The 121,896-nt window shown below is 40.5% G+C and overlaps 9 protein-coding genes across 14 annotated transcripts; 5 read left to right on the top strand and 4 right to left on the bottom strand.

The window, feature by feature from the left end:
- Positions 1-3,934: 3,934 nt before the first annotated feature.
- On the bottom strand, positions 3,935-5,308 carry Cd14 (CD14 molecule). The gene is made up of 2 exons (XM_076855970.2): positions 5,226-5,308; positions 3,935-5,136 (listed from the first exon to the last, which is right to left on the bottom strand). Exons 1-2 carry the CDS (start codon positions 5,226-5,228, stop codon positions 4,018-4,020), a joined length of 1,122 nt encoding a protein of 373 aa, XP_076712085.1. The 5' UTR covers positions 5,229-5,308; the 3' UTR covers positions 3,935-4,017.
- Positions 5,309-8,442: 3,134 nt separating this feature from the next.
- Positions 8,443-16,230, top strand: Tmco6 (transmembrane and coiled-coil domains 6). 5 transcript variants are annotated; one of them, XM_076856851.1, is made up of 13 exons: positions 8,443-8,594; positions 8,723-8,835; positions 10,690-10,805; positions 10,900-11,083; positions 11,544-11,648; positions 11,810-11,895; positions 12,120-12,236; positions 12,454-12,565; positions 12,789-12,833; positions 12,912-12,975; positions 14,873-14,967; positions 15,281-15,448; positions 15,722-16,230. In XM_076856851.1, exons 1-13 carry the CDS (start codon positions 8,510-8,512, stop codon positions 15,833-15,835), a joined length of 1,404 nt encoding a protein of 467 aa, XP_076712966.1. In that variant the 5' UTR covers positions 8,443-8,509; the 3' UTR covers positions 15,836-16,230. The 5 variants fall into 5 exon arrangements, with proteins under 5 accessions (XP_076712966.1, XP_076712964.1, XP_076712967.1 ...); XM_076856849.1 differs by having other exon boundaries at positions 12,789-12,975; XM_076856852.1 differs by lacking the exon at positions 12,120-12,236 and having other exon boundaries at positions 12,789-12,975.
- A 63-nt stretch (positions 16,231-16,293) lies between these two features.
- Ndufa2 (NADH:ubiquinone oxidoreductase subunit A2) lies at positions 16,294-18,063 on the bottom strand. Its single transcript, XM_076856855.1, has 3 exons — positions 17,844-18,063; positions 17,617-17,723; positions 16,294-16,495 (listed from the first exon to the last, which is right to left on the bottom strand). The coding sequence occupies exons 1-3, from the start codon at positions 17,942-17,944 to the stop codon at positions 16,404-16,406; spliced, it is 300 nt and encodes a 99-aa protein (XP_076712970.1). The 5' UTR covers positions 17,945-18,063; the 3' UTR covers positions 16,294-16,403.
- An 80-nt stretch (positions 18,064-18,143) lies between these two features.
- Ik (IK cytokine) lies at positions 18,144-30,131 on the top strand. Its single transcript, XM_076856848.1, has 20 exons — positions 18,144-18,283; positions 18,871-18,937; positions 20,774-20,866; positions 21,221-21,280; positions 22,294-22,461; positions 22,590-22,704; positions 23,169-23,239; positions 23,470-23,516; positions 24,386-24,549; positions 25,164-25,272; positions 25,820-25,859; positions 26,024-26,249; positions 26,492-26,510; positions 27,173-27,251; positions 27,529-27,609; positions 27,840-27,897; positions 29,353-29,441; positions 29,559-29,667; positions 29,828-29,862; positions 29,951-30,131. The coding sequence occupies exons 1-20, from the start codon at positions 18,268-18,270 to the stop codon at positions 29,976-29,978; spliced, it is 1,674 nt and encodes a 557-aa protein (XP_076712963.1). The 5' UTR covers positions 18,144-18,267; the 3' UTR covers positions 29,979-30,131.
- Positions 30,132-32,097: 1,966 nt separating this feature from the next.
- Positions 32,098-36,285, top strand: Wdr55 (WD repeat domain 55). Its single transcript, XM_076855969.2, has 7 exons — positions 32,098-32,373; positions 34,466-34,566; positions 34,646-34,733; positions 34,833-35,012; positions 35,107-35,206; positions 35,306-35,475; positions 35,559-36,285. The coding sequence occupies exons 1-7, from the start codon at positions 32,183-32,185 to the stop codon at positions 35,875-35,877; spliced, it is 1,149 nt and encodes a 382-aa protein (XP_076712084.1). The 5' UTR covers positions 32,098-32,182; the 3' UTR covers positions 35,878-36,285.
- Positions 36,286-36,603: 318 nt separating this feature from the next.
- Dnd1 (DND microRNA-mediated repression inhibitor 1) lies at positions 36,604-38,740 on the bottom strand. The gene is made up of 4 exons (XM_076855968.1): positions 38,683-38,740; positions 38,432-38,549; positions 37,617-38,078; positions 36,604-37,061 (listed from the first exon to the last, which is right to left on the bottom strand). Exons 1-4 carry the CDS (start codon positions 38,704-38,706, stop codon positions 36,604-36,606), a joined length of 1,062 nt encoding a protein of 353 aa, XP_076712083.1. The 5' UTR covers positions 38,707-38,740.
- A 355-nt stretch (positions 38,741-39,095) lies between these two features.
- Positions 39,096-54,142, bottom strand: Hars1 (histidyl-tRNA synthetase 1). Of its 2 annotated transcripts, XM_076856846.1 has the most exons (13): positions 53,985-54,142; positions 53,616-53,705; positions 48,770-48,889; positions 45,692-45,787; positions 44,919-45,044; positions 43,371-43,478; positions 43,116-43,214; positions 42,796-42,889; positions 42,494-42,621; positions 42,159-42,401; positions 40,330-40,446; positions 39,843-39,989; positions 39,096-39,511 (listed from the first exon to the last, which is right to left on the bottom strand). In XM_076856846.1, exons 1-13 carry the CDS (start codon positions 54,072-54,074, stop codon positions 39,440-39,442), a joined length of 1,530 nt encoding a protein of 509 aa, XP_076712961.1. In that variant the 5' UTR covers positions 54,075-54,142; the 3' UTR covers positions 39,096-39,439. The 2 variants fall into 2 exon arrangements, with proteins under 2 accessions (XP_076712961.1, XP_076712962.1); XM_076856847.1 differs by lacking the exon at positions 39,843-39,989.
- A 74-nt stretch (positions 54,143-54,216) lies between these two features.
- Positions 54,217-61,618, top strand: Hars2 (histidyl-tRNA synthetase 2, mitochondrial). Its single transcript, XM_076855967.2, has 13 exons — positions 54,217-54,482; positions 55,687-55,761; positions 56,687-56,806; positions 56,925-57,020; positions 57,878-58,003; positions 58,100-58,207; positions 58,384-58,482; positions 58,939-59,032; positions 59,356-59,483; positions 59,559-59,801; positions 59,961-60,077; positions 60,270-60,416; positions 60,831-61,618. The coding sequence occupies exons 1-13, from the start codon at positions 54,375-54,377 to the stop codon at positions 60,888-60,890; spliced, it is 1,521 nt and encodes a 506-aa protein (XP_076712082.2). The 5' UTR covers positions 54,217-54,374; the 3' UTR covers positions 60,891-61,618.
- Positions 61,619-62,433: 815 nt separating this feature from the next.
- On the top strand, positions 62,434-69,213 carry Zmat2 (zinc finger matrin-type 2). Its single transcript, XM_076855966.2, has 6 exons — positions 62,434-62,532; positions 62,880-62,973; positions 64,495-64,618; positions 66,072-66,145; positions 66,600-66,745; positions 68,086-69,213. The coding sequence occupies exons 1-6, from the start codon at positions 62,515-62,517 to the stop codon at positions 68,227-68,229; spliced, it is 600 nt and encodes a 199-aa protein (XP_076712081.1). The 5' UTR covers positions 62,434-62,514; the 3' UTR covers positions 68,230-69,213.
- The last annotated feature ends 52,683 nt before the right edge of the window (positions 69,214-121,896 follow it).

Here is a 121,896-nt window from a genome sequence, read left to right as displayed (position 1 = left end):
TGGCGTCATAGCCAAGAAATCTCTGTCAAACCTAACATTATAAAGTTTTTGCCCTATATTTTATTCTAAGAGTTAGGTGTTTTAGATCTTACATTTAAGTATTTAATAATTTTGAGCTACTTGAGTATTCATTCTTTTTATGGTTTGGATATGGGTTATCCCCCAAAAGCTCATGTGATAGACACTGCAGGAATGTTCAGAGGTAAAACAGTTATATTATGAGAGCTATAACCTAAGCAGTGGATGAACCCATTTGGTGGATTAATAATTTGAAAGAACTACTTACTGAGTGGCAACTGTAGGCAGGTTGGATGTGGCTAGAGGATGTAGGTCACTGGAGTCATGACTTTGGGTTTTTTATTTTGTCCCTGCACTTTGATCTTTCTCTCTGCTTCCTGGTTGCCATGAGTTAAACTGGCATTCCTTCACCACACCCTTTTTGGCATGATGTTCTGCCTCATCTCAGGCCCAGAGCCATAGGCCATAGACTGAACCTCTGAAACCATGAGCCCCAAATAAACTTTTCCTCTTCTAAGTTGTTCTTGTCAGGTAACTTGATCACAGCAACAAAAAGCTGACTAATGCATTTTTTTTCCTGTGGGCATACAGCTTCCTTAGCACCATTTGGTGAAAGTATTGTCTTTTCTTCATTAAACAGACTTGACACCCTTGTCAAAAATTGATTATAGATGCAGTTTATTTCTGGAATCTATTCCATTATCTAGATGTCTGTGTTTATGACAGTACCACACTATTTAGATTACTGTAGCTTTGTAGTAAGTTTTAAAATCTGAAAGTGTGAGTCCTCCAGCCTTGTTATTCTTTTTTTTTTTTTTTTTTTGAGAGAGAGAGAGAGAGAGAGAGAATTTTTAATATTTATTTTTCAGTTTTTGGTGGACACAACATCTTTATTTTATTTTTATGTGGTGCTGAGGATCGAATTCAGCGCCTGGCGCATGCCAGGTGAGCGCGCTACCGCTTGAGCCACATCCCCAGCTCTGTTATTCTTTTTCCATATTGTCTTGCATGAGGCCCTTGATTTGAATCACCAGCAGTGCAAAAAAGGGGAGGGACTGGAGTGTAGCTCATAGTGGAATGTTTGCCTAGCATGTGCAAGGATCTGGGTTCAATCTCCAGCAAAACACACTTTTTCTTGACCTTTGTACTTTTTTTTTTTAATATTTATTTTTTAGTTTTCGGCAGACACAACATCTTTGTCTGCATGTGGTGCTGAGGATCGAACCCAGGCCGCACGCATGCCAGGCGAGCACGTTATCGCTTGAGCCACATCCCCAGCCCAACCTTTGTACTTCTTATAGTGAAGAAATAACAAAGGCTGGAGATCATTGTGATGGAAGCTGGAGATATTAATGCATTCCAGTGCCCATCATGTGTCAGGCACTATATTAAGCCCTGGAAATACAATGGGAATAAAGTAATAGCAATTTGCCTTGGACCATACTTTGAGTAGCATTTTTTTTTACAAGGCCCTACATGACCTGGTTCCTGATATCTCTCTAATATTATCTCTTACCCCTCTCCAACTTTGATTATTTTGATACAGCCACACTGGCATTCTTGCTGTTTCCTTTAACTCCCAAAGACCTCAGGGTCTTTGCATTTTGATTTTTTTTTCTGCCTGAATTATATTCCCCATATTATCCTCAAGCTTGGTTTCCAGTTCACCCAGATCTCCGCTCAGATATTCCTTATCTGAGAGGACTTCCCTGAAAATCTTCTGTTAGACAACTCAGGCTATCATGACAAAATGCCCTAGCCCGGGCAACTTAATCAACAGGTATTTGTTTCTCACAGTTCAGGAGACTAGCAATCCAAGATCAAGGGCCAGCATGGTTGGTTTCTGGTGAGGGCTTGCTTCCTGCCTTGGAGATGACTACCTCACTATATCCTCACATGATCTTTCCTTGGAGCATATATGGGGAGAGAGAGGGAGCATGTGTGTTTTGTATGTTTCTTCTTATAAGGACACATTTTGCCAAAAAGGATCCACCCTTAGGACTAACCTAATTACTTCCTTGGAATCCCCGTCTCCAAATACTGCCAGTCTGGGGGTTAAGGCGCCAACATATGGATTTTGCAGGTACACAAACATTCAGTTCATAATACCCACCATACAACTAGAATCTTAAATTCATGTGAGAAGGAACATCTACTTTATTCCTGCTATATTCCCAGGGTTTAGTATAATGCCTGACACATAATAGGCACTGAGTAAATTAATGTTTCCAGACTCCATCAAAATGATCTCCAGTCCTACCTAACCAGGTACAGTTCCCAGTTCTGGTCATCTGCTTTCAGATTTCTGAGCCTTTTAACAAGCTCCCTATTTTTGCCTGGGATGTCCTTCATGAGGAAGTGATAGTCATGTCACAAAATACTATTACATGTTTTATCTTTTTCAAATCCTTCCTGAGTTACCTCCCATTATGGAGACGATTTCTCCATCTTCTTGAATCACAACTAACTTATGTGTCTACCTCCCTTACTGAATTGAGAAAATTCCCTGAGGACAAATGTGTTATGATTGGTCTGTAAACCAAACTAATATGGGGCCTGAAGTGGAACAGGGGTTTTATAACTATTTCATGAAGTATGATCAGAGCTATTCAAATGCAAAAAAAAAAATGTCTTGGGGTGATTAACTCTTCTATACTAGAAACTTCCCAGCAGGCAGGTAGATGGTCCCTTGGGAACACTCCAGTGAGTTTCCAGCTAATTTAGTTGTATTTTGCCATTCTTTGATTCTGGTTTTGCTGACCTCTATAACTCTCCCACCAATGCTAATTTTCTCATTCCTATCTATGAGGCTCTAGACACTGGCCTAAGGCAGACAGGAGCACTGAACTATATGCATCCCCCACTCCTGTTCCTTACCCTCCCTCCAGTAGGTATTAGCTTTTTGATATATGTGGCTGCCTCCTTGTAATGAGAAAAGGATTCAAAAGAAGCAGCCCTTCTTTATGGCTGATATCCTAGGTCTCTGAGTTGATTCTGTTTATTGTGAAGGATCTGATATGTTATCTTTGCAAATCAGAGTCAATCTAAATGGGTTATCCACTTAGGTATCAATAAAACAGATCTCTGATTCAGAGATATATTGTACCTTGTATCCATTTCCCCTGCTTAAATTACCCCTTACTCATATACATCTAAAAAGAATAAATTTTTAAAAAAAGGAAAAAGAATTATCCTTTACTTGGGGAGTGACATAGTGAAGACTACTGTACCTGTGGGGACAAATTAGTTTTACACTATGGGAGAGAACCCCTGAAATGATGAAATTCAAAGTTTATGTAGGACAGGGGGCACTTTTGCCCTTTCCCTGAAGGGGTGGTGAGGGAGGAAGCAGGGAAGCAAATGACTTTTTTTTTTTTTTTTTTTTGTACTGGGGATTGAACCCAAGCACACATCCCCAGCCCTTTCTGTTTTTTATTTTGAGACAAAATCTCATTAAGTTGCTTAGGGTCCTGTTACATTGTTGAGGCTGGCTTTGAACTTGAATCTCCTGAGTTGCTGAGATTATAGGCATGTTCTATCTCACCCAGTTGACTCTGGGTTTTATTACCTTTGATTTTTGGACAGTGTGTGGGAAAGGAAACATTTTGTATCTTCCATGATATGTTTACCATTAAACATCCATTAACCCAAGTTCCAGTAATCTGCTCAGAAAGTCCTGACTATATAAGCATCCATTATTTCTCCTGGAGCCAGGCAATGTTTTGCTGTTCTTTCTGTCCCTGCAGTTCTTGGAAGGGTAGGCAAGGTTTCTAGGGAGTAGGAATGAAGAAAGTTATAGTATGATGGATTCCACATTCACCCCTGAGCCCAGAACATAGCAGACACCCAGTAAAGGTCTGTTGAATTACATCGGTCCATCCTTTAAGATTTAATAAAGGTGAGGCAGAGGGTTGGTTCTGAGGCAGAAGTGCTGATTGTCCTGATGGTGCTCCCCCAAGCCAGGGCAATCTAAGTCTATGGATTCTTTTCCTCTGGGCCTTAGGCAAAGCCCCTGGCCCCTTGGAGCAGAGCCAGCGTTCCTGACATCCCCACCGCCAAGGGTGAATGCACACAGGCTGGGACTACTCCAGAGGGGACAATGCTACTGGGATTGGAGGTTCCCGGAATCAGGAAGGGATTTCCGTCCAGTGTTAAGTTACCCACCTTGGGCAACTCGTCCGACCGTGGCTTCCTATTTAGCCTATTGCAGCTGAGATTGAGTACCTCGAGCTCTGCCGGCAGTCCCTTAGGCACTTGCTCCAACCCAGCAAATGACAGATCCAGGGAGTTTAGCGCGCTAGGCCAGACACACCCAGGATCCTCGGGTTTTGCAGTAGCGAGCATCGAGTTGTGGCTGAGGTCTAGGCGGTGGAGCTGCACACCAGCTGTAGCCAGAGCAGAGCACACCTCGTTGGGCGTCTGTATTCCAGCGTTGCGTAGCGCTAGATCCTGGAGGACCGGGAACTTGTGGGGACAGAGGGTCGCCATCAGTCCACGTTTTCCCAGTCCAGGATTGTCAGACAGGTCTAGGGTGGTGAGGGCCGAGAAAGTGAGCACTTTGTCGCAGGAAAAATCAAGCGGGTGTGTTTGGGCAATATTCAGTACCTTGAGACCCGGCTTGAGCCAGTGCTGCAGTTCCGGGAGCCAGGCACCTCCTGTAGTCCAGGACACATTGCGAAGGCGCAAGACGGAAAGCCCTGGCCCTTGGATTCCTACAGGCTGCGGCATGGTGCCTGTTACCTCTAAATCCTCTAGAGTCAGTTCCTTGAGGCGGGAATACCCTAGCACACGCAGGGCTCCAAATAGCAGTAGAGCAGGAACCCGTGCAGCTCCAATCGTGAGCCTCCGCAAACGTAGAGCCTTGACCATGTCCATGTACTGCCGTGGGTCTGCGTCGATGTCGACACGCTTCAGAAATTGTTCCAGGCTGCGGCCGCCGCCACGGATCTCCACATCAACCGCACTTACACACAGGAAGGCGCTGGACCAGTCGGGTTGCGGTTCCGAAAAGTTGCAGGCGCAGTGGATGTCGTCCTCGTCCAACTCGCAGGGATCCGGAGTGGCTGCAGAGATATCCAGCAGCGGCAGTAGCAAAAGCAACAACCAGCGCACGTTCTCCTGGAGAGACAGCAAAAGTCAGGGAGGTCCCAGTTAGTCCCCAGGGATCCTCAGGTGCCCCCAGCTCGACCCCAAGACCGTAAACTCACCATGGTTGTTAAATCCTGAAAGCCTCTATGGCCTGAGTGGGCTCTGGGAATGGCTTTGGCCGCACTCTCGGGCTTCCAGTCCCATGCGCTTATCTATCCTGTTTGCCCCAAGAGTTTGGGCAATCCTGTGATGTCACTCCGTTTCCTCCTCTGTGAACCCTGGTCACTTCACCACATCTGTTCCTGCCAATAGCCCTACGCACTTCCCTTCTAGGAAATATTCCAAGTGAAGGTTGATGCAGGGAGAGGGGCTGAACCAGGAAGAATTCTTTGAGGGCATTTAGACACCCGGTGCCAGGCAATGCAGAATGACTCAGGCGCCCCAGGCTTGTCTGGCAGGAATGGGGAACGGATGATCCCCTGTGCCTTAAGTCTTAAGCCAGCACTTTTGCTTCCTGGTATATATTCCAGGGACTCAGTCAAATTGGTTTTCCTTACTTTTCTCTAGTCTTGGTTAATATTATCTTCTGGCCACCCAAATCCAAGTCCTTGATTTTCCTCAGATATTGTTAGACCAGGGCGCAAAGAAAAGACCACTGACTCCAATTAAAATCAAATTAAAAGCAAGCTTATTATTTCGACCAGCCGGATTGCCTCTCCCAAAAAAATCATGGGAATAAGACAGCCCTACAGCTTTCTTGCAACCCAGCTTTTAGAAAGTTACACAAAGGGGAAGGTTACAGATAACAAAACTCTGACGAGCATAACATAAATGCTAGTTTATATTTTTGCTGGCCCAACATCAGAATTTATGAAGTCTTTAGAGCCTCAGAGAGGGTCATTTTCTGGCCAGGGAAGGCCAAGATTTATGAGGCCTCACTAAAGTTTCAGAGAGGGCTGCTATCTGGTCAGGGAAAGCCAGGCATGGGTGAGTTCAAGGCACAAGCAGACATTCCAAACAAGTTCAGAATTTGCAGTAATTTATAGTAAAGCCGAAATTAGCTTTTATGTCTTTGTGGCAAGATGGCTTCCAATTTTAAGAGGGAATCAGAGTGGGTTTATCAATATTTAATTAGATGTTTTTTTTGGAAGAGATTGTAAACTTCATCTGTTGTCTTAAGAGGGTACAACTAGGTCTGGGGTTGTGGCTCAGTGGTAGAGCGCTTTCCTCACATGTGTGAGGCACTGGGTTCGATTTTCAGCACTATAAATAAATGAATAAAATAAAGGTCCATCAACAACTAAAAAAATATTTAAAAAAGAGGGTACAACTAGCTTTGAGAAAAGGAAGTTGGTCTGAAGAATAACTCTTCTTCCTCCCCCTTTATTTATTCCTTTATTTAATAACTTTATTAAAAGTAGAGGTGTCTGGAGGCTGGGGTTATAGCTCAGCAGTAGAGTGCTTACCAAGCATTCGTGAAGTACTGGGTTCGATCCTCTGCACACATAAAAATAAATAAGTGAAATAAAGGTATTGTTTCCATCTACCAAAAAAAAAAAAAAAAAAGTAAAGGTGTATAGGCCAGGTGCAAGGTGCCTCTGGAATTTACTGAGACCCTCAGCAACTTAGCAAAACCCTGTCTCAAAATAAAATGGCTTGGGGATGTAGCTCAGTGGTAAAGTGTCCAGGGCTCAATCCCCACCCAGTATTTAAAATAAAACAAAATACAAACAAACAAAACACCCCAAAACCAAAAACAAATGAACAGGGCTGGGGATATAGCTCAGTTGGTAGAGTGCTTGCCCGGCATGCACAAGGCCCTGGGTTCAATGCCCAGCATCACAAAAACAAAAACAAAAAACAGGTGTTTAACAGACACATATTGACCTAGTTGCTCTATCATTTATTCACAGTACTATTTCCTCTCCTGAAATTGGAAAACAAGATATTTTAAATGTAAATTTCCTGTAGAGTCCTCAAGGTGTTCTCACTTTTTCTCTCAGCTTAACCAAGAAATACCAAGTGTTTGATGGCTCTGTGACCTGATCAGCTGCATGCTTTCCCCTGAAGGCTTGAACCCAAGCCAGGGCCTTAAGCATTCCCAAGCACAAGTAAAGGTATTTAGGTTGTTACCCAAAACACTGAAACAAACTAGCCCAGAATCTAAGCCAAATTCCTTAACCTCTCATATAAACTCCATACCCTGATTTCCTTGTTATGAACATATATAGGTAGAACATCTTTCTCTTGCAGTTTGTAATAAGTTAGGACACTGCTGCCCACTCAGTAGTTACCTTCCTCTAATAAATGCCTTGGATTGATCACCCTGGCACCTAGTGCTTTCAATAAAACCAACCTAATTTGTAAAGATTTGGGGTACTCCCTTGTGGAAATCCCACTGCATTTGGAGGGCAACTTCAGCCAAGAAGAAATATTTCCCATTTGTAACTTGCTATTCCCTGCCCTCCTTCCAGGGCAATTCTTGTGCCTAGAAGGAAGGGCTGGAAGTATGTTGAATGAGGATTAATTAGTAAATCACCCGTTTTGCCAAGGGGGGGGGGGGACAACCCAGAAACAAAAAACAAGAGTCCCAGATGGCGGTAAGGGCTAAGCATTTATGACAGCACTCACAAATTCATATTTCTAGACTTCTAGGGAAATAGCTACTTGAAAATCTTTTTTTTTTTTTTTTGGTACCAGGGATTGAACCCAGGGGCTCACTAAGTTGCTGAGACTGGCTTTGAATTGTGATCTTCCTGCCTCAGGCTCCTGAGTCACTGGGATTACAGGCATGCACTATCCCATCTGACTCTCACACTTGATCTATCTATAGATAACATATATAGATAGATATAGATATATTTACCTTAATATGGTACTGAGGATCGAACCCAGTGATTCACATGTGCGAGGCAAGAGCTCTACCGCTGAGATATAACCCCAGCCTCTCACACTTGCTTTTTAATTGAGGAGTAGTTGTACATCTGTCCCCAACCCAAACAAGGAAGCTTCAGACCACACTGCCTCCTGCGTATCCTGTAGGCATACGCTGATTGCCTGAGCCATGCCCCAAGGCTAGGTTAGATCACTGAGACATCCTCGAGGACCAGGCAGTGAGTACAGCTCCTCATTAAATACAATGACAGCGAAGTCGGCAACTAGTATTAGAATCCTAGCTCTGTCTCTGGCGTTGTGAGATTTGGCCAACCAGCCCTCGTTTGGAATTCCGGCCCGGCCCTACCCCTCCTCTCCACTTTGCCCCGCCCTCGCTTCGTCCCTCCCCCCCCCTCCCCCCCCCCCGCTCTGCGCTGCGGCTGCGCAGTTGGTGCCATTTTTCTCCGTACGGCCGGGTGTAGCTGTTTTGAGATTAGTGAGCTCCTTGTGGATATCCCCCATCTCTACCATGTGGACCCGACTGCCCCGCCGCCCCGGGTTGATGGCCTGCGGGGTGGAAGAGCTACGGCGCCGCCGGCGGGAGCGGGAGGCAGGTGTGGGCGGGCGAGGCAGCATTGGTGTGAGGGTGGCGCTTGGAGATGGGGGGAGGCGATCCTCCGCTCCGACCCGCGGGTTCTGGGTCCGCGTCGCCTCTCACCCACTGAGCCGATTCTGTTCCCAGCACTGCGGAAGGCGCGGAGGGAGCAGCAACTGGTCAGCAAGAGACTGCTGAGAGAGGACGACCCGGAGGAAGCCGGAGGGGAATCTTCGGCCGCGGTTCTGGGAGAAGCCGAGGTGAGCAGGCCAGGGAGGACTGGGTTCGCGCTATAGTCCATTCCTGCGGACACCAAGCCTCGCTAGTATTTGAAGTGTGTCTGCCTCTTACCTGAACGCGATCCACTCTACGTCTCCATCTAGTGGGTCGAACCAGCAATAGGGGCATCATCCTCCACAATAAATTGTCCCTTCTTTCTACATCATCCCATTGTCAAGTCCTGACCGTTTTTACGTCTTAACAATTTTTTTACTTACTTCGCCATCGTATTTGTCACCACCATCTCTGGATATTACAGCAGCCTCCTAAAAGCTTCCACATTTGCCACTCGCAGTAGGTCTTTTAAAAACACAGAGACCAAAATTTTTCCTATGACCTGCAAAGCCCATCATGGTCTCACCTCTGCCTATCTCCAGCCTGTATCAGTTTACTCATTCCAACCACTGCCCCCTTTTCGTTTCCTGGAATAATATACCAATTCCTTTCCTGTTTCAAGGATTTTGTATCTGTAGGATCTAAAATGGATCTCTTTTGGCATTGATATTTTGACAACCTGTTTGTTTTTTGCAGAATATTAATTGTATTATCTAATTTGCTTGTTTATTGACGCTCCAACTAGACTCTAAATTCACAAAATCCTTCTATCTTATTTGCCATCATTGAAAACCCAGATGGCAGACAAGTGTGATTGCATGCCTGTAATCCCAGTGATTTAGGAGGCTGAGGTAGGAGGATCATAAATTCAAGGCAAGCCTTGGCAACTTAGACCTTGTCTCAAAAATAAATAATAAGGGCTGGGAATGTAGCTTAGTTGTAGAGTGGCTCTAGCTTCAATCCCTGGTACTGGAGGGAAGAAAAAGAAAAAAAAATCAAATGGTTGCACAGTATATGAAATACAATAAATGTTCAGTATTTATTGAATGAAATAATGAAATTACTTTCAGCAAGCACTGGGGTATGCCTTGTATTTGTATTGTGCATGCTTTCATATAGTAGTTTACCAAGCACTTAACACCTAGCCTATACTGCTTATTCATTATGTGCTTACTTTATGCCAGGACAATGTGGCGGGCATTGAGGTACACAAAGATGAAAAGTTATTTTCTTTGAAGGGCTTACAGACCAATGAAGGAGACAGTAGTGATATGATACCACCTATCATAATGGAAGGAAACATGAGGCTCAAGAGAAACCCTTTTTTTTTTTTTGGTGGTGCTGGGGTTTGAACCCAGGGCCTTGTGCATGTGAGGCAAGTACTCTACCAACTGAACCATATCTCCAGCCCTATTTTGTATTTTACTTAGAGTTTCACTGAGTTGCTTAGCCACTCACTGTTGCTGAGGCTGGCTTTGAACTTGTAATTCTCCTATCTCAGCTTCCAGAGCCATTGGAATTATAGGCGTGTGCCACTGTGCCTGGCAAGAGAAACTCTTTAGTCTATTGAAGGAAGACTAGAGGGACTGGTCATGCAAAAGCTTGGAAGCATTAAAACAAATCACATCATGCCAGGTGTTGCTGGAGTGTAGGTTACATGGGGAGAATGGCTGAAGGAGTAGGTTTTGCCAGGCTGAGGAGTTTAAATGTTACCTTTGAAATAACCTTTTAAAAAGACAGAGTAGATACTGTCATTCTCATTTTCATGTGAGGAAACTGGGATTCAGGTCCCTCATAGGGTATGTTGTAGGGCGGGTATTCGTACTCGCTCTTGATTCCCAACCTGTGTGATCCCTTGCAAGATTTAGCTATATTAGTATTCATGACAAATTTTAGGGATGGTGGTGTGATATTGAAGGCCTCCCAGGTGAATTGGGTAGAGAGGATCTCAGAACTTGCTTCTTGGCTGTTGTGTGTTCTGTCTTTGTTTTGAGCTTCAGGTCCAGGAGTTCTTGTGGCTAGCCCAGCGGGGTACAGAGGAAAAGGAGAGAGAGAAGGCTCTGGTCAGTCTTCGTCGAGGCTTGCAGCACCCTGAGACACAGCAAATTTTCATCAGGTCTGTGTGGATATGGGTCAGCTGGGGCTCTGAGGGGACAGTGTAAAGGGAATGGAGCACATGATTAACAGATCTCTGGTGTTCATTCATGTAGGCTGGAGGGCAGCATGCGGACCTTGGTTGGGCTCCTGACCAGCAACAGAGCCCTGTTGCAGCTTGAGGCAGCTCGGTGCCTGCATGAGCTTTCTCATTCTGAGCAGTCTGTGGTGGCTGAGGCCTGCCTGCCAGCTACTTCCTACCTCCTCACCTACCTTTCTGGTCACAGCTCAGATTTCATAGTAAGCCCTGTACCCTCCTACCTTGCTCTGAGCTTAGAATTTAAAATTGTGATTTTGGGGCTGGGCATGGTGGCACATACTTGTAATCCCAGCAACTCAGGAGGATTGCAGGTTCAAGGCCAGCCTTATCAACATAGTAAGGTCCTAAGCAACTTAATGAGACCCTGTCTCAAAATAGAAGATAAAAAGGGGGCTGGGGATGTGGCTTAGTGGTTCAGTGTGGCAAGGTCAATCCCTGGTTCCAAAACCAAACAAATTGGTTCCAATTCAAGCTATATGTAGCGGCAAGGAAAACAAACAAACAAAACCCCCCCGCTTCCCCTGATGCTATAGCAATGTGTATACCCATCATTTAGCTACCCTCTTATAAGCTTCTAGGACCAGACTGTTCATCTTTCTTATCCCATCTCTGTTGTGGCATGAGATGAATGCAGCCCTTGATTTTGTTTCCTGCTCTCAGGAGCTCTGTTTGTATACACTGGGGAATCTGATCGTAGAGAGTGAGGTTGTGAGACAGCAGCTCCTGCCACAGGGCATTGTTTCAGCCTTGGCTGCCTGCATCCAGGTGAGTGCCTTTTTTTTCTTCCCTGGGCAAACCTATTACTCCTCTTTGCATGCTCCATTGGCTTTGATTGGGTAGCTCTAGTCTCTGCTCTGTCAAGGAGCTGAGTCTTAGGAGACCTTATGACCCAGCTTCCAGAGACAGATTTTACTGTCTACTTCTAGTCCCCTCATGTGGCTGTGCTAGAAGCCCTTGGATATGCCTTGTCCCAGCTTCTGCAGGCTAAGGAAGCTCCAGAGAAGATCATTCCGTAAGTAAAATTATTTCTCCACATGTGCAGCCAAGGTTGATGTTCTTGGTAGTATAGCCCATGGATACCTGATCAGATCTGATTTCCAAAGCTGTTGAACGTTTTAACTCTGTATGTCTGACTAGGAAGAGCTTTGGGTTTGGACACTTTGCCTCTTGCTAAAAGGATTTGGGAGGAACCATTGGCATCTTAATGGTTCCTACTCATAGCTCTTCTGTTGGCAGCTCTATCCTGGACTCCCTCCTCCCCCAGCACATGCTGCGATTGATGCAACCTGGCCCCAAACTGAACCCTGGGGTTGCTGTGGAGTTTGCTTGGTGCCTTCACTACATCATCTGTAGGTAACATAGGCCAGTTGGGAAAATTGCAGAACTCCAGGGAAAGGGCTTCCTTCCATGACACTTAGGCCTTTGAATTTTAGGTTTTTGGAATTGCTGTAGTGAGTTTTCATCCTTTTTGGGGTCCTCTCTTTGGCCCAGGAGACCCACAGACTTAGGCTGTTTCCCAGCTTAAAGGTGGGATTACCTGGATAATGACTGCTTGTTTTTTGTTGCACAGTCAGGTCAATAATGCTCTGCTCATCACCCATGGGGCTCTGTCTACTCTGGGGCTACTGCTGTTGGACTTGGCGGGGGCTGTCCAGAGAACGGAGGAGGCAGGACTGGAGCTGGTAAGTTAAAAGAACAGGTAGTGGGCTGGGGCTCAGTGGTAGAGCACTTGCCTAGCATGTGCAAGGCCCTATGTTATATCCCCAGCACTATAAACAAACAAACAAACAAACAAAAAAAACAGAACAGCCTGGTAGACATCTTTTCTAGATGAAGATATTCTTCTCTTCTGGTGTTCAGATAACCCCTTCTTTCTCACACCTAACCCTCATCTTGTCTTTGCAGCTCGCATGCCCTGTGCTCCGGTGTCTAAGCAACCTGCTGACAGAGGTGGCAGTAGAGGCTGTGGGAGGGCAAATGCAACTCAAAGATGAACGTATTGTGGCAGCCTTATTTATCCTCTTCCAGTTCTTCCTTCAGAAACAGCCCAGCCTGCTTCCAGAGGGCCTCTGGCTACTCAATAATCTCACTGGTATGCACCACAATCTTCCCAGACCTGGAACTTCATTTTTTGTGGTATTGGAGATAGAACTCAGGGCCTTGCACATGCTAGACAAGCACTTTACTGTTAAGCTACATCCCCAGTCCTTATTTTATATTTAAGATTTATTCAGTTTTTAAAATTTATTTTAAAATTTATTTTAAAATTTTACTTTTTATTTATTCTACCATTACCAGAATGTTTATTAAAACCAACGCACAGCTGGGCATGGTGGTGCATGCCTGTAATCCCAGTGGCTTGGGAGGCTGAGTCAGGAGGATCACGAGTTCAAAGCCAACCTTAGCAAAAATGAGGCGCTAAGCAACTCAGCGAGACCCTGTCTCTAAATAAAATACAAAATAGGGCTGGGGATGTGGCTCAGCGGTCAAGTGCCTCTGAGTTCAATCCCTAGTACAAAAAAAAGAAAGGAAAAAAAAAAAGCCCCAGCCCACTAAAGCAGGAGGATTGAAAGTTCAAATCCTGCTTCAGCAACTTAGACCCTGTCTCACAATAAAAAAGGCTGGGGATGTGGCTCAGTGGCTAAGCACCCCTGGGTTTAATCCCTGGTACCAAAAAACAAACAACCAAAGCAGGAGAGAACAGAGCTGTTAGGAAACAAATGCTGACTAGAGGATGGGGGAGAGCATTTCTAATACCATAACGGGCCCTACATTCTGGGCTGGGAGATGCCCTTCACTTATCCCTCCTGCCGACCATTAGTGAAGATCTGCACTTAACCTCTCCCACTTTATACTTATCTTTTGACGGGCAGGTGGCCCTGAAATGACTTTCTGGAGAGGAACCCTTTATCTACTATGGCTGTCAGGCGCTTTTCCTTTCCAGTTGCCCCAGTTCCTTCATGGTGGGTTGAAAGAATAGTTCAGGGATCCCTGTCCTTGCTTGTGGGTATAGGGATGTGAGGTATCAGCCTTATACTCCTCCTGCCCTTGGCTTGTTCCCCAGGCTTACCAAAGAGGCCTCAATATGTAAATAAGTAAATAAGTAATAAGGCTCCGCTAAGGCTTCAGTCAGAAACATTTTTAAGACAGAAGCACTCTTATTGTCCTTCAAACCCAGCCAGGCCTCTGCCTGACCTAGTCAGTACACAGGATTCTGGGGATAAGTGATCACACTGGGTCTCATGAGCAAGGAGACTGGAAGTGCAGTTAAAACCCTCTGCCATGGGCACACATGGACTCAAACACACATGGGGACAGAATGGGTGTATCTGCAGTACACACAGATGTGCTCACATTAATTCCCTACTATGCGCTCCAGTGCTTAAACACCATACTCACTCCAAGTACACATCTATGGGGTGTTGGATGTACATACATACACATCACAAATATGGAATCCTTTTCCTGACTCAATCCCCTGGTGATAGCCAGACCCCAGAGCCAGAAGCTACTGTACTATAGGATATAGAGGTATAAATTAAACTTCCAGTCAGGCCAGGAGAAGGGGACTCCAAGGATGATGATAGGGTAGGGATCTCTATGAGACTCTGGCTTCCCTAAGCCTTTTCAAAAATCCAGGAGCTCAGGTCCCCAAAATCATAGTCAGGTCTCTGAAATCCTTGCCTTCCTAGGGAGATGAGAATGGTAATTAAGGGCCTTGTGAAGAGGGGCAAAGGCTGTTGAACTCAGGAAGTCAAGTTACTGCACATGCTCCAGGACTGAGATGGCATCAGGGGCAGGTATTCCTTATCCACAGGGCCCTATAGACCATTGGTCTGGAGCAGCACTTCTTGCTCTAGACTGAGAAGGGCCTGGACTTTAGCTTGGGCTATGAGGAAGTATTACCTATGTCTAAAGTGGATAGGATTTGGGGGACAGTGGTTCAGGCCCAAATTTAAGGTACTTCATACTGACTTTTTCCCTTACAGCAAACAGTCCTACTTTGTGTACCTCCTTGCTTTCCTTGGATCTGATTGAGCCCCTCTTGCAGCTGTTGCCACTATCTAATGTGGTTAGTGTACTGGTATGTATTTGGGTCACGAGTCTAGGACCTCCTTGTCAAAGTGTAAGCAAAAACAGTCCTGAACCCTCAGAACGGTTAGCTGAGAGCTGGCAGGTGGTGTGGTATAATTTCAGAGGTAGACCAGTTTAGGCGAGTTCCTAAATTGAATTAGTGCACTTTCCTACCTTAAGCTTCAGTCTCACTTAAAATGGGGATTACAATACATGTATATGAAAGAACCAGGCACAGTGTCTAGGTGTGTGGTCAGCACTACATGTATTCTAAAATTTTTGGTTTTCATCTTTTTGGGGACTGTATACATGTCTCTCCACAGGTACTCACAGTTCTTTGCAATGTTGCAGAGAAGGGTCCAGCTTACTGCCGGCAGCTGTGGCCAGGACCCCTGCTTCCCTGCTTGCTGAACACGTTGGCCCTCTCTGATACTGAAGTAGTAGGCCAGAGTTTGGAGCTGCTACAGCTGCTATTCCTGTATCGGCCAGAGGTAGATTTCTGGCCCTGGGCCCTGCTATTCTCCCCAGCTCAGACACCTCTGGTCTCACCATACTTCCTTTACCTTATAGTCCTAACTATAGTTGCTTCTCTGGACTAGACTGGGCTAGCCTAGCCTAATGTGGGCTGCAGGTTAGAACTCATCATCTTGTTGGCAATGCACCCTCTTCCATGAAGTGGAACCCATGAGGTTGTGGGAATTGAGTTTTAGGGCATGGGGACTCAAGTATTTAATTATTAGTTTTATTTTTTTCTCTACCCCCAGGCTGTCCAGGCCTTCCTGCAACAATCAGGGCTGCAGGCTCTGGAAAGGCATCAGGAGGAGGTCCAGCTTCAGGATCGGGTGCATGCCCTCCAGCAGATAGCTCTTCGTGGCTGACCTGGCTTCTCAATGTCACACATTATCCTGCCTCCCAAGCTTCTTTTAGGGGTAAACAATGGCGTCTTTGGGATATTAGAACCATCATGAGGTCTCATGCTCTTTGCTCCTGCACCTAAGCCAACCTTTGGAGCCCAGATGCTCTGATTTTTACCCAGCATGGCCCAGAGGGGACTCTCTGGCTCATTTATTCTGGAAGCCTTGGATCACCCCTCCCCCATCCCCTACGGTCCCCCCTTTGGGATGGGGTCTTACTGTGTTGCCCACACTGGTTTCATACTCCCAAGTGCTCCTCTTGCCACACCCAAGTAGTTGGATGACAGGTGTCTGCCACTACACCTGGCTCAGCTGGTGGCTTTTGATAAGAATAAAGCTTTATTTTTGTATTAAAACTACCTTGTCTCAGTGATTGTACAATAAGGGGTATAGGGTAAAATAAAGAACATTCTGAGGCAGCATTTTACAGCACAAGCTTTATAAGGAACAGGGGAACACATTTTTCCATATTGTATTCAGTCCAACAGAGCTCAGATTCTGGGGCTCTTGCTCATACACTTCTGTGTAGACTTCAAGCTTTGCCACTTAGCACATTCTCCAGGGTTCTGGTTACCTGATCAGCATTGAAGTTGTTCAAAGAGACATTCTTCTCTTGCCCAAATGCTGAGGGGAAGAGAAAAAGAGGTGGAGAGGTAATTAGCATGTACTGTGAGAGTGGGACTACCAAATTGTATGTATAGAATTAATCCAGTGAATTTCTGGCATAATATATGGCACAATGCACTTAAGTTACTTATGTTTGTCTCCCCTTTTAGTCCATTGCTTTAGCAAGATATAATTAACAGCTGTGATTAAAATGCCACTGTTTGGTAACATAAACATTTACTGCATGCTTATTGTGTGTCAGACAACATGGTAAGAAATTTTTGGACTGTAATAAATTGGAATAAGGTAGTATGACTAAAAGGGACTGAGGCAATGTTACATAACTGGTCAGGGAATGTGCTTTTGAGGGGGGTGATATATATTCAGACCTGCAATAACAACAACCTGGATAGTAACAAAAAAGCCAAGGAAGTCCAGGAGAGGTGCATTCTAGGAAAAGGGTGTGTGTTGGGGGGAATACAAAGGCTCAGCCCTGTTATATATTAGCTGGGTAACTTTAGGTATATTCTATAAAGTTTTGATTCAGTCTTCTAATTTCTACAATGAGAAAAGAATCAACACCCTCAAATGATAAATGAGTTAAGCAGGTAAGCACTCAGGACAGCCTCTAAAACTAAGTGCTCCACGTTACTGAGATTTTACACCCTATCGCACTGGCCACAAGTAATTGGGAAGAACCTACGCTGAGGCGAACTAGCAATTCAGTTTTTTTTTTTTTGGGGGGGGTACCAGGGATTGAATTTAGGGGTACTCGACCACTGAGTCACATCCCCAGCCCTACTTTGTATTTTATTTAGAGACAGGGTCTCACTGAGTTGCTTAGCCCCTCGCCATTGTTGAGGCTAGCCTCCAGAGCCACTGGGATTACAGGCGCGTCTTCAAATCAAGCCCATTCTATAAAACTCCCGGTCCCAAGGCGGGGGCCGGCTACCCCCATAGACATGCTGCCCGAGATACAAAGCGTTATATAACCCCACAAATGTTAATTTCTTCATTGGCAACAGCAGCCTCACGTTGGAATTCTACCCTCTCCACATGTTTTTGTGTGACCTTGGACAGTCCCTCTTCTCGAACCTGTTCCTCCACAAGGGTCCCATATTCCCAGCGACCGTACTCACCGTAGCGGGCCCAGAGCTTGGGCTGCACATCAGAGCATTCCCGGATTAGAATGGGCAGATCGGGGTTCGCCTTCTTCAGTTCCACATAGCGTTTCTCGATGAAGTCCCTACGGGGCCGGAGAGAGCGCCGCGCGTGCTGTGGGCACGGGCTTCCCCAAACACCCGGGAGGTCGAGGTCGTGACCCCGGCGTCCCGGAGCCCTCCCGCCTCGCCACGCTGCGCCTCACCTGACGCCCTGGCTGCCGGGCGAGCGCTGGCATAAGTGGATGCGAATCTCACGCAGGCCCAACTTTGCCCCGGTTGCTCGACCGGCTGCGAACGCTGCCATCTTAACTAGTACTCAAGCTCCCAGTCTCAGGCCTTCCAGCCAAGTTCTCCAGTCGGACCAATAGCGGACACACAGCCTACGCCATTGATTGGATGACGCGAGGAGGCGGGGTAAGCTTTAGCCAGTGCCAAAAAAGCCTTGTAGACTGCACTCCGCGCGGGCAGCAAGAGGTGCGAGAGGGAGGAAACGGAAGAGCTGGGAACGCAAAGCACTGTGGTCGACTTCCGGGGTGCACTGTGGGAAGAGGCCTGTGGCTCCTGTTTTGTTGTCCGTTTGATTCTTGGAAACTCGGCACTTGCTGGCGTTGAAAGACCGCGGACGAAATGCCAGAGCGAGATAGTAAGGCTGTAGCCATCTGCTCTTTCTTTCCCGCGCCACTAGGAGCACTTGGCGCGTCATTTTGGCTATTAAGCTTAAGTCGGGAGACGCTGGTGGGCCCCAAAAGAGGCCAGGCAGCTTCAGACTTCCAGACCTCTGCCTTAACAGCGACCGGTGTCTGTTATCAGTGAATCCACCCCGCCCTCTCCCCCGTCACCTCCTTACTTAACTCGACTAGTGGGTTGCAGAGATTCTGCTTTCTCCTAGGGTTTTGTTTTGTTTTTAAGTTGTGTGTCTCTCTGTATCGTTTAGGTTACCCTTAAAACTCTCGATCCTCCTGCTTCAGTCTCCAAGTAGCACGGAGAACAGGAGTGCCCTGTTCTCTTTCATGAATTTTAGATATGCTCTTTGGGAAAGTCTAATCCTCCAGAGCAGGTTTAGGAGCCCTCCTTTGCTCTCATAGCTCCTTGTATTTTCCTATTTCAGCACTTATTACATTGTATTATCACTGTCATTCTTGCTTTCTGTATTGTTCACTGCTCTAATTTCCAGTTTTTGCACAGGACCTGATGTACAAGAGACTGATTAATGTCAATTATTTTTGTTAGGTGAGCCGTTCTCCAACCCTTTGGCCCCAGATGGCCATGATGTGGATGATCCTCACTCCTTCCACCAGTGAGTATTTTGCCCTAGGACCATGGAAACAGTTATCAGTGACTAAGAGTGGTGATGGTGATGGTGAAAGAATTGTGAATATCTTGTCAGCAAGGATGGTCAAAAAAATTGCATAACTTGGCCCATTATCTCTTTGAACCTTGACTGTATCAGGCCCACTGAATAAGAGTATTAGAGTTAAATTTTGTCAGGAAAGTTTCTAGTTTTTGAAATATGTTGTTTTATTATACATTATATAGGAATTAATTCTCCTGTACAGAATTAGAAGATTGGAAATAAGGGTAAAGTTGTCTTTAATAATCTCATAAATTTCAGCCCATTTCTTAGAGATAACAATTGTTCACTTTTTTATGTGTATCTTTTCCTCCTATTCTTTTTAAATATACTTGTACATATATTTAAATACCTGAGGAAAATTTATCATTGTTTTGCTAGTTAAAATATTTAAATGGTAGTATACTGCAGCTATCATTTTGCTATTTTTTATTAAAACATCACTTAATATCTTGGAGATTATTTTCACAATGGTGATAAGGATTTCCTCCTTGACTAAACTTTAGTCAAGTTCCAAGAGTCCTATTTAAAAAAAATTTTTTTTAAGATGTTGTTGGACCTTTTATTTATTTATTTACATGTGGTGCTGAGAATTGAACCCAGTGCCTTACACATGCTAAGCAAGAACTCTACCACTGAACCATAACCCCAGCCCTTCCAAGAGTTCTAATTTGACTAAACCTTTTCCTTGGCTTGATTTTAGCAAAGAATTAAGTCCTTCTCTCCACCATACCATATGAACAATTTTCACAGCTTGTTCTTGAGCTTGTTATTGTCCTATCTCAGCTTAGACTCTGGAGTCTCATCATATTACTGTCATCATGATTATTATTTATGTGATATTAAACTTTTTGGACCTGTTACTCTCCTTTTCTGCTCTTCTAAGGTGGACCAGCAAGGTTTATTAGTAATTTTCTATAAATCCCTACTCTTGTATTAGAGTTGAAGAATGCAGTCAGTAGGAGAAGGAAAGGCCTAATCAGAAGAGGACTCAAAGGAGTCTATCTTTAGTTTGGTCAAGAGAGAATTCTTGTCAGTATGCCCATTAAATGATCGCTTATACTGTCATTGCTGTATGTCCCACATTTGAGAAACACTATCACAATTTATTTAGTTACTCTCCAGTTGATGGACATTTAGGTTGTTTCCAACCTCGTGATATTTTCGATTGAACCTCTTTTCTTTTTTTTTGGCACCGGGGATTGAACTCAGGGGCACTTGACCACTGAGTTACACATTCCCAGCCCTATTTTGTATTTTATTTAGAGACAGAGTCTCACTGAGTTGCTTGGCACCTTGCTTTTGCTGAGGCTGGCTTTGAACTCGTGATCCTTCTGTCTCAGCCTCCTGTGCTGCTGGGATTACAGGCGTGCACCATCACGCCTGGTAATTGAACTATTTTTTATAGGCTTTCGTATGTACATATGACTCATTGGCTGGGCTAAATATAGAAAAATGAGAGTTGCTGATTCATATGATCCTTATGTTTAAATTTTAATAAATACTACCAAATTACCTTCCAAATTGGTTATACTGATTCATGTTCCTGTCAGCAGTATATGAGAATATACTGCTTCTCAAATTCTCAAATTCCCACTTCCCAAGTTCTCACTTATACTTGATTTATCAAATTTTTTAGAAGTCAACCCTAATGTGTTGAAAGTGGCATGTCTTTGTTTTAGTTCATATTTCCCTGTTTTTTAGTAAAGCTAATTTTTTTTTCATGTTCCTTTTACATTTATTATTGGGTGCTATTTTTTAAAAAATTACCTGTTCTTTTAGATCAAAACTCACCAATGAAGACTTCAGGAAACTTCTTATGACCCCAAGGGCTGCACCTACTTCTGCACCACCTTCTAAATCTCGTCACCATGAGTAAGTCTTCAAGTGATCCAGTTTTTCTTCCATTTCCTTCCTATCCCTTTCTATTGATCCAGAATATCCTGGGAGCTGGAAAGCTAATCCTTTTTTAAAGCCTGAGGTTCTGATTTTCTCCTTGAGAAGATAGAAGCTCCAGTGATGATGGGGATGTTCAGGGTATATTCCATGGACAACTTACAATAATGAGTCATCATAGTTGCAAATATATGTTTCTGGCTCTGTTCCAGCCCACAGATTCTGTTGCTTTGGCCAGAATTCTAGACCAGCTTTTCTTCAGTTCTTAAGGACACTTCTTGGGATTTCTGGGGCAATATTTTACTTTCAGTGAATTTCTTGTTTTCTTTCTAGAATGCCAAGGGAGTACAATGAGGATGAAGACCCCGCTGCACGAAGGAGAAAAAAGAAAAGGTGAAGTGGGTGTGAAGGGGTGGTGGGTTTTAAGGTGGATAGTGTTTGGGGAAAGAGTAGAGACTGAGATTTTCCTTCATTTTTAGGTTCTCTACTTTATAAATGTAGAGGAGTGATAACATTAAGAGTGATGCTGTAGCGGGGGCTGGGGTTGTAGCTCAGTGGTAGAGCGCTCACCTGCACGGACAAGGCCCTGGGTACGATCCTCAGCACCACATAAAATAAGTAAATAAAATAAAGGCATTGTGTCCATCTACACCTAACAAATTTTTTTTTTTTTAAAGTGATATTGTAGGGCTTTGGAGTCAGCCTACCTATATTTTAATCTTGTCTTTATCTGTTTCTAGCCAGATAGCCTTGGATACTTTGTTTAACCTCTAATCTACTCATTAAGTCTTGGCTGCCCCCATTATGGATTTTTTTTTTTTTTTTTTTTTTTTTTTTTTGGTGGCAGGGGGGTTTGAGTCCAGGGGTGCTCTACCACTAAGCTACATAACCCTTTTAACTTTTTATTCTAAGACAGTGTCTCACTAATTTTCCCAGCTTGTTCTTGAGCTTGTTATTGTCCTATCTCAGCTTAGACTTTGGAGTCTCATCATACTACTATCATGATTATTATTTATGTGATATTAAACTTTTTGGACCTGTTACTCTCCTTTTCTGCTCTTCTAAGGTGGATCAACAAGGAATAAAGTATTTTTAGCTAAAATTTAAAAGTGGTATAGTTTCAGGAGATTTTTTTTTTTTTTAATTGCAATATGGAAGAGTCTCTCATACCCTTAGAGGTTCATTAAAAAGATTATTAGTGATGGTTGGAGTGTCCCAAGTGGGCATTGGAATAGTATGTCTGTGAACTGGAAGAAGCTCTAATTCTTACTTTGAAGACTTATCAAGAACTGGCTGGCAGTTCTATCAGTTTTTATCATAGAGAGCTGGAGGAAGATGTAGGGAAACAGAAGTGGTTCTGATGACCCTGAGATAGTAACTTACATGTCTGATTTCTCTGGTTACAGTTATTATGCCAAGTTACGCCAACAGGAAATTGAGAGAGAAAGAGAACTAGCAGAGAAGTATCGGGACCGGGCCAAGGAACGCAGAGATGGTGTGAACAAGGATTATGAGGAAACAGAGCTAATTAGCACCACAGCTAACTATAGAGCTGTGGGCCCTACTGCTGAGGCGTGAGTACCAAGAGGACCAAGGAGCATGCTTCCTTCAGCATCTCTGTCATATAAGCACACTATGCCATTTTAAGAAGCACTTGATAGTCACAAAGGACTCTTCCGGTGGGGTCTTTTTCATTATGCAGGGACAAATCAGCTGCAGAGAAGAGAAGACAGTTGATCCAGGAATCCAAATTCTTGGGTGGTGACATGGAACATACCCATTTGGTGAAAGGCTTGGATTTTGCTCTGCTTCAAAAGGTGAGTCATGGTGAGCAGGTGCGTCGTAATACTAAAGTGTTGAATTCTTTTGTGTGGACCTTGCTGAGATGAGGAAGGAGATACATGGTAGTCCCAACCATCTAGTTGGGAAGGGCAAAATATGGCCCCTCTGTAGGACTAATTGTTATTCACCCATCAGGTATCAGCCTACAATTTTTTCCTTAGGGAAGCCTTCCTTGATCGTCTAGATATGGTTAAGCCCTCCTACTCCTCACCTTCCTTGCGCTGCACCATTGTATTACCCATCTACTTCACATAACAGTTATTACACTTTGTTGAAATTGTTTAATTTGTCTATTCATCTTGCTGTAACCTCCATTACACTAAGTACAGTGTCTGTCTGATTTAATATTGTGTTTCTGTTTCTGACCACAGTGTGGTATAGTGGATATTCAGTAAATGTATGTGAAGTGAATGGTGTCTAAATCTTGATTTCCTGTTAGGTACGAGCTGAGATTGCCAGCAAAGAGAAAGAAGAAGAGGAACTGATGGAAAAGCCCCAGAAGGAAACCAAGTAAGGGAAGACTTAAGAGTTTAGAATGCTGGGCCCTAAAATAGAAGTACATTTACCTGGCTGGAGTTGTGGCTCAGTGGTAGAGTGCTTGCCTAGCATGAGAGAGGCCCTGGGTTCGATCCTTAGCACTCATATAAATAAATAAAAGATCCATTGATAACTAAAAAAATATTTAAAAAAAAAAATAAGTACATTTACCTAAAGAAAAAAATTATTTTTTGTCTTTTCAGGAAAGATGAGGATCCTGAAAACAAAATTGAATTTAAAACACGTTTGGGTGAGTACAGGATTTCTATATTAATGATAGGGCAGTTCAGGTGAATTATAGGGAATTTGATGCTCTCAGCAGGGTATGCTTCCTTTTCCCTCAATCTCATTTTGCCTCCAAATTAACTAGTTCCCATGAAATATTCCAATAGAACTCAGACATGGACCTAGTTATTTCATGTGATTATGGCTCAGTGCTATAGTATTTGCCTAGCATGCATATGCATGAGGTCATGTGTTCCATCCCTAGCACTACCCCCCACCCCCCCAAAAAAGGAAGATAGCATGGTTTGTGATTAAAAACTCAGGATATAGAATCAGCGAGTTCTGGCTTTAAATCCTCATGATGAAATCACATTAAGTATGTGATTTTAGGCAACCAATTTTGCTTTCACATGTGAAAAATTAGTTTAATGTTTACTTCATGGGATTGTTGTATGGATGAAGAAAAATGAAATGTACAGTAAGCATACTTATAATATTGAGTATATAGTGTAGCTTTATTTTACCATCATTGTAAGTATTGCCTTAAACCTCATCCTTCTTTCTTGCAGGATCTAACACAATGTGGGCACATAGTGCCCTTGAGAAGGCATTGTAGAAGAGTGAATGGGAACCCAGGCTTTGAAGTTAGGCTGCCTGGGTCCCATTCTTTGCTCTGTTACTTGGTAACTGTATGACTTTAGGTGAATCAGTTAATTCTCAGTCTTGTTAGGGAATAATAATGCCCATCTCCCAGAGCTTTTGTGAAAGATTGAAGGAAGCAAAGTATGCATAACACTTGGCATGGCTCCTGGTACAGAGCAAGTACTTAATAAATGACTGCTGATATAATAGAAGGTTTTTATTGGCTACTTGCTACTATTCCCCTTTGTGCAGGCCGCAATGTTTACCGTATGCTTTTCAAGAGCAAAGCATATGAACGGAATGAGCTATTTCTACCAGGTCGTATGGCCTATGTGGTAGACCTGGATGATGAGTATGCTGACACAGATATCCCCACTACTCTTATCCGCAGCAAGGCTGATTGCCCCACCATGGAGGTGAGTGAGTTCTAAGAGTTTATCATAATCATTAAATCTCAGGATCGGCCTCACCTGTGGTCTGTCCTTTGTTTATCCTATCACCAACTCCTGTTTATTTTTTACCTCATAAATTTCAGTTGAATCAATTACTTTTCTTCATCTCCACTAGTAATATTTCAGTCCAAACCACACTCTTCCTTCCAAAAGGAAACCCTGAACTCTTTACATCCTTAGTCTCTCCATCCCAGCTTTCACTATGATATTTACACATGTCCATAGTGATTTTAAAATGCAAATTTTATCTCACTACAGTTTAGAAGCTTTCTGTGGTTCCTTCTCAGGGTAAAGAGCAGAATCTCTACCATGGGCCTATGAGCCTTTGCAACATTTGGCCTTCATAGTCTCTTCACCATGCCTCTGTTATTCTTCTGTCATTTTGACTTTCTTGAATATTCTAGATCCAGGGCCTTTGTGCAGGTTGTTTCTTCTGTCTGGACTGCTTTGTAACATCTGTTTTTCTTATCTTTACCTGGTTAACTGTAACTCATCCTTTAATTTTCCAGGTCAGTATTGAATAAATAAAAGAGCTTCCTGTTCAATGGAATAATATTCTTGCTGCTTGGGGTTTACAGGCCCAGACTACACTGACCACAAATGACATTGTCATCAGCAAGCTTACCCAGATTCTTTCGTACCTGAGGCAGGGTACCCGCAACAAGAAGCTCAAGAAGAAGGATAAAGGTACCTGGAGGATTAGGGAGAGAAACCTTAGCTCTGGAGGGCTGGCTATTCAGTGATGGAACCGAGGTCTCCTAGAGCTTTGTGTCTCCAGGACATTGGGAGGTTTTCAGGGAGCAGATAAAAATGGGAACAATGGAGCATTGGCAAATATGAGTATATCCAGATTCTTCCTACTTGACTTACTAAGAAATCAGTGGTCAGGTTTGAAGCATAAGAAGGAAGAGTGGTAGCATTCATCCTAATTTTTTTTTTTTTTTTTTGGTACTGGGAATTGAACTTGCGAGCATATTGCCACTAAGCTGTATTCCCTCTCCTTTTTATTTTTTAAGACAGGATCTTACTAGGTTCCCCAGCCTGGCCTTAATCTTGGAATACTCCTGCCTCACCTTTCTGAGTAGCTGGGAGTATAGGCATGCACTATCACACCTGTCCCTGTCCTATATTCTAAACAGAAGATGCTTGAAAGGGCATTTAGAACTGAAAAGGATGGTGAAGCTGAGTGGGTATTAACTAAGGATTGTTTTCTTGACTCCTGGTTACATTGCAGGGAAGCTGGAAGAGAAGAAACCTCCTGAAGCTGACATGAAGTATGTATCTTAAACTTAGCACCTAATCTGAGGGGAGGGCCTCTGTGTTTCTTGCCTTTGGCATTTTGGGAAGTTGTTTGTGGTGGTATGAGAAACTGGAGCAATGGCTAGGTTAAGTAGAAATGTATGTGACTTTCACAGCTAGTGATCTCTGTTTTCCCAAGCATTTTTGAAGACATTGGGGACTATGTCCCCTCCACGACCAAGACACCCCGGGACAAGGAACGGGAGAGATACCGGGAACGGGAGCGTGATCGCGAGAGAGACAGAGATCGGGATCGAGAGAGGGAACGAGAACGAGATAGGGAGCGGGAGCGAGAGCGGGACCGGGAGCGAGAGGAGGAAAAGAAGCGGCACAGCTACTTTGAAAAACCAAAAGTAGATGATGAGGTGAGATGTGGATCCTTGTACCAAGTGGTGGAGTTGCTCCTCTCTGCCCATTCAGCCAGGTGTGGGACCCTGCTGTTATAGGCACCTTGTGGCTCCACAGCAGCACCTGGATCAACTAATGGGTGGGTCACTGAATCTGGAAATACAGGCAGGGTGGGGCAGGGAATCAATTTGGACTTGGGGGCTGGATAGGTGGGAATCTATTAAAGTGATACTCACCTCAGTTTTCATTTCCTTTCCAGCCAATGGATGTTGACAAAGGTGGGTCATATTCATAGCATCTCTTATTTCATCTAGCAGCTTTGCTTTCCCCTGGACTGAGAATCTGAAGTAATGCTCAAGAGCTGGTGGCATTAGGAAACTTCCTTGTTCTGGACTCATTTTAAGAATCATGTCTTATTTCATGGAATAGACAGGCTGAGTCTGGAATTCTCCCATCTTCCTGGGCAATGGTAGGACATATTTGCTTTTAGATATAATTCCTCCAGCTCTGAGATTCTAAAGAGGTGAGACAGAAGTTGAGTGTGCAGTGTTCTGGGTTCCCAACTGCCATTTTAACCACAGAAATTTGTTATGAGTTGGAGTTTGGTTAAAAATTCGTTACATAAAATTCTGTGCTTTTAAAAAAAAGTTTTAATGAAGGCATAAGTTGGAAATATGTTGATGTATTATGGGGAGGTGTTTTGTTGTTTTTTTGTGGGACTGGGGATTGAATCCAGGGGTTCACCTCTGAGCTACATCTACATCCTTTTTTATATTGAGACAGGGTCTTGCTAAGTTGCTAAGGCTGGGCTTGAACTTTTGGTCCCCTTGCCTCAGCCTGCCAAGTTGGGGGTACAGGTGTGTGCCCCTGCACCTGGCTTGTGAGGTGGAGGTTATAAACGTATTAATTCAAAGTCTAAACAGAGCTTTCTTTCCTTCAGGACCTGGTTCTGCCAAGGAGTTGATCAAGTCCATCAATGAAAAGTTTGCTGGGTCTGCTGGCTGGGAAGGCACAGAATCATATCCTTTATTTTAATGTTTCTGAGTTAAAGAGCTGTTTTATCTTCATTACAGCTCTGCCTGCCTCCCTGATCCCTCCTACCTCTACGTGCTTGCCTTATGCTCAATTTTGACAGGAATAAAATGATGCCTTGCCCCTTCCTTAGAGGATCCATCCAAACTCACAGTGTGCTTCTGAGAATTTTCATGTTGAGGTCTTCAGCCCTTGGTTCCTTTTGCCTAAAGCTTTTCTGCAAGAGGTGGTATTCTGTGTAGTATATTCTTTAACATAGCATATGCTGAAGAAACCAGAGGACAAAAAGCAGCTGGGCGATTTCTTTGGCATGTCCAACAGTTATGCAGAGTGCTACCCAGCCACGTACGTAGGACCCTATTAAGAAAGGGAGGCTGGGATGACTGGAGAACAAATTGTGGGGTGAAGTAAAAATTTGATATACTGAGATCCAAGGCTGCTTATTTATTACTTGGAAGAACTGTTAGGTTCTGGATGAAGTGTGGAGGGGTGGCCTTTTCTGATGCGTGGGTTTGTGAATCATGAAGCATGATTGTTGAGTCTACAGCATCTGTTTAACTGCTGCTTCTCTTTAGGATGGATGACATGGCTGTGGATAGTGATGAGGAGGTGGATTATAGCAAAATGGACCAGGTATGAAATTAGAAGGATGTTTGGGACCTGGGCATTTATTCTTTAGCACATTTCCTTTTCCTTAGGGTTTGCCAAGATCAAATGAGATATGACAAAAAATCTATTCTTTTTTATTTACTACAGTTATGTATCAGGCTTTGGTCCCATCCTAGGCAGTAAGCAAGCATTAATACATAAGTGGAATGGCAGAAGGAATTGCAGTTTTTAGAAAATAACTGAATTTTGTTATAGCCAGTATTAGAAATCTTCATCTTTTTTCTTTTTTTTTTTTTTAACTTTTTTTAGTTGTAGATGGACACAATACCTTTGTTTTATTTGTTTTTTTTTTTTTTATGTGGTGCTGGGGATCGAACTCAGTACCTGACGCATGCTAGGCAAGCACTCTACAACTGAGCCACAACTCCAGCCCTTTCCTCTTTTTTGAGAGGTTACTGGGGATTGAATTCAGGGGAACTCGGCCACTGAGCCACATCCTCAGCCCTATTTTGTATTGTTATTTAGAGTGAGGATCTCATCAAGTCTCTTAGCACCTCGTCATTGCTAAGGCTGGCTTTGAACTTGCGATCCTCCTGCTGCAGTCTCCTGAGCTGCTGGGATTACAGGCATGCGCCACTGTGCCCAGCCTTCCTTGGTCTTAAAAAATAATAACTTAAGCCAGATATGGTGGTGCATGCCTATAATCCCTGTTGCTAAAGAGGCTGAGGCAGGAGGATCGCGAGTTCAAAGCCAGCCTCAGCAAAAGTGAGGTGCTAAGCGACTTGATGAGATTCTCACTCAAAAATACAAAATAGGGCTGGGGATGTGGCTCAGTGGCCGAGTTCCCCTGAGTTCAATTTCTGGAACCCCCCAAAAAAACAAAACAAAATTTAAAAATAAAGCCACCCTTAATACCATTAATTGTGGAGACATCTCATTTCCTTGTTTTCAGTATACTTCAGTGATTAAGAGTATGGATTAATTGTTTCTTCTATAATTATTTTGTCCTGTAATTGCCATTTATTAGTTTTGTGACCTTGCTAAGTTATTTTATTATTTGATACTGCCTTAGTTTCTTTATGAAGAAAACAAAAATATAATTCCCTCATCACATCAATGAATTAAGATATATGTTTAGTGTTCAGAACAATACCTGATACAGAGTGAGTAAATAGAAAGCTTTTATTTTTTATTAGGGTAGGATTTATGAATGGTGGCACCTGGGATTTCAGGAGAGCCTGACTTTTTTTTTTTTTTTTTTTCCTAGAGAGAGAGAATTTTTTAATATTTATTTTTTAGTTATTGGCGGACACAACATCTTTGTTTTTGAATGTGGTGCTGAGGATCGAACCGGGTCGCACGTATGCCAGGCGAGCGGGCTACCGCTTGAGCCACATCCCCAGCCCAGCCTGACTTTAATCAAGGATTAAAATACTTTTTCTGTTTCTTTCTTCATCCACTTGTACTGTCCTACTATAGGGAAACAAAAAAGGCCCCTTAGGCCGCTGGGACTTTGATACCCAGGAAGAATACAGCGAGTATATGAACAACAAGGAGGCTTTGCCCAAGTGAGTTGATACTGAATATGGGTAGGGAGTAAGGAGAGGGGTATGGAAATTTTGGGGGAAAACCTTGTTACTGCTACAAAATTTTTAATATCATCTTCTCCCAATGGATCTTTTCAGGGCTGCATTCCAGTATGGTATCAAGATGTCTGAAGGAAGGAAAACCAGGCGCTTCAAGGAAACCAATGACAAGGCAGAGCTTGATCGACAGTGGAAGAAGATTAGTGCAGTAAGTGGGATTGTCCCTTAGTGGGAGTGTTTTAGCTGGGAGAAGATACTGTCTCAATAGACCCAAGAACAAGCAGGGGGTTGGAGAGCCATGTAAGTGAGAGATAGATTATTAGCCTTGAATCTCCAGTGAACTTAGAATGTCACTGTTCTTCTTGCAGATCATTGAGAAGAGAAAGAAGATGGAAGCTGATGGGTGAGCAGCATTTTTCTTCCTTTGTGGGACCTGTGGGAATTGTTCAGTGTATTGATCTTACACTGACCTATTTTTCCTTCCATTGTAGGGTTGAAGTGAAAAGACCAAAATACTAATCTCCATTTCCTACTGGAGTATCTTCATATGGATGTTCTCCCTACTGCTTACTTTCTACAAGTCCTAGGAAGGTTGCAAGATGTCTTTGTGAATGTATATAAAATTTTATTGTATAACCATTTGGTTCCATTAAAACTGGTTAACCTGCTGTCTTCTCTGTGTTGAGCATCTTCATTCTAGGACCACTAGAACACCAAGAAGACTAGTTCTGTACTCGTTATATAAAAAATCACACCCAGAAAGTCATATCACTCCTTCCCGAGCTGAAGTTCTAGAATCCTAGATAGTAAAGATGTTTACTAGGCAGAGTGCCCTGTGGAAAAGAGAATGACTGTCACTGATGGGCAAGAAATAGAGGAATATATGTATGATTGCTTCAAATGTCAGACTCATTCAAGTCCTGTCTGGGGGGTTAATCCCAGAGCAGAGATTCCCTGTGGATTAAATTCATAAGGATGGGTTGCCATTCTTATGGTGTCAAGGCTATATAGGACTGGGCTTTTGCTAAAGGCATCATGAAAATGGAAAGAAAAACCTTACAAGCCTTAGGGGTAAAACTTATGGGAAGAAAAACCTTTCATAAGTTTATGTCCTGGGAGCTTTAGTAGTGCTGAGTGAAAATCACCACCTCCTTGGTTGAAGAAATAAGTCTTCAGGGTAAAATTGATGTACCCAGGCCTGTAGGTATGGAAATCCCTTATCATAGTGCCCTTCATCACCCTGAAGTTTGCCAATGTCTGGGGTGGGCCTCACTCCATCCCATGCCCTGTACTCTTTTCTCCCTTTCTGCTCATTGCCAGCACTTTGGTGTGGTGTTTATCATTAGGAGTAACCCATTTCTTTCTGGTTGGATGCCAAACTGCCACTGCCTACCTGAGCTCAAGGCATGTAGGTTCACCACGCCCAGGAAAGCTCCAAAGTCACCTTAACCCTTAACCTTTGATAATTTTCAGCTTGATGGAAAAGGGCACTTTGTTGTCTTGCAGTGCTGGGGATTGAACCCAGGGGCTCTTGCATAAGTGCTCTACCACTGAACTACACCCCCAGTCCTGGGAGAGGGCTTTTGAGGAGGCCAGCTTTGTCAATGGCACCTAAGAGGCTGATAATGGGCCCTGTCTCCAACAGATCTAGAATGGCTAATTTCAGAATAATGACAAGTGTAGGCTTTAGTCCCAATTAAGGAAAATGTCAAGAGACATGGCTTATTATTGATACCTAGAAGGGAAGTAAGAATAAGACCTGGGGGTTGACTGCCACTTTAAAATTCAGTTTCTGGGAACTGGGGATATAGCTCAGTTGGTAGAGTGCTTGCCTCACATGCACAAGACCCTGGGTTCAATCTTCAGCACCACATACACAGTTTCTGCAATACCTCCAACCTTAAGGAAGTGATCAAGGCTCTCTGGTGGGTGACCAGGACACTTTCCAATCAGCAAATGGAACATAGCCTCTCTCAGAAGTTTGTAACCTCATTTATTTCACTTCTTTTTAAGGTGTTGGACATCAGCATATAAAAATGTCTTAGAAGGCTTAGTACCAAAGAGATGTGAGCAGTTTTTCTTAAACCTGGCACCTGCTCCTCCTCTGCCTTACCATGCAGAGTGCAGAGTAACCTTTAGTAATAGAGATATCCAGAGCATCAGTTGTGATGTCCATTTTTTTCTTCAGCAATTGCTCAATAGCCTTGAGCACTGCCAGTCTAGCCGGCTGAGAGTCTGGAGCTAAACTGTAAGAAGGCTCACAGGCATTGTTCAGTTTCGACTCAAATACACTGGGCATGGATGGTGGCTTTAAAGTGTACGCGGGTTGTCTCCTTAAGAACCCTGTAGGTCATCTTTGCGAGGCTTTTGCTTTGTGGGCTTTTGCTGCTTCCTAAGCGCTTTGGCTGCTGCTTACCATGGTCTTGGATTTCAACAAACCACAAATGACTGGTGTCCCTCTCCTATTTAAGAATGAATTAAGTCCTCCTCCTGAGGGAGCATCCACCAGAATGGGATAGTGTGAGGGGAGAGGACTTATGTGCAGTTCCGACTTTATAAGAAGTGACTGTGGAGGGTATTGACAAGGCGCTTCCGGCCCCGCCCCGCCCCGCCCTCTCCCCGCCCCCGACGCCGAAGCGGCGTGCTGAGGCACAACTTCCGCGTTGCGGCTACTTCACTAGTCGCTAGCCAGCCGGCAGTTTCGCCCCACAATCCTCCCCAGCATGGACAGCACGTGTGCGGAGAGGCCCGCCGAGGATGAGAGCGACGAGGAAAACCCTGACTCCACCGAATCCCCGTCCCGGATCCGGGACACCCCGGAAGATATTGTGCTGGAAGCGCCGGCCAATGGGCTGGCCTTCCATCCAACCCGAGACCTGCTGGCAGCTGGGGATGTGGACGGGGACGTATTCGTGTGAGTGAGGTGCTGGGCTAGGGGCATGGTGTCTCCTTTTCCAGGGATGGAGCGGGGACGAGGGAGGAGAAAATGTTGCAGGGAGACTCATTTTGCAGGATTCATCTAATCTCATACGTTCCTTAACGTTTGACTTAACCAAGTTACCACACAATTTGTTGAAAGAACTGAAAAGACAAAGCTGGAACGTCGTGACTCACAAGAGCTGAGCAGAATAAAGAGTGTATGAGACTTATTTACCATCGATTATATTGAGCCCGACACAGGATTAACGGGCTCCTTGATTTTCCACCTTTAACTGATCTTTTAAAAGCACGTCTGATCACGTCACCCCCGAGGTTAAAATCCTTCAATAGTCTGCTTTTAGGATTTAGAAGAGACCCCTTAATTTGGCTTTCAAGTCCTTTTCCGCTTGGCCCCTGTCTGTACTCTTTTGCTTTCTGTGCTCATTCACCCTTTACTTTCTCAGTATCTTGAAGCCTCAGCGCCTTTGCCCATGCTATTCCTTATGTCTGGAAAATACTTTCCCCTCCCCTTTACCTACTATTCCAGAGCTCTCAGTCTCTCTTCCCTCTTCCACCATTCCCCAGACTTAAAATTAGATACCTAGGGCAAAGGTTGTGGCTCAGAGGTAGAGCACTTACCTAGCATGCAAGAGGCACTGGGTTCGATCCTCAGCACCACATAAAATAAAGATGTTGTGTCCACTTATAACTAAATAAATATTAGAATCTGAAAAAAAATTAGATACCTGCCAGCTGCCATTGTCCTTTTCCCTCATAAACTTTATAATTGCTGGTAGCCATACATCTGCTGGTGTAGTTATTTGAATGCTTGTCTTCTTCACTAAGGTTTTTAAAACTTTTGGCTTTGCCCCATTGTAATAATACCATTTATATTTATGTATAATGTATTCTGATAATTTCTTCTTTATCATTATTATATGCACACAAAGTGCTGATTGCAGCTCACTAATGGATTATGACTGGAATTTGAAAAACACTTGTCAGGAGTGTAGTATATAGTCTGTTTTGTTCTCCATTTTATCTCTTCCCTCTAATTCAAGTAAGGTGTTCAATACAAGTTTGATTTTGAGCAAGAAATGTAGGCAGGAAGCAGTGAAAAGCCACTAAAGTTTATAACCAGGAGGGTTGTTATGAAGTTTACTTTAACCCCTCATTAGTTATAAAGGTTTATAGCTTTATTTATATTTCTAAAAATGGAAAGTATTTATATTTCTAAAAATGGAAATAACACTTATCTTTAGAGGGGACAAATGTTCAGTATATCCCCCAAGTAGATCAACAAATATAGGTTCTTTTCTATTACTATCCGTATTTACAGTGCAAGATAAACTTGGGAGTTCTCTAGACCTCTACCTTTATTTCCAGCGCTCCTTCCTCTGTCATCCAGTTCTGTTTATCCTCAGTTGCTGCCTTCTGTTGGGCCTCTGACTCTTCTTCCCATAACCATTGTGAAAGGGGTCCTTTTCTGGAGATTAAAATCAGACTGCTTGTCCTGTGGGATCTTATTCAGCTATACTGAATGATCTGTTGGGGAGGCAAGCACTATGATATTCCTTGGTGGGTAATTGCTTCAAGGATGAGTTTATAGGCTACTGCCTTTCTGCTTCACTTTTTTTTTTTTTTTTTTAGTTACTTGGATTTACCATTAAGCAACATCCCCAGCCTTTTTTGTTTCTTAGCTCCTGGGGACATGGAGGGCATATACCCTGATGTTCACCCTTCTTTTGGGGGCTAGTTTTCTTTCACTGATTTAACAAGAATTTCTGGGCCTCCATAGTGGTCCAGACCCAATCTTTTCAAAGGATGGTAAAAGAAAGACAGGGTAGAGGGAAATCACAGAGAAGTCCTATGCAAATTGCAAACACCTTGAATTAATGTCTACTGAAAAACCTTAACATTTGAAGCTCACTGGAAATGGATAAACAGGGTGGTAAGCGCTTTGGGCTCAGAGGTGTGCAAGCAAGAATGCTTATTTAGGTTGGAAGGTTGTCTATCTAGTTGGTCTCTGCACTCCATGTATCCCAGGCATGGCCTGAGGGTCATTCACCTCCCTCCCTTCTCCCTAGGTTTTCCTACTCTTGCCAAGAGGGAGAAACCAAGGAACTTTGGTCCTCAGGTCACCATCTCAAGTCCTGCCGAGCTGTGGTCTTTTCTGAAGATGGGCAGAGTAAGTACTGGTAAAGACAGCTGGTAATGTGGGAATGGTGCAGTGAGCAGCACTATGACCTGAGCACCTTTCCTCCCAGAACTTGTTACTGTCTCCAAGGACAAAGCCATCCATGTTCTAGATGTGGAACAGGGCCGACTGGAAAGACGTATTTCCAAGGCTCATAGGTAAGGGAGCCAGTTATTTGCGCACTGAACTGAGGGGTAAGGATCAGGAGGTCCCTATGAGGACAGATACTTCAAGAAGTTCTGCATCTGCCTCTCCAGTGCCCCCATCAACAGTCTGCTGCTGGTGGATGAGAATGTTTTGGCCACTGGGGATGACACAGGTGGAGTCCGGCTCTGGGACCTTCGGAAGGAGGGCCCCCTGATGGATATGCGGCAGCATGAGGAATACATTGCTGACATGGCCCTGGACCCAGCAAAGAAGTTGCTACTAACAGCCAGGTATAGCCTCAGAGATGCCTCCTTACCCCTCCTGTCCCCGAGTCAGTTTTCCTCAAAGAAACTTTTGGCTAAGTTAGTGCTCTACTCTCTGCAGTGGGGATGGCTGCCTTGGAGTCTTCAATATCAAGCGACGTCGGTTCGAGCTGCTCTCAGAACCTCAGTCCGGGGACCTGACTTCTGTCACTCTTATGAAAGTACAGCTGGGAATGATGGGATGGGGTGTGTGTGTATGTGCTAGATAAAGGTGTAGTTTGAGGTGGCTCCACAGACATGTTTTGCTTTATTTCCTTCAGCATGGGAAGAAAGTGGCCTGTGGATCTAGTGAAGGTACCATCTATCTTTTTAACTGGAATGGTTTTGGGGCTACAAGTGACCGCTTTGCCCTAAGAGCTGAGTCCATCGACTGTATGATTCCAGTCACTGAGAGTCTGCTGTGCACTGGCTCCACTGATGGAATCATCAGGTAAGGGAAGCTGAGACAACCCTTGGTTACAAAAAGGACAAGTCCAACTAGCCAGTACCCAACACTGTTCTTCCCCCACCCAGGGCTGTGAACATCCTGCCAAATCGAGTGGTGGGCAGTGTGGGCCAGCATGCTGGAGAACCTGTGGAAGAGCTGGCTCTTTCCCATTGTGGCCGCTTCTTAGCCAGCAGTGGTCATGACCAGCATGTCAAGTTTTGGGACATGACCCAGCTACGTGCTGTGGTGGTGGATGACTACCGTCGACGCAAGAAAAAGGGAGGCCCATTGCGTGCTCTGAGCAGCAAGGCTTGGAGCACTGATGACTTCTTTGCAGGGCTGAGGGAAGAGGGAGAGGATTCCAAGGTTTCAGAAGAGGAGGACAGTGAGAATGACAGTGACTGAGAGGATGAGAACAGGTCTTTATATGAAAGAGCCTTGCTTCCTGGAATGAACCTCCAAAGAGGACATGAATATTCAAATCATTTTTGGTGCTGGAGATTGAACCTACTTAGCTACAACATCAATTTGTGTTGTGCAGAGTAAGAAGTTGCACAGAGGCCCAGGATTCAGGGCACTGAAGTGGGAAGTACTTGCTCTATAGCAGCTGCTCACTACCAGAAGACAAACCCTCAACTGTGGCAAGACAGCACAGACACGTGTGTATACCAACGAGGGGTTTAATATAAATACAATCAGCATAGAAAAGCTCAAAACCATACGTGAACCAAAACCAGAAGGACAAGTGGTAAAAGGGCAGGCTTCAACCCTTTGGCTCAGCAAATTCCCCAAATAAAAATAAAGAGAAATACACGATTCATGCTAAGCTTGGATGGGGGCGGGTAGACAGGTATGATGTGTGCCACAGGGAAAGACCAAGGAAGAATACAGGGTCAGGTTAGACCCTAGGCTCAAAGGGGGAGGCCAAGGTCCCTCACCACAACTTAAGACAAACTTGAATAGCCCCAGGTGTGATGGGGCCCTGTCCCAGCAGGGTGGCTGTCTCAGGCCTAGGGCAGGGCCTGTGCCACTTCGGTTTATGGGATCAGATAGTGACTGCCCAGGCCTGCTGGGCTGCAGACAGACACAGGCTCTGCCAACCTGTTCAAGCTGCCTGTGGAGAGGATGAGGTCACTGCTTAACCATAGCACCTGCCTCAGCCCCAGCATACCACAGGAGGCTGGCCCCAGAATCACTCAGTGCCTCCAGCAGCCGTGCAGACACAGCATCCTTGGCCACTTCATGCCCGTCCTGCTCATCTGGAGCCAGTACAACCCAGATGAGGCCACTGAAAGGCACTGGATGCCCAGGGATCACTACCTGGTACCAGAAACGGTGCCAGCCAGCAGGTCCTGTGCCCAAACACTTGGTGAGGAATACTGGGCTGCCCAGCTTCATTCTTTGGCAGAGTAGCTGCAAGGCAGCCCTAGCCCCTTGGGACCCTAGCTTGTCCCTGGCCAGGGCTAGTCGGTTGCTATCTGGTTGTAGGCACCGCATAGAGGGACCCATGAGCTGCTGGCGCAGTCGCTGCTTCAGGTCTGGCTTGAGCCACTCCACAGCCACCTGTTCTCCACAGAGGCGTGATTGCCCTGCAGGAAAAAGGCAAGAGATAAGGGCAAGTCTAAGCCCTGGGCCCAAGTTCCCCAGACTCTGAACCTTCTGGGGTTGCACAAGCCTGTGTTTAATTTAGAGCCTCCTCACTTCCTGGCTGTGTAACCCTGGGTAAGTTAAACAACTTCTTTAGGCTTCACTGTATTTATGTGTAAAGGGGATGTAAAAACTGCTGCCCTCTAAGATTCCTTGGAGTAGTTTAAAGCAGGCTTTATCTACCTCATAGCCATTACAATAGCTAACCTTTGGGGCTACCCATTGTATTTAATTCACACTGGTCTAAGGAAGCAAGTTCTACAATAGATAGAAGGTAGGCTTAGTTGGGCTCCCTAGGGCAAGTCAGTTTTTTCATTGAAATGTTAAAGAAGTCGTCTAGGGAATGCAAGGAGAAATGTTCCAAGTGGTAGGTGTAGCACTATTGGAATTAGTGTAGGTAGCAAACTCAAGCACGCTTGACCCTAAGATTTTAGGACTTAAAGTTGGCACTTAAACTTAAGTGCCAACCAACTGCCTCCCGCAGCCTCCACCCTTACCTTCTACCAGGGCCTTTTTGGCCATGGCAGCTGCGCGGTGCGAGCTGAATTTCAGCAGCGCGATCTGTGCGGGCGCAGGTCCGGGACTGGGCAGCAGCAGCGCCTCCTGCAGGCCGAGACCCAGCGGCTGCAGCGCAAGCAATAGCGCGCGGCGGCTCACGCCCGGCGGCAGCCCGTCTACGCTCAGCTCGCACTTCTCAGTGCTGCGGCACACCAGCAGCGGGCAGGAGGGCCGCAGCGGGTGGTTGTGCAGCGTGGCGATGGCGGCCTGGGCGCCGCGCCGCGAGCTATAGCGGGCGTAGGCGAAGCCGCGGTTCAGGCCGCTGAAGGTCATCATTAGGCGGAACTCGTAGAGGCGGCCCACGCGCTGGAATAGTGGAATCAGCTGGTGCTCATACACGTCCTGGGGCAGCCGTCCGATAAACACCTCTGACCCAGCCGGCGGCGGGCTTCCCACCCAGCCTGGGGAAGAGGGTGTAGAGGGGCACCGTCAGTCACCGGGATGGTTTCATGGACGTCTGAGCCCAAGGAACCAGCAAGGGAGGGGGCGATGCCACCGAACGTCTATAAAATGGGAATGCCCGTATCCCACTCAGGTCATAGGCATAAAATAGGTGACAGCAAACAATGCGGGTGGCACAGGGTAGGTACTCCTCGACGGAGTGACCGGGTAACTGGATAAATTTCCACATCTGCTCTCGGGTAGTTAGGGGTTTCTTACTGCGGAACCTCGGGGCAGGCCCTCCCTCAATGGGTGCCAGCGTCAGGCTGGCGCAGCACAGCAAGTGCAGGCATAGGGGCTAGGGCTACGGTACCTGGGGGTGGCCCGCCGTATTTTCTCTGCCCGTTCACCTGCACCAGGTGAATGCCCGTCTCTCTAACCCATGCCTCCAAGGCCGCCTTGTTCTCAGGATTCACTCTTTCACACCATTGCTGAGAGAAAAAAGGCAGGCTGGAATGGCGGACTGCCAAGTAAGTTCCCACCTCGCCTACAACGTTGGGATCCCTTCGGAAAATCCCCTGCACGGGCGGAGCTCGTCGAACCCCTACATCGCCAATCACTTACCTCACACTCCCGTTTGGACTGCATGGCTCTATCCAAGCCCGCCAGCACCCTCTTTATAACTCCCTCCGTCGGCCTCTGGAATCTTCCCTACCCTCCACCCCCGCCCCCGGCTCTTATTGGCAGAGCGCAACCCCGCCTCCCGAGGGTGGAGGTAACCACTGCACGTGCGCCTTAGGCCTTGGACATTCAAGTGGAAAACTGGAAACCCTGGTGAGCCAGGCTTGCATCCCAAGGAGTGGAGTCATTTGCAATGGGGAGGGTGGTGGCCCCTGGATGCCCCTTTCACTTAGGGGATAGCTCATGGGCAGTACCGTGTCTTTTTGCCATTTCCACTCCTGACTTGATCTGAATGGGTGGGTCAGGCTCTGATGGGGAAGGCAATGCTAGGCATTAATGAAACGGACAGGCTCCAGTGGTTGAGACATTTTATTAGACCTTTGGCGATTAGTTGCAGGAAGACATCTGCTCCATCTGGTATGGACCCTGTGGTTGAGGCCATTTCAGAACCCCCACAGGTAACTGAGGAAAAAGACTCGTCTAATCCCCAGGGCCTTCTATAAAAGTGGTGTAGTACTTGGCCACTTTTGTCGCTGATTACCAGTAAGATAATCATAATAAAAATAAAAAGTCTCTGTTCTGACCACATTTGAGGTCTTCCTGCTGCAACAGGAATGTGCAAAGCTGTTGAAGTACATATGCAGTTTTGTTTTAGTCTCAAACAATGCCAGTCCCACTTTCCTTTCATAGTTTACTCAGTTCAGCAGATGCAGAGGGATTGGCTTGTTCTCCTCCTGATCTCTTCCACAAGGTCTTCTCTTCTGACGTCCACCTGGGCAGGACAGGGAAGAAGGTAGTATAAGCATCTTCCACCCCATTGCTCCTTGAGTGCCTACTTCTTCTAGTCATCAGATTTGGCTCACTGGGAGCAAGAACCCATTCAGACACCCTAAGGTAGTCCATGCCTCTTCAGGAGACAGAAAGACACAGGGTATATGTGTCTTTATCCTGCTATGACCATAGTAACATGTTAAGTCCTTATTTAACTCCTTTAACCATTTGTACTATATGAATGCCAGGCTTTTGCTCAGGTCTCAAATGGGCATGAGCCCATCAACTTGGCTTATATTCTCCTTCCTTGGCATTCCTGACCTCCCCCTTACCTCTTCCCTGCTAGCCACTGAACGGAGCTTGATAACCCCTTCCTTGAGCTCCTGCTCCCCGATGATGGCCACCAGTGGGATGCCTGCTTCCTCACAGTACTGCAACTGATTCAGTAACTTTGGGTTCTTCTTGTAGAGCAGCTCAGCCTGCAAGGGACCAGGGCAGATGATGAAGACTGGCTTCTGCTATCTTCAGGGACAAATTCTTGGAAACCCAAACTGGCATCCTGCTCTTAGTTCCACCTCAAGACATAATTGCAGGCTGGAGTTGTAGCTCAGTGGTAGAGCACTTGCTTAGCATGTGTGAGGCACTGGGTTCAATTCTTAGCACCGCATATAACTGAGTAAAATAAAGGTCCATTGACAACAACAAAAAAATATTAAAAAAAAAAAGAAATAATTGCAAAATACCCTATAGATGAACTTCTATTTAGTTTGTGCCTAGCATTTCCAAGTTTGCTGCCATCCTGGGGCTTGTACCCTGTACCTTGATCCCAGCATCCCACAGCTCTGAGACAAGCTTCAGTCTCTCCTCCAGCAGTTTCTTCTGTGCAGATGCCACAAGCACCTGTGTCTCTGTGGTCCGGACCTTCTCCTCTAAAGCCTGGTGAATGGGCAGATAAAAGTCAGACAGCAGGGCTAACACTGTCAAGGAGCAAACACTGACAGGGTAGGCTCTACTTAACATTCTGAGACTAGGTCCAGGTTAGTGAGTTTCACCAGGGAAGGGTATCGGTGTTCTCATGTAGCAATTTAGCTTAGGGTAGCTCTCAGAAGATAGAAGAAATAAATTTATACATATGCCTTGCCAGAAAAAATAATCTAGGGCAAGGGAAAATATATCTTATTTGCATTATTTCAAGCTCATTTCTGTCTAATATGTTAAAGGTCCATAAGAACATTCACCCAGAAGTACTACTATGAGCCCATCCCAGGCAAGCAAATCAGCCCTGGGCTTCTAAAGTCCCTATTTAACTACTTATCCATTCAGGAGACTATGTCTCTAATACTTCAGTTCTAGGGCAGAACCCAAGGTATGGGGTACAAGGGCAAATGCTGCTGCTGCCCTTTGACTTTTTCTGGAAATTACTGTCAAAGTTCTTACAATGTGGGCTAGGGGTGGTAGCTCAGTGGTAAAGCTACCACTGAGCATGTGTGAGGCACTGGGTTCGATTCTCAGCACCACATATACATAAATAAAAATAAAGTTCTATCAATAAAAAAAAAAAAAAGTTCTTACAATGTAAGATGCCTACATTGGACCTCAACTGGGAAACGTGCATCATGTCCACCCTGTAGAAGAGGTCCTGCTATGACCATAGTAACACAGGAACATTGGGAAGGTTGCCAGAATATTCCTAAGGATAAAATGCAGCCAGCCATTTAAGAGCAGCAGCATGAAAGGAGGGCTTGGGGCTGATATTGTGGCTCACTGGTAGAGTGCTTGCCTAGTAAATATGAGGCACTGGGTTTGATCCTCAGCACCACATAAAAGAAAAATAAAGTTTAGGCAGGCGCAGTGGCGCACCCCTGTAATCCCAGCGGCTCGGGAGGCTGAGGCAGGAGGATTGTGAGTTCAAAGCCAGCCTCAGCAATTTAGTGAGGTGCTAAGCAACTTAGTGAGACCCTGTCTCTAATAAAATACAAAATAGGGCTAGGGATGTGGCTCAGTGGTCGAATGCCCCTGAGTTCAATCCCTAGTATCCCCCCCCCCAGTTTAAAAAAAAAAAGAAAAAAAAAAGGAGGGCTGAGGCCATGAGGGGCTTCCTTGGTGTTAGTCTTGGTGCTAGAGAGACAAGGCAGCCATCTCAAGTCTTAGACACATACTGCCCACCGAGAAAGAATGTTACAGAGTGGTTAGGAGTAAGACTTGAGTTTGGCTACCTGAATTTAAATTCTGACTCTGCCACTTACAAGTTTCATGACTTTGAGCAAATTATCAATTTCATATATAAAAACATGCAAAAAAAAAATAGCTATGCTAAATAGATGGCTATTTGCCAGAATTAGCTAATGCATGAAAATCACCAAGCACTGTCCTGACATATAACATCAAAATATTAAGTATTCTGTTATGAGGAAGACTTGAATTTTGGATTCACCAGCCTAGGTTCCTGACAGCCCTGAGGAAGTAGGGGTCCAGAGCACAGGATTTAATGGAGACAGATCAAATCCATAAAAAGGGGCTTTAATTGGGTTAGAATTTGTGAAGGCCAACAATCATCTTTTCTGTATTTCTTGCTCACTTGGAGATCAAAGGTAGCTTGGATGCCACTGCCTTTCCGGACTGTCTTGTACCCACACCCTAGGACCTACCTCTAGTCTCTGCTCCACGATGGAGAAGATCCGCTCCACTCCAATGCTGAGCCCCACGCATGGCACCTTGCGCCCTTTGGGGTCGAACATGCCCACCAGCCCATCATAGCGCCCTCCAGCAGCTATACTGCCTACACCTAGAGGCTCTTCCCCTGCTTGGGTTGGGGTCTGTAGCAACACTGCCTCATAGATCACCCCAGTGTAGTAGTCCAGTCCTCGAGCAAGGCTCAGGTCAAAGGAGATCTGTAGAGATAAGGATATGGTCAGTACAGATTAGGATCAGGGACCTGAAGCCCCAGAGGTCAGCCAGGGCCTCCATCCCCAAGTTGACTTACCTTGTTAGCAATGCCAAACAGGGTCAGGTACTCAAACAACAGCTTCAGATCTCCTAGGCCTTCCAAGGCCTGCTTGTTCTGGGATAGTTTAGGATCCTGTAGCAGCTGCTCCACCAGAGATACCCCACCTGGGGAGAAAGATTCATGAGCCAGATTGTCCAGGAGAGGAAAAAGGCAGTAGGTTCAACTTTTTGCCTGAACTGCAAGCACATGTGTATATTAGCACACAAACTCACTCTCTACACACACTTAGGACTGAGAGCAGTGGGAGGCTGACAGGGAGGCTGGATTCTGTTCCTCACCATGTTGTTGGACATAGTCCCCAATGCGGTCAGCTACTTCAGGTGCAAGGCCCTTCTCTCCTACCATCTCATTCTTCACTTCCTCCCAGGATACCTGGACAGAGAGATACCAGTTGTTGACCCTGGACAGCTTCCCTACCTCAGCAAGGTGGACCCTCCGAGGGGGTAGTCTTAGAGCAGAAGCTGCCTTTCAACTTAGATCCTGGGGCTAAACTTTCTTTGGTGGGCACAGAGGCAGGCACTTCCTTCTCCTAATTTTATTTTTCATTTCTCAAGGCAGAGTGGGATCTAGGAAGAGAGTCAGGCACTTGGGTTGTTACCTTGTCCAGTTTGTCCACTGAGGAGCAGATGGTACGGAACTTGTCATCAGGAACACCACAGATGGCAAACATTCCATCGAGGATGCGCCGATCATTAACCTGTGGGGACCCAAGACATGATAAAGAGGGAATATCTTTCTTTTATGTGACCTCAATATTCCTTGATCACCGGGGTTATTGGTTCCTTTGCACAAGGACTTTCTCCTGTGAGAATCCAGGCCCTACCTTGCCCTCCCAGCCCTGTTCAGTTCTGACCTTGACCAGGAAGTCGCCTATCTGAAGTGAACTCAGTATCTCACACATGATCTTCAGGCACTCTGCATCAGGAATCATGGGGTCAAATTGCCCAGCAATGTCAAAATCCTGCAGGAAGAGGGGTAAAGGGCCTCAGAGTTTGAAACATCTTAGGAGGGACTCTTGGGAGCTCAGCTCTCTATGAAGGCCTATTTGCACTCAAGCACAGACATTCTCATTCACTTTCTACAAGCAATCATGAGCTCAGAGGAAAATCCCAGTTGTGGTTTCCTTTCTATGTATTGGGCTATTTTCCTTCATTATCTATATCTTCATCAGGTTTTCCCTAATTCCTCCTATTGTTATAAGGCAATTATTCAGCCTTAGTCGTTAACCATTTTTTTTCTATTCATCAGAAGCTGCTGAGGGCCATGGCCGAGTTGGAATGACGCATGGCATTTTTGCCAGAACGGACTGGTTGAGAGGTGATGCCAGCAGGCCATTTAGATGATAATGGTTATGTTAAGCTGTGTATTCCATTGTAATATTAGACCCCTGCTGTCAGTCTGGGCCTGCTACTTTGGAGTTTTCACAGGGGATTTCCAGAGAGTTCCCATTGGTTGGGGAAGTGCCGGAGGAGGGATTTCCGGTTGGTGTGTGGTGTGTCCTGGGAGAAGGCCGCTTGCTTGGCGTTCGCGGGAATACGGAGAATAAAGGAGTCCCTGTTTTGACCCTACAAGGCTGTGTGGCGGCTCAGATGATTTGATATCTCAAATTGAATTTCTTCATCCACTTATGTAATCTTATCATAGTGGTTTAATATAAAAAACACCAGATCTGATCTCATCATCTGCTGAATATCAAGTTTACTTCTTCTTTTTTTTTTTTTTGGTGGGGGGTAGTATCAGGGATTGTTGAACCTAGGGGCACTCACCCACTGAGCCACATCCCCAGTCCTATTTTGTATTTTTTAATATATATTGTTTTGGGGCTGGGGTTGTAGCTCAGGGGTAGAGCACTTGCCTCACATATGTGAGACCCTTGGTTCAATCCCCAGCACCAATAAAAATAAATAAGCAAATAAAATAAAGATTAAATAAATAAATGTATTTTTAGTTGTCAATGGACCTTTATTTTATTTTTTGATACTTAGTGCTAAGAATTGAACCCAGTGCCTCACACATGCTAGGCAAGCGCTGTGCCACTGAGTCACAATCTCAGCTCCCTATTTTGTATTTTATTTAGAGACAGGGAATCACTGAGTTGCTTAGCACCTCACCATTGCTGAGGATGGCTTTGAACTCGAGATCTTCCTGTCTCAGCTTCCTCAACTGCTGGGTCATTACAGGCACGCACCACCGCACCTGGCTCAAGTTTACATCTATGTAAAATGGAGAAAATCTCTCTTCCCTTCCCCATAAGGCCATTGTGAAATCTATATGAAAACAACATGGAAACCTAGAAACATTATTGAGACAACCAGTTTAAGACACCACAGTATTCAGTATTCTAGTGGCTTGAAGGAGAGCTGGAGTTACCCATCCTACCCCATAGTTTCCCAGTACTCACACACTGGTAGAATTCCCGATATCGGCCTCGGGTCATGGCTGGATTATCCCTCCGGTATACCTTAGCTATGTGATAACGTTTAATGTTGGTCAGTTTATTCATTGCCAAATACCGAGCAAAAGGAACCTGATGACAGAGAGTTAAGGAGGAAGTTCCTCCTATCACAATTTGGAAGTTATCATCACCTACAGAAGCTGGGGTCTAACCTCACCCTGTATAGGCAAAACCACCACCCATAGATTAAAAGCATTTTTGAACATCAGACAGAATCAATAGTGATACTGTAAAGAGCAGCTGAAGTCTCAAAAAGAGGACTCCTTCCTCTTTGATAGTGTCTCCCCTCATTGTGCTCACACAGCAGGGGGCTAAGCAGATTGGGCACAAGCACTCTGCCACTGAGCCATGGGGAAATCTCCAAACAGAAGATTCTCTGTGTAGCTTGGAGATAAAGGAACTGTGCTGTTGGTCAACAAGAGAACTCTATCTACTACAAATGGCAGGGGAGAAATATTCTGGAGCCAGGGGATTGTTGTAGAACTGGGATCTGGGCCTTGACATAAAGCTGAAGTCTCACTTGGGATTCAGAAGATTTCTAAGGCTGTGCTCTTTAGTAATATCCCATTTCTGGTTTAGAGAAATAATCCCCTAATTGCCTGAGGTTTCATATTTAATCTTACCTGTTTGCCTGTCCCTATACCTGAGGCTAGAAATAGCCACAGCCTAGTAAGAGTTAATCCATCCAAAGTCTAAAGAGCTCAAGTTTAGAAAGATACAGTGAGATCATAACGAAGGGACAACAGCTCCCCACCCTGGTCCTTCAGGTCATAGATAAGCTTCGAGTCTTCTCCATATTTTCCTGTTAGTGTTTCCTGGAGAAAACAAAGAAATATGGTCACAATAATTTATTATTTTTTTAAAAATATTTTTTATTTTTCAGTTTTCGGTGGACACAACATCTTTGTATGTGGTGCTGAGGATCGAACCCTGGCTGCACGCATGCCAGGCAAGCGCGCTACCACTTGAGCCACATCCCCAGCCCTGGTCCCAATAATTTAAAAGAAAGTTTTGAAAACAAAAATCCACTATGCTAACATGACTAATTTCAACATGTTCATATTCCCTCTGCTCTTTATTCCAATGTTTATGCAGTGTTTGATGCAGTTAAAATCAAAAGGAAACACCAATTTTGCATTGATTTTTCTGCTTATTACTTTTCCATTCTGTGATAGAGCTAAAGCAATATTATTAATATTATTATTTTGTGATACTGGGGATTGAACTCATGGCCTCATCATACTAGGCAAGTGCTAAACCACTGAACTACATCCCAGTCCCCTCTTCTTTAAGATTTTGAGAAGGGTCTTGCTAAATTGTGGAGGCTGGCCTCTAACTTGAGATTCTCCTGCCTCAGTCTCCTGAGTTACTGGGATTACAGGCATGCATCACTGTGCTTGGCTGAAATTATAATTATTTTTGTAATGGGAATTGAACCCAGGGGCACTTTACCACTGAGCTACATCCCCAGACCTTTTTTCTTTGAAACAGGATTTTGCTAAATTGCTTAGGGCTCCACTAAGTTGGTGAGGCTGGCCTCAACTTGTGATCCTCTTACCTCTGCCTCCCGAGTCTCTGAGATTGCAGATGCATGCCACTGTATCTGGCTTAAAATATTTTTTTAAAAAAGATGTACAATATTCCAGTGAGAAGAAGCTCTGTATTTACTTCCTCCCTATTGTTATCTTTTTAGGTATTTAGGTTATTCTATTTTTTTTTTTTTTTTTTTTTTTTGCTGGTGGTTGAGGAGATTGAACCCAGGGGTACTCTACCATTGAGTAATTATTTATGTACTTTTATTATATAACAGCAGTCTCATAATAAAAGCTAAGTTGCTTAGGCTGGCCTCAAATTTGTAATCCTTCTGCCTTAGTTTCCCAAGCAGCTGAGATTATAGGTGTGAGATCTGTACACACCAGGTTATTCTAATTTTTAGAAATATTCTGTAACATTTCAATAAGCCTATTTGGATACATATCTTTTCTGTTTTTGAATATTTTTCTTGAGGAAAAGCTTCTAAGAGGGGTTATTAGACCAACAAACAAGTGTTTTTATAATGCCTGAGAGAGCTAAACAATGTCAAAAGCTAAAACAGAATGTCTTAAAGGTATTATAGCAGTCCTTAACCTGTGATGTGTTCAACAGTGACAACATATTTCAGTCATCAGACTGCCGAAGATGTAAAAAGCCTGAAAATTCCCAGTGCCTTGAATAAGAAACGCATGCTGATTGTTGTTTTTAACTGAACTATGAGTACCCCCATTCATGTTGAAGTCCTAACCTCTAGTAACCTGAGAATGTGATTGTATTTGGGAACAGGGTCTTTAAAGAGATAATTAAGCTAAGGCCCTAATTCAATATATCTGGTGAACTTATGAGAAGAAGAAATTTGGACCTTGATGTGAAGACAAAAGGAAGAAGATGGCCATCTATAAACCATGGAGAGAGGCCTGGAATAGATTCTTCCTTCATAGCCCTCAGAATGAACCAAACTTGCCAATACCTTATCTCAAACTTTTGGTCCCAGAACTGTGAAAAGATTAATTTCTGTTGTTTATGCTACCCAGTCTGTGGAACTTTATTATGGCAGCCCTAGCACATGAATAGTTTGTAAAAATATAAAGGGGTTCAAACTTTTTCTTTTTGGTACTGGGGATTGAACCCAGGGATATTCAACCACTGAGTCACATCCCCAGCCCTTTTTTGTATTTTATTTAGAGACACAGTCTGAGTTGTTTAGGACCTTGCTAAGGCTGAGGCTGGTTTTGAACTTGCGATCCTCCTGTTTCAGTCTCTGGAGCTGCTGGGATTACAGGTGTGTGCCCAGTGGGTTCAATCTTTTGACCCAGCAATTCCATTTATATGAATTTGCCCTGTAGATAAATGCCCATGAATAGACATTGCTCTAAGCACTGAGTATATATCAGTGAACAAGACAAAGGCAGTGAGAAGAAACAGGTACTATATTATGCAAGGAAAGAAATTAACAGATAATTTCAGATAGTCACAATTACTCTAAAAGACATAAAATAGGTTGATGTGATAGAGAGGGGTTACTGTAGACTATTTGGAGAGGATTATTTGAGGAATGGTATCTAAGCTGAGATCTAAAACTAAAGCCTGCAATCTCTAATTTAATTTACTCTGAAACTAAAGTCAGGCAAAGAGCTGGGGAAAAAAAGAGTTTGGGAAAAGGGAAGAGTAAGAATAAACACCCTGAGGTAAAAACATATTTAATATGTTCCAGGATTAGAAGGAAGACCAGAATAATATAATGGGCAAGGGGGAAAATAGCATGAGATAAAGCGGAGAAGGCAGTGGCCGGGTGATCTAGGGCTTCCTAAGCTCAAGAAAAGAGCCAGAATTGTATTTTGAGTGTAATGGGCATCAAGCAGATATTGATGCAATCTGTGTGGGATTTTTTTTTGATCAGGGATTGGGCCCAGGAGTGCTTTACCACTGAGCATGCCCAGTCCTTTTTATTTTTTATTTTGAGACAGGGTCTTGCTAAGTTGAACAGGGCCTCACTAAGTTGCTGAGGCTGGTTTTGAACTTGTAATCCTCTTGCCTCAGCCTCCCAAGTTGCTGGGACAAGCTGGTTTTTAATAGCAAAGAACTAGAAACAACTGTAGGGTCCATCAATGGGATACTGGTTGCATATTTATACTTCATATACATAGGGGCGTCCATGTATCTAGAAAACATCCCAAGTACAAATGCTATGGAATTCAGTATAAATAGGAGCGAGAATGACTTCTATTATGAAAAGCATATGTTTCTCTTCACACTTCTCTTACCTTTAGTTCAAACACAGGTGTATCGATTACTTCTGCACCATGGCGTTTGAAGCAGCGGATGATTACATCAAAAACCTTCTCCCGAACTGCCATCTGCCGGGGACTGTAGTCTCTTGTGCCCTGAGTCAAAATACACCAGAGAATCAGGAATGAGATTTAAAACAAAGAAGAGTAAGTTCTGGAAATATAAAAGAATGATCTCGACAATGAGGAAAACAAATCCTTTCCTAAACTCAGATTTTCCTATAGGCCACTGAATAGTAAAATGAATACCAATTCCCTATTAATTTCTATACTCATTTGCTATTGGCCTTTTAAATTCCATTTCCATTTTAGTTTGGTTCTATTTTCTAGAATTCTTGGACCATTTTTCTCCAAGCAGGTTTTTAAAAATTTTGGGAATAACAGAATTTCCTTGTCTAACAGAAAACACCTACCTGATAACAGGCACATAACTAACTCAAAGCGGTTCAGAGTTGAATTTTAAAGTTTACAAGCAGCCTTTCTTTCTCAACATAATTTTCTTCTAAATTCTAATTAATACTATTGTTTGTTCTTTAATTTTTTCTGTTAGTAGTCCTAAGACACAGGCTAGGGAGATAAATTTTGTAGATAAATTATAGGATGTTGAGAAGTTAAGTCATCACCTGAAGCCAGGTTTGTAGCAGGAGAACTCTCGTCAAAGGACCTCTTTTCCTAAACAAAAATATTTAGTAAGAACAGTGGCACTGAGTAATCTTTGCAATTCTTTAGTGTATGGCTTAAAAGAAGGCAGCTGTGCTTTTTGTATTCAATTCTGTATTCAATATTCAATATGTTGTTTTGGTTAAAGTATACGAAGATAATTTAAACTTAAATAGATATATATTTATAAAAGAAGGAGTATTTTAGCAAACTTTTCAGCTAACTGTGGATATTCTTTAATACTATCCCAAGATCCAACAAGCGGTTGTTTCTTAAAGATTGCATGTAATATGGAATCTGAAAGTTACATCAGTGAATTTTTCATACAGGTACATTAGAATGCATTAGCCTCACAGTTATATAAGGTAACTGGAATAGTAAAATTGACAGAGACAGAAAATAAGATAGTGGTCACCAGATGGCAGAAGGGGCAGGTGGTGTGGGAGTTTTTGTTAAGTGGGTATAGTTTCTACTTGGGATGATGAAAAAGTTCTAGAATGGATAGTGGTGATGGTTATAAAACAATGTGAATGTACTTCATGCTACTGAACTGTACTTTAAAGATTGTGAAATAGTAAATTTTATTATGTATATTTTACCACAGTAAAAAACAAACCCATTACTGTATCTTGTACTTTAAATAGATCTTCTACCCATGCATGATTTTATACATATATGGGTCATTTGCAAAATACATCGATAACAGTTATACAGATCTTTCAAATGTTGACACATTTCATTATGCAATATCAGAAAATTATACTTGTCAATTATCACCACAGATCTCATCAAGAAAGTCTTCAAAGCATTGGAAAGCTGTCAAGTTCATGGTGGAAAATAAAAATTTTCCAAAATTCTAACTTCTATTGAATGCCTGAATTTTATCACTGATAATAAATCACTGCCATGTCTTCCTTAAAATGACAAGGCTCATTTTTTTGAAAAATGTCTGCTAAATATCCAAGTCTGAAAAGCCATAATTTATTGTTCAGTTGTTCTTTCAAATTAAAAAGATGTTCTATGAAAAATGTAACTAGCCAAGCTCAAAACTTGAACAATGGCTCAAGTGTTTTCCCCATTTCAGAATTAAGTACAAGTAACACATTCAAGGGTTGAGATCAAATAAAATTAAAAACTTTTACTGTTTTATAAAGAACATTCTTGAGAGAAATTGAATTTTGCTTCCTTTTTTTATTATTTTTTTGGTAGTTGTAGATAGACAAAATGTCTTTAATTTATTTGTTTACTTTTATGTGGTGCTAAGGATCTCGAACCCAGTGCTTCATGCATGCCAGGCAAGCGCTCTGCCACTGAGCTACAGCCCCAGACACTGAATTTTATTTTTTAACTGTGAGTACACTGAGGAAAGAACATATATTTGGTCCTCTGTATCCAAAGGACCATAAATCCATATCTATAGATTTAAGAAACTGGATTAAAAAATATTTGGGGGAAAAATTGCATCTGTATTGAACACACACACAGTTTTTTCCTTAGTCATTATCCCTGAACAATATAATAACTATTTATATAGCTTTTACATTATATTAAGCACTATAAGTAATTTAGAAATGATTTAAAGTATACAGGATGTGCATGGTTTGTATGCAAATACTAATCATTTTTATATGAAATACTTGACCACCTGTGGATATTTGTAGGAGACAAATGGAACCAATCCCCTGAAGTTACCAAGAGATGATTGTACTGGCTACTAGTATAGTTTAGTGCCACTGTCTCGATTTGTGCTAAGGTAGACGTTCTACTCATACAGTGCTTTTGCACCTTCAGTGCAAATATTAACAGTGGAAAAAGCAAATAACGTTTTATTATCATAAAAAATGGTTTTGACCATGAAGTCGCCTTGAAAGGGCCTTACCCCTACATTACTGAGTTATCTTTGGTAAAAATATGAATTACACATTTAGAAATGTGTTTCAACAAAGTGAAGTAGATATTTACTCTTTAGCATAACCTCATTTTTTTTTTTTTGGTACCAGGGATTGAACTCAGGGACGCTTGACCACTGAGCCACACCTCCAGTCCTATTTTGTATTTTATTTAGAAACAGGGTCTCACTGAGTTGCTAAGCACCTCACCATTGCCCAAGCTTGGCTTTGAACTCGATATCCTCCTACCTCAGCCTCCTTAGCCGCTGGGAGTACAGGCATGCGCCAATCCTCATTTTCTTTTAACATTATATTATGGGAAATTTCAAAGACAACATTTAGAGAATAATATTATAGATCACTATGTAGCCATTACCTAACTTCAATAACCAGTAACACCTGTTAGTTCTTATTTCATTTAAACCCTGACATCTTTTTCCTGAAGTATTTTCAAATTCTAGATATTCTATCATTTTCATCCATATATATTTCAGTATGATTCTCCAACATATAATGATTTTAAGAAAACTCAAAACACTACCTTTATTTTAATCACAAAACCACATAGCAACCCTTTAATAGTATTTAATACTAAATCTAGTTGTATCAGCTTCTAAACAAAGTCCATATACTGTACCTGGTTGATATGTTTGTTTAATCTATGACAATTTCTCAGATTCCTTTCTTCTTTTTCTGTGGGGCTAGGGATTGTACCCAGGGTTTTGTGCACGCTAAGTACTTGCTCTGCCACTGAGCTACATCCCAGCTTTCTTTTTTTTTTTTTTTTTCCTTTTCATATAATTTACTTATTGAGGAAATTGGGTCATTTGACTTAATTTTTTTTTTCCACATTTTAAATTTGGTTAACAATATCCTCCATGTGTCATTTAACATATTCCTTCATCTTGGGTACTTTGTTTAAATTAATAGTCCAAAGACCTGATTGGATTTAAGTTCAACTTCCCTTGGCAAGAATATTTCATAGTGAGTGCTATGTATTTCTTATTGCATCATATCAGCAGGAACATATGTCTAGTTGTCCTGCTTTTAGTGATGTCAGGACTGATTGCTGAGTTTAGATAAGGCTGGACTGAGCTATCATAAATTCCCCAGAAATTTTACACCTCATTCAGTAGTTTGAATAATTATTAATCATTATGTTTCAAGATTTTATACTCTCTTTAATCTCTGAAAAAGAGAAAATATAGAAAGGAAAAGCTCAATGAATTTAGGAGCCCAAAGAATTTAACCTTAACTCAAAGAAAACAAACCATTTCCCTCTTCCTTGAAATTCAATTTCAGTTACTTTCACTGAATACCTACTTATTTCTAGGCATCTAGTCTAAGCCTCTCAGGGTAAGTAAACCACATGAGTAACTATTAAAAGTCAGTGAAATAATAGAGATTTGTATGAAGTGGCAAGAGAACTGAGAGGAAGGAGTAAATAGTTCTGTTTGCAGAACTTAGAGAAAATCGCATTTGAATTGAAATCCTCAAGGATGAGCTAGGAATCTTCAACTTCATTCCACTCTACCTCTCTGGTTCTAGTCAGGAGGTCTGTTTCTAGTTCCTGGAAACTACTAAAAAAAGTTCTTTCCTGCCTCAGGGTTTCCATACTCTGTTGGATCTATTTCCTTACACTCATCTCTTGGCTGTCTCTCATCCAGTGAAGCCTCAATGAGTCTTTCTTAGATCCTCCAACTCTCTTTTATGTTTTTCAGACAATTATTGTTAATTTCTTTATATTACCCATCACATATGCATGTGTGGGATAATTTGTCCTAAATCTGTCTTTCAGTGGACTATAGGAATCACTAAAACGTGGAACTACCAAACCCTTTATTTCTGGAAGAGCATATGATATGCCGTTAATAAAGTCAATGTTCTGTTTTGACGGACTTTGGAAAGTTCCCTAATGTCCTCTTAGCAGCTGCAATGTACTGTCATGAACAACAGAACTCCTTTTAATATTACCATGTTGTATTAAGTGATTTGTACAATGTTAAGAACATAGTACTCAATGAGTTACTGAATTAAACGAGTAGCAGCAACAGGCTGACTCCCCTGAGCATCCACCTAACTAGTTTCTGTCATCATTTTGCCTTCCCATAATGAGTCAGATAGAGTTCAATCCAGCCCAGTGCCCAGAGCAATTATTGTTTCCTCTGCAATATTTCAGAGCCTCCTCAATGACCTGGTTTAAGGAACCAAACATACTAGTGCCCTTGTGAATGGAATTAGGATTCTCAGAGGCCCCATAGGAATCATATTACCTTGGGGGTTTTGAGCACAAACTTCTGTTTGCTTTCATCAGGGCCCAGCTGTGCCTTCAGTTTCAGTAGTTTTGCCACCTCCTCTTCGATCTGCGGAGAGAAAAAGGCCTCTGAGCTATTCATCTGTCACTCCCCTCCTCCCCCGCCATTCATTCGATATTCCTCCCTCATCAGGAACTGGGGCAGATCTCTCTGCTTAGACTAGCCTTACTTCTCTGGGGACCCCTCCTGGCTACCTCTCCACCCAGCCCATCCTTCTCTCTAGCAATCCAGTCCCCTTCCTTCACACAGCTGACCTCCGTGTGGACCACCCCCGTTTTATGCCCTCCCTGGCTTTGCCTGGCCATTCCCCTGCCGCCTGGGTCTCACCTGCTCGGTGCTGGCCTTCTGCTGCTTGAGACCCCGCACGCGCTCTCCCTGAAGTCGCACCAGCTCTTCCAGCTTAGCTCGCTCTGCCATTCCGTCTGCCAACCAGAGCCGACTGAGGTCTAGACCAGCCTGGGTGGACTCGACTGCAACCCGGACGACTTCCGGCTATCGAGTCGCCGGCCCGCCTGCCTAGAGAGCCTCCGCAGAGTGCAAAATCCACTTCCGGGTTAGAGAGCCTGGGAGGACAGGATCTCAGTCAACCTGGACTAATTCGGTACTTGGTCCTTCCTGGCGATCCTGCTTCGCTTCTCCCGCGCACTACGGGGGTCCCGCCCCACTGGTTCCCAGGCCTTTGGCTCCTGTCCCGGAAGGCCGGTGCTCTGCCGCACGATGCCCCAGCTCGGACTCCTGCCCAGGAGGACCTGGGCTACGCTGCTCAACCAGCTCCTGCGACCGCCCCGCGCTGCGTGCATCTCTGCAGTAGGTTGTCATAGCCAGGTGAGCCGGACTGAGATAGCTTGTCTTTCAGGGTTGGGTCTTCAGGTCTGGAAACATGACTCGCGACCTGTACTATATTATCACGGCTTTTTAAATGGAGTGCTCATTATGTACTTGCACAGAACTAAGCATTTTGGGTGCTTTGTCATTTAACATTTGGAGCAATCTTGGGAGGTTGGGGTTTTTATTTTCATTTTACAGTTGAGGAAACGGAGGCTGCAAGGTTTAATGCCATGTCTGAAGTCATACAGCAAGGGCATTATTTTAATACAGGTCTATATTATATTAACTGAAAATTTTGGAGTCGAACACATTATATTCTTAAGCAAAATATTGTGGATATTCCCACTAAATGGGAAGGCCAGAGACCATAAACACATTGAGTTCACATTAGAGTTTACTTTAAAATGAATCTCAGAAGGACATCTTCAATTTTCAGAAATTTTTGGAGTTTGGTATTACACATGAGGGATTGTGGCTTTGAACTTGTACTTCTCTTTGGGGGATAGAATCATTAAAACATGGAACTACCAAACCCTTTATTTCTGGAAGGGCATATGACATGCTGTTAATAAAGACAGTGTTCTGTTTTGCTGTGCTTTGGAAAGTTCCTTAATGTCCTCTTAGCAGATGCAATGTACTGTCACGAACAACAGAACTCCTTTTAAAAATTAATTTTCAGTCACAGCATGTTACTAGCCTGAGTTTTTAAGTTTGTTCAAGAAATGCTTTCCTTTTCACCTCAGGCTTGTTCCAGGTTCTTGGGCTACTTCTGTTTCAGCTTACATTTTCCTTATCTCCAAGCCTGATAAACAAAACTATCTTATTAGGATTCCTATTTTTGCTGTTTGAGTAGGAACTGAAGACTGGAAGAAGTCATAATCAATTCCTGCTTTTACATGTTTGTTGGTGTAGTGGTGTTCTGTGCCTTCATTATTCTCAGTTATTTAAACTTTTTCAGACACTTAAAAACTAAGATACAGTGAAGAAGCTTGTGTGGTGAAGACCTGACCTCATATATTACATGTATATTTGTAGATACAGCATAGGTTCTTGAGGAGGGCGGCTGAGATCAGGATAGCACTCAGGCTTCCTGTTGCTTAGGGTCAAGAGTTTTTGTAGGTTGGTGGTCCATAGGATCAGTGACGTCACAGGTCTGACCAGTGTGCGATGGAGCCACATCTTATATTCCTTTTTCTTCCAGGTTGCAGAGGCATTGTTAACATCCCAACCTAAACCACATCAAGAGAAACCAAATTTTATCATTAAGATCCCAAAGGTAATACCCTTTGCTCATCCTGTCCCATTAGCATGCTTTCAAGGACTGACCTCTGCATCACTTATTTCTCTGACCCCTTTTAGAATCCTTTTAAGCTAAGTTTTTTTTCCTCCCTTTGGACCAAGGATTGAACCCAGGGACACTTAACCACTGACCCACATCCCCAGTCTTTTTTTTTTTTCATTCTGAAATAGGGTCTCACTAAGTTGTTTAGGGCCTTGCTAAGGCCTTAGGGCTGGCCTTAAATTTGTGAACCTCCTGCTTGCCCTCCTGAGTTGCTGGGAATACAGGCATGTGCCACCACACCTAGCCTTTTAAGCTAAATTAAAATAAAACAACACATTCATACAAAACCTTTACAGCTGGCCATGGTGGTGCATGCCTGTAATCCCACTGACTCAAGAGGCTGAGGTAGGAGGATCACACTTTGAGGCTAGCCTTAAAGACTTGGTGAGGTCCTAAGCAATTTAGTGAGACCGTGTCTCAAAATAAAAATATAAAGAATTGAGGATGTAGCTCAGTGGTGAAGTTCCCCTGGGTTCAATCACCAATCTAAAAAATCCAAGAGGTCCTGAGTTTGATCCTCAGCACCACAAAGTTTTGTTTTGTTTTTACAAAAACCCTTTACTGGGCTCAGGTTGTGGCTCAGTGGCAGAACGCTCGCCTAGCTTGTGCCAGGTGCTTGGTTTGATCTTCAGCACCACATAAAAATAAACAAAATAAAGGTATTGGGTCCAACTACAACTAAAAAAATATTTTTTAAAAAAACCTTTACTATTTTTGAGATATTGGGTGGGTATCAGAGTCAAAAAAAAATGTTAGCTCTAAACCTTAGATTATAGGTATAGTTTAACTCTTTCTCTTAAATGGTCATTTAAAATTTTTGTTTTGTTTTGCTTGTATTTTGGCTGCTTTTGGCTTCTAGGGCACCAGGGATCTTAGTCCTCAACAGATGGTTGTGAGGGAGAAAATTCTTGATATGGTTGTCAGCTGTTTTAAACGTCATGGAGCAAAGGGTTTGGATACCCCAGCATTTGAACTAACGGTAAGAATAGAAGAGGGCCTAGAACCCCTTTTCTTTACCTATCTTCAGAGTCCCAAAGGGTTTCTCGTCTGTGTTCTCTAGTCATCCTTTGAACTGTGGCTCTATTTGACCCCTGTAGGAAATGCTAACTGAGAAATATGAAGAGCATTCTGGGCTCATGTATGATCTGAAGGATCAAGGTGGAGAACTGCTGTCCCTTCGCTATGACCTTACTGTATCCTTCTGAGTGCTGCAGTCTGACCTCTGTCCAGATCCAGAGAGCTTTCTCTGACAAAAGGGAAGAGAGTGATTCTGGGACACTATAGTTTTATTGGCAGTAGCCTTTACTTCTGGTTTCTCCCAGAAGGCACTTGTTCCAGCAGAGCCTGGGCTGGAGCCCTGTCATTTAATTTTGTTGTGTATTAGAATTCCTTGGGGAAGCTTGCTGAAACATCAATTTCAGAGATTCTTATTTCTGTAACTTCAGTGGAATTCAACAATTTGCATTTTATACAATTTTTTTTTAAAGAGAGAGTGAGAGAGGAGAGAGAGAGAGAGAATTTTTTTGATATTTATTTTTTAGTTATTGGCGGACACAATATCTTTATTTGTACGTGGTGCTGAGAATCGAACCTGGGCTGCACGCATGCCAGGCGAGCGCGCTACCACTTGAGCCACATCCCCAGCCCAACAATTTGCATTTTAAACAGGCATCCTGGGTAATTAAAATGCATGTAGTCCTTGGCCTACACTTTTAGAAATAAGGATTTGAAATTGTAGGAAAATCCAGGTTCTGAAGCTTGACTATTTTGAAATAGTAGGGTTTGGGAGGAAATGGCCCAGACCTGAATTTCTCTGTTGCTTCTTTCTGTTCAACTTTCAGTTTTGCTAGGTGAGATTCCTTCACTTGACACTCTTCAATATATTTTGAATGCCAAGTACTGCTATCCCTTAGGGATAGTGGGAAATAAGACATAGAAAGTCCTTGTTCTCAATCCTAGTGGATAAGATCCAATTGATAGAGGACCAATCCTCTCTAATGGGCCCAAACTTTAAATGTAATATCTTTCTTCCTTAATCTATCTATATGAGGTCCCCTTTGCTCGTTATCTGGCCATGAATAAATTGAAGAAGATGAAACGCTACCAAGTTGGAAAGGTATGGCGGCGAGAGAGCCCAACAATAGTCCAAGGCCGCTACAGGGAGTTCTGCCAGTGTGTAAGTGACCTGATGGGGATAGCACAGCTTGATAGTTAAACAGGGAATTGACTGATTAGTGGAAGTTTTTTCCTTTTTTTTTTTTCTTTACTGTAGGATTTTGACATTGCTGGTCACTTTGACCCTATGATCCCTGATGCTGAATGTTTGAAGATCATGTGTGAAGTCCTAAGTGGGTTACAGCTAGGGGACTTTCTCATTAAGGTGAGGCCAAGGCTGAGGACTGGGGGAGATGTCTGGATTTGGCCCGATAATGTGAATATACATGTACTCTTTTGGTAAGATTTTTTTTTTTCTTTTCTTATTCCTGTTATGAGTCAGGAGGTTTTAAGGGAAAGGGTCTTGACAAGGCACTTGGGTTACTCGCATTGAATTTACAGATCAATGACCGGCGGATAGTGGATGGGATGTTTGCTGTTTGTGGTGTTCCTGAAAGCAAGTTCCGTGCCATCTGTGCCTCAATGGACAAACTAGACAAGGTAATGAAGAAACCATGCTTCAGTAGACCCTATTTGGATTTCTGCCATGTCCTCAAATTCATACCATTTGAAGAAAATAAGGAACAGTGTCTGGAAGTGAGTTCTTGAAGGAGGAAGTTAAGGAGATATTCTGAAGCAAGATCTGAGTTGTACTGTATGGTGAGGATAGTGGCTGAGTATCTTAGACTGCCTCTGAGGGCTTGGATTGTGGCTCTGTGTTAGAGTGCTTGCCTAGCATGTGTGAGGCACTGGGTTTGACTCTTAGCACTGCATATAAATAAGTAAATAAATAAATAAAATAAAGGTTCATCAACATCTAAAAAATATTTTTAAAAAAACTGCCTCTGAGTATACTAATATACTTAACTATTTATGACATACATATTAAATGACAGATACCCTTTTCCAGTTAGACAAAGGATTTGGAACTGAGCTAACATTTGGATATTTATGCAGATGTCTTGGAGAGATGTGAGACATGAGATGGTGGCAAAGAAAGGCTTGACTCCTGAGGTGGCTGATCGAATTGGGGAGTATATCCAATGTCATGGTAAGAACCAGGGTTTTCAGAGCTGTGATAGAACCAGGCTGCTGCTGACATTTTCAGTTTCCACCTCCAAATCAGCTACTTCCTATAGATGTATTTATTAAGCTTCAGAGCCTGGTCTGAATTTAGTTTTCCTTTTACTTAATATAAGTATGTTATATCTTCAAATGGCAGAGGTAAAGGCAGGGGAGGAGGACCTCTTGATACGAGACCAGGATCTTCTCTTTCTCCTTCTCCTTCATTTTAAAAACAAGATTAGATAAATTTGGATGAAGCACATCCGGGTAAATAGCATACACCTTATTGCTCCCTACATTTCTTCCCAGGTGGAGTATCTCTGATAGAGCAATTGTTTCAGGATCCCAGACTATCCCAGAATAAGCAGGCCCTGGAGGGCCTAGGGGACCTGAAGTTGCTTTTTGAATACCTGACTTTATTTGGAATTGCTGAGAAGGTAAGCTGAGTTGGGAGTGGACCTCTTGTGTTGTGAGAGCCTGGTCTGGGATTGACTATAGCCTTGTTCCCACAGGTATGCTTTGACCTAAGCCTGGCTCGGGGCATGGACTACTATACAGGAGTGATCTATGAAGCAGTACTGCTACAAACCCCAGCTCAGGCTGGGGAGGAGCCTCTGAATGTGGGCAGTGTGGCAGCTGGTGGGCGTTATGATGAGCTGGTGGCCACGTTTGACCCCAAGGGCCACAAAGTGCCATGTGTGGGCCTAAGCATTGGAATAGAGCGAATTTTCTACATTGTGGAGCAGAGGATGAAGGTAGGTCCTAGGTAGGGCTGAGGGAGGGCTAGAGATCTAAAAATCTATTTCTGGCAGTACAGTTGGACTGCTTTTATGATAATTTATTTATCTTGGTTTTTGGAATTGCTGGTGCAGAGGATGTTTTTATTAATTTTACTTTCTTCTGTTTCTTATCAGAATTCTTTCAAGAAGGTACGGACCACAGAGACCCAAGTATTTGTGGCCACGCCCCAGAAGAACTTTCTCCGGGAACGGTTGAAACTAATTGCAGAGCTTTGGGATGCTGGGATCAAGGTATAGTGGGGCTGCTATCTGTGCCATTTAGGCATATATGGAACTCAGGAGCAAGGCTTATTACTACCTTTTTTAGTATACCACTAGAGGGCCAGCCACTTATTTCTGGCTTCCTTGGAAATGTATGTTTTTGGAGTTTATGTGCTATGGTGATAGTAGTAAGGTCCCCTACTGTGTCTTGACTCCTTTCAGGCAGAGATGCTATACAAGAACAACCCTAAACTATTAACCCAACTGCACTATTGTGAGAACACAGGCATTCCATTGGTGGTCATTATTGGTGAGCAAGAACAGAAGGAAGGGGTCATCAAACTCCGTTCGGTGGCCAGCAGAGAGGAGGTGAGTGGGAGCAGGCAGAAATAGAAGGGATCAAGTGTTTGTATCTTTTCTAGATTCTTAAGAAATATGTGTTTTCTGGCTGAGAAAATAAATCCAGGGGTAGTAGTATTAGGGTTGAATGAAGACCTACCCCAAACAACAGTTGTAGCCAGTGAATATTGGCTGTGTGGGCAGAAGAAGGACAAATGAAATTTGAATTGGTATTTTGAGACTAATCAACAAAATAGATCAGATGTTTTAATCCTTTTCGTCTTGAGGGCATACATTTTCTCGGTAAACTTGGAGCCTTTACTACTCCCTACTGGTTGCATAAATAGTTGGAACTGATACAGAGTAAAATAAATCTGGAAAAACAATGGCTAAGAAGATAGTACCCTTTCTAGTTTGTCACATGAGGGTTCTCTTATGTTTTAGGTTGCCATTAAACGGGAAAATCTTGTGGCTGAAATTCAGAAGAGACTGTCTGAGTCTTGATCCTTGCCTGATTGCCATCTGCTGCTCTTTGTAGAAAAATTTTCATCCAGGACTGAATTCCTGATAGACTTCACAACAGCTGGCCAGGATGGGTGACAAGTGCCTTTTGCCTCCTCTGTCCTTTCTGAATACGGAACTATAGAAGGCCCTAAGGACTCTTGGGCTAGTGTAAGCAGCTACTCTGCCTGGTGCAGATGGCTGGTATGTGAAAGAGACATACTTTTGCTGTAGAGGCAAATTTGAAATGCCTCTGAATGCTATGAAGAGGTGCTAAAATGGTTGCTGTGATCAAGGCTCTGGAAGAGTTGCCTCAGGCTGAGGATTCTGAACCACTGAGATCAGATGCCAGATACTTAGCTTTTCATTGTAGTGTTGGAACCAGATTCTGGGGAATTTGTCCACAAGTCCTTGGCCTGTCCAGAGAGTTTTGGGAAGACAGCACGGATGGACAATGGCTATTTTCTGCTACATCTGAGGACTTAGATGGTATCTCAAGAGCATGGTATTATTTCTAGCCTATCCACTGGTAACAGTAGCAGGACGGGGCTGTCTGTTTAATAACCTTGAATATTGAACTTAATAGATGAATTGAATAGATGGAGATCTGATCTTTTGAGATTTTGGAGACCATTTTCTATGCCAGCATCATTGCTGTGACTATTCTACACTGCCATGGAGGCTCTTCTAGAATTGGTTGGATAAAATATTAAATAAAATATTAAATGTAATAGTTTGGGTAATTTGCTATCATGGGGTTTATTTGCGTAGGCCATAGAAAATGATTGAGTGTACACTAGAGAATTCTGTGAGCCAGGAGAAACCTCCCTGGGGTGATACTTCTGCATTTAGTAAAGGGAGCTGCCACAGTTCCCTCTTTCTATTCTCCCTTCATACAGTTATGTCACTAAAAATCACCATATTGTGAGCCATTTGCCAGAATGCTTCACTTTAGGGTGGTGTGCTGATGACCTTTCTTTCCATATCTAATCCTGTTGATTAAATTGTGCCCTACAGACTGAATGGCCAATTCAAAGAAAACTGAGCTAAGGAATGGGTGGGTCCATTATTTCAAGAACTAGGGCCCAAGTGCAAAAAGAGTTTTTCTTCTGTGCCTGGGGAAAGGTAGCAGCTGTTGCAAATATCCTTTAGCTTAGGACCATATTCCTAGTGCTTGCTGTTGAATGGAACTTATGGATCCCCTAATTAGCACTTCAGCCTTTCAAAGGTTAGAAACTCTTTGACAATACATGCATAGTTAACTGGATTAGATCAACCCCTTGACAATACATGTATAGTTGATTGGATTAGATTACTTTCTGAAACTCAGTTTCCTTTTTTGTAAAACAGATGAGTTGAACTAATAATCCTTTGATGGTTGTTTTGAAAGCCTGAGTTAAAAGAACGCTTGCAGGCGCCCTTACTTCCGCGTTGCTTCACGCTCTCATTACGCCTGCGCCATCTCCTAGGAGCGGAGGCGGGGCCGACGAGCGTGTATTAGAAGCTCTCCAGTCCTTAGCGCGTTTTAGAACACGGGATTCTAAACTTATTGGACGGCGGTCTTGCTTTACAGCTCCAGGCCGCTTTTTACGGCATTTTCCGGCTTTCCATTCACTTCGCTGTGAAGATGGCGTCGGGCAGCGGGGTAGGTGTTGTGTGTGAGGAGAATGTTTGCGGGTAAGGGCGGGTGTGCTTTCTCGTCGCTGAATAGAGACAGACAACGGCACCCGACTGGCTTCCCAACACTACTTGGCGATCCCAGGGTCTGGGTTCGAGAACTCCCCCTTAAGGTCCAGGCGCAGAGACCGGTGAACTCGCGGAGGTCTCTCGGGTTGGGGTCCTGAGTCCATCTTAGCCTCCTAGTGCGGTCCAGAGAAGCTTCGCTTTCGGAAAGTCCGGGGTTGACTTGGTGGCGAGAACACGGTCACCTCATTTTCTCTAGGGGTCCGGACACCATTAGCGACGGATCTTGAGCACTTTTTTCCCCTACAGACAAAAAACTTGGACTTTCGCCGAAAGTGGGACAAAGATGAATACGAGAAGCTCGCCGAGAAGAGGCTCACGGAAGAGAGAGAAAAGAAGGATGGTGGGTGCCCACTTCAAGGGTTAAGGGTATCATAGAGGCGATGCAATGGCTGGAGAGTGGGTGGGAGTTGAAAAGCGCTGCTCACTTGCCCCATGTCATCTCTGGGAGCGTGGACTCCCTGGTCTTCGGTTTCTACATGTATAACAAAATGAGAGCGAGAAGGTGGACTGAAGTTGAGTTTCTTTTCAGCTTTGTTATCCTCTGCTTCCTTGCCATTCCTTCGCTTGTTCAGTTAGTGCTTTCTTGAAGGACATACAGAGAGGAGAATGGAATTTGCAGTAGTAACAAAGAATAAGCAAAGAGGAATAGTTTACTGCTGAACACTACTGCTGTCTTTTGAAATTTCTTAAGGGAGAGAAGGCCCAATCAAGACCCTCCCGCAAAGTCTCAGAAAAGCAGGGGTACCCGCGAGGAATTTGTGATTGTTTCATGTGATGCTTAGTGGATGCCATTTCTCAGTACCTGGTACAGTGTCAGGGAATTGGTGCTCCTCTACTATATCCGCTTCGTTTTACAAAAAGAAATTTCTTATTTTCTCATCTGTTTTCAATCATAGTCTTATGCTTTACTTCCATACCACCTCATCTAACATTAATCCTCTTTGGTTTTTATGTAATGTGTATAATAAATAGTGCTTGGTGTGCCTGTTAAATGAATAAGTATTTCCCAAATGTTAGGTAGTCTTTTTAAAAATTTGACCGAGTGTTCCTTTTTGTGTGGTGCTTAGGGTATCTGTATGCATAAAAGCATTACTGAGTGCCTTGCTTCTCTTAAAAAGGTAGCTTCTGGTGGAAATACATATCTCCCCTTCAATTAAGTTAATGAATAGAAAACACGTTGCTTCTAGACTTGCTGGCTTTATTTTTTATTAGATTGGTACCAGGGATTGAGCCCAGGGGTGTTTAACCACTGAGCAACATCCCCAGCTTTTTATATATATATTTAGAAACAGGGTCTTACTGAGTTGCTTAGGGCCTTGCTAAGTTGCTGAGGCTGGCTTTGAACTTGTGATCATACTGCTTCAGCCTCCCAGGCTGCTGGGCTTACAGGTATGTGCCACCGTGCCTGGTGACTTGCTGGCCTTAAAGTGAAGAAAAGCTGTAGTGAATCGGGGATTGCTTATCACTTTTTTCTGTGTTCAGGTTCTCATTCAGCTGCTGCTAACTGTCTCTTGAGGTGCATATTGTGTTTTATCTTTCATGAATCAAAAAAGAAATGAAAACCTGAGCGAGGTGACACATGCCTGTAATCCCAGCTACTTAAGAGGCTGAGGCAGGAGGATTGCAAATTCTAGGCCAGCCTGGGCAACTGGCCAGACCCTGTCTCAAAATAAAAAATAAGGGCTGGGGGGGTGTAGCTCAATGATAGAGTGGAGCTGGGTTCAATCCTTGGTACCACAAAAGAAACAGAAATAAAAAGAAATGAGAGTAGTTCCCTGGATTTTGAGTTTCATTCATTTCTTTTTCTTTCTGGTTGAAGAACTATAATATTGAAGGGACTTTCTTTCCCATTATGTTTTAGGAAAACCAGTGCAGCCAGTCAAACGGGAACTTCTGCGGCATAGGGACTACAAAGTGGACTTGGAATCTAAGCTTGGGAAGACAATTGTCATTACCAAGACCACCCCACAGTCTGAGATGGGAGGGTAAGTAGTTTTTCATCTTTCTTTGAAGCAAAGATGTGTATAATAAACTACCTGTTGGTTTCAGGAAGTGTAGAGGAGGGTCCCTGACCCCAGGGAACAATCTTATTTTGTCCATAATTCTATCCTTTTATGTAAACATGTATTTTTATTTCTCTCCAGGGTCTTTAGTGAACGGTCTGTGGGAGGGGAAGGATTGCTTCGTGGACTTCGATATATTAGTCCTATGACTACTGGGGTGTTTTTCTTAAGGTCTCAAGTTTGTGGTCTTTAGGAGAAGTTGCTTTGTGAGCATTTTAATATTAGTACTATAACTATTTCTTAAAATCTTGAAAGGGATTATTTGTTCTGTCAGAAGAAATGAAGGAAGGAATTACTGAGAAGATTTTTAGGGGAGAAATTTAATAGAGCTAGATTAGAACTAAGAAGCTGTTAATGGTGAAGAAAGGGTATTGAGGTTCCAGATTAGCTGCAAAGTCCATAGTTGTTATTAATTGATTGTATGGAAGATGTCTGGTTGTGCATCTTCTTTTCAGACCGAGACTACATTCTGTAGGAAGTAGGATTCCACAATAGCTTGTTACCCTTTTGTCACCCTATGACTCTTCCTCTGTCCAGATAGGTTTTCCAGCAGGAGAGCAATATAGATACCAATTAGTGTCCCTTCTCTGAGCTGTTTAGTATACCCACTGATATCATTTTTATCTCTATTATCTTTTGTTATGTAAATTATCAAGTTATTGCTACGCAGCAAAAAATAGTTTCTTTGGGCAAGGAATCTGGGAGTAGTTTACCCAGGTGTTTCTGGCTCAGGGTCTTTTGTAAGGCTGTAGTCAAGGAATTGGCTTGGAGGTCTAAATAAAGCTGGAGGATCTGCCTTCAAGCTCTCTCACATGCCTGTGATTTGGAGGCTGAAGTTCTTCATCCCGTGGGCTTCTCAAAACAAAGCAACTGATTTGCCCAGAGCAAGTAATCCACACAGGGACAGAAGCCTTGTTTTTTAATGTCCTTAGAAGTACATACCATCAGTTTTGACATGTTTGGTATGTTGGTCATACAGATCAACCCTGGTACAAACTGAGAGGAGGCAACACAGGGTAGGAATAGGAGGGTTGGTCTGTTTTGGAGGTTGGCTACCACCCTCTCTCAAGAGTTAAGCTATAAGGAATGAAGCTTTCAAACTCTAAAGAGATTACATAAAAATTAGTTTCTTTTGTGTGTATTGGTTTACACTTACCCCAGCATCTTAGGAGGCTAAGGCAGGAGGATTCCAAGTTTGAGGCCAACTTCAGCAACTTAGTGAGACCCTGTCTCAAAATTAAAAGGACTGGAGATGTGGCTGAGTGGTAAAGCACCTCTGAGTTCAATCACCAGTAAGCCTGACCCCCTGAAATTGTAATTTCTTGTTTGATTAAAACCAGATTTGACCCATGTGCTATTTCTTCCCATCTGTCAGATATTACTGCAATGTCTGTGACTGTGTGGTGAAAGACTCTATCAACTTCCTGGATCACATTAATGGAAAGAAACGTAAGGCTTGGAGGTAGTTTGTGAGTGGGACTGGGATTGGGTTTTGGAAGTGGGGTAGGGAAGAGTTGTTTGTCTTTGTCCCCACCCTTTTTTTTTTTTTTTTTTAAATACCCAGGGAACTCTTCCATTTGCTTTAGCACAGGCCATCCTTTATTTTCTTAATATTTCTTGAGGCTATAAGAATTTCTTTTAGCCATAATTATTTTTGCTATATAATTATTTGGGGTATTTTGCAAAAAGATATATATATATATATTTTTATTATTTATTTTGTGGTGTTGGGGATCAAACCCAGGGCATTGCATATGCTAGGCAATTGTTCCACCACTAAGCTCCTTGCCCTGAAAAAATGTCTTCTTATTTTATTATTTTTGAAACATTAAAAAAAAAAATTCCAAGACTTTTTGAGGGGCTTTGTAATAACCTTGATTTATTCCCTATTGATGCCACCCAGATCAGCGAAACCTGGGTATGTCTATGCGTGTGGAACGTTCCACCCTGGATCAGGTGAAGAAACGTTTTGAAGTCAACAAGAAAAAGATGGAAGAGAAGCAGAAAGATTATGATTTTGAGGAAAGGATGAAGGAGCTCAGAGAAGAGGTGAGACTCTTATCCCTGCCCCTCTTTAGCTTTGAATTTTATCTTATTGCTCATGGTTGGCTTCCTTCCTCATGCTATACTTTCTCTTCCCTAGTTTTGTCCCTGAATTTCTGTATACTAGGGGAAAACGTTCTTTGAGCTGCTCATGAGCTAAAGGAAATGGCTCCAAATATACCTTTTTTCCTAGACTGTTTGGGCCATTTTCCTAGACTGTTTCAGCTATTTATTTATTTATTTAAAAAGACTTATTTTTTTTTTTTAAGAGCAATTTTAGGATCACAGCAAAATTTAGAGGAAGGTATAAAGATTTTCAGTTTACCTTCTGCACCCCACACATGCATAGACTCCCCATATTCTTTTTTAAAACTATAAGACTTAAAAAAAAATGGATTAGCTCAGTGTACCTAGTCTCTGAGTAGTCTGTGGATCTAGGTTGATAGTGTCAGAATTCTGTTTCCTCCACTTACTGACTGTGGAGGAAACTTAGAAACTGGGGTATGTTATATAACTTTCCCATGATTCAGGTTCCCTATATTAGTGATCTTAGTATAATAATACATAAAGTACTCAGAAGTACTTCCTGGCATATGCTACATGTTCCAAAATGTTAAATGGTTTTGTACCTATAACCCTGTTAAGAACTAGAAATGAAAGGGGCGGCGGGGGAGAACTAGAGATGAACTGGGGTATAGGATTGGAAGTTCCAGATTATCCCTTATAATCTTTGTTTAAAAAAAATTACTCGGGGCTGAGGATGTGGCTCAAGCGGTAGCACGCTCGCCTGGAATGCGTGTGGCCCGGGTTCGATCCTCAGCACCACATACAAACAAAGATGTTGTGTCCGCCGAAAACTAAAGAATAAAAAATATTGAAATTCTCTCTCTCTCTCCCTCTCTCTCTCTTAAAAAAAAAACAAAAAACAAAAAAAACACAGAAAATGTCAAAGGTAAACATTTAAAAAAGAAAATTAATTTGTTATATACCTTTTAATCTTTACTGTGGCTTTTACTATGCCCTTGAGATTTTTTTACTTTCTTCTAATGATAGAAAGGAATCCTGAGGCTCCCATTTCTTTCATACACACACACACACACACACACACACACATATATATGTATGTATATATGAAAGAAAAAAAAATATATTTTTTAATTGTAGATAGATACAATACCTTTATTTTATTTATTTATTTTTATGTGGTGCTGAGGATCAAAACCAGTGCTCCCATATGCTAGGCAAGCACTCTACCACTGAGCTACAACCCTTGCCCCTCCCATCTCTTTTGACAACATTTGGCTTAGGAGTCTGAACTTCTGAGTTATTTCTACCCTTCCCCCCAGGAGGAAAAGGCTAAAGCATATAAGAAAGAGAAACAGAAGGAGAAGAAGAGGAGGGCTGAGGAAGACTTGACATTTGAAGAAGATGATGAGATGGCAGCTGTGATGGGCTTCTCTGGCTTTGGTTCCACCAAGAAGAGTTACTGAGGCTTTCTATGCTTGGCCTAACTTTGGCCTATGCTGGACCTAATTTTGTGTGTGTGTTAGGGGGATCATTTCTTTTTGGGTACTGGGGAAAGTCCTTAAGAGTGTCTATGGGCAGGGCTAAAGGGTGGGTGTTTGTGGCTTCCCTCTATTGTGGGAGAGGACACAGGATGCAGAGGTAATGCTGTGGCATATTCCTTTAGCTTCCAGTATATCACCGGAGTCACAAGACCTCTGCCCATCTGAGTTCCCAATAAAGAAAGGCCTCCCCTTCTGAGACTGCTTTCCCAAAACTCCCTCTGCATCTTTCCCTCTTCATCTATCTAACCTCTTGTCTGAGCATCCTACCTTTATCCTGTGTTCTGCCTTTGTTTTATTTTTGACTTGTTCAGCCTGCAACAGAAGGATTCTCTGGGTCCCCATTTTCCAGCTGATGCCATATTTTTGACCAGCCCTGCCTCCCATCCTGCCCTATGGTTCTCTAACCTCCTCCTGTGCATGCATGTGTATTTCTGCCTGGGTCAATGGTATGTGTGGATTGTGTGCATGAATCTGTCACAAAGAGGGGAGCCTGAGCTAGACTCTCAGAGCATTGCTGCCCTGGGGCCTGATGTTCTTGGTTTCCTTAGCGCATGTAACAGGAAATTAAATGGGATGAGTGTTTGGTGTGGTTTCTGTCTGCTGAGTTTTTTAACATTGTTCTTCAGATGTGGACTGTTTACCTTCTCCAGTTTGTTTCATTTTACTGAAGATTTCTTTTGTTTTTGTCTTCCTTGTGAGCAGGCTCTTGGAAGAACCTGTTTGATGCAAAAAAAGAAAATGGAAAAAAAAAAAAAAAACAAAACCAACAAAAAACAACCAAAAACCAAAAAATACAACCAAGCAAACAAATTCACTGTGGGAGCCCTTGGGTCTCAGAGGTTATTCAACATGTATAATAAATGGCATTGACTGGGCCTGTTTCACATTTGGTGGGAACATTCCATATTCTTTTCTGTGTGTGTTTTTCCTTCCCATACTGAGGATTTTACTGTAGAGCCTTTTTTTTCTCTCTTCATTTGACCTCTGTGTTTTTATATTAACTTAGGTTCCTTCAGCATGAGTTGTTTTCCTCTGATGAAAGGTCTGGGTCCAGAGGAGTCTAGACAAAACTTCCTATAATTTCAGCCTTCTCTGATCATGAATATAAGTCAGGGTTGAACTTAACAGTTTTTCTTATCTGTAGTGGTGCTAGGCACCAGGTTACTCAGTCTTAGCACTATTTACATTTTGGGCTAGATAAGTCTTTGGTATAGGGGCTGTTTTAAATATTATAGAATGTTTAAAAGCATCCCTGGCCTCTACCCACTAGATGGCATAACAGCACCTCTAGTAGACAACTAAAAATGTCTGTTTCAGGAGGTAGGCAAATTACCTCCTCTTAACCTCCACTGAGAATCACTGAGAAGAGGACTTCCCTTTCAGGATCTAACTTGAGAATTAAATAGCACAGTCTAAAAACAAAACAAATCTGATCTAAATCGGGTACTGCCAGATCTAGTGATACAGGTGTAAAAAACAGCCATAACGCAAGCAAAACAAAAAACCTCATTGAAAATACATTTGCTTTTGTACGCTAAAAATAAGAATTTATTCAGGCTAAGGCTGCCACCTTTCTCTGCTCTTTCTAGCTCTTCATCTTTATGAAATATCTGAACCACTGTGGGTCCTGCAAAGCATCGTACTCTGGGCTTTTGTATAAAATACCCTTGCTATCAGGCATGCCTTTTGCCTAGTTCTGATACTGAATCTGGCTACTGGGAACAATTTGTCCACCTATGACTCAAGGTTGGGCTAAAGTTATATTTATATAAGTATTAGTCAATACTGGGTAGATCAGTGGTTGTTCTTGCCAGGATCATGTACATTCCAGGGCCTTGGGTAAAAGTATCCTTTTCAAGACAGGCTGGATATATTATTGACAGGAAGTTCTTTCTGTGGTTAAGTATTCATTCTTTTGGAAACCCATTTTTGGAAATTCAACTTAGCTTCGAATGATTCTCTAGCACAGTGCAATCTTCTGGTCATCTCTACTAAAAAGCAATTGTGAATTCCAGATTTTCTAAACCCTCTTGGCTGGTAAATGATTTTGAGATGTCCCTTCACCCCACACTGGAACTCGAACTATGGGGCTATTTTGAGATAGAATCCTGCTAAATTGTAAAGGCTGCCCTTAATCTTGGGATACTCCTACCTCACCCTCTCTGTAGCAGGGATTACAGGCATATGCTACTATGCCTAAGTCTTGAAGGGACCTAGACAGGTCATGGGCGTTCAGAGGGGCTCAAAGTGCTGGCTTAGAAAAGGGGAGGCAAGAGATAGTATGAAAATTTAGGAACCAAGAATAATCTCAGATTATTCAGAAATCTCTGGAAGAGGAATTTATTTTTCAAAACTTCATAAAATCCATGGCAACTGCATTCTAGTTGAGGAATGTACCTGTAACTGGCTTAGATGTGTTTATTTGGTGAATGCTTAGGTGAACAATCTTAGTTTCTAGTGGTATCCTCTGGGGCAAAATATCAAGATCTCAAATGTTATGGAATACATTCTGGTGAAATTGCTGTTTGAAAGTGCTTAGGTAGCACTATGTAAATACAAGTCAGAAATAAGGAGGTATGGATGGTGTGATTTCAGTGGACAAGGGCATTAAGTTGATAGGGCCTGAAGGATCTATTTTCCAGAAGGAAAGCATCACCCATGGGACAAGATGCCCTTCACTTGAGTCAAGTGACCATAGCCCTTTCCCATCAGCTCTGCTTGTATTTGTACCAGTGAACTGCCCCATCTTTTTGTGTTTCCATATTGTGGTGGTAAATAACCTTATTTAGTCATATCATAGCCTTGTGATCAGGAGCCTTTCTCTTAAGTGACATTGTGTATGTCTCCTCTGATCCATGTCATGACTTTTAACTCTCTGAAAGACTTCTCTGCTTTTAAGCAGTTTCCATCAATTAATGTATGTCAACTTCCAGGTGCATGGTTGATGTCTGTCTGGATTCTCCAAGAAGCAGATCTGGAGAATTTGATGCAAGTCATTGATTTAGATCATGTATGAGAATAGAGAATTGAGACAGGAGGGTTAGATTACTTGGATGGCTACCAGTGTGAATAGCTGGAGCTTTATGTTGTGGAACTCGGCACAGACCAACATAGAACACTGATTTCAGAATATCCTACCTGGAGGGGAGAGTAAGGGAACTGGAGTGTTTTTCCTGAGAGTCAAGGGCTGCTGGGGAGGTTATTGTTTTCCTGGTATGTTTGGTAGATGGGGAAGATAAGCTTTCCTTCCACAGTTATGGAAAAAAAGGCTCTTAGGTAATTGGAAATTAGCAGGAACCTAATGAAATTGAAAGTCCCTAAGTGGGCACCAGCGGGTCAAACACAGGAGGAATTTTAAGTGACTGTGCAGTAATCTCCTGGATGACCTGACCTGCTCCATATCATTCACAGGCAATTCCTTGATCTTGGTTTTTGATTTTTGGTACCAGGGATTAAACCCAGAAGTACTTAACCACGGAGCCACATCTCCAGTCCTTTTTATTTTTTACTTTGACACAGGGTCTCCCTAAGTTGTTGGGGCCTTCCTAAATTGCTGAGGCTAGCCTTGAACTTGCAATCCTTCTGCCATAGGCTCACAAACTGCTGGGATTACAGGTGTCTGGCTTCCCTTGGTGATTTTGAACACAGCCTTTGAGGTAGCTGTTACCATCAGACAGACACCTAATCATGTAGGTTAATTGCAAATCTGGACAGGGAGAAGCTTTGTGCCTCATTAAGTGTAGATGCTCAGAGATGATGATGCAGGGAGTAAGATATCGATTGATCTCTGTCCTCAATGAGCTAATCTTGGAGCTGAGGGCATGAGACTTGTGTGAGTGAATTTGCCTTGTTTTGTTTCTTTTACCAAGAATGCCCTTCCCTGTACATGCAACAACAACAACAACAAAACAAAAACCCACACACAAAAAATTGAGGAACAAAAGATTTTTATGCCTTTAGGTGATTGTGGCTTCAGGCATCCTCTGGGCTTCTGGCCTTTCTCCCATAACCTCCTACAAAAATTGAAATGAGCAGATTCTCCCAACATTTCTACTTAAAAGCACCTATCTTCATATCTGTGTCATGCTAGTGTGCAGGAGACCCTGGTTGGATCCCCAGCACGACAAATTCAAACAGTATACCTGTGTATGTGTACATATATGTACAAGGATATTCACTGCAGCTTTATGATAGCAAAGCATCTAAAACTAGTATATTTAAACTTAAATATAAAGCAAGCATTACAATACATATGAATTAGGTCTTATATGTACTGATAGGAAACCTCCACAAGACATTAATTAACAAAAAGAATACCCAACAAACTGGATTTTCAGTTTGACTTAGTCAAGGAAAAATTTGTGATCCTCAGCCCTGCAAAACAAAAAATTGTTGTGTGTACAGTTAGTTAGGCATACAGATTGAGGAAAAGGACTGGGAAGATACACAGTGAAATTTTAACAGTGGCCAACTGGAGAAAACTTGAAATTTCGGGGGAATGTTAGCAGTTTACAGGGCAGGTAAAGGAATAGGTGTTCTTTGGGTGTATGTGGAGAGGGGGCGGTACCAGAGTTTGAACTCAGGGGCACTCAACCACTGAGCCACATCCCAGCCTATACCTATTTTGTCTATTATTTAGAGACAGGGTCTCACTGAAGTTGCTTAGAGCTTGGCCCTTGCTGAGGCTGGCCTTGAACTTTGATCCTCCTGCCTCAGCCTCCGGAGCCCCTGGGATTACAAGCGTGCGCCACCGCGCCCGGCCAGAATAGGTGGTGTTGTGGTTAAAATAATTTTAGAGAAAACAGTAATAGAGGAAATGTACTAGAAGTATATAACTTCTGGACGAGGGTCTGTAGCGTTTTTCTGGTTTAAGCATGCAAGTCCCAAGGACTGAATTACAGTTTGCACCTTGTAAAGCTTTCACTTCCCTAAAAGAGTTGATTATCACGGAGTGGTAAAAGTTGAGAGACCCCGAGTGTTTGTTGGAGGGGCAAAGGGAACGAAAGGCGGTAGGAGGACTTCACTGCGGATGAGTTCACCGAAGGGTAGCCTCTGAGTCCTTGCTGCAGCGCGTAGGGAGAGGAGCATTCTGGAGCTGGGAGCGGATTGGACAGTGGCACGCCGAGTCATCCCGGAGAGCTCCCAGCGTGATTCACTCTTTGTGACGCAAGTCTTTCCCAACAGTCAGGTAAATAAAGTCAGATCTCAGCCTCCGGACTGGCTCTGGCTCAGCGGTTCCTTCGATCCAAAACTTACAATCACCTCTGTGGTTCGAGACCCGCGGGCGCTCCCCAGTCCTTTTGCTGCAACCTCAACTTTTATTCTCCCAAGTGACCAGCCAGGAGGGTTTAAGACGCCTCCTCTGCCTCCATTTCTCCGTAACCTACTTTGTAGTGAGTTTTGAAACCCCTTCTCTACCCGGAGCTTCTGGAAGGACCTGTTTCCCGCGAAGTTCAGCAACCTTTCCGTGACTGAAGAAATCAAGGCTTCTTTGGAGAAACGGCGGATTCTAATACTGGGGCAAGAAATGGAGAGATGACCCCGGAGCATCTTGTAGTGCGGGAAAGTAAGGGAGTGCTTAAAAGCCACCCCTCCCTCGCCCGTTAAGTGCCAAGACTTAACTTTTGTAATTTTGTAGTTACTAATATCTGCGTTTTTGTTCAAATAATTACCATTATACTTGCATCTTTTTAAATGTCTTTTTTACCTGCGACCCATAGGATTTTTTTCTTTCAAATCTAGTTGATTTTCTAAGATATACCTCAGAGTTGATTAATTCGGATCAATTTTCGTAGGCTCATCGAAGACCTTTTCAATGTTCCTTATGGCCAGAAACTTTCCTTGTCTTACACTTTTGAATATTACATCTGTTCTATTATTTTCTTCTTCAGAAACAGTAATACATGTTGGATTTTCTTTGCGCCTGTACACACCACATTCTCATGTTTTCATACTGCTTTCTTGATTTTTTATTTTCTAAGTTGGTATTTCCTTAATACCAACTTTTAAATTAAAATATCTTACCCTTTGGAATATTATAAATTTAGTCGTATTCTTCCTCACTATCTGAAATTTTTTCCCTTAATATCTCATGTTTTTAGGCCAATTCTGTTCTTTTTGTTTTTTGTCAATGAGTTAACTTTTCGGATTCACAGGAGTTTTTTCACGTCACCAAGCACCTATTTAAGGTTATTTAGCTTAGGGTGTTTTGTTTATGTTTCTGATCCATGGTTAGTTTTTTAATATCTATTTTCTTTTTAAATTTTCTTCATTTTCTGTGCATTTTGAAATGTTTTATTTACGTTTCAACAATGGTAAATGAGTCAGGAGTTCGGGTGCTCTATCAGATTTCTTAACTTACGACTGCCCTCTTGTGTTGGAAGAACAGAATGCACCCTCTCGCGGTCGTAACCTGGCTCTTTTTTGGGGGAGGTGGAGAAGCGAGCACAGGCTGCCTTTAGATTTTGAGATTATTTTTTAATTTCTGCGAGATTCTTAATTTTCTCTTGGTGTTTTTTTTCTTTCGCGTCACCATCAGCGCTCAAAGTTTTCTTCTCCTTCACATCATTTCTTTTCTTTAGAAGTGGTGTCTTCCCATTTTTAGTTTCAAGCACTTTTAAGCCTTTCTCCGTTCCTTGCATCCACCAGGTCTCAGAGGTACTGTCAGTATTGCTCCACTTAATATCAAACCGTCTTTTTCTGGTCGTGGTCTTACTTGTCTTCTACCATTGCAGCTCCTGCTTCTTTCTAGTCTTTTCAATGCCATCTTGGCTTCTCTTCTATAACATGGCTCTGTAACTGGATCTGCTGACTTGGGAGGTATATTTACCTGTATATATATATAAATTGAGGTTTATAGTTTTTTTCTTCAAGTTATGGTGAGATGTATGTCGCCAGCGGCACTATTAATAGTTACTCAGAGGTGGATTGTCTTTAAATGCAAGTGTATATTAGATCACAGAAGTCATCAAGCACAATGCAAAAAGTGTTGGGTGTGCTGGAGCACCCCAATTAGCATAAAATGCACACTAATTAAACACTACAAGCAAATCACACAATCCTAGGGCAACCACGAGCCCCAAAGTACCTCTGATGCCACGCAACTTCTCTTAGCCTAAGAGTAGATGTTGTCATTGTCCAGTGGGTCTCTCCAGCCATGGTTGGACGTCAGGGAATGGTGGAGTTGATCTGGGGAGGGACAGCAAAGTGGCTAGTCTCACTGATGTCCTCAGAGTGAAGCTCTCTGATGTGGCAGGACAAGCCATTTATATACAGTTGCAAGTTGGTGCTCATTGTTATTACACTCCAGCGTTGTTCTGTCTGTAGATGATGGTACTTATCAATTGCATCCAGTCATGACTAAGCATGCCTGTGGCTGCTGTTCCTTATGGCCAGCATCTTAGTGAGTCCTAGCCTATCCTAGCATGTCTTTGGTAGATGCTCCTTACAATGTAGATGGTTTTATTTGTTCTTCTTAACTTTGTGTGTGTGAATGTTTTCTTTTTAGATGTGGCTGAAATTTCAAAGATTCAAATTCAGGTGGCTGGAGTTCTTATGTGGAAAACTTGAATAATACTTTTATTTTTTGTTTTTCTTTAAATATTTTTGATTATGGGAGCCAGGTGCAGCAGCATGTGCCTGTAATCCTAGCTACTAGGCTGAAGCAGGAGGATTGCAAGTTTGAGGCAAGGCTCAGCAACTTAGCAATGCCCTGTCTCAAAATAAAAGTAAATAAATAAATAAAAAGGGTGGGTGATGTGACTTAGTGGTAAAGCATTCCTGGGTTAATCCTTAGTAACCCTAACCCACCAAAATTGGTTATGGTAAACATACACAGAGGATAAAATTTACCACCATTTTCGAGTGTTCCGTGGTATAGGTATGTTCACTTTGTTATGCAACCATCACCACCATCCATCTCCAGAACTCTTTTATTTTTTTAGAATTTTTTTGTTCTTTATTTTTATTTTTTATTCTATTTTTTTTAAATACACAACAGTGGAAAGTATTACAATTCTTATTTTACATATAGAGCACAATTTTTCATATCTTTGTATAAAGTATGTTCACACCAATTCATGTCTTTATATATGTACTTGTTTTTTGCATTATAATTCTTATTACACATATATACCACAATTTTTCATATCTCTGTTTGTATATAAAATAGGTTGATACCCAATTCGTGTCTTTGTACATGTATTTGGATAATGATGTCCATCACATTCCACCATCCTTGCTAATCTCCTGCCTCTTCCTTTTCCCTCCCTCCCCTCTTCCCTATCTAGAATTCATCTGTTTGTCCCATGTTCCTCCTCCCCAACCCATTATGAGTCAGCCTCCTTATATCAGAGAAAACATTCAGCATTTGTTTTTTTGGGATTGGCTAACTTAGCATTATCTTCTCTAACGCCATCCATTTACCTGCAAATGGCATGATTTTATTCTATTTTATTGCTGAGTAAAATTCCATTGTGTATATATGTCACATTTTTTATCCATTCATCCACCGAAGGGCATCTAGGTTGGCTCCACAGTTTAGCTATTGTGAATTGTGCTGCTATAAACATTGATGTGGCTGTGTCCCTGTAGTATGCTGTTTTTAAGTGCTTTGGTATAGTCTGAGGAGAGGGATAGCTGGGTCAAATGGTGGTTCCATTCCCAGATTTCCAAGGAATCTCCATACTGCTTTCCATATTGGCTGCACCAATTTGCAGTCCCACCAGCAATGTATGAGTGGACCTTTTTTCCTCCCACATCCAGAACTCTTTTCATCTTGCAAAATAGAAGCTCTATACTTATTAAATAGTAACTCCCCATCTCCCTCCAACCCTCAACTTCTTAGCAACCACCATTATATTTTCTCTCTTTAAATTTGACTACTCTAGATATCTCATAGAAGTAGAATCATGCAGCATTTGTCTCTTTTGTTATTGTTCTTATTTTGTTTTTTTGGTAGTGCTGGGGATTGAACTCTGGGATGCTGTACCACTGAGCTCCATCTTCAGCTTGTTTTGAGACAGGGTTGCTAAGTTGCCCAGGCTGGCCTTAAACTTTCAATTCTCCTGCCTCAGCCTGCCCAGGGTTTACAAGTACACACCACTGTACAGGGCTTGTCTTTTTGTGACTGAATTATTTCACACGGTGTATTATCCTCAAGTTTATCCATGTTGTAGCATATGTCAGAATTTCCTTTCTTTTCTTTTCAGTTCAGGGAATAGAACTCAGTGGCACTTTACCCCTGAGCTACAACCCAAAACCCTTTGTCATCTTGCTTGGCTGAATTTTATTTTTTTTAGAGGGGGTTAAATAAATAGATATGGTGGTACATTCCTGGAATCCCAATGGCTCCAGAGACTGAGGCAGAAGGATCACAATTTCAAAGCCAGCCTCAGCAACTTAGGTCCTAAGTAACTTTGCAAGACCTTGTCTTTAAAAAAAAAAAAAAAACGGGGTGGGGGGTGGTTTGCTGGGGATGCAGCTTAGTGGTAGAACACTGGCCTACCATGTATGAGGCCCTGAGTTCAATCCCCAGTTACCACACACCCATACACAAAGTCTGCAGATACTACATTTTGTTTATAACTATCTGTGGATGGACATTTAGGTTGTTTCTACCTTTTAGCCATTATGAATAGTGCTGCTATGAACATGGCTATATAGATAATTGAGTTTCTACTTTTAGTTATTTGGTTCAATACCTAGAAGTGGAATTCCTTGGTCATATGATAATTCAATTTTAATTACTTAAGGAACTATCATACTGCTTTTTCATCATGGCTATATCATTTTATATTCCTACAAACAGTACAGAATGATTATAATTTCTCCACATCCTTGGTAACACTTGTTTTTTAAATATTTTTTAGTTGTAGTTGAACACAATATCTTTATTTTATTTATTTTTATGTGGTGCTGAGGATCAAACCCAGGGCCTCGCACATGCTAGGTTAGTGCTCTACCGCTGAGCCACAACCCAGCCCAAAGCTTGTTATTTTTAATATGCTTTTTGTTTTTGTTTTTGACAGTAGCTACTCTAAAATGTTGAAGTATTCTCTTGTCCTGTGACAACTCTTTTCTATGGACTTAATTTTTCTGTGACAACTCTTTTTATTTTATTTTTTTCAGTGCTGTTGATAGAACCCAGGACCTCACACCTGCTAACATCTGCTAGGCAAGAACTCTATCATTGATTTAATCTCCAGCCTAACTCATTTATTTTTACCCTTTCTTGTTCTTTGGTGTATTTAAGTACATTTGCCTTTGTTGAGAGCCACAGCTGAAAGGGGCCCCAGCAAACTTCCAGCTGCCAGCAAACTTCCAGCTGCCAGCAAACTTCCAGCTGCCAGATGATGATTGGCTCACAGTGGCTCCTGAATTGTGCCCAGTCAGACTGCGGCATTTGGTGGCCTGTACGGGGGGGGGGCGAACCTGCGACCTTAGCATTTTCAGCACTCACTTGTATGCATTGTGAACATCTGTTGGTGCAGCGACTTGTGGTAGTGTTGGGGTATTTTTGCTGATGGTGTCATCAGTGGTACAATTTTTCCAAAAGGAGCCATCATTGAACTGCTTGCAGAATTTGCCTGGACTATGTATCACTTGTATGCATTGTGAACTCACTTGTATGCATTGTGAACTATCTGTTGGTGCAGCGACTTGTGGTAGTGTTGGGGTATTTTTGCTGATGGTGTCATTGGTGGTACAATTTTTCCAAAAGGAGCCGTCAATTGCTGTATCCTCCTCCCTTCTGCTTGTGATGTTCGTTCAGCTAAAATTTGGGGGCCAACAGAGGTGAGGCAAAGAACCTCACCCCCCTGCTGGTACAAAGACCTATCCACAGGTGTGGCTATATGCTGGACCGGTAGTCAGTGACAGGTAAGATCCAATTGCAATGGTACCAACCTAAGACAGGAGGCTGACACCTTGAGGTCAGCTCATCTGATGACGGGTAAGGACCATATGTACTATTGGACAACCTAAGGCAGGCACAGTCCCTAAGCCACATGCTTGTTGTTTAAACAGAGAGGGGGAGATGTTGAGAGCCATATTCAAAAGGGGCCCCAGCAAACTTCCAGCTGCCAGCAAACTTCCAGCTGCCAGCTGATGATTGGCTCACAGTGGCCCCAGCAAACTTTTAGCTGCCAACTGCAGTGATGCTCATTGGGCTGTTTCCCCGCCCTTTCAGACCACGGAGCTGCTCATTGGGGGACTTTTTTTTGCTCTGCCCACGTGACCAGCCAATCAGCCTCAAGAGCAGGAGGAGTGGGGGAGGTTGAGAGGCTTGTGGGAAGCCAGTGGTGGCGGTTGGGCTCTGAAGGTTTTTCCTGAGGAGCTGTGTGGTTTGGTGTGTGTGTTCTAAAAATAAAGTTTGTTTCTTTTGACAAGTGGCTCCTGAATTGTGCCCAGCCAGACTGCAGCATTCCTTTTCAGCACTGCTGGAAAAAAATGACCAGAGCCTTATGAATAGTTGGAACTATAAAATACCTATTATTCATTTCATCAGAAGGAAAGGAGATAGCAATTAGAGAAATGAAAATTAAAACTACATCAAGATTTCATCTCACTCCAGTCAGAATGGCAAATATTAAGAATATGAGTAACGATACATGTTGGTGAGGATATGGGGAAAAGGTACACACTCATACATTGCTGGTGGGACTACAAATTGGTACAACCACTATGGAAAACAGTATGGAGATTTCTCAGAAAATCTCTGAGATTTTGGACCATTATTTAATCCAGGTATCCTGTTCCTCCGTCTATACCCAAAGAATGTAAAATCAGCATACTACAGTGATGAGGCCACATCAATGTCTATAGGAGCTCAATTCACTATAGCTGAGCTATGGAACCAATCTAAATGCCCTTTAACAGATGAATGGATAAAAAAATCTGACACACACACACACACACACACACACACACACATGCACACACACACACACACACACAGGAATATTAGCCATAAAGAAGAATGAAATTATGGCATTTTCTGGTAAATGGATAGAACTGGAGATGATCATGCTAAATGAAATAAACCAATCCCTCTAAAAACAAAAACAAACAAACAAACAAAAACCCAAAGGTTGAATATTCTCTCTGATATGCTGATGCTAACACACTAAGGGGCGGGGGAAGGAAGAATAGAAGATCATTGGATTAGATAAAGGAGAATGAAGGGAAGGGAGTGGGGATAGAAATATGAAAGACAATAGAATGAATTGGATATAACTTTCCTATGTTCATATATGAATACATGACCAGTGTAACCCCACACCCTGTGTAACTACAGGAATGGGACATTATACTCCCTGCATGTATAAATTGTCAAAATACACTCCACTGTCATGTATATTTAAAAAGAACACACAATTTTTTTTAAAAAAGGAGAAAGAGCATAGCTGAAAACAATATAGAAACAATGGCTGAAACTTCCCTTCTTAGACAAGAGACTAAATCTAAAGATTCAAGAAACCAAGCAAACCTTAAACAGGATAAACTCAAATAAATCCATAGTACACTTCTGAAAACTAAAGACAATTAAAAATTCCTTAAAGCATTAAGAGCAAAAAGACAACACTCACAAAGAAAAAAAATTAGATCAGTAAACTCGTTTCCACCAGAAACTGTGGGTACTGGAAGAATGTGACAGTGATTCTCAGGTGTTAAAGGAAGAGAACTGGCAATCCAGGATCCTATGCCATCAAAATATTCTTCAAGAATGAAGTGGGGGAAGGAGGATCAAGAGGTTCTTAGGTAAAAGAAAACCAAGAGAATTTGCTGCCAGCAGATCTGTCCTTAAAAAATGACATAAGGATGTTCACTAAACAAAGAAATTGACAAAACTAGAAATCTTGGAACACCAGTAAGTAAAAAAACAAAAAACAAAACAAAAACCAAAAACACAGTTAACAAGAATATGGATAAATAAAATAGGCTTTCCTTATGTTAAGTTTCCTATATTGTGTTTGATGGCTGAAGAAAAAATTACTTACTGTTCAAAGTGATTCTAAACGTAGCTATAGGAAATAGTTAAGATTACAATATAAGTTGGAGAGGATAAAGGGATTTAAAGGACACTGTGTGTGGTGGTGCATGCCTATAATCCCAGTAGCTTGATAGGCTGAGGCAGGAGGATCATGGGTTCAAAGCCAGCCTCATCAAAAGTGAGGTGCTAATCAACCCAGTGAGACCCTGTCTCTAAATAAAACACAAAATAGGGCTGGGATGTGGCCCAGAGGTTGAGTGCCCCTGAGTTCAATCCTCTGTTATCTGTCCTCCCCCATAAAAAGGGATTTAAAGGAAGACAATGCCAAAACATCATAAATAAGTCAAAATGGAATTTTGAAGAATATTGGAGTAACATGAAGGCAAGAAGAATAAAACATCAAAGTGAAATCAGAACAAACAAAATGTCACATAGATTTCCTTCAGTAGCAATTCTCCTGATACTCTTTCCCTTCCTTTTGTTCTCTGTTTACTTATTGTTTACCTGGGGCTGGGGATGTAGCTTAGTTGTAGAGGGCTTGCCAGGCCTGGCCTGCCTGAGGCCCTGGATTCAATCCCTAGCATTTAAAAACAACAAAAACTGCCACAGTCTGGCTGGGCACAATTCAGGAGCCAATTGTCAAAAGAAAGAAACTTTATTTTTAGAACCACACATGCCAAACAAAACATCTCCTCAGGAAAAACCCTCAGAGCCCAACTGCCACCACCGGCTTCCCACAAGCCTCTCCACCTCCCACAATCCTCCTGCTCTTGAAGCCGATTGGCTGGGTTGCATGGGTGGAGCCAAAAAAAGTCCCCCAATGAGCAGCTCTGTGGTCTGAAAGGGTAGGGAAACAGCCCAATGAGCATCACTGCAGAGGAGCCAATCAGTTGGCAGCTAGAAGTTTGCTGGGGCTGCTGTGAGCCAATCATCAGCTGGCAGCTGGAAGTTTGCTGGCAGCTGGAAGCTTGCTGGGGCCCCTTCAGCTGTGGCTCTCAACATCTCACCCTCTCTGTTTAAACACCAAGCATGTGACTTAGGGACCGTGCCTGCCTTAGGTTGTCCAATAGTACATATGGTTCTTACCGGTTATCGGATGAGCTGACCTCAAGGCGTCAGCCTCCTGTCTTAGGTTGGTACCATTGCAATTGGATCTTACCTGTCACTGACTACCGGTCCAGCATATAGCCACACCTGTGGATAGGTCTTTGTACCAGCAGGGGGGTGAGGTTCTTTGCCTCACCTCCATTGGCCCCCAAATTTTAGCTGAACAACCATGACAAGCAGAAGGGAGGAAGATAAACCAAGCCAATTGATGGCTCCTTTTGGAAAAATTGTACCACCAATGACACCATCAGCAAAAATACCCCAACACTACCACAAGTCGCTGTACCAACAGATAGTTTACAATGCATACAAGAGAGTTCACAATGCATACAAATGATACATAGTCCAGGCAAGTTCTGCAAGCAGTTCAGTGATGGCTATTGCAGAAGCTGTAGTTTGGTTTTATCTTTGTCTTCACCAGCACTGGGATGAAGATAGGAATTCTGGCAATAATGGCTAAAGAAAAAATTATGTAACATTCCAGAAGGCACTAAAAGAAAACAATTTTCTTAACAATTTACATTATCTTGAAGAGAATTATTAAATATAATGAAAAGGAAAGGTGAAAGTAAACAAACAGATCTGTTAACCTCCTTTTTTGTTCACATATTTAAACAATCCTCAACAGCTGTTTACCCAATTTAAATTAAACCATTTAAATCATGTGAATAAAAAAAAAATTTGGATCCATTTTTTCATGAGCGCTCATCATATATGATATATGGACATACGTACATACAAACATACAACATAAAACACAAGTGTGCACACAACACATAACATAATAGTAAAGGCCTTATAACTTTTTACAGGTGAAATCTACATTGCAATGTTTAAAAACTCTATAGTCAAAAAATAGAACTGATCAGCAAAACATTAACCTAGGTCTGTATGAGCTCAAAAAACAAAATAGAACTTCATGATGTGGGAAAGGGCAATAATAAAATAGATATTGAAAAAAGCATCCTGGTTCTGTCGCAGATGTAAGAATAGCCAAACTGGAGTTTTGGATATCAGTTGTTATGGATTTGAGCCAAATCATCTTCTTTTTGGTCTGTAGAAATTGCTTTAGTTAATCTTTCTGGAATCCAAATTGGCTGCCGTTCTCCCTGTGGAAACACAAAAACAGACCCCCGACTCCAGATAATCACTGGGTCAGGACCTTAGTTAATCTCTCTGGAATCCAAATCAGCTGCTGTTCTCCCTGTGGAAACACACAAACAGACCCCCGACTCCAGACAATTACTGGGTCAGGACCTTTCCATTGTCCTGTTAGAATATCCTTCCAAAGTACTTTGGGCTTATGTACATTTTTTGGACACATATGCCTTTCCGCAGCACTAAGGCCTGATGAATCCAAATTTTAAAAGTTTAGAGTAAAAAGGGTTATTTTAAGTTTATCTTGATGTTGAGAGCCACAGCCGAAGGGGCCCCAGCAAACTTCCAGCTGCCAGCAAACTTCCAGCTGCCAGCTGATGATTGGTTCACAGCAGCCATAGCAAACTTCTAGCTGCCAACTGATTGGGTCCTCTGCGGTGATGCTCATTGGGCTGTTGCCCCACCCTTTCAGACCATGGAGCTGCTCATTGGGGGACTTTTTTTGGCTCCACCCACTTGACCCAGCCAATCAGCCTCAAGAGCAGGAGGATTGTGGGAGGTGGAGAGGCTTGTGGGAAGCCAGTGGTGGCAGTTGGGCTCTGAGGGTTTTTCCTGAGGAGCTGTTTTGTTTGGCGTGTGTGGTTCTAAAAATAAAGTTTCTTTCTTTTGACAATTGGCTCCTGAATTGTGCCCAGCCAGACTGCGGCATTTGGTGACTCGCATGGGGAACAACTGAGGGTAAGTGATAAAGTAAACTGCTCGCCCCTGAGGGCAGGGCGAGAGGATGGGTAGCCATTTTAAGACTCTTGTTTTGTTTCACTTTTGTTTTAAGTTGCCTGTCCCTGGAGATGAGGAAAAACTATTTGCGTCTGAGGAACAGATAGGGAGAAAGGACGGATGGACATTTCAGGAGGATAGAAAGGCTATAATGATTTTGTGTGGTTCCATTTTTATTTCATTCTGTCTCGGTTTTGTTTGGTGTTATCTTGTTGGGTTGTATTATGGTAGAAATATTGGATCAGAAATTAGTAAAAAACAAACCAAAAGAGTGTTAAGTAAATTGTTAGAGGAAGGAGGCATCCCAGTAAAATCAAGAGCAGTCAGGGCATACGTTGATACAATACAAAAATGTAGCCCATGGCTTTTTAAGGAGGAGTTGTTAAATATATCACAATGGTACCATCATGGTGAAGATTTAAAAAGAATAGAAAAGAAAAGCCCAGGAACTCTGCCAGTTGGCACATTGACATTGTGGGCATTGGTATCTTGTTTGCTTAGTCCAAAGCCTTCAGTTCAGACAAAGATAGAGGAAGGAGAAGACATATTGATTCAAGTAAAAGAGAAGGTCTCTCAAGTTAGTCAGAAAGAGGAAAAGATTCAAGTAAAAGAGAAGGTCTTTCAAGCTAGTCAGACAGAGGAAGGAAGTTTAGAGCAGAAAAAGCCATCCGGGGAAAAGTTACAACAGGAAACTGTTACTAACATCTTTCTATCACTAGAGGGCATAAGTGTTCAACCAACAGCACCACCTCCATATGCTGGGAGGCTCCCAACCCCCACAGTTGATAGTTGGGATCCTGAGACAGGATCTCAAATATTAACATGCCCTGTATTTGAGGCAGGAGGGCAGCGAATTCACCATGCTTTAAATTTCAAAACAGTGAAGCAGCTAAAAGAGGCTGTAACAACCTATGGTCCTCAAGCACCCTTCACTGTAAGCTTGGTCGAATCCACTAACAACTTGAACATGACACCAGCAGATTGGGCTAATATGTGTAAAGCTGTGCTAAATGGAGGACAATACCTGTTATGGAAGGTTGCCAATGAGGAATTTTGCAAGGAGACGGCTAGGTGAAATGCAGCAGCTGGTTATCCTCAGAGAAATCTAGATATGTTGTTAGGAAAGGGACCTTATGAGGATCAGCAGCAACAAATTGCATATGATCCTGGCGTATACGCACAAATTGCTGAGAGGCGGTTAGGGCATGGAAGACTTTACAAGGACATGGAGGCTTACAAGGTCAATTATCTAAGGTAATACAAGGAGCTAATGAATCTTATGCTGAATTTGTAGATAGGCTTATTCAAACATCTACCAGAGTTTTTGGGAATACAGAACAAGCAATGCCATTAATAAAACAACTGGCTTATGACCAAGCAAATTGTTGGTGCAGAGAAGTCATTAGACCATGGAAACATGAAGATTTAAACACATATATTAAATTATGTAGAGACCTTAATGAACAAGAGCAAGTCATGGCAGCTGCAGTAAAACAGGCTTTAGATGCAAAAAGGGTGCATTTCTTTATGTCCCTAAATATGTTTCTGAATTATATTCATCCTTTCTGAGTTACTGTTTGCATTATTTGGAAAAATTGCCTTTCAATTTGACTCCAGAGTATGGCCTTTCACAATCACATTTGTCATTAATCAAATAATTTGTGAGTTACTCTCTCACTGCCAATTTGACATTTATTTTTGTAATAAATCTCAATTTTTTCTCATAACCCTTTGGTGAATATTGACCATTATATTTAGAAAATGTGTAATTCTTATTAATTTTACTATAGATTTTTGTTTTTATTTTTTATTTTTTTTTGAGAGAGGCCCAAAAGATTTTTCCTGTGGCACCTACAAGTGCCCACAAGAAGTGGAGAATAAGGGGCTGGGCATGTGGCTCAAGCAGTAGTGCGCTGGTCTGGCATGCGTGGGGCGCTGGGTTCCATTCTCACCACCACATAAAAATAAAATAAAGATGTTGTGTTCACTGAAAACCAAAAAAAAAAAAAAAAAAAGGTGGAGAATAAAACTTGTTGAGTTTGTGGTTGTGGCTCAGCAGTAGAATACGTGCCTAACGTGCAAGGCGCTAGGTTCGATCCTCAGCACCACATAAATAAATACATAAAATAAAGGTATTGTGGGCTGGGGTTGTGGCTCAGCAGTAGAGCAAGGCCCTGGGTTTGATCCTCAGCACCACATAAAAATAAAAAAAGATATTGTGTCCAACTACAACTAGAAAAAACAAAACAAAAAATCTTGTTACTTGGTTGGACATTTGTGTACATACATGAAGGTATACATAAGTACAAACATGTTTGATTCTTGAACCAATTAAAAATCATGCTTTGAATTTATTTGGTTTGTTATATTTCTCTAGTTTCCTATGTCACCTGACAGTTTTTCTTTCTTGATATAGTTTTAAAATCATTTTTAAAAACTGTGGCAAAATCCATCACGTAAAATTTATCATCTTCATGGGAGGTGGATATAACTCAGTGGTAGTGCTTACCTAACATGTATGAGGCCCTGTATTCAATTCCCAGAACTGCAAACAATATAAAACAAAAATTACCTTCTAACCATTTTAAAATCACAGTCTAATAATGTTAAGTATAGTCACATTGTTATACAACAAAGCTCCAGAACTTTTTATTTTGCAAAACTAAAATTCTGTACCCAACAAACAATAACTTTCAATTCGGTTCCCCCCAGCCCCTGGCAACCACAATTCTTTCTGCCTCCATGAATTTAACTACTATAAGTATCTTATATAAGTGTGATCATACAGTATCTTTTTGGAGTTGATTTATTTTACTTAGCATATTGTTTTAAGTTTCATTCATCTTATAGAATGTGCTGAAATTTCCTTTCACTTTATGAGTAAATGATATTATATTGTATGTATATAATACATTTTATTTATCCATTCATGTTAATCCACTCATCTGTTAATGGATACCCGTTTTACCTTCTTTCCTATCTATTTATTTTTTTGGTACAAGGGATTGATCCCAGGAGGGCTTAACCACTGAACCATATTCCCAGCCCATTTTAATATTTTATTTAGAGACGGTGTGTCATTAAGTTGCTTAGGCTGGCTTTGAACCTGCAATCCTCCTGCCCTAGTCTCTCAAACTGCTGGCTTTGCCCATTTTTAATTGGATTTTTTGTTGTTGATCAATTATAGGAGTTTGTTATGTATTCTGGATATTAACATCTTATCAGATATATGATTTGCAAATATTCTCTCTTATTGTATAGGTTGCCTTTCCACTCTGGTGTGTTCTTTGATACAGAAGTTTTTAAGTTGGATGTAGTCCCATTTCTCTGATTTTTCATTTGTTGCCTGTTCTTTTGGCATCATATCTAAGAAATCATTACCAAATCCAATTTCATTAAGTTTTTCCTCTGTATTTTCTTTTAGGAGTTTTGTATACTTAGGTCTTTAATTCATTTTGAATTATTTTTTGTATATGGTGTTAAGGATCCAATTTCATTCTTTTGCCAACAACATTTGTTGAAGAGGCTATACTTTTCTCATTGAATGGTCTTGCCATCCTTATTAAAGATCATTTTTTGCATACACAAATTTCTGGCCTCTCTATTTTATTCTATTGTCTAATATGTCTGTTTTTATGCCACATTATTCTGATTACTGTAGCTTTGTAATGTGTTTTGAAATCAGAAAAGTGTGAGACTTCCAATTTTGTTGTTCTTTTTCAAGTTTGTTTTGGCTATGCTGGGTTTCTTATGATTCCATATGAGTTTTAGAGTATAGATTTTTCTATTTCTGCAAAAAAATGCCATTTGATTTTTTTTTGTTTTGGCACCAGGGATTGAACCCAGGGAAGCTTAACCACTAGGCCAAATCCCCACTCTTTTTTTAAAATAAAGAAAATAGATTATTCAACTCAAAGTTTATTTTTATTCTAATTAGTTATACATGACATCCAAATGCATTTTGACATGTCACACATAAATGGAGTATAACTTCTCATTCTTTTGGTTGTACATGATATAGGATTTACACTAGTTGTGTAATTATATATGCACATAGGGTCATAATGTCTGATTCATTCTATTATCCTTTCTACCCCCATACCCACTCCCCTCTCTTCACTTCCCTCTTTCTAATCCAAAATACATCGATTCATCCCTAGCCACCTGCCCCACTTATTGTGAATTAGCATCTGCATATCAGATAAAACAATCATTCTTTGGGATTGACTTATTTCACTTAGAATAATTTTCTCCAACTCCATCCATTTACCAGCAAATTCCATAATTTCATTCCTCTTTAAGGTGGAGTAATATTCTACTGTGTATATATACCACATTTTCTTTATCCAATCATCTGTTGAAGGTCACCTAGGTTGGTTACATAATTTAGCTATTGTGAATTCAGCTACTACAAACATTGATGTATCTGGGTCACTATAGTATGCTGATTAAATCCTTTGAGTATAAACCTAGGAGAAGGATAGCTTCCCAGCCCTCTTTAAATTTTTTATTTAGAGACGGAATCTTGCCAAATTACATAGGTCCTCACTAAGTTGCTGAAGCTGGCTTTGAACTTATCCTCCTGCCTCAGCCTTCTGAGGTGCTGGGATTACAGGCATGGGCCACTGTGCCTTGCGATTACATTGGATTTTTTTTTTATTGGATTTTGATAGGGATTGCACTGAAGCTGTATATCACTTTGGGTAATATTGATATCTTAATAATGTTCATTTTTCCAATAAATAAACTAGGCTGTTTTCCTATTTATTTAAAAAATCTTAAGTTGTAGATGGACACAATATGTTTATTTTGCTTACTTATTTTTTTTTTATGTGGTGCTGAGGATTAAACCCAGTGCCTCACATGCTAGGCTAGCACTGTACCACTGAGCCACAACCCCAGTCCTCCCATTTATTTTTATCTTTTTAATTTTAACAATGATTTGTAGTTTTCAGTGTGAGTCTTCTGTTTCCTTGGTTAAGTTTATGTCTAAGAATTTTTTATTATATTGTAAGTGGAATTTACCCTTAATTTCCTTTTCAGGATTGTGTAGAAATGCAACTGATATTTTTTTGTATTTTATTTAAGACAGGGTATCACTGAGTTGCTTAAGGCCTCACAAAGTTGCTGAGACAGGAGGATTATGAATCACTTTGAACTCATAATCCTCCTGTCTGAGTTTGCTGAACCACTGGGATTACAGGTGTGCAATACCACGCCCAGCAGCAATTGATTTTTGTTACTTTACTGAATTAACTTATTAGATATTTGGAGGAATCTTTAGAGTTTTATACATATCATCTATGAACAGAGAAAATTTTATTTCTTCCTTTACACTGTAGATTTTTTAAATTTTCTTAATTTGTATGGCTAGAAATTCCAGTATTATGCTCAATAAATGTGGTGAAAGTGGGTATCTTTGTCATATTCCTGATCATAGAAGAGAAGCTTCTCAGTATTTCATCATTAAGTATGATGTTTTTTTGCTGGTTTTTCTTATATGGCTTCTATTATGTTGAGGTAGTTTTTTTCTATTCCTAGTTTTTTGTTTCTTTTTTTTTTTTTTCATAAAAGGGTGTGGAATTTTACCATATGCTTTTTCTGCATCACCTGAGATCATCATGTGGTGGTTTTTGTTCTCTTAATGTGGTGAATTACATTAATTGATTTTTACATATTGAATCATTCTTGCATTTGAGGATTAAAAGAACTTAATTATGGCATACAAACCTTTAAATATGCTGATGAGTTCAGTTACTAGTTTTTTGTTGATTTTGTTTGTCTTTGTTTTGTGGTGCTGTGGCAATACTAGGTAACACACTGAGCTGTACCCCGAACATTGTTGAGGATTTTGCATCAGTGTTCCTAAGGGCTATTACTTTTGCAATGTCCTTGTCTGACTTTTATTTTGTCAGGATAATGTTGACTTTATCAGATGAATTTGAAAGTGTTCCAACCTTCAATTTTTTTTAAAGCATTTGAAAAGGATGGCTATTAGTTTTTCTTTAATTGCTTGGTAGAATTCTCTAGTGAAGCCATCTTGGTCCTGGTTTTTTCTTTGTTGGAAAGTTTTTGATTACTGATACAATCTCCTTATTAGGTATAAGTTAAGATTTTCTGTTTCCTTATAATTCAATCTTGGTAAGTTGGGTGTTTCTAGGAATTTATTCTTTCCACTGGGCTATCCGATTCATTGGTAGACAATCATTTTAATTTATTTTTCTGATTTTATATTTTGTTTAAAAAATGTTCACTGTGTCTCACAGAATTGATTTCATGACTCACTAATGAGTTACATACATACAATGAAAAACCTTGATACAGAGACATTTTGTACCTTCTGCTGTGTTGGAGGCTTGAATGTCTGCTTGATGGCAAAAGAAGCTAGCAGATCTGCTAGCTGTTGATGACTTGTATAGAAACTTCTTGAAGTGGTAGAAGTCATCTTAGATTTTCATTCCTGATACTTTAAAAACATTATAAGTAAATTATAATTATACATAATAGTAAGATTCATTACATACACTGTTTTAGTCAGCTTTTTTGCTCCTGTGACTAAAGGACCTGACCAGAACATTTTAGAGGAGAAAGACTTTATTTGAGGGCTCATGGTTTCAGAGGCCTTAGTCCATAGAAGACGAACTCCATTCCTTGAGGCTCGAGGTGAGGCAGAACATCATGGCAGAAGAGTGTGGCAGAGGGAAGCAGCTCCCAATGATGATCAGAAAGCAGAGAGACAGAGACTCCACTCTCCAGATACAAAATATGTATCCCAAAGCCATGTCCCCAATTCCCACCTCCTCCAGCCACACCCTAATCCTATCAGGGGATTAATTCATGGATTGTGTTAAGGCTTTCATAACCCAATTAATTTCTTCTCTGGATCTTCTTGCATTGTCTCACACATGTTCTTTTTCGGGGACACCTCACATTCAAGCCATAACACATGCATAGAATACAATTTGATTGAGCTCATTCCCCAGAACCTTCCCTTTCTCTCTGATTGTTTCCCTTCTTGTTCCCCCTAATCTGCTTATCCTATTCTACTGATCTTTGTACTACTATCTTTATTTAAATTAGTGCATTATATGTAAGAAGAATTCATTCATACATGGACATACCATAATTTGGTAGATTTGGGTCCCCAGGACTTCCCTATACCCTCCTCTCCTCTCTCCTTCTTTAATCCTCTTCCTGTATTCTATTTGTCTCCTTTCTATAATTAACAGATCTCCCTTTTAAAATTTCTCCCACACTTTAGCTTCTACATATGACAGAAAACAGGATTTCCAAATCTGGATTATTTTATTTAGCAGAATGTTCTCTAGTTCCTTCCATTTACCAGCAAATGACTTAATTTCATTGTTATTTATGGCTGAGTAAAACTATATGGTGTATTGTGTAAGTCAGCTTTTCATTGCTGAGACCAACATACCTAACCAGAACTACTTAGAGGAGGAAATGTTTATTTTGGACTCATGGTTTCAGAGGTTTAGCCTAGAATTGGTCAACTCCATTGCTCTGGGCCTAAGGAGAGTCAGAGCTTCATGGCTCCATGGTAGTCAGAAAGCTGAGAGACTAAGTCACCACCTGGAGCAAAATATAAACCCCAAAGGCATGTCCTCAGTTACCTAAATTTCTCCAGTGTGGCCCCCACTATCCTACAGTTATCACTCAGTTATTTAGTTCACATTATTCATGCATAAGAAAGATTAATCAAACCTACTGATTAGGTTACTGATTTCATAATCTAATCATCTGACCTCTGAACATTCCTATAGTTACAGGAGTTTTGGGGGGATATGTATGTATATCATGTATGCCATGACATGATGTATACTGCATTTTATTTATCCATTCTTCTATTGATGAGCACCTGGGTTGGTTCCATAATTTGGCAACTGTAAATTGTACTACTATAAATACTGATGTGCATGAATTACTATAGTATGATGATTTTAGTTCTTTTGAATAAATACCAAGTGTGGGATAACTGTGTCATATAGTGGTTCCATTCCTAGACTTTTGAGGAATCTCCATTTGCTTTCCAAAGTGATTATACTAATTTGCAGTCCCACCAACAATGCCATTTCTCCCACATTCTCCCCAGCATTTGTATTATTGATAATTGCCATTTTAACTGGACTAAGATAAAAATCTCTGTAGTTTTAATTTGTATTTCTCTGATTGCTAAGGATGTTGAGCATTTTTCATATATTTGTTGGCAATTTGTATTTCTTCCTTGGATAAATACCTGTTTAATTCATTTGTCCATTTATTATTTTTTTTGGTGTTACGTTTTTTGAGTTTTTAAAAAAATATTAATGTCCTGTCATAGGAGAAATTGGCAAAGATTTTTCTACAATTCTATAGACTCTCTTTCCATGTGCTTAATTATTTCCATTACTCTGAAGAAATTTTTTAATTTGATGCCATTCCACATGTTGATTCTTGTTTTTATTTCTTGTTCTTTAGGAGTCTTATTAAGGAAGTTGATACCTGTGCCAATATGTTGCAGTGTTGACCCCATGTTTTCTTCTAGCAATTGAAAAGTTTCTGATTTAATTCCTAAGTTTTTTAAATCTATTTTGGGTTTATTTTTGTGCAGGATGAGAGATAGGGATCTAGTTTCATTCTTTTTCATATGGATATCCAGTTTTTCCAGCACCATCTGTTAAAAAGGCTATCTTTTTTCCATGTATGTTTTTGGCAACTTTGTCAAAGATCAGGTCACTGTATTTATGTGGATTTCTCTCTGGGTCTTCTATTTTATTTTTTTGGCCTTTATGTCTGGTCCTATGCCATTATCATGCTCTTTTTGTTATTATGTCTGTGTAGTATAATTTGAAATCAGGTATTATTATATCTCCAGTATCACTTTTCTTGTTCAAAATTGCTTTGGATATTCTGGGTCTTTTATTCTTCTATTTGAATTTTAAGACTGTATTTTAGTTCTGTGAAGAATGTCTTTTTTTTTTTTTTTTTTTGCAGTGGTGGGGCCTTACACATGCTAAGCAAGTGCTCTATTGCCAAACCATACTGCCAGCCTGCCATTGGTATTTGGAAATCCTATTATTATTATTATTATTTTATTTTTGGAAGTGCTGGGGATTGAACTCAGGGCCTCACATGTACTAGGCAAGAGCTTTTACCACTGAGCCACATCCCCAGTCCCAGTCATTGGTATTTGGATGGACATTGCATGAAAATTTTGACATTGTTATTTTACCTATCCAAGAACATAGAGGTCTTTCTATCTTTTAAGGTCTTCTTCAATTTCTTTCTTCAGTGCTCTATAATTTGTAATGCAGAGGTCTTTCACCTCATTAGATTTATTCCCAAATATTTTATTTATTTGAGGTTATTGTGAATAGATTCATGTTTCTGATTTCTTTCTCAGCAGAATCACTATTGGTGTATAGAAAAGCTATTAATTTTAAAAAAATGTGGCTCAGTGGTAGAGTACTTGCCTATCATGTGTGAGGCCCTGGGTTTGATCCTCAGCATCACATATAAATAAATAAGATGAAGGTATTATGTCCACCTACAACTAAAAAAATATTTTAAAAAATTTGATCCTGAATCCTTTTACTTTGCTAAATTTATGTATCAGTTATAGAATTCTCCTGGTGGAGGTTTTTGGCCTTCAAAATATATAGGATCAAGTCACCAGCAAAGAGAACAGCTGACTTTTTTTCCTACTTGTATCCCTTTAATTTTCTTCTCTTGCCTGATTACTTTGGCTAGGGTTTCAATAAATGTATTGAATAGGAGTGGTAAAAGTGGGCATCATTTTCTTGTTCCTAATTTTCAAGGAAATGCTTTCAGTCTTTCCCCACTCACTATTATGTTGGCTTTGGGTTTGTTGTATGTAGCCTTTATAATTTTGAGGGGAGTTCCTTCTATTCTCAGTTTCTTCAGTATTTAATTTTTTTTGTAGTTGTAGATGGACAGAATGCCTTTATTTGTTTATTTTTATGTGGTGCTAAGGATCAAACCCAGCACTTGCTAGGCAAGTGCTCTGTCACTGAGCTACTACTGCCTTAACCACTTCTTCAGTATTTTTAACATAAATGTGAGTGCTGGATTTTGTGGAAGCCTTTTTCTGTATCTTTTGAGCTAAGTGATGTTTGTCCTTAATTTTATTTATGTGTGATGAATTACATTTATTGATTTTTGTATCTATGTTTATTGGGGTATGACTCTACAGTTTTCCTTTTTGATGTGTATTTTTTTTGTACTATGGATTGAACTCAGAAGCACTCTACCACTGAACTACATTCCCAGTACTTTTTGTAACTTTAAAAATTTTTTTTGGTAGTTGCATACGTACATCATGCCTTTATTTTATTTGTTTATTTTTGTATGTTGTGCTAAGGATCAAAGCCAGTTCCTCACATGTGCTAGGCAAACTCTCTGCTACTGAGCCATAGCCCCAGCCTCTCTTTTAAATATTTTGAAAGACAGGGCCTCACTGAGTTTTCTAGGCTGGCCTTCTTAGAACTGCTTTTATGCATCTCAGAGATTTTGATATGTTGTGTCACTATTCTTGTTTCTAGGAATTTCAAAATTTATCTTCTCATTCCTTCTATGATCTATCTATTCCTTGTTCAGAACAGTATAGTTCAATCTTCATATATTAATTTGGTTTCTTTATTTTTTGCTGTTGATTTTTAATTAGGATTTGATAAGAAGCAACAAATTATTCTGATTTTTTGTATTAGTTAAAACTTGCTTTATGACTTAAAATATGGTCTTTTTTTTTGTATTGGGGATTAAACCCAGTTCACCACTGAGCTATATGCCCCATCCTTTTTATTTTTTTTGAGACATGGTCTGCTAAGTTGCTAGGGCTGGCCTTGAATTTACAATTCTCCTGCCTTAGCCTCTAGAGTCACTGGGATTACAACCATGCACCTGAATCAAAAATAGTCTATTTTGAATAAGGTTCCATGAACTGCTGAGAAAAAAGTGAATTCAGCTGTATAATTTAGGGCAGAAGTGACTTTGTTGATTTTATGTCTGGATGATGTAATTATTGGTGAGCAAAATGTGTTGTAATAACTCCGTATTATTGTATTGGGGTCTATTTGTGCCTAAGTAGTTAGGCACACCAAATTTTGAGGCATAAACATTTGTTATTGTTCTATTTTCATGTTGAATTTTTCTCTTTACCAACATAGAAGTTGAACTTTATCTATTCTGATTAATTTTTGTTTGAAATCTTCTTAGTTGATATGAGAATAGCTACTTCTGCTTGTTTTTAGACTCAATTTGCATAGAGTATCTTTTTCCATCCCTTTACTTTCAGCTTGTGGATGTTTTTGCCTATGAGTCTCTTGTAACAACATATAGTCATGTTTTGTTTTTAATTCATTCTGTCAGTCTTTGTCTTTCAATTGGAGTGTCAAGATAATTTTTGTTCAGTGTTATATTATGGAGAGATGTTTATTACTTCCAGTCATTTTGATTTGTTCAATATATTTAATTTGGTCTCAATTTTAATTTGCTTAACTTCTTTTCTAGTAAGTTTCATCCATGCAGGTGCTCTGGAGTTGATTTTTAAATTCTTCATGTGTAGTATTATTTTAAACAATTTTCTTTAGTGATAAATTAGTGTCATGAAATCTATTAGTTTATTCTTATTTTGGAAAAATTTTATTTGTTTTTCAATTATGAATGATAGCTTTGATAGTACAATTTTGGTTGGCAATTGTTTTCTTTCAGAGCTTGGACTATCTTATTCTAAGTCTTCCTGGATTTTAGAGTCTGAGCCTAGAAGTGAGAAGTAAGTCTTACTAGGTTCACTTCTAAATTTGACCTGATGTTTTTCTCTTGCAACTTTTAATATTATATCCATATTCTCTTTTTTAAAGATTTATTTATTTTTTCTAATTTGTTATATATGACAGAAGAATGCATTTCAATTCATAGTACACATATAGAGCACAATTTTTCATGTCTCTGGTTGTACACAAAGTAGAGTCACACCATTCATGTCTTCAAACATGTACTTGAGGTAATGATGTCTATCTCATTCCACATCTTTCCTACACCCCGCAACCCTCTATTCCCCTCTCTCCCCTTTTCCCTATCTAAAGTTCCTCCATTCCTCTCATTCTCTGCCCCATCCCCATTATGGATCATCATCTTCATATCAGAGAAAACAGGCATTTGGTTTTTTGGGATTGGCTTACTTCCCTCAGCATAATATTCCCCAACTCAACCCATTTACCTGCAAATGCCATGATTTTATTCTCTTTTAATGCTGAGTAATATTCCATTTTGTATACATACCACAGTTTCTTTATCCATTCATTTACTGAAGACAGTAATAGCTACTTTAGCTACTGTGAATTGTGCTGCTATAAACATTGATGTGGCTATGTTACTATAGTATGCTGTTTTTAAGTCCTTTGCATATAAACTGAGGAGTGGGATAGCTGGGTCAAATGATGGTTCCATCCAAGTTTTCCAAGGAATCTCCATACTGCTTTTGAGATTGGTTGTACCAATTTGCAGTCCCATCAGCAATGTATGATTGAACCTTTCTCCCCAAATCCTTGCCAACACTTATTGTTTTTCATATTCTTGATAGCAAACAGATACAGAAACTGAATTGGGCAGTTAGCGAGACAATGCAATAGTACATTGGTATTTCTCACAGGAATTTCCAGGTTGACATAGCAGCAAGCAAGGAGAAGGGAAGTGGGTCAAAATGACCCTAGTTGAGTACAAATTAGAGAATGGTTACTAACATCTAGACAATCAATCTCTGACAAAGTACATTGCCCAAGAAAAATGGAAAGCAAAGATAATAATTTTACATTGTAAAAGAATTACTATTTTGCATTGTCAAGTATGTTATGCTAGGTAATTATTAATGAATGCAGAGGATATGGAATCTCAGGGTAAAATGGAGTCTGTTTGGTCATTTCCCATATAGCCTGGCCCATACAGATGTAATCTGATTCCTTTCTCTTGTGGCTTTTAAATTATCTTCTTATTCTATATGCTAGGCATTTTCATTATAATGTGACTTGGTGTAGGTTTGTTGTGATTTTGTTCATTTGGTGTCCTGTAAGCCTCTTATATTTGATTTTCCAATTCATTATTCATGTTTGGAAAAATTTCTGATATTATTTCATTGAATAGATTGTTCATTCATTGGTTTGGAACTGAATGCCTTCCTCTATCCCAAAATTATATCTATCTATCCATCTCTCTCTCTCTCTATCTATAGCTATACATGGGCACAATATTTTTATTTTGTTTATTTATTTTTATATGGTCCTGAGGCTTGAACCTAGTGCCTCTCATATGCAAAGCAAGTGCTCTGTCACTGAGCCACAACCCCAGCTCCCAATAATTCTTAAATTTGGTCTTTTTATGTTATCTTATAATTCTTGAATGTTCTGCTCATGGTTTTTTACAATCTTCACTGTATGGTCAACATTCTTTTCAAGATTATATATTTTGTCTTCATTGTCTGAGGCCTTGTCTTCCAAATGGTTTAATCTGTTGGTGATGCTTTCTATTGAGCTTTTAATTTGGTTTATTATTTCTTTCATTTCAAGGATTTCTTTTTTTTTTTCAGAACCTCTGTCTCCTCATTGAAGTAATCTTTTGTTTTCTGTATTTGCTTATGTAGTTCTTTATCAAAATGATCTTTTGCTATCTATATTTGCTCTCTTATGTCATCCTTTAATTCACAGAACATTTTAATCATGTACATCCCGAACTCCTTCTCTGTCATCTTTTCTGTTGTGCTGGCCGTGGATTCAAATAATATAATATCTTCATTTTTTGGGGGGGGGGCACTTTCTTCCCTTGTTGTTTGTGTGTCTTCTCTTCTCACCCTGCAGGTCTGAGGTATTACAGTTTTTACCCTATAGACTTATTATGTCTCTGCAGGTTTTCAATACCTCTCCTTTAAGGGGGAGAACAATGTGAACATATCCCAATACAAACAACATACAACCTTAAGCCAAATATCTGTTATCAAGACATTTACAATTTTGTCACAATATACAGAAATGGTAAGCTCAATTATTACCTACAATATAAACAGTAGGTTTGCAAAAGAGTCTATAGTTTCTGATGGTGGACAAAGAACCAGGGATGAGGTGTAGAATCAGATGTTGAGGGGGTAGGAGGTAAGAATATAGAGTTATTAGATTTTAGAAAGTGTGAAAGAGGAATCTAAAGAAGTTGGTTAGTAGCAGGAGAAGAGAGACAAAGTGATTTTGGGGAGACAAGTAAGTGGGAAGATAGTAGAATACAGAAAACAAGCAAACATATATATTAAGAAAAGTAAAAAAAGTAAAAAAAAAAATAAAAAAAAAGAAAAATAAAAAAATGTAAAACTCAGAGATAAAAGAATATACAGCACCACTGTAATATGCTAGCCAGACATCCCAATCCTCAGTAGCCTAATTATTGAAAAGTACTTGGTTTCACAAATGTTGGGGATGTGATCATGGGAAAAGAGAAAGATAGAGAAAAAAATATTGAAGGAAGATACAAGGATTGCTTTTTGTTGCAGATCAGTATCTTTCCAGCTTCCTTTCTCATCCAATAGATAGGGTTTTCTTTTGTTTGCTGGTATTTCCATCCTCAGGATGGTGAAGGTTATTAGGGTGGGAGGGTTGATCCAAGGATTTCCTTTGGGGCCTGCTTGTGTGATGTGGGCGCCTGGTCTTATCTCCTTATATCACCTGTAGATCTCACAATTCCTGGTCTCTAATTTAGTCTCTAAACTGTATTTCACCCTCCTTTCTACTTCCCGATCAGGAACCTTTCTCTCTGGAGGTCTTGTGGACTGCACTCTGGGAGCTGTGCACCTGTTGCAGAGAGCTGTTAACACCTCATATGCTTCTTCTTTATTCTCAGAAATTTGATCTCTTCTGCTTTTTTATTCTCAGGATTTTTATCTGGATGTCAATTTAGTACCAATTTCTGATATGCATTTTTCATATCCTTGGGTGAGACATGTCTCTGTATACTTTAGAATTTCATAGTACCCCACCAATGTTTTTTTTTAATAGTTCATTTTAGCTATATATAATATTAGGGTTCATTTTGACATTATATAAGCATGGGATGTAATTTGCTCAAATGTAGTCCCCAGTCCTTCCCTTTTCCCCTCTTTCTTCATACTCTTGTTGTCTCTCTAGTCCACTGATCTTTTTTCTATTTATACTTTTTTTTTTTTTAAATTAGTGCTTTGTGGATATACACAAAGATTAGATTCAATGTGGTATGTACATATATGTACATAGGAAAGTTAGATTAAATTAATTCCATTATTTTTCCCCTTTTCTGTTCCTCCTATCTCCTCCCCCTTTCTCTTAATGATCTCTCTTTATTTTCATGATGTTTCCACATCCTCCCCTCTTATTTATTGCAATCTACATGAGTCCTTAGATCTAAAGTGTTTGTATGCATTGATTCTATTTTTTTCTTTTATTGGTGCATTATAGTTGTACAGAATAATTGGTCTCACTTTAACATAATAATACATGCCTTAACTTTAATTTACTTCATTTCAATCCCTGGTGCTTCCCTTTTTCCTCCCTTCCACCTTCCCTCTATCCCCTTTCCATTGTACTGTCTACCTTCCATTCATTTATATATTTTAATTGGCACTACATAGATATATGTCATGGTGTATATATACACACCACATATTCTTAATTCATTTATCTAATGACAGGCATCTGGGCTGGTTCCATATCTTGGCTATTGTGAGTAGTACTGCTATAAACATTGATGTGACCATATCACTATAGTATACTAATTTTAGTTCTTTTGAACTGAGGAGTGGGATAGCTGGGTCAATATGGTGTTTTCATTCCTAGTTCTTTGAGGAGTTTTCATATGACTTTCCTGTGTTGTTGCACTAATGTTTGCTCCCACCAATAATGTATGAGTGTAAATTTCCCCCCACATGCTCTCCAGAATTTATTATTATTTATATTCTTTTTTTTTTTTTTGCAAAATTTCTTGTATTCCTTAGACTTGGAAAGTGACAATTTTTCAGAGAAGCAGAATTTGTGAGATATATATATATATATATATATATATATATATATATATATATATATATATATATTATATATATAATCTAGTCCTATGAATTACATAGTAAAACACAAACAGAACATTCTCATATCTCTGTTTCATCTTGTGGCGCACATTTTAGTATTTGAGAAATCCTAGTTCACTTTTTTTTAAATTTATTTTTTACATACATGACAATAGTGGAATGCATTACACTCATTATTACGTATTTATAGCACATGTTTTTGTAACTCTGTATAGAAAGTATGTTCACACCAAATTATGCCATTATACATGTACTCTTTTTTTGCATAACAATTCTTAATACACATATATACCACAATTTTTCATATCTCTATTTGTATATAAGGTATGGTCAACACCAAATTCAAATCTTCATACATATATTTTGTATAATGATGACCATCAAATTCCCCTATCCTTGCTATTCCCCTTCCCCCTCCCTTTCACTTCCATCCCTCTTCTCTATCTAGAAATAATCTTCCTCCCATGCTCTCCTTCCCTACCCTACTTTGAGTCACCTCCCTTATATCAGAGAAAACATTTGGCATTTGCTTTTTTTGGGATTGTCTAACTTCACTTAGCATAATCTTCTCTAATGCTATCCATTTACCTGCAAATGCCATTATTTTGTTCATTTTTAGTGCTGAGTAATATTCCATTGTGTATAGATGCCACATTCTTTTTATGCATTCAAGGATCTAAACCAGAGTCTTGATCCTTGATCCATTTTGAGTTCATTTTTGTGCATTGTGAGAGATAGGGATTCAATTTCATTTTGTTGCATATGGATTTCCAGTTTTCCCAGCACCATTTGTTGAGATGCTATCTTTTCTCCATTGCATGCTTTTGGCACCTTTGTCTAATATAAGGTAGTTGTAATTTTGTGGGTTACTCTCTGTGTCCTCTATTCTGTACCATTGGTCTACCAGCCTGTTTTAGTGCCAGTACCATGCTGTTTTTGTAACTATTGCTCTGTAGTATAGTTTAAGTTCTTTGTATAGTAATACCACCTGTTTCACTCTTCCTCCTTAGAATTGCTTTAGCTATTCTGGGTCTCTTATTTTTCCAGATGAATTTCATAATTGCTTTTTCTATTTCTATGAGGAATGCCATTGGGATTTTGATTAGAATTGCATTAAATCTGTATAGTGCTTTTGGTATGGTCATTTTGATAATATTAATTCTGCCTATCCATGGGCAAGGTAGATCTTTCCATCTTCTAAGGTCTTCTTTGATTTCTCTCTTTAGTGCTCTGTAGTTTTCATTGTATAGATCTTTCACCTCTTTTATTAAGTTGAATCCCAAGTGGTTTTTTTGAGGATATTGTGAATGGGGTAGTTTTCCTCATTTCCTTTTCAGAGGATTTGTCACTGATATACAGAAATGCCTTTGATTTATAGGTGTTGATTTTATATCCTGCCATTTTGCTGAATTCATTTACTAGTTCTAGAAGTTTTCTGGTGGAGTTTTTGGGTCTTCTAGGTATAGTGTCATATTGTCAGCAAATAGTTCTAGTTTAAGTTCTTCTTTTCCTATAGTTATTTCTTTAATTTCTTTAGTCTAATTGCTCTGGTTAGTGTTTCAAGAACTATGTTGAATAGAAGTGGTGAGAGAGAGAGAGAGAGAGAGAGAGAGAGAGAGAGAGAGAGAGAGAGAGATGAGCTGGGGCTGTGGTTCAAGTGGTAGTGCACTCGCCTGGCATGCATGCGGCCCAGGTTTGATCCTCAGCACCACATACAAACAAAGATTTTGTGTCCGCCGTAAAAAAAAACACTAAAAAATAAATATTAAAATTCTCTCTCTCTCTAAAAAAAAAAAATAAGTGGTGAGAGAGGGCATCCCTATCTTGTTCCTGATTTTAGAGGGAATGCCTTCAGTTTTTCTCCATTGAGAATGATGTTGGCCTGAGGCTTAGTGTATATAGCTTTTACAATGTTGAAATAAGTTCCTGTTATCCCTAGTTTTTCTAGTGTTTTGCACAGAAAGGAGTGATGTATTTTCTCAAATTCTTTTTCTGCATCTATCGAGATGATCATATGGTTCTTATCTTTAAGTTTATTGATGTGATGAATTAAATTTATTGATTTCCATATGTTGAACCAACATTGCGTCCCTGGGATGAATCCCACTTGATCATGGTGCATGATCTTTTTGATTTGTTTTTGTATTCAATTTGCCAGAATTTTATTGAGGATTTTTGCATCTATGTTCATTAGAGATATTGGTCTGTAATTTTCTTTTTTTGAAGTGTCTTTGTCTGGTTTTGGAATCAGGGTGATATTGGCCTTGCAGAATGAATTTGGAAGTACTCCCTCTTATTTCTACTTCCTGAAATAGATTGAAGAGTATTGGTATTAGTTCTTCTTTACAGGTCTTGTAAAATTCAGCTGTATATCCATCTGGTCCTGGGCTTTTCTTGGTTGGAAATCTTTTGATAGTTTATTCTATTTCTTTACTTGATATTGGTCTAAGTTGTGACTATCTTCTTCCTGACTCAATCTGTGCAGGTCATATGACTTTAAGAATTTATCAATACCTTCACTATCTTCTATTTTATTAGAGTATAAGGTTTCAAAATAATTTCTAATTATCTTCTGTATTTCTGTAGTGTCTATTGTGGTATTGCCTTTTTCATCATGTATTCTAGTAATTTGTGTTCTCTCTCTCCTTCTCTTCATTAGCATGGCTAATGGTTTGTCAATCTTATTTATTTTTTTCAAAGAAACAACTTTTAGTTTTGTCAGTTTTCTCAATTGTTTCTTTTGTTTCGATTTCATTGATTTCAGCTCTGATTTTAATTATTTCTTGCCTTCTACTGCTTTTGCTGCTGATTTGTTTTTCTTTTTCTAGGGATTTGAGATGTAATATGTGAAGTCATTTATTTGTTGGTGTTTTCTTCTTTTAAGGAATAAATTCTAGGCAATGTATTTTCCTTTAGTACTGCTTTAATAGTGTCCCAGAGATTTCGATATGCTGTGTCTATGTTCTCATTTACCTCTAAGAATTTTTTAATTTCCTCCTTGATGTCTTCTGTAACTCATTGTTTATTCAGTAGCATATTGTTCAGTCTCCATGTAATGCAGGAATTTTTCTTCCTTATTTTATCATTTATTTCCAATTTCATTCCATTATGATCAGATAAAATGCATAGTAGTATCTTTACTCCTTTATATTTGCTAAGAGTTGCCCAGTAGCATAATATATGGTCTATTTTTGAGAAGGAATCCATGTGCTGCTGAGAAGAAAGTGTATCCACTTGATGTTGGTTGGTATATTCTGTATATGTCAATTAAGTCTAAGTTATTAATTGTGTTATTGAGTTCTATAATTTCTTTATTCAACTTTTGTTCGGAGAGGCATATTAAAATCACCCAAGATTATTGTGTTGTGGTCTATTTGACTCTTGAACTTGAGAAGAGTTTGTTTGATGAACATAGCTGCATCATTGTTTGGGGAATATGTATTAATGATTGTTATGTCTTGTTGGTGTATGATTCCCTTGAAAAGTATGTAATGACTTTCTTTATCCCTTTTGATCAACTTTGGCTTGAAGTTCACTTTATTTGATATGAGTATGGACACACCTGCTTGCTTCTGAAGGCCATGTGAGTGGTATGGTTTTTCCCAACCTTTCACCTTCAGTCTGTGTATGTCTTTTCCTATCAAATGAGTCTCCTGTAGGCAGCATACTGTTGGATCTTTTTTTTTAAAATCCAGTCTACTAGCCTATGTCTTTTGATTGGTGAGTTTAAGCCATTAACATTTAGGGTTACTATTAAGATATGGTTTGTATTTCTAGCCATATTTGTTTACTTTTGTTATTTAACTTGATTTGGTTTTCCTCTTTGATTAGTTTTTCTTTTAGGATACTACTTCCCACTGCTGCTTTTCATTGTTATTTTTCATTTCCTCTTCATGAAATGTTTTGCCAAGGATGTTTTGAAGTGCAGGTTTTCTAACTGCAAATTCTTTTAACTTTGTTTACCATGGAAGGTTTTTTATTTCATCTTCAAACCTGAAGCTTAATTTTGCTGGATACAAGATTCTTGGTTGGAACCCATTATCTTTCAGCATTTGAAATATGTTGTTCCAGTATCTTGCAGTCAGGATCTGTGTTGAAAAATCAGCCATTAACCTAATTGGTTTACCCCTGTATGTAATCTGATTTCTTTCTCTTGTGGCTTATAAAATTCTCTCCTTATTATGTATGTTGGGCATTTTCATTATAATGTGTCTTAGTGTGGATCTTTTGTGATTTTGCACATTTGGCGTCTCGTAGGCTTCTTGGATTTGGATTTTCGTTTCATTCTTCATGTCTGGAAAATTTTCTGATATTATTTCATTGAACAAGTTGCTCATTACTTTGGTTTGGACCTCTATACCTTCCTCTATCCCAATAACTCTTAATTTGGTCTCTTTATGTTATCCCTTGTATATTCTGCTCATGGTTCTTATCAATCTCACTGTGCTGTCTATGTTCTTTTTCGAGATGATATACTTTGTCTTCATTGTCTGATGTCCTATCTTCTAACTGGTCTACCCTACTGGTGATACTCTCATTTGAGTTTTTAATTTGGTTTATTATTTCTTTCATTTCCAGGATTTCTGTTTTTTTTTTTGTATAACCTCTATCTCCCTTTAGAGGTTATATTTAGAGGTAATCATTTGCTTCTTGGATTTGTTTATGTAATTTATTGTCAAAGTGATCTTTCATTGTCTGTATTTGCTGTCTAATGTCTTCCTTGAGACTCCAAAACATCATAATCATGTATATCCTGAAATCTTTATCTGTCATTCTTTCTGCTGTAGATGCTAATTCTTCCAATGATGTGTTGTCTTGCATTGTTTGTGGGACTTTCTTTCCTTGTCTTTTTCATGTTGCTTGTGTTTCTTTCCAGCTCTGTGAGACTGGAGTGTTATTGTCTTTAACCCTATAGATTTGTAGTACTCTTTTATAGTTCCAAGATCTCACCTTTGTGGGGAAGGACAATGTTAACTGTTCCCAATATCAACAATACATCATCTATGAGCAATTTTTTATTAAGACATTTATAGTTAGTCTCAATGTCTAGAAATGTTGGAGAGTCAATTATTATTTAAAATATACTCATTAGTTTCATAAATGGTGTACAGTTTCTGGTGGCATATAGAGAACTGGGGGTTAGGCATAGGACATTAAAGGGGAAACATGTGAGAGTATAGGGTTAATATATCTTAGTAACTTTGGATAACTCTAATGAAGGGGGTTAATAGACAGGAGGTATTTTAGGATAGACAAGTAAGTGGGAGGACAATAAGAAGCATAGAAACACACACACACACACATATTTAGTGAATTACATGCAGTAGAAATAGTAAAAATTAGGAGGTTGAAAGAGGAAGAGAGGGAGGAAGAAAAATAAAAAGAAAAGAAGAAAAAAGGAAAAGAAAAAAGAGAGCAAGAAATGAAAAGAAAAAGAAAGAAAATAAAAGAAAAAAACCCCAACAACACTCTTAGGATTCTGTTTTCTTCTCTTCCAGTAGGTGGCATTGTGCATTCTAGGTTGTGTTTCTGCCCTCAGGGTGGTGGAAGTAACCTCTGTGAGGAGGCTCTCCCTCTCCTGCTTGGAGCCTCTCATTCCCGGTCTCTCTGGGTTGCTCCCAGTCTGTATCCCTCTCTGCTTTCCTGCCAACCAGGTCCCAATTGTAGGATCTCTTTCCCACAGCCCTCAGTTCACTCCAGGTGTGCAGCTGCTCCTGATCAACTGAGCACTATCTCTGTGTTGGGTAGTCACCTGCATCATCACAGCTGGTGAGAAGGGGGAATTGGAAAGGACAACCTGGTCAGTCATATTCCCTATGATAGCCACGTCCATCAAAGCTGGTGAGAAAGGTTTTGAGTTATCACAGCTGGGGGGAGGGGGAGTTGGAGACCAGGCGCCTTCTCAGTCATACTCCATAGCCATGCCCACCAAAAGCTGGTGAGCACGGTTTTGAGTTATCTTAGCTGGGGAGAGGGGGTGCTGGGAACCACACACCTGTTCAGATGCCAATCCGCACTGTCAGTGCAAAGTTGATGAGATAGATTTTCCAAGATGGAGCCCGTCCGTTTCCCGTGCCCTGGTGTCTGGTGAGGTGGAGGGTGCTGGGCTGTCCCTATGCTGCCTCCAGATCTTGGTCCAGTGTCCTGTGCTAAATCAGATCGCAGTCTGGTGCACTGCGACCTTGGAGGGGCTATGACCTGGACTCCGCTCTGCCACCAGAGAGCCCTGTGGAAGTGCTCTGAGGGTGGGCTCCAGGACCCCATTCCCATTGGCAAAGAGTGACTCTGCTTTCCACAAGTTCTATGCTGCTCTTGCTTCTCCTGTGTACTCTGTGAAATTCTGCTATTTGAGATTCTGTCACACACTGTGAGAAGCTGCAAAATCGTCGGGGCTAGCCGGATGAAGTAACCATCCAACTGCTCTCTGGGATGCACACACAGAGCAGCCAAGAATGGGATCTCCTCTACTCCGCTGTCTTGGATCCCAGCCCTAGTTCTTATTTATATCTTGATAATTGCTATTCTGAATCTAGTAAGATGAAATTTCAGTGTAGTTTTGATTTGCATTTCCTTGATTACAAGGGAAGTTGAGAACATTTTTCATATTTTTTTGGTCATTTGTGTGTGTGTGTGTGTGTTTAAGAAATGTTGGTTTGTTTATTTTGTCCATTTGTTGGTTGTGGATTTGTCTCTGTGTCTTCTATTTTGTTCTACAGATCTTCATGTCTATTTTGATGCCAATATCATGCTGTTTTTGTTACTATAGCTTTGTAGTATTATTTGAAATCAGGAATTGTCATGCCTCCAGCATCACTCTTCTTGCTCAGGATTGCTTTGGCTATTCTGGGTCTTTTATTCTTCTACATTAATTTTAGGACTTTTAAAAATAGTTCTGTGAAGAATGTCATTGATATTTTGATGGAGATTGCATTAAATCTGTTTGTTATAACACTTTTGGTAATATGGCCATTTTGACAACATTAATTCTACCTATCCAAGAATGTGGGGAATCTTTGCATCTTCTAAAGTCTTCTTTGACTTGTCTCTTAAATTTCTATAATTTTCATTGTAGAGGTCCTTCACCTGCTTGATTACATTAGTTTCTAAGTATTTGATTTTATTTTTTGAGGTTATTGTGAGTGGGATAGTTTTCCTGATTTCTTTCTCAGGAGAACCACTGTTGGAGAATAGAAAAGTGATATTTATCTATCAATGCTATCACTTCTAGAAGTCTTTTGTTGGAATTGTTTTGAGGACTTCTACATCATCAAACAGAGATAATTTGACTTCTTTTTTTCCTATTTGTATCCCTTTAATTTCTTTCTTTTGCTTGATTGCTTTGGCTGGAGTTTCAATAACTATATTGAATAGGAATGATGAGACTGGACATCCATGTCTTTTTCCTGATTTTCAAGGAAATACTTTCAGTTTTTCTCCATTTTCCTATGATATTTGCTTTATAATACTGAAAAGAGTCTTTATAATGTTGAGATAAGTTTCTTCTATCACTTGTTTGTCCAGTTTTTTTAAAAATATGAATGACTATTGGATTTAATCAGACATTTCCTGCATCTATTGAGATAACCATGTGGTTCTTATCCTTGATTCTATTTATGTGGTGAATTTCATTTATTAAGTTATGTATGCTGAAAAAAACCTTGCATCCCTGGAACAAAACCCACTTGATCATGGTGTATTGCCTTCTTAATGAGTTTTTGAATGCAGTTTGCAAATATTAGAATTTTTGTATCTATGTTCATAAGAAATATGTATCTGTAGTTTTTTTCCTTTATGTGTTTTGGTCTGATTTTGATATCAGGATTATACTGTCTTCATAGACTCTGTTTGGGAGTGTTTCCTCCCTTTCAGTTTTATGGAATAATTTGAGGAAGACTGGTGTTAGTTCTTCTTTAAAGTTCTGGTAGAACTCAGCCAAGAATCCATCCGGACCTGGACTTTTTTTAATTGAAAGTCATATATATATAATTTTATTTTCAGTAGACCTTTATTTTATTTATTTACATGTGGTGCTGAGAATTGAATGCAGGGCCTCACACATGTTAGGCAAGTGCTCTGCCACTGAACCACAACCCTAGCCCTTTTTGAAAGGCTTTTAATTGCTGTTTCAATTTCATTGTTTGATATTGGTCTACTTAAGTTTTCAATATCTTCCTGGTTCAATTTGTGTGATCATTGTTACTATGCACTTTTTTGGAATATAAATTTTCAAAATAGTGTCTAATGATCCTCTTGATTTCAGAAGTGTCTGTAGTGATATTTTCTTTTTAATCTCTAATTTGGATCTTCTCTCTTTTTCTTTTGTTTATTTTGGCTAGGGGTTTATCAACCTGTTTATCTTTTCAAGGAATAAACTTTTTGTTAAGTTGATTATTGTATTGTCCTTTTAATTCTCAACTTCATGAATTTCAGCTCTGATATTAAAATTATTTTCTATCTTCTATTAATTTTGGGGTTAGTTTGTTTTTACTTTTCTAAGGCCTTGAGGTGTAATATTAGATTATTTATTTGAGATTTTTTTTCCTCTTTAAAAAATTGGGCACTATATTTGCTAAAGATGTTGAATTTTTTTATGTATTTGAGAAGTGTCTCTTCAGTTCCTTTGCTCATTTATTGATTGGGTTAGAGAAATGCAAAATGACACTGAGATTTCATTTCACTCTACTCAGGATGGCAGTTATCAAGAATACAAGTAACAATAAATGTTGGTGAGGATATGAGGAAAAATGTTCTCTTATACATTGCTGGTGGGATTGCAAACTGGTGCAACCACTCCAGAAAATAGTATGGCGATTCCTCAAAAAACTAGGAATGGAACTACCATGCAACCAGTTATTCCACTTCTTAGTACATATCCAAAGGATTTCAAATCAGCATAATACAGTGGTGCAGCCATATCAATATTTATAGCAGCACAACTCAAAATAGGTAAGCTATGGAACCAACTCAGGTGTCCTTCAGCTGATGAATGGATAAAGAAAATATGGTATATGTACATAATGGAGTATTACTCAGTCATAAAGAAGAATGACTTTATGACATTTGCCAGTTATGGGATGGATCTGGAGACTTACACACTAAGTGAAATGTCAGTTCCCAAAAGCCAAAGGTTGAATATTTTTGCTGATATATGGAAGCTAATCACAATAAGGGGAGAGAGAATAAAAATTAGTAGATTAGATAAAAGGAAATGAAGGGAAGGAGTGAGGGATAGGAAAAGGAAAGATAGTAGAATGAATCTGATATAATTTTCCTATTTATAAAAATGAATACACCACAGTGAATCCCACAATCATGTACATCTATGAGAAATGGGCCCTAATTAAAATATGTTATATTCCATGCTTGTTTAACTATATCAAAATGAATTCTACTGTCATGAATAACTAAAAAGACCAATTTTAAAAAAATAAAAGTATTTGTATGACCCACCCTTTGCAATAATGAAGGGGAGAGAAGTAATATAAGGTTAACTTAATATTGCTAATTACATGGTTTTAAAATACATTCATGATTTTAGGTAATGGTAACCATTGTATAAAGAATTGCTTATTATTATGTTTTAGACTTTTAAAAAATATCTACCATAATTTTAACATGAGAATTCCTTCAGTACTTACTTGCTTTCTTTATGCACAATGTGGTTGTACATAGATAATGCATCAATATTTCTTTTAGAGTATTTACTAAATAATTTAGTAATTAAAATAGAATTACAAGAAAAAAATAATATTATGCATTCATTAATATGAACTTTCCTCTTAAAACTGCCTTCATGATGTCCCAGATATTTTGATATGTTGTAATGTGTTCTCATTTGTTTAAAAAAATTTCTTGATTTCTTTAATGATCTATTCCTCATTTAAAAGAGCATTGTTCAATCTCTATGGCTTTATGTGGTTTTTATATTTTTTCTTGCTATTGATTTCTAGCTTCATCCCATTATGATCTGATGGGATGCATGGAATATATCAATTTTTGTGTAATTGCTAAGACTTATATTGTGACCTAATATGTGGTCTAATTAGGAAAACATTCCATGAGCTGCTGATAAGAAAGTGAATTCAGCTTTTTTGGTGTGTGTGTGTGTGTGTGTGTGTGTGTAAGTGAAATATTCTGTAGCTCTCTTTATAGGTCCATTGATTTATGGCATTGTTTGGTTAAAAAATGTCTTTTTTGATTTTATGTTTGGATGATCTCTCTTTTGGTGATAGAAGTGCCTTGAAATCACTCAGTTTTATTACATTAGGGTCTATCTGGGATTTAATGTCAAAAAGTAATTTTAATGTAATTATATGCATTGACAATTGGGGCTTAAGTATTTACTATTCTTATATCTTCTTGTTGGATTTTTTCCTTTATCAGTACATAGTGGCCTTCTTTGTCTCTTCTGATTAACTTTTGTTTGAAATCTGCTTTTTAGATATGAAAATAGTTACTCCTGCTTATTTTTAGATTCTGTTTGCAATATATATATATATATATATATATATATATATATACACACACACACACACATATATATATATACATATATATTTTACATATTTATAAATATATATGTATTTTAACCATCCTTTATCTTCCAGTTTATATATCTATGTATATGTATATATAGATACATATATCTATCTATCTGTACATATGAGATGAGTCTTTTGCAAACAGCTTTTAGTCATGTCTTCTTTTTTAATCCATTCTGCCAGCATATATATTTTAACTGTGGAGTCAAGACAATTTATATTTAGTGTTATTATGAATATATGAGTGTTATTTCCTACCATTTTGATTTGTTTGCTATATTTTGTCTTGAGTTTCATTTAGTTAGTTGCTCTTCTATTGAGTTACATCTATTTTTAGAGCTTTGGAGTTTGTTTTTGGGTTCCTCTATGCATGGTATATCTTTATTCTTTGTAGTGATGGCTTTAGTGGTAATGAATTCTTTTAGTCTATTTTTATCATAGAAATTTTTTACTTCTGAATGATTCTGAAAGACAGTTTTGCTGATTATAGCATTTTTTTTGGTACTGAGGATTGAACCTAGGGGTGCTCAACCACTGAATCACATCTCAGCACATTTTATATTTTACTAGAAACAGGGTCTAGCTAAATTGTTTAGGGCCTCACTAAATTGCTGACTGGCTCTGAAATCTTGATCCCCCTGCCTCAGCATCCCAAACTGCTGGGATTATAGGTATGTGCCATGCCCAGCTGGGTATAGGAATCCTGACTGGTAATTATTTTCTTTTAGAGCTTGGACTATTTTATTACTTGATTTTAGGGTTGAATTGAGAAATCAGAAGTGAGACTTAGTTGTTTGCTTCTAACTGGGGCCTGACTTTTTTTTGGTACTGGGGATTGAACTCAGGGGCACTCAACCACTGAGCCACATCTCCAGCCCTTTTTTATATTTTGAGACAGGGTCTCACTGAGTTGCTTAGCATCTTCCTTTTTGCTGAGGCTGGCTTTGAACTCATAATCCTCCTGCCGCAGCTTCCTGAGCTGCTGGGATTACAGGGGTGTGCCACCCTGCCAGGCAGGACATGACATTTTGCTCTTGAAATTTTAAATATTATTTCCTTATTTAAAAAAATTTTAGTTGTCAATGGCATTTATTTATTTATATGTGGTGCTGAGAACTGATCCCAGTGTCTCACACATGCTAGGCAAGTGCTCCACTACTGAGCCAAACCCCAGCCCTATTTTATGATAGACATGTTGATTATGATGTGTCTTAGAGAGGTTCTTTATTGATCTGGTCTATTTTGAGGTTCTATATGGATCCTCTATTTGGATGTCTCATTTCTAAGATGGGAAAAATTTCTTCTATTGTCTCACTTTAGTTTAGTTTGTATCTACATGTTCTATTCTATTCCAAGATCCCTATCTAGTTGTTCCTACCTAAGTTCTGGTTGTTTGTGGGCCTTTCTCTTACCTGTTCCATGTGTTTCAGTGTTATAGAGGCTTAAATGGGGCTTGTTAATGTATTGAGTGAGGTTTGATGTTACCTGGCTGAGTTGTGAGTGTTGTTCATCAAAAGGATTTTTACTGTGTGACCTTGAAATGTCCCAATCACTCCCCAGCTCCTCCTTGGAGAAAGGGAGCAAGGACTAGCAATGTTAACTACCAATGCACAGTCTTAAAATACAGTTTTATATATACTTTGATATCTATTAACATCAATTACCATCTGTAAAGAAATGCTGGGGTCAGGATTTCACATCAACATCAGCAATAAACAACTTTGAACTAGATGAACTAGTGAACCATGAATGAGTAAAAACCAGCAGGTGTTTGATATGTTGCACACTGTATTAACAATCACAACAATATGAATGGGTAGAAATTACATGAACTATATAATTCTAACAGATAGTGGAATTAAAATTTCTTAAGTGAAAAAATATGATAGAAAGGAAGGAAAAAGTTTGAAATATTTAAAAAGTGAACAGAAGAGAAGCAGGAGATAGGTAAGAGATAATGGCTATAAAGGTGGAGGAGTAAAATTAATTAAAAAGAAACCAATCAAAAAAGAAGAGGGAGAGGGAACAGGAAAAATTGGTTATTAGTGGGGAAAAAGAGTGAAGAAAGGATAAGAAGAGGGGGAAAACAAGTGGGTTTTGGGAATTAGTTTGTTCTTACCTTGAGATGTAACATTAGATTAAAACAAACCAATCCAAAGGCAAACCAAGGCTAAACAATAAATGGACGAAGAGAGCAATTAAAATGAATGAAGAATCATATAAATAATATATATCTATATAATATATAGATATATCTATATATAATATATACATCTGTATATATTTTATCAAATCTGTGCAGCAAGAACACACACATACACATACATTACACGCAAGAACACACACATACACATACACTTACATTACACACACAGAATGAAAAAAATAAAAAATAAAAAGGGAGGAAAATGAGAAAATAGAAAAAAACCTTCTTTTTCTATTTTTAAAATTTTTATTTTATTTGTTCTTCTTAGATACACATGATATATTTTACAGTAGAATATATCTTGTATATTACAAACACATGGAGTATTATTCTAATTAAGATACTATTCTTGTGGTTGTACACAATGCAGAGTTAAAAACTACACTGAGATTCCATCTCAGTCCAAATAGAATGGCAATTATAAAGAATACAAGTAACAATAAATGTTGACAAGGATGTGGGGAAGAAAGGTACTCTCATACATTGCTGGTGGGACTCAAATTGGCACAACCACTATGGAAAGCAGTGTGGAGATTCCTTACAAAACTTGGAATGAAACCACCAGTTGATTCAGTTATCCTACTCCTTGATCTATTCCAAATGGACTTAAAATTATCATGCTACAGTGATACAGCCATATCAATGTTTATAGTAACTCAATTCACAATAGCTAAGTTATGGAACCTACCTAGGTGCCCTTCAACAGATGAGTGGATAAAGAAAATGGTATATATACACTATAAAGAAAAATGAAATTATGGCATTGTTGGTAAATGAATGGAACTGGGGGACTATTATGCTGAGTGAAATACGCCAGTCCCACAAAAACCAAAGGCCAAATGTTCTCTCTGATTTATGAATGCTAACCCATAATAACGCAGGGTGGGGAGGGGTAGGATAGAAATCCACTGGATTAGACAAAGGGGAATGAAGGGAAGGAAGTGGAGAGGGGAATTGGAAAGACATTAGAATTAATTGGACATAATTTTCCTATGTTTGTATTTGAAAACACTCCAGGAAAAAAAACTTCTTAATGAGAAAAAAGGCCTTGTTTCCATTGATGTGGTCAAAACTGTTGGCAAGGCTTTACATATTTTATCTTCATGGTTGTGAATTACTCAGGATCAAACCTGGAGTAGAGACATGCCTCTCTGATGGGTTAGTTGTGTCTTCCCAGATGATGTGATGGGACACTAGCAACTAAGGGAGCTCTCTTTTCTTGTCCCTCCAACTTGTATCACCCTAGGCATGGTTCTCTCTGCACCAGTTTTAATCATTCTGGTCCAGACATAATCTGAACCCCACAATGGGTAACTTCTGGGTCAGGCTAGTAACTTCCTTTATGAATTCTCTATTCCAACCTCTGCTTGCTGCCCTGCAGCCATTCAAAAATTGTTCCTGCTACCAAAATGCTGATTCTGGCTGCACTCTTAGCCACTCAGCTGAGTGCTTAATTGATTTTCACTTAACAACTATCACCACCATGTCTGGGCCAGTTAATGTCAGTCTCCCTTGCTCTTCCACAGTTTCTCCCAAGCCAATTTCAATAACTGTACCTTCCTCTCTCTCTGCCTATGTTCCCTCTTACCTCTGCAGTGGGTTGGACCATCTCTAATATATTACTTCTATGTTCAAATTTTCCAACTTTCTGTGTCTCTAAAATTATTTTGCTTTTCAATATTGAATTTCAGTGAATTCCCTTAGTCAACCACCTTGCTGAAGAGCAGTCTTTTTGACTCATAAATCTTGATTGAGAAACTTCTAGAGAAAAGTGCATCCTTCTTCTGACATGCTATCTTTTTTATCCCTTTTTAAGATATATGTTATAGTTATAGGATACCTCGTATCCTCCAATAAGCTCATGTGATAGAGAATGAAAGGATATTCAGAGGTGACATAATTATCAGAGCTGTAACCTAACCAGTGGACCAATCCATTTGATAGATTAATAATGGACTACTGGATAGTATACAGTAATAGTAAGCTAGGCAGGTGAGGTGTGGCTGGAATAAGTAGGTCACTGGGGACATGCCCTTGGAGATTATATATCTTATCCTTGGCTCTTCTTTCTCTTTCTCTTTCTCTCTCCCTTGGGCTTCCATGCTATCATCAGCTAAATAGCTTTCCTCTGTCACCCCCTTCCACCATGATGTTCTGACTAGTCTTGGGCCTGGAGAGATGGATTTAGCTGATATTGGACCCAGATCTGAAACTGTCAGCCCAAACAAAAATTTCCTCCTCCATACTGTTCTTGTCAGGTATCTTGATCACATCAATGAAAAGCTGACTAATATAAAATACATTCAGCCAATTTATGTCTTGTTTGGGAAATGCTATAGACTGAATACTTCTGTCCCTATAGAATTTATGTATTGAAATCTAATCTCAAATACAATGACATTTGGAGGTGGGGTCTTTGAGAAGTGATTAGGCCATAAAGGAAGCACTTATTAATGGGATTAGTGCCCCTATGAAAAAGACTCTAGAGAACTCCTTTGTCAGAATGTTACAGGGGGTGGTAAAGGACAGAATAAAAAGATGGTTGTTTATGAGTCAAGAAGGAGGCCCTCACCAGACAATGAATCTATATTTAAATTTTTTTGTAGTTATAGGTGGATAGCATGTCTTTATTTATTTTTTATTTATTTTTATGTGGTGCTTAGGATCAAACCCAGTGCCTCACACATGCCAGGCAAGTGCTCTACCAGTAAGCTACAATTCCAGCCATATACATGTATATATATGTATATATATATATATATATATATATATATATATATATATATATGTAAAATTTGTTCTAATTATTTATACATGACATAGAATGCATGTTGACACACCATATATAAGTGGAACATAACTGCTCATTCATCTGGTGTAGAGTTACACAGGTCATGTAATCACATATGTACATAGGGTAATAATGTCCAATTTATTCTACTATCATTCCAACCCCCATGACCCTCCCCTCTCTTCAATCTCTTCTGTCTAGTCCAAAATACCACTATTCTTCTTCACCCACTGTGAATTAGCATCTGCATATCAGAGAAAATATTTGGCCTTTAGTTCTTTGGTATTGGCTTATTTTGCTTAGCATAATATTGTCTAGTTCCATCCATTTACCTGAAAATGCCATAATTTCATTTTTCTTTAAGCTGAGTAATATTCCATTGTGTATATATACCACAATTTCTTTATGCATTCATCTGTTAAAGGGCACCTAGCTTGGTTCCATGTTTTAGCTGTTGTTGAGCTGCTATAAATATTGATGTGGCTGTGTCACTGCAGTATGCTGGTTTTAAGTCCTTTGGATATAAACCTAGGAGTAGGATGACTGGGTCAAATTGTGGTTCCCTTCCAAGTTTTCTTAGTAATATCCATACTACTTTCCATAGTGGTTGCACCAATTTGAACCCCACCAGCAATGTACAAGAGTACCTTTCTCCCCACATTCTCACCAACATTTATTGTTGCTTTTATTCTTTTTTATTATTTATTCTAATTAGCTGTAGATGACAGCAGAATGCATTTCAACTCATTGTACACAAATGGAGCACAACTTCTCATTTCTCTGGCTGTACATAATGCAGAATCATATTTTTCCTGCAATCATACATGTACATAGGGTAATAATGTCCCTCTTGTTCCACCATCTTTCCCAACCCACACCCCATCTACTCCTTTTACTCCCCTCTTCCCAATCCAAAGCTTTTGCATTCTTCCATAGCCTCTTCCATTATGGATCAGCATCTACTTATTTTTAGAGAAAATATTTGGAATTTTTTTGGGGGGAGATTGGCTTATTTTGCTTAGCATGATACAACTCCATCTATTTACCTGTAAATGCCATGATTTAATTATTCTTTAAGCTAAGCAATATTCCATTCTGTATACACAATACATTTTCTTTATTCATTTATCTGTTGAAGGGCACCTAGTTTGGTTCCATAGTTTAGCTATTGTGAATTAAGCCACTATAAACATTGATGTGGCTGAGTCAATGTAGCATGCTGGTTTTAAGTACTTTAGTTATAAACCTAGGAGTAGGATGACTGGGTCAAATTGTGGTTCTCTTTCAAGTTTTCTTAGGAATATCCATACTGCTTTCTCTAGTGGTTGCTCCAATTTGCAGTCCCACTATCAATGTATGAATGTGCCTTTCCCCCCCCCCACATCCTCATCAACATTTATTGTTGCTAGTATTTTTGATAATTACCATTATGACTGGAGTGAAATGGAATCTCAGTGTGGTTTTGACTTGCATTTCTCTAATTGCTAGAGATGTTAAACATTTTTTCATATATTTATTGTTAAATTTAGTTTTTCTTCTGTGAGGTATCTGTTTAGTTCCTTTGTCCTTTTATTTATTGGATTATTATTTTTTTGGTGTTCATTTTTTTGAGTTCTTTATATATCCTGGAGATTAATGCTTTATCTGAGCTGTACCACATATGCTCTTTGTTACCTTTTTCCCCTGAATATTAATAAAGCATACTTCATTTTATTGTGTGTTATAGTTTGGGTATAAAGTGTCACCCAAAGGTTCATTGTGGGGATTTTAGGAAATTATTGGATCCTGAGGACTCTAGCCTTATAAGTGGATTAATCCATCTGATGGATTATTAATTTGAATTAACTATTGGAAGGTGGCGCAAAATATATGAGGTATGACCTAAAGAATGGAGTGGGTCTTGAGGGTACACCCTTGAGGACTGTATCCTGTCCCCCAGATATCTTTCTCCCTCTTTCTCTGTCTGCCTCCCAACTGCCACAAGCTGAGCAGCTTTCCTCTTTCTCACATTTCCACCATAATTTCTGCCTCACCTCAGGCCTAGAGCAATGGATCCAGCTAACAATGAACTAAAATCTTTTATATAGCTAAAGTAAGCTTTTCTTCCTCCAAGTTGTTTATGTCAGATATTTTGGTCAACTAACATATTACCACTGAGCTGCATCCCAGTTTTTTAAATTCTTATTTTGACCAGGATCTCACTAAACTTGGCCTTAAACTTGCCATGTCTCATTCTCCTGAATCACTAGGGTTATAAGGATGTGCCATCATGCTCAGCAACATTATCTTGTTTCTTAGATATTGTCATATTACAAATGATTCCACAATGAAGAACTTCATGTAATGTTTAATATTATGAAGCATATATTTAGAGAAAATTCTCAGAGATGACATTGCTAGTTCAAAAGCCAAACATGTTGTTCATTAAAGAGATTGCCAAATACCTTCTATTGTAGTTCTACCATTTTCCCCATTCCTATCAGAATACTCGTTTTCCCACATATTTGTTTAGAGTATATTGTCAACTTTTTGATAGTGTGCTATCTGATTAGGAAATATAGTATCTCTTGTGGTTTAATTCATGTTTCTTGTTCTAGATTAAGTTGATAAAGTTTTAATATGTTTAAAGGCCTTTTAAAGTATTTTCCTGCTAGCTGTCTGTTTGTATCTTTGGTCCATGTTTTTCTAATGGATTTTTAGTTTTCAACATTTTTTTCCTTCCTTTTTTCTTTTATTTCTTTTTCTGTCATTGGGTATCTAACCTGGATATGCTTTACCACTGAACTACTTGTATTTGTTTTATTTTGATACAGAGTCTTGCTAAATTGACAAGACTGGCCTCAAACTTTCAATCCTCCTGCCTTTGCCACCTGAGTTGCTGGGATTATAGGCATGTACCATAATGCCTGGCTTACACATTATTTTGGATAAATACTAAGGAGTTGTATAGATGGATCATGTGGTGGCATCATTCCTAGTCTTTTGAGGAAGGTCCATAGTGATTTCTGCCGCAGTCTGGCTGGGCACAATTTAGGAGCCACTTGTCAAAAGAAATGAACTTTATTTTTAGAACCACACACACCAAACAAAACAACTCCTAAGGAAAACCTTCAGAGCCCAAATGCAACCACCGGCTTCCCACAAGCCTCTCAACCTCCCCCACTCCTCCTGCTCTTGAGGCCGGCTGATTGGCTGGTTCGCATGGGCGGAGCCAAAAAAGTTCCCCAATGAGCAGCTCCATAGTCTGAAAGGGCGGGGAAACAGCCCAATGAGCATCACTGCAGAGGAGCCAATCAGTTGGCAGCTAGAAGTTGCTGGGGCTGCTGTGAGCCAATCATCAGCTGGCAGCTGGAAGTTTGCTGGCAGCTGGAAGCTTGCTGGGGCCCCTTCAGCTGTGGCTCTCAACATCTCCCCCTCTCTGTTTAAACAACAACATGTGGCTTAGGGACCATGCTTGCCTTATGTTGTCCAATAGTACATATGGTTCTTACTCTTTATCGGATGAGCTGACCTCAAGGGGTCAGCCTCCTGTCTTAGGTTGGTACCATTGCAATTGGATCTTACCCGTCACTGACTATGGGTCCAGTATACAGTCACATCTGTGGATAGGTCTTTGTATCAGCGGGGGGGGGGGTGAGGTTCTTTGCCTCACCTCTGTTGGTCCCCAAATTTTAGCTGAACAACCATGACAAGCAGAAGGGAGGAAGATACACCAAGCCAATTGACGGCTCCTTTTGGAAAAATTGTACCACCGATGACACCATCAGCAAAAATACCTCAACACTACCACAAGTCACTGCACCAACAGATAGTTCACAATGCATACAGGTGAGTTCACAATGCATACAAGTGATTCATAGTCCAGGCAAGTTCTGCAAGCAGTTCAGTGATGGCTCCTTTTGGAAAAATTGTAGCCACAATGACACCATTAGCATAAATACCCCAACACTACCACAAGTCACTGCACCAACAGATAGTTTACAATGCATACAAGTGATACATAGTCCAGGCAAGTTTTGCAAGCAGTTCAGTGATGGCTATTGCAGAAGCTGTAGATTGGTTTTATTTTTGTCTTCACCGGCACTGGGATGAAGATAGGAATTCTGGCAATAATGGCTAAAGAAAAAATTATATAACATTCTGGAAGGCACTAAAAGAAAACAATTTTCTTTTCTCTCTCTGTTTTTTTTTTTAGAAAACAATTTTCTTAACAATGTACCTTTTCTTCAACAGAATTATTAAATATAATGAAAAGGAAAGGTGAAAGTAAACAAACGGATCTGTTAGCTTCCCTTTTTGTTCATATATTAAAACAATCCTCAACAGCTGTTTACCCAATTTAAATTAAACCATTTAAATTACGTGAAAAAAATATTTGGATCCATTTTTTCATGGCACTCATATGATATATGGACATACGTACATTCAAACATATAACACAAAACACAAGTGTGCACACATAATATAATACATACAACACATAACATAATAGTAAAGGCCTTATAACTTTTTACAGGTGAAATCTACATTGCAATGTTTGAAAACTCTATAGTCAAAAAAAAAAAGAACTGATCAGCAAAACATTAACCTAGGTCTGTATGAGCTCAAAAAACAAAATAGAACTTCATCATATGGGAAAGGGCAATAATAAAATAGATATTGAAAAAAGCATCCTGGTTCTGTCGCAGATATAAGAATAGCCAAACTGGAGTTTTGGATATCAGTTGTTATGGATTTGAGCCAAATCATCTTCTTTTTGGTCTGTAGAAATCGCTTTAGTTAATTTTTCTGGAATCCAAATTGGCTGCTGTTCTCCCTGTGGAAACACATAAACAGACCCCTGACTCCAGACAATCACTGGGTCAGGACCAGAGTTAATCTCTCTGGAGTCCAAATCGGCTGCTGTTCTCCCTGTGGAAACACACAAACAGACCCCCGACTCCAGACAATTACTGGGTCAGGACCTTTCCATTGTCCTGTTAGAATATCCTTCCAAAGTACCTTGGGCTTATGTACATTTTTTGGACACATATGCCTTTCTGCAGCACTAAGCCCTGATGAATCCAAATTTAAAAAGTTTAGAGTAAAAAGGGTTATTTTAAGTTTATCTTTGGGGAATATATACCCCTTCCCAATTCCTTCTTTTTGCTTTAATAAGTACATTTTAATAGTTTGATGAGCTCTCTCAACTATTCCTTGTACCTGTGGATTGTATGGGATTTCTGTTATATGAGTAATGCTAAATGTTGAGCAAAATTGTTTAAAAGATGTAGAAGTATAACCAGGGGCATTATCTGTTTTTAACTGTTTTGGAACGCCCACAGTGGCAAAATTTTGTAAGAAATGAGCTATAACATCTTTAGTTTTTTCTCCGGCATGAAGGGAGCCCATCAAAAATCCAGAAGAAGTATCAACTGTAACATGCAAATATTTTAATTTTCCAAATTCTGGCAAGTGTGTGACGTCCATCTGCCAAATATGGTTAGGTATCAATCCTCTAGGATTAACTCCAAGATTAACTTGTGGTAGAAAGGTCACATAATTTTGACATTGTTTTATTATTTGTCTAGCTTGTTCCTTAGTTATTTTAAAATGCTTTTGTAAAGTATTAGCATTGACATGGAACTTTTTATGAAAATTTGTAGCTTCTTCTAGTGTAGAGAAAATATGTATGTCATGTGTAGTTTTATCTGCTAAATCATTGCCCAAACTAAGGGCTCCAGGCAATCCTGTATGTGCCCTGATATGTCCTATAAAGAACGGATCTTTTCTGTCCCAGATTAGACTTTGTATAGTGGAAAGCAAAGAGAAAACAGTAGAGGAAGGGGAAATCCTACCAGCATTTTCAAGGGATACTATAGCATTAACTATATACTGACTATCAGAAAATAAATTAAATACAGAATCTTTAAACATCACAAAAGCCTGTAATACTGCCTTAAGCTCTACCTTTTGAGCTGATTGTTTGGT

The sequence above is a fragment of the Callospermophilus lateralis genome, chromosome 5, assembly GCF_048772815.1.
Source record: "Callospermophilus lateralis isolate mCalLat2 chromosome 5, mCalLat2.hap1, whole genome shotgun sequence".
Taxonomy (NCBI): domain Eukaryota; kingdom Metazoa; phylum Chordata; class Mammalia; order Rodentia; family Sciuridae; genus Callospermophilus; species Callospermophilus lateralis.
This window is presented reverse-complemented; position numbering and strand designations above follow the sequence as displayed.

Bases quoted from the DNA above. Each gene is read 5' to 3' on its own strand.
- Dnd1 (XM_076855968.1), bottom strand. From the start codon at position 38,706: ATGCAGTCCAAACGGGAGTGTGAG. The intron at 38,550-38,682 runs GTAAGTGATTGG...TTTTTCTCTCAG, and splicing joins AGTCCAAACGGGAGTGTGAG to CAATGGTGTGAAAGAGTGAA. The intron at 38,079-38,431 runs GTACCGTAGCCC...CCTCTTCCCCAG, and splicing joins ATACGGCGGGCCACCCCCAG to GCTGGGTGGGAAGCCCGCCG.
- Wdr55 (XM_076855969.2), top strand. From the start codon at position 32,183: ATGGACAGCACGTGTGCGGAGAGGCCCGCCGAGGATGAGAGCGACGAG. The intron at 34,734-34,832 runs GTAAGGGAGCCA...CTGCCTCTCCAG, and splicing joins CGTATTTCCAAGGCTCATAG to TGCCCCCATCAACAGTCTGC. The intron at 35,013-35,106 runs GTATAGCCTCAG...TACTCTCTGCAG, and splicing joins AAGTTGCTACTAACAGCCAG to TGGGGATGGCTGCCTTGGAG.
- Tmco6 (XM_076856849.1), top strand. From the start codon at position 8,510: ATGTGGACCCGACTGCCCCGCCGCCCCGGGTTGATGGCCTGCGGGGTG. The intron at 8,836-10,689 runs GTGAGCAGGCCA...TTTGAGCTTCAG, and splicing joins CGGTTCTGGGAGAAGCCGAG to GTCCAGGAGTTCTTGTGGCT. The intron at 11,649-11,809 runs GTGAGTGCCTTT...GTCTACTTCTAG, and splicing joins CCTTGGCTGCCTGCATCCAG to TCCCCTCATGTGGCTGTGCT.
- Zmat2 (XM_076855966.2), top strand. The intron at 62,974-64,494 runs GTGGGTGCCCAC...ATTATGTTTTAG, and splicing joins AGAGAGAGAAAAGAAGGATG to GAAAACCAGTGCAGCCAGTC. The intron at 66,746-68,085 runs GTGAGACTCTTA...CCTTCCCCCCAG, and splicing joins TGAAGGAGCTCAGAGAAGAG to GAGGAAAAGGCTAAAGCATA.
- Hars1 (XM_076856846.1), bottom strand. From the start codon at position 54,074: ATGGCAGAGCGAGCTAAGCTGGAAGAGCTGGTGCGACTTCAGGGAGAG. The intron at 45,045-45,691 runs GTATCTTTCTAA...CTCTGTCATCAG, and splicing joins CCCTTCGTTATGATCTCACT to GTTCCTTTTGCTCGGTATTT. The intron at 42,622-42,795 runs GTGAGGAACAGA...CTTTCTCCCCAG, and splicing joins GGACTATGTCCAACAACATG to GTGGGGTATCTCTGGTGGAG.
- Ndufa2 (XM_076856855.1), bottom strand. From the start codon at position 17,944: ATGGCAGCGTTCGCAGCCGGTCGAGCAACCGGGGCAAAGTTGGGCCTG. The intron at 17,724-17,843 runs GTGAGGCGCAGC...CCGGCCCCGTAG, and splicing joins CCCGGCAGCCAGGGCGTCAG to GGACTTCATCGAGAAACGCT. The intron at 16,496-17,616 runs GTGAGTACGGTC...TCTTCCCCTCAG, and splicing joins CAAGCTCTGGGCCCGCTACG to CATTTGGGCAAGAGAAGAAT.
- Hars2 (XM_076855967.2), top strand. From the start codon at position 54,375: ATGCCCCAGCTCGGACTCCTGCCCAGGAGGACCTGGGCTACGCTGCTC. The intron at 58,208-58,383 runs GTGAGGCCAAGG...TTGAATTTACAG, and splicing joins TAGGGGACTTTCTCATTAAG to ATCAATGACCGGCGGATAGT. The intron at 60,417-60,830 runs GTGAGTGGGAGC...CTTATGTTTTAG, and splicing joins CGGTGGCCAGCAGAGAGGAG to GTTGCCATTAAACGGGAAAA.
- Ik (XM_076856848.1), top strand. The intron at 18,938-20,773 runs GTGAGTATTTTG...CTGTTCTTTTAG, and splicing joins GATCCTCACTCCTTCCACCA to ATCAAAACTCACCAATGAAG. The intron at 21,281-22,293 runs GTGAAGTGGGTG...CTCTGGTTACAG, and splicing joins CGAAGGAGAAAAAAGAAAAG to TTATTATGCCAAGTTACGCC.